This window comes from Leptosomus discolor, chromosome 7, assembly GCF_034619465.1.
Source record: "Leptosomus discolor isolate bLepDis1 chromosome 7, bLepDis1.hap2, whole genome shotgun sequence".
NCBI classification, from domain to species: domain Eukaryota; kingdom Metazoa; phylum Chordata; class Aves; order Leptosomiformes; family Leptosomidae; genus Leptosomus; species Leptosomus discolor.
In genome coordinates this window covers 9,007,244-9,148,832 of record NC_141397.1, presented here as the reverse complement: position 1 = coordinate 9,148,832, position 141,589 = coordinate 9,007,244, and the positions used below count along the sequence as shown (strand labels likewise).

Genomic DNA, 141,589 nt, shown 5'->3' with positions numbered 1-141,589 from the left:
GTTGGTGACAAAACAAGTTCTAACATACTGGTTATTGCTCAGTGCTTCTTATCCGTTATGTTTTATCCATAAATTGCAGTTGAAAACTCTTAGTAAAATGAAAGCAAAGGATCTGAAACACTGAAGTTAAATAACCTTCCAGCTCTGATTTTACTGGTATTTATTGGTGATCCAGACAAATTAGGAAATGCTAGGAAGATGGTTGGCTGTAAACCAAAGTGCCTAAGTCTCAACATGGAGAACTGTTGGTATTTTTAATTTTGGTTTTGTTCTTGCAAAATCGAGGAGAGTAGCGTGCAGAAACAGTGAGGCGACTGGGTGCAGAAGCATGGGAAACGGCTGCAGGGCTGGCTGGGGGAGACGTTCAGGCGGTAATAGGGAGCCAGAGAGGGGCGGCTGCTTCTTGCCAGGGTACGGTTCTTGTGGCCTGTCACTGTCGAGGGTTGAAGCGTCAGTCAGCTAGGGAGCCGTTCCACAGACCCGTTGCCTGGAAGCTAAACCAGGGAGGAGCGTCTCAATCCTTAGAGATCGTTTCTTCCAACAGTTGGACCAAGCAGCCCGAAGGTCCTGTTTCTCACGAGGCCGTGTGAGGCTGTAAGTGGCAGCAGCGTTGAGTTACGTGGTGCGTTTTGTGCTTCCTCCTGGCTGATGTGACGCAGTCCCTTGGAAGAGCAGGTGGAAGTGGTAATGGTTCCTGTATGGGGCATACAGGTGTGTGATGTGTGAATAACGGTTAGACTTCAATCACCATTTCCAAAACTATCAATCCTGAAATGGGAAGGACGATACATAGCTGTTTTTTCAGTTGTGTGTGTATTTTATTTATTTTTTTTAGCAGAGATCAGTTGGGCAGAGATCTTGGGTGTTAGCAGTTTTCTGTAGTTCCTGTGGCTTGCGTTCTCCCTGAGGATGGGAGCCTCATCTGCTTTGTTTTGAGTGGATTTAGCAACACCTGATTCTGTTTATGAAATGAAATAGCCTGGGTGACTCTTACGCTGTGTCTCTAAATACAGCTAGTTAAACAGATACATGTTTCTATAGTCATATTTACATTTTCTGCAGCTCTCGATAAGGAATTAGAAGCATAGTCAGAACTCTTATCTGAAAATTTTGCCACAAAGTGAAAATAAGTCAACCCAAGTAACAACTTAGTGTTACTTTGTGTCAGTGTACAATAAGCTTAAGCTCACCATTGAATCGCAGGGAATTTTTAAATATTGATTTTAGGCAAACCGTCTAGGTTTTTTGTATAGCCTCAGTTCTAGGCTTAGGATACAGAGTGCAAGGTAACGCTTGCTCCTAAACATCCCGGGTGCTTCAAAGAAGTGGCCACAAGATGTTCCCAACAGCTGCTCCGCAGGCTGGCCCAAGACTGCGTCATGGGAAAGTTGCACCTGACGACCACAGCTAGAGACGTGCTGCTTTACGTGTCGGGCCACGATAACTTCTGAGCGTGTGTGTATACAGGGGGTGTGCGTCAGGTGAAGTTTAAGGCTGTTGTGTTGTTCGACCTGTATAACTGTACCTCGGAGCTGTAATGACGCTGAGCCGTCGGTCTTGCACCGCTTACCGAAGTGTTCGACTGTGGTGCCGCGTGATTTGAAACGGGGTTGTCCCGGGGGGTATCCCAGTCAGATGGGGAATGCTTTTTGGAAAAGCACCTTCTGCCACGTTCCCGTGCGAAGGAAGAGCGGTTGGGTGCGCTTGTGCCGCCGCCCTTACGATCGGTCGGCTCTGTTCAGCTGCTGCAGGCCTCTGGAACTGATGGGATGTCTGTGGGCCAGAGGAGAAGCGTCTGGGATAAACATTTTCTGTAGCTTCCTACAGAAGCGACTTTTCTTTGGCTGGGCAAATGATGCAAACAGGTCTTCCTCATGCACGTGGTTGGGGCCCTTGTCTTTTATCAGGAGTGCGAAGGAGAACACAAAATGCAGACTCGCCACACCATCTGCTGTACCTGCAGACATAATTTCTTGCGTTGCTTACGTTTTACTTCTGCATGGAGTACTTCAGGTAGGACTGCCTCTCTACAGAGAGGTAAGGAGTGTTGGGGTCAGCAGAGGAATGTTTTCTGATCACATAGAGGCTGTAAATACAGCACTTGGATCAAGTTTAAGTAAAAAGCAGTTTCCCTTTAACAGGTCAGTGGTATGGCCAGACAGTGCAAAAAACCACCATCATCACACTTCCTCAGTTTGGATTGTTTGTTATTAAACTGGAACAAATAAGCCTTAATATTTTCCTTCTACTACTTTAGATCTACAAGAAACACTCATTTAAAAACCTGGCAGGTACGTTGCTGGCCTAGAAAAGGCGATGAGCCACTTCAGCAGGTGTGTTGTTGAATTTCACGAGAAAATGCAAGACCACCCTGCACAGAATGATTTCTTAACCCATGTGGTAGCAACTGAGGGTTACATCTTTGGTATCTAATAGCAGACACCTTTCGCATTCAAAGTAACGACCAAATTTGTTTGGCAAAATGTTAAAGATCTTTGCTAAGTGAGATTGCAAAACTTTCTTTAAATCAGTTTTGAACAAGTGGCTGTGGTGGAAATAAGTCCCCTTGTGAAAAAGGCTAGCGGTGCTTCCTGTGTAAGGTTAGTTTTTAAGCTTAAAAAGCAGCTATTTCTCCGTTGTCCCCTCTTTTTTTTTTTTTTCTTTTGTTTTTGATGGAGCTTTCCAGCTGTGAAGGTGACTGATACCTTAGGGATCAAGAATGCAGAACTGTGGTCACCAAGAGCCAATGTTTGATATAACTGTTCCACCAGCCTGATCTGTGATTCCACCATCATCCTCCTCCCAGTCCTGCACTAGGACATGGATGCACAGTCTCTGCACAGCACCTCAAATTCAGTAATTTATGATCTGCCGAAACTTAAGGGGGGGTTTTCTGATGCCAACCCAGTCCCATAACACATGGCTTGCAGCAGCAGCGCAGGCGCAAGATAACCCTCCAAGATGCTTGAGTATCTTTATCTTTCAAGATTTACCCTAAAGGAAAGTACTGTCAGAGAACTCCTGAAGTTGCCTACAGATGTATCACAGGAGCTTGCACAGGTCTTTATATTTGCTTTATAGAAAAAACAAACAAACAACAACCCACCCCAAACCAACAAAACCCCACATTTAAACTCATTGGGGTAGAACGATAGATCTGTGCGGTGTAGAGACTGGTCCTGCGACTCTCTAGGTGGAGGAACCATGGGCTGTTTGGACCCTTTTTTCACTGCTCCGGTTTTGCTCCTGTTCTCAGCATGGTGGTAATAACCAATCCTTTACCGCTTTGCTTTGTGAATCCAACGTTATGAGAGAGATGCTGATTTATGGTACTTTTTCGGTAACTGTAAGCTGGCCCTCTCTGTCTCATGGTAGAAACCTTGTAAGCTCATGGAGATAAAGAAAACCCACAGGCTGGCTATAGGGTTTATACCCCATACGATGTTGGGTGTTAATGATCTGCAGTGGCTCCGCTGTCTTTTATAGCTTCCGTGGAAGCAGACACCTAACTCTCGCAGCAGGGCGGGAAAGAAGAACCACCGAACGTTGGTTACTAAATCACACTTGATGATAGGCAGTTCCACTGCGCTGGCGACGCAGATATTTACAAATACTCTGCGGTATCTAATCTCGCAACAAACACACAAAATGCCTTCGTCGGGGAGCATTCAACTGGTTGATGGGTCTCACGTGCACTGCTGGGATATTTTGGTGTGATCTGGGCTGTGGTGGGATGGCAACAGAATGGAGGGCTTTAACAGCAGCTGCTGTCCTCTGCTTCTTGACTTTCACAGTCTAACGTGCTTTCCTAATGTTCCTATTTCTCTTCTGCTCCTTGCTCTGGATGTCAGTTGTTCCCTTCCTCCAGGTTACTGGATTCAGTGCAGGATTGGGCAGAGAGGAACAATATCTAGAGAGCAAAAAGATGATGTGTTTGACACCAAAAAATCCCGTGGTTCTTTACAGCTGAATTCCTCCTGGCTGAGGATCCTCTCTTCCCTGAGGAGCTGCCAATTTGGATTTCTAGGTTGTGGCTTTAACAATATTGTGTAGTAAATGCTTAGAAGCCAGTCTCTTAAAACAACAGGAAAAAACCCCACCAACCACAAAAAACCAAACCCCCCAAACTCCCAAGATTTTAACAGTGCATTAAGTATGACTTCAGTATGACAGAATTATTTGTATAGTTCTACAGGGCATGAACACCTCTAACAGTTTTTCTTCCTTCAGAGCAATTAATTCACTTTACTCTAAAGTTAATTACAGGTAGTCGAGCTTCCCATTAGTAAAACACTGACTTCCCCAGCTGCTGCCCCTAGCCGGGTTCGGAATTGCTGCTCATCACCTCTTGTTCTCACTGGCTTTCTTCTTCCCCCACTGCGCGGTGTGGTGCACATGACAGTGCACTGAATGCTCTGATCTACTTGGCCAGAGAGAGGGAGGAAAAAAAGCTGAGATAATGGGTCCTAATCTGCATCTCGTGTTCCCAAAGCGTTTCCTCCAGTGCACATCTGAACAGGGAAGATGGCAGCCTCGTCCTGGTGGGCCACGGTGAAAGGAACATCTAGCAGGCCTTTAGAGCAGGTGAGGAGCGTTACCTACTAAGCTGAAGACTGGCTTTTTGCTTGTGTCGAGATGTCCTTCGTAAGTTTACATCCAATATAAATAATAATTAAGGTGGCTGATGCCCAATCTTCTGCTTGAGCAGCGTTGGCAGCACTAGTAACCGCGGCTGTTGCTGTGTGGCTGGGGTGGCCCTGGCCATCACTCCGGTGCTGTGGGCTCTCCCAGGGGGTGTTTGATACCATTACATTAGCTGCACGTGCTTGAGGGAAAAGGCTAGTGAGAGCCAAAGCTTCACGACAAATCAAAAAACTAGTGTTGGGCTCACACTCACAGTGGAACATAAAGTGTAAGGATTTTTTTCTTGCTTAAAATAAAACATCCTTTCAAAGTCTGATTTCCAGACAGTCTTATATACAGTGTGTTTAATTTCCATTTACTGGAGGCTGCCCATCTGAGGATTTCACAGAAAGGAGACAAGAAGAAGAAGTCTTCAAAATATAAAAAGACGACAAAACTTAATGGAAGTTAACAACTGGACTAGATCTCAATAGAGCTGAGAATATTCCCTGGGAAGGGAAGTTCATGCTGGGTTAGAGTCACCCGATGTGGTGGGAATGTAGGAGGTCTGGATTCAGTTCCTACCTCAGCCTGCATGCATAACCCTGGACAGAATATTTAATCTCTGTTTTCCATGTATGAAGATGAGGTTAATAAATGTTCTTCTTCCATATTTTTTTTTTTATTTGATTTGTTCCATCTTTGGAAGACAGTAAGCGGTTTGCAAGAGGGTCTCTGAAACTTGATTAAACAAATTTATATAAATCTATAAATAAGTTTGTAAAGTCTGTACCAGTGCTGACAGATGCAGAACACGTAAAAGTGGTCACAGCTGCGCAAGGGTATCCTTAAGGACTGCTCTATCTGGTCCCAAGCAGATGTTGCAGGAGAGGATGTGTTTTCAGAGACTCCACTTCTGGAACTAAAACACCAAGAGGTTTCTCCCTCACGTGGACACCGACAATGAAGGAACAGCTTGCTTCAGTCTGGGGAAGGGGCTGAGCCCCACTTCTGAGCCCATGCTTAAGCCACTCCACCCCTGATGTCCCCACCCTGGTGCTGGTGGGGAGGGCCTCTCCTTGCTGAGCACCCATGCAGTGCCTGCAAGCTGCAATCTGCAGAGCAGATGGAAATGCATGCTCAAACACCAGCACTTGTTAAAATTACTACAGAATCCTTGTTTTAATATTCCTTTAAACTTCTGGGGTTTAGTGCATCTTTGTACCGCACAGTTTAGCTCTCCAAAGCCAGAGAAACCTGGGATCTTTGCTGCAGAAAGCAGGGTTACTCGAGATGGTGGCTGTCCCTGGGTTAAGCAAAAAAGCAGTTGTACAGCCCAGGCCAGAGGCTGACCCTACAGTCTAACTCACAAACCTCCCACCAGTAGCCCCCAAGTGGGCTTAGGCTCATTCTCCCACCCACCAACCCCCCAGCACAGCTGCCCGCTGCCAAGCAGGGGGTCCTGGGCTGCAGCCATCCCCACCTCCCAAGCTGGGGGGCTGCTGCTGCTGCTGTGGGGCAAGGCCTGGGGGCTTCTCTCCCCTCTGCCCCAGGAAAGACAGAATACTCTCCCATTTCTCTGCTGCCTCAGCCAAAACCAGAGCATTTCTAAGCTTGAAGCACTCATGAAGCTGAGCACCCAGCAATGACAGCCAGGAGCACTGGGGGACCCCCCTCTGCCCCACCACTCACAGGAAAAAGGGGAGTGAGAGGCGCAGCCCTGGACCTGCTGGGGACTCAGCAGCTCCTTCTCCTGCTCCCCCAAACCCACCGACCCGGCCATGCTGCCAGCCCAGCTGCTCCAGTGGCTGCCTGGGTGGGTAGGGCTGGGAGTAACTGGTATCGTGTTTGGGTTGTGGGGAGGGGAAGTGTTTAGGAAGCTTTAACTGTGGCCATCGTATTTTGATGTTTGAGTCCTGTGGGAAGAAGGTGCCACTTGTGCTCCTGATTTTGATTTCTTTTTAAATGTCCAGAGGAATCCAGACGTGAATGAACAAAAAGTTTTAATTTATTCCTTGTGAGAGTGCCCAGCGCCCGCCTCTGACAGGAGAGCACAGAGGAAAAGCCACCCCAGCATCTGTGTCTGCTTCTGCCTCAAGCCAGCCACCCCCCTTCCCTCTGTGCTTAACTCCCACCTCTGTGCACCACCCATCCATGCCTCCAGCCTGCTACCTTTTTCTTTTCTTTGAGAACGATATTTCTGTATTGCACCCACGAGGAAGAGTCAGCAAAGCCTTCGTCCAAGGCACAGCCATGCTGCAGCACGGTGCTGGCTCCAGGCGACCTGTGCAGCGGCCAGCTGGCACAGAGGGTGAGCTCGGGGGACTTGGACCCCACACCCAGGCACTCCCCAGGCTTTGCTGCCAGCTCCTCTGGGCTGTGTCCAGGTAAAGCACCAAGTGATGGTTTGGCATCTGCTGTGCGTGCCTCCAGATGAGCGAGGGATAAGCACGGAGTCAGTGGCTCTCTGTGCTCGTGTGCACCTCAGCTGTCTCCAAAAGCAGAAAAGCGGAGCTTTTCACTCAGAGCCCAGTGCGGTGACACGACCAGGTCAAACCCCATTCAGAGAGGACATGTGAAATCCTGAGCCCTGGCTGGGGAAGGGATGAGAACCATGAAACCAGGAGGCTGATCCCCAACGAGGATGTATCCAAACTGGGAAAACTTCTGATGAAATCATTCTACCTGAGTTCCCAAACAGCAAAAAGAAACACCATCTCTGGACAAGAGCAGATTTCCAGCTACTCACGGGGAAGACCTTCATCACCTGCTGGAACAGCACAATGAGGGATGCAAAGGCTGGCAACCGCCTGGTTCTTCCTCTTTTTCTTTGTGACTGTTGCGAGTATTCTTTGACTAAGAATATCATTAATCAAATTAATTAGCAAATGGAGGCATGTGGCTGGGAAATTGCTAGACCTATGAAGGACATGCCTGTTTTTCAAATGAACTCCCCACAGCGGGCAGATCCTTGCTTAATTATTATCTCCTTTAGCTTCTTCAAAATACTTTTCCACTGTGGGCATTGTACAGTTCTCCCTTATTGTGGTCCTTGCCATGGCCACTAGTGTCCTGCTTTCTGGGGTATCGTAAGCTGGGTAGGAAACAGGAAAGTAGGCAAGGCGTCTCTAATGCATAGGAAGAGTAAGTAAGCAAAAATAATGAGAATTAAATAGATAAAAAGGCTGGAGTATCCAGGGTGGGGGAAGCGTGGAAGAACCAGCTAAATGAAGACTTAGATGAAGTTTGCTGCAAAATGGGCAGGTCAAAACTTAATCTAAAAGCAAAAACTTCGTTTTCGAACTATGGACCTACCCCTCTGGGGGGGATTCTGAGCCCAAACCCCATGGAGGAGTGAGCAGAAGAGCTGATGGTTTTACACTAACCTGCCTCAGAACATGGGATTCGCATGCAGAAATGTACCTACGAGGAGGTGAAGAGCATTAACATCAGCTTTGGAGCTTAACAGGGAAAGAAAGCCAATGTGACAGAAGGTTTTTTTAATGAGATGGGCACCACAGAGATCAGGAGGAGACAGATCTTCAGGTGTCCTTCAGGCACTGTGACGGAGAAGACTCCTGCAGTAAGGCTAGAGATGAGGGGGAAGTTAATGACGGACAAATAGGAACTGTCATGTCCTGCCCTTAGTGACATATGTCACACAAACACATTTCTTACTGCTCCACTGTGACGTGAGGAGCAAAACAGTGGCTCCTTTCCCCTAGCCTGTGGTCAGAAACCTGCTGACGGTCCGTAGCAATTGGGACTCATGCTTCTGGGCAGGAGACAGCAAGAGCAAGCGGAGGAGCACTGCTGTGATTTGAGTTACTGCCCAGCACTCCGTGTGTCACTAGGGGCAAGACCCCAGCTTTTGCCTGTCTGAGTAGGACCAAACCCTGCTCCAGCCCGGATTCACCCTCTCTGATCTTTTAAAACGCATCTTTGTCTTTTTCTTGACCAGAATATCTGGCGATATCTGTTTTTTAAGGAAATGTTAACGGCGACTCCCTTTCTCCTGGAATAGGTGCAGTTTCTGTAAATCCCTATGACAACTGTTAGCCTGCTGAAACAGAGGTGCTGTGAAGAGAAAGGAGGAGGAGGAGGGTGAGAGCAGGAGTGTATCCCACCACTCGCTTCCTGGAGACAACTGTAGCTTCTTCTGGCTCACTAGAGCAACAGACTGGGAAGTGTGGCAAAACAGAGTGTAGTATGTATTTATGTTCTTATTTTTAAACAAAACTGGTGAGGTTCAGCCATCCTCAGCAGAGGGTTTTTATTTGTATAAGGTGTAGTGACTGTCTGAATCACAACACTTGGTTCCAAGTCCACACTGCCTGGAGTAATTACCCTTAGAGAGTCACCTCACCTCTGCCTGTCCCTCCCCTGCCCTGAAAAAAGCACCGAGCAGTATTTTTAAACAGCGAGCTTCCAAGCTGTTGCAGGTGTTACTCTCTTTAAAAAGCAGTCCAAATTACCAAATAGCCCCTTTGAGACCGTGTCACTCTGCCTCTCCACGCAGATAGTCCGTGTTACCCTGAGGATGAGCTGGGCTGGGTTAGCAGAGGATGAGCAGAACAGGTCCGATGGCTTCCCACCCCTGCACTTTGTCTCCTGAATTGAGACACTGTTTTGCTCTGTGGCTTCTGCACCCTGTTAAGCCACCGTGTTACATGATGTTACGCAAAACTGCTGACGCTCCAAGCATTTGAGATATGCCCTTTGTAAGGGGTGTATTTTTACATGAATAAAACCCATTCCCCCTGTTAGTTTTTTTTGCAGAAGGCTGAAGCAGCAGGAAGTATCTCAGGAGGGCTCTGCGTGTTGTTTGAGTGCTGTGAAGGTGCCGTTGCTGCCTTTGTGAGTTTGGAAACATACTTGGTGCTTGCAGGTGATTTGAGTACAGGAGCTCCCCTTTAGTAACCTCATGGCAAAGTGTGCACACCCATTTACAGGAACAATGTGGTTCCAGGGGTGTAACTGGGATGGCTTATGAGCACCAAGTTACTCAGGTGTTTGATGGACAGGAAAATTACACATATCGCGGGGACACTACGAAAAAACTCTCCAGCTTCTCTAAGAGCTTGCTTCCTTTTGGGGATTGGTCTGAGTGAATCTTCCTGCAACACCTTCTGTTTTCTTACCCCTTCTGCCCTTGTCCTGCGAAGCACGCAGAGGGAGGGAGCTCAGGGAAGGTGTCCCTGGAAGTGCTGCAGGTAGCTCATGCCTCTTGCCTTGCCGGGATTCCTGACCCACAGTCACAACCCTCCAACGCCTGGTGTGTGTGTTGCAGAGATCCCTGTCCCACTCAGGAGGAGCATCTGGCTTCTGCCCCTGCCCTCCCAGCTCATCTGGCCGCACGGTGCGGAGGGAGAAGCTGCACTCCCCGCCAGCAGGAGCCTGTGAGCCACCTCCACGTGTCACCCCGTGGGCTCTGGGTGATAAAATGATGGCTGTCTTCAGCAAAGTCTGTATCCCAAAGACAAAACCCACTCCAGCTTCTGGAGGAAAAAGTAACTCCTGGCTCTTGCTTCCATCGCAGCACACCATGTGGGAAGCTTAGCAGAACCGAGGGCAAGGGCTGCTCTTGTCTCTGGCTGAACTGAGAGCAGCTGCCGATGGATCCAGCTCTGGGCTTCACCACCCACCTACCCCATCGGGACTGGTGAAATGGGTACGAGGAGGTAACCAGGGTCTACGAGCACCGTCTCTGCTCATCCCCCGCTAAGCCTAGCGAGCAGCAGAGAGGATTTCTGCCCAAATACCTACCCAAATAGCTAAAATCATCCTCTGTGGCATGTGGAAATATAAACCTTCGTTTTCCTGCCTGCTAAAGCCACCTGCTGTTGTCTCCTGTTTTCTACTTTTAGCTCGTTAGTTCCACTGCGACTACACTGTGCTGTCTCGCTGCCTTTTACCAAAGGCACGTCAGAGGCAACTAAATGCATCCAAGCAGCTGTTTGACCCGTTTGCTGCTGAAAAGCAGGACAGAGCAGCGTCGAGTCCCTGCTGAGAAGAAGCAACCCCAAAACTCTGATGGCTCCAAATGCTTCCAAGGTCTTTTTGTCACAGTCTCCTCTCTTAACTTCTTCTGGGTGAGAAAGATGAGCCCCCGTGGCTATAGCGATAATTTTATGAGTTGGCTTCTTAAATATCAGTATGACAACTGCTCATTGAAGGGTGCTGCCAGCTTACTTTCCTGATGGTGATATCCACACAAAAACTTCCCATAGTCTAATAATGACGCAGAATGTCATTATTCTGACAGAATATTCTGAAGAGCTACCCAAGAATTTCCAGAGTTTCACCAGGTGCTCTAGATCAGGCTTAACTGGGGAAAGCTCCGCTTTGATTCCCTTCCTTTGCTGGGAAGGTGGTCTTCCTCTCTAACAAGAGAGTGTTATCTAAATCAACGTTTACTTTGTACTCAAAACACAGTTCCTCCTTGACAAAGATGGAAGGAAAAAACTGTCATGTAGAAGAGATGGTTAAACAGGCAGGATTTGCCGGCCATCTGGGTGTGTTGCAAAAGCTGAACGGCACTCGTGAGCTTCAGTAACAGGAAGAATAGCGGATGCAGCAGAAGTGAAGAGAGAAAGGAGGTGTAAGGAAGGAATTTCTCATTGCTTTGCTAAGTCGTACAGGAACATGGGCAAGAAGAGAGGAAAACGAGTCGTAAGGCTGAAGATGGCAGTGCAAAACGGAAAATATAGAAGTAGCTCAGGAAGTTACTGAAGAAGCAGGAAGGAAAAAGGAAAGTATGCAGGGGACACAGGGAGCAGAAGAATCTGGAGAGCAACAGTTTGTGGAGAGCGGAAATTCTGAGACACACCAGGGGACGATCACTCTGCGGTGAGCGCAGGTGGCTGTGGAAATTTTGCGACCGCTGTCTATGGAGGAGACAGAGCAGGATGAAGGTGCAGAAGACATTATGCTTGTCCAAGAAGTCACCTCTGGCAGTGGATGACGCTACCTGGAGTTTTCTGCTTGCTCCACTTTCCACAACCAGCACTAAGACTTTCCCTACCTGCCAAGCTGCCTCAGTGCCCCCTCGTCTCTCTGCAGCACTGGGAACTAAGTCACCTCCTCGCCTCCAGCTACAGTGAAGTTTCTTATTACAGAAAGTGGTTTTGTGATAAATCCATTTGTACGGTATTTTGCTGAGTACAAACTCTTAACATTTGAATCAAGAACCATGGAACTTGTAAAATTCAAAACAGCAGAGAGATTTGCAGAGAGGAGAAGGTGACGTGTACAGTCCTAAAGAGTTAGCAATAATAAAGAAGCGAAACTTCAGTTTTAGGGAGAGCTACAGCAGTAGTCTTGTTTTTCTTCTTGCAACTAATACCTTGATTTTCTTCTGGAGTCAGACAACACTTTAGTTACTGAGTGAACAATATGGATTTTTCACTACTGCTCTTCTCCTTTTTTTCTTTCCTTTATGCTGGCATGAATTCGCTCTTCCTGTCAGACATCGGTTACTGCAAACCCGCAAAGATCTCATCTGCTTTTAACTTCCTCCTCTCAGCTCAGGGTCTGCACTGCTTCTTCTCCAGTATAGTGCCAATTTCTTGCCAGAAACCGGCTCTGCTGTAGCTAGCGCCTGCCTGAGCTTGAGAGCACGCTGACCCCAGTTTTTCCGTCGGCGGCAGCTCCCCGAGCCCACAGCTGCTCCACCCAAACCTCTGGTGAGACTTTACCACCACTGGAGTCGTACTCACAGCAGATCAGTCATCAAAACAGAGCTGTAAAATATCCGAGCGCTGTTTTTGAAGAACAATTCCCCGAAGGGACTGCTCAAGCATGTTATATTGAACCCGTCTTTCACCGCCCCTCGGTGCTGCTTCTTCTCTGCCTGCTCCAAACCCCGATTTGAGCACACAGGGTTTCCCTAGAGCAGCAGTAAGGCTCCAGCAAACCCTGACTTTCACCGAATCTGTTCTCAGAGGCAAGTGGGAGCCCTGCAAACAAGGAAACCTACAGAGGCACAAGGAGTGCTTTTCCCCATAATTCATCACCTAAAGCAGAATCATATTTGTGCTGATGGGAACAAGTGTTGCACCAGCTGCTGCGTGGGAAAGGGTAAAAGCGGGGTGCAGGTAGAAGGCAGTGCCCTGCACAGGGCTGCCCGGGCACGAATGGTCTATAGGAATCCCGACAAAAGACTTCGCATCCAGCCTTCTGGCATGGGTCAGGATGGAAACAGGATAAAACTCCTGCCAGGAGGCATGGGTAGCGATGCACAACAGGACTGAAGTCGACTCCCTTTAAGGAGTGGATGAAGGCACAAAATACTGTTTAGTAAGGAGGAAAGGGGTGGGAGGCAGGTAGAGACCAGGAGACAGGGGGTAATAGCTGGGGAAAGAAAATGGGGTGGGAGTTTAGTTGAAAAGGGAAGCAGGGTGCAAAAAAACCCAGATGAAACAGGAAAGACATGGCTACGAGTTGGGTGAAGGAGAGTAGAGACTGGGTGTGAAAATAAGCAGCACCAGAGGTTTGTCCACTTTTTCTGTTTAAATACATATCAAACTTCACGAGCAGCTGCCCGTGTTGAACAGCAAGGATTCTGTTGCCCTGAAAATGTGAATGTGAAGGCATCAGGAAGGATGGGACTGTGTTTCGTAAAAAACAAGAAATGCTGAACAGGTCTGCAGTGACTGTGCCAGTACCTCGGGTGTGTTGGATCCAGCCTGTTTGTGGTGTACAGCTCCCACCAGGTGACTTGCTCCCTGTTTTGGCGTTTGCTACCCTTTTCCCTTTGGCTTTTGAAAATACTCTGAAAACCGTTGCCTAGGACATCAGTCTTTCTAAGATCAGCTCTACCTATAGCACTGGGGAAGGATGGTGTGTTATATCTGTGCAGGGATATGAAATCCACTTCCTGGGAACCACGCGTGTACACACTCTTCCTCTGGCTCCGCTACCTTCTCTTCAAGACCTCAGCCAAAGAAAGTAAGAGAAGCCAGCACCCCTGCTAGGGGCATATGTCTGAATAGGCATCAGCTTAATAATGTCCCTCTTTAAATACATATAGAGCCAATTGTGAATTGTTAAGGTAAAGCACGCACATGCTACAGCATTTTGGGGGTGGTTTGGCTTTCCCTTGGCAGCCAGGTTAGGGCGCCTTCCGTGAGGTCAACGCCAAGGAAAATATTGGTGTCTTCCCTCCTCCCGCTGCTTTGAAACCAGGGTCTCCGGCGGTTTTATTCCTGGTCTTTTGTGGCTACCGCAAAGGAGCATCGTCCAGCAGGCACCGTGTGCTGCTCCTCCAGCAGCCGCTGCCCTCCCGGCCCCTCTCCAGCCTCCCCCCACCCCCCCGCCATCCCCCCCCGCACCCCCTCCCCGGCCCCGGGGAGGACAAACCAGCCTGGGCAGGGGCTGGGGGCGGCGGGAGGGGGCTGGGGAAGCCTTTCGGTGGGGTGTAAAGGGACACCGGGCGGGCGAGGGGGGATGGGAGAGCAGCAGGCAGCCGGGGAAGGGCGGCGGGGGGCCACGCCGGCGCCTCCCGGGGACACCCCCACCCTCCCCCCACCTCCCCGTGGAAGCGCTCCCGCCGCTGCCCCTCGGGCAGAGCCACCCCCCCGGGCCGCCCGCAGCCCCCCGGGGGCCAGCACCGAGCAACCCCCCGGCTCTTTTTTTTTTTTTTTTTTGGAAGGGAGGGCTGCCTGGGCTTTGTGCGGGTGGCGGGCGGGAGGGCGGCCATGCGGGGTTTGGGGCCGCGCTACGGGGGGGCGGCGGGGGGGGCTTCCCCCACCTCCCGTGGCTTTTCTGCACATCCACGCCCGCCGGCTGAACCTCACACGCTGTTTCAGCGCACGAACGGCTCACCCTCCCCCCCCCCAGCCCCATAAAGCACCTTGGCTGTTGCTGGAGGGGAAGGGAACCCCCGAGGTGATGCCGTCTAGCGTCCGACGCCCCCAAAGCCACCTGTGCCCCCGGCAGCCCCGCTTCTGCTCACCCCCCCCTCCCGCCTCCCCAAGATGGCCAGGGAGGCGTCAAAGCTCGGCGCCTGCTGGTGCAGCTCGGGTGCAGCCCTGCCGCCCCCAGCCCTCCCCCTCCCAGGGCAGAAGGGTCCCCTCCCCACTCGGCTGCCCCCGGTGAGCCGGTCCCCTAACGCTTGGGCAGGTTTCCTAATTAATCGGTAGGTGGTAACTGTTGCTCTCAAAGGGGGAAAATTGAGGGGAAAGCATCATCTATCCATTTCAAGCCTCCCCACTCATTTTTTGGGTACATTGTAGGGTCTTTGTGGTCCACGCCCCACCTACTCAACCGGACATAGGCAAACCCAGCTCACCCCAAAGAGTTTTCTGCTCAAGCGCCCAGTGCCTGTGTCAAACCAAGTTCCACCGCTGCCCTTCAACTCTCTGTTAGATTGGCCATGTGTCTGCAGAACCTGTTTTATGGGCTTGTAAATGCCATGAAATCTGTTGTGTTTTAGCAGGTAGTGCACATTTCTACCCAGCCTCTCTTCAGGGACTGCCATAGCAATATAGGAATATCGAAAATTTACGTTTTGCAGTTAAAATGGTGTATCTCGAGCCACCTCCCACCCACAGTACCAGTGTAGATTTGACTCCATTGGTGGGGCATGGCTGCTCTTTTTGAAAAAGTACTACACGATGAGTGGAAAAAGGATACTTTCCCCCATGCCCAAAGAGCAGTTCTCTGTGCCCACAGGCAGGTGTTTCGGGATGTGTCAAAGAAAAGGCAGCATTTAATCTGTGATGCTAATGAGCTGCACTGGCCACTGTTGCTCTATTTTTCCTCTAGGACTTGGTGGCTCCAGTCAAAGGCAGCCCCACCATGTCTATCCAGGATGTTTCTTACAACATTATGCTGCTGAACTTTTTTTTCTTGAGTTGTTGAACTTCAAAAGAGAAATTTGCTCAAAAGGAACCCACTCTTATTTTACGACAACTTCTTACTGTTAAGAGAGAACATTAGCCACAGCTGAAAGGGGTTTAAGATTTTGTGTTAATATACTCTCTCTTGATGCTGTTTTCTGTTTAATTTAGTTACATATAGATCAGTCTAAAACATAGCAGCTAACCATAATGCAGGTTCTCACTCTAAGGCGAGGGAAGGTTTTCATCTGTCACTTGATTGGTCATTTACTGGGATTTCTAATGCAGTCAGGATTACAGTGTTTTGCCATATCTGAAACTTGTTCCCCGTTTATTTCAGGGATCATGTGAGAAAGAGTTACCGAAAAGAATGGATTTCCTGGAAAGACTAAGTTCTGTATTCAGTATTCAACTGCAAGAAATGCTTCACCTCTTGCACAAAACAACAAAACACCCGTTTAATTTCACACTGTTGTTACTATTCTTTGATTTTTAAAGATTATTTCTTAATTTTAGATGTACCAGTTCAGGGTTTGAGAATGTTCTTATCTTTAAAGCATATAAAAAGAAGATGAATAATAAAGGTATAATCTATAAAGTTGGTTCTGAGGTTACAAATGTTTTAAAAAAACTTATCAGAAAATATGTTAGTAAAAATATTAGTAAATTAACACTTTAACAAGAACGAATTAATACAGGAGAAAAACTATACTTATGAAATATAATGCAAATCCTAAAGAAAATATTAACTTTATTAATTTAGAAATCCCACAGTTTTGAAAATAAACTCTGGATTTAGTACATATTCTTAAATTTCATGTATGGGCTCTACATGTATGATGTTTACAACCAGAAATAAGTCATTTGATAACCAGATCTTAAATGTGTTCAGAGTTTTCCACTGCTTGACCTACAACTTCAGAACTGCAAAGCAAGTCCTGGCTTGTTTTGCTTCTTCACCAGGCTCTGCAGAAGCTTTAAGATGAGACTACGTGTGCACAGATACAATGGCTTATGCTACAGGTTTACAACAAGATGTTCAACATTAAAAAAAAAAAAAAAGAAAAAAAAAGAAAAGAAAAGAAATAAACCCCAACGTTTTGTACAAGAATAAAACTAATCAACTGCAACTTTATTTGCAGCAAATGGAAGCAGTGCATGTCTATGCAATAGGGTGCTTGTGGGGATTTCAGGTATAAAAACCTCATATCTTTTTCACTCCTGTTTTTACTCATAATTTATAGAGAAAACAAAATCTTGCTCTAGGCTACAGTTTGTCAAGTTTTTTTTTTTTTTTTCCTTCCTGCTCAAAAGGGTTTCTAAGCTGTCTGGAAGCATGTATGGGGCAAGAATGTATTTCTCTTATTGGAAATGAAAGAGTTGTTCCCTCTTCCCTAATTATTAAGACAACTGAACTTTGAAACGTGACATTTCGCCGCTTCTCGTTGGAATACACCCATGAACCACTTCGTAGTTAGTTTTGAACCTCTGCAAGTTAGTTACAGGACATGGGGAAAACCATAAATTAGGTTGACAGCATTTGCATCCAGAAAGCTGATCTGGTTTGCTCTGTTTCTTCAAAAGCCAGCATTTGAAAATCTCAACCTTTTAGCCAGGCCAGGGAGCAATTTCCCAAGAAACTGAGCGGGCACCTGTTGGCCTTTGACTTAGTGGAGCCAGGAAACACTTTTGTCTTATTCTTTCCACTGCTTGACTCCCTTTGCCCACACTTTTCTCTTTCTCAAAGCAAATAACCACAACTTGCTGAGAACACGTGCACATTTAAAACTAGAAGGATTTGGGCTAGTTTTAGCTTCTTAAAGCTTAAGGCAGCATTAAAAGTGTGCAGTTAAAATTAAAAAGTCAGGATATAAAAAAAAGTTATATTCAATCGAATAATTAGACTATACCACTGATATGAAACATCCCCATTTATTCTTATCATCTTAGAAACAGAGATTTAATTATTTTGAGATTTTTATTTTATTTTTTTTTACTTTAAGAGTAAGACTTTTTTACTTTAAGTTTTTATTAACTTGCCAGCACTGCAAGAAATTTAACTAGAATTTCCTGAATTTCAGGGTTTAATTAAGCAACTGGAACACTCAATTCAATTAGGTTGCTTTACATCTATGTTTCTTTGCCATCAGAACTGATATTGGGATTTTTTTGTTTCGAAAAAAATTAAGATTGTGTTTTGACTAGGACCATATTTCAGTTCAAAATTAGAGTTTCAGCATTAAGTATTAACAGCAGAAACCCGCACAAAGCTAAAACAAAGGGGTACGAAACACTTCTGAATTTTTCTGGATCCATCGTTTAATGTAAGGGAGTAGACTGAAGCATGCAATTAACATTTTTTTTCACCCAAAGAACGAAAATAAACAACTTTTGGCATTTCTTTGCTAACAAAACTTTGACTACATTTTTACATTTTTAACTTATGGCAAATAAGGTAGGCACTAGCCTCGCCTCTAGCTGTTGCCTATGAGAATGTTTCACTGACTGTTTACAGATAGGCTGGGGCTTTATCACAGGTCTGATGCAAGAAAGCTGAATTTTTTCTCTGGCCTCTGTGACCCCATTATGGTACTTTGTTAGTGTGCATTCTGTGAGCTCAGCCTCACTCCTACAGCACGACTATACGTTCAAACAATGGACTGAAAACAGACTTGCAAAAAACAGCTTCAAACTAGACTTGCAGACTTAGGCTTACCCAAATACATGATTTGTTTCATCTTTTCCTACTTGATTTTTTAACTTTGGTTCAAGTAGTACTTTAAAAGCATTTAAAAGCTCAGAGAAACTGTTTACTGCTGCAAAACTTCACAGAAACCAAAAATATTTATTGAAGAAAAACCTGAATCTGAAATTTGTGGAAACTGCTACTTAGTCTAAGATATATTTGTGTGCCTGCAGTTGTATCAAGGATTGCTCAATTGAGATGTAAATCGAGCTTTAAAACAGGAATTAATTAGCATGAAAGTAACGTGATATGTATGCACTTTAATTTTGTCAGACTAAGACTTGTGTTTATTTTCACAGGCTATGCTTTATGGGGATGCAGAGCATTTTTGTTTTACAGATATCTCTTCTACTTAAATACCTACTTTTGTAGAAGTTTGAGTTACTTGACTTAGCTACTTTTGGCAGTAACCAGTCTGTACATAAAATGTTTTAGGAAAAAATAAGGTCAAACTTCATTGACTAATTAACTGTAAAGAGAACCATAACTTGGGGAAAAAAAAATATAGGTATTTCCTTACATAAGAAAACTGTGCCAGCCATTTTATACTGACAATACCTACCCAAACAGATCTCTTGTAATCAAAGTTCCCTAACGTTTTTTACCTAAAAACATGTACAATATACTAAGGTAACTTGTTGCAAAGGAAACAGTTACATGGTATGGCTTCCATGAGAAAGACAAAGGACCAAGCCTAATTAATTTTAAACCAGATAAAGAATAACTGAAACAACCTACTGAAATTATTCAGATGTAAGCCCTAATGTCTGCAGGAGGAGCCAACAATGCTGCAGCTCAGCCTCCAGCCTCACAGGTAGTTAAAAATTGCCATATATTCTATAATTCACAGACTCAACTACTCCGTCTGCTTAAGAAACAGCAGAAACAAAAACTCGGCTGTGTCTAACATTAGGTTGCTTTCTGATCTTAAGAAAAATAAGTAGCAAATGCTAAAATAGATACTGTCTTGGGAAAACACATTTTAAATACAAACACTCATGACCACGTTCTTCAAAGGATGCATGTACCAATGGCCAATTTAAACAGCTATTTTCATGAATGTTACATCAAAATTGGAATACTTATTCCTAATGAAATTTGTAAAAAGACATAAGCAAAATCTAAACCAAACTATTGCCTGAACTGGAAGGCAATGAATTCTTATCAACCTCGGGCAACAGAATAAATATATTTTAAGATATCCAACCAGATTAAAACAAAACAAAAAATAATTGTAAACTATGAAACTTCAGCAGCTAGCATCTCCAGTTTTGCTTTAATGTAACAAAATAACTAATTTATATCAAAAATAAGATTTTAAAAAATATATTAAAATCAAAATGTTGCAGAATTTCTTCAGAGGCCAGCATTACACCAGAATTTTTAGAGAAAAAGAGATTGAGATTTTTTTCTTATTAATAAATAATGGCTACTTGGAAGGAACTCTGGGCATGAAAATTTAACCAGTACCAGGTATTAAAAAGCAAATTTAACACTCCTTCCCTATAACTTTTAGCTATGGAAGGTCCTGGGGCTGAATGCACCACAGAGCTATGATACTGCTAGCCGAAAACACCACTATCGTACTAGTAAGGCAAAACAGATTCTGGGGAGGAGGGTCTCATTCCTTTCGCCAAAGGGATTTCATGCTTGGGTTGCTGCCCCATTTTACTCCCTTACTTGATATTTTTTTCCCCTTGATCTCCTTGATCAAAGGAGGAGCAAACAAGAAATATATTCTGATTTCTCTAAAATGTAACAAAACAAAACGAAACAAAAACAGAACAAAGAACCATCTAAACCGAGTTAAAATACACCTAACTAGCAAGAAACACTTTTACCTCTAAAATAACACCTTCATTTTCAGTTCTCCACTCCTTGTAAAAGCCCCACAAAATATTTTGTAGCTAGAGGAAGCCATATTGGCAATTCTTCCTGTCACTTGATCAAATAAACTTCTGAATTTGTCTGGCTGAATTGTACATGATATATTTACAATTTCTCTACATTCTTTTTCCACTACAACTGCAAAGATCTTAGGTTTCAGGTATCAAACTGAAATATGATAAGCTCTCTTTTAAAAGTCCCATTTTAAATCCAGCTGTGTGCCAAGCAAAGTGAACACTGGTGAAAAGTTTATGTATACATATATTCAAAAAAGACTAGAAGCTTTTTTCACGTCATCTAAATGTACACGATGAGATTTTTGTTTTGCAAGATCTGTCTGCAAATGTTTTGAGAGCTGAAAAGAAGATCAACTGAGCAATCAGTACTTGAATAAAGAGATCCCTGGACAAAATGGGGAAAAAAAAAAAAAAACCCACAACTTACTTGCAAATCAGCACGCAGAGATTCATTCTAAGCCGCAGTCACAATGTTTTATACACCGGAATGGTTGTTTAGAAATTGCTTGTGTTGTTTTAATACAGTAACACTCTGATAACGTTGCATTACAAAATAAAGAATTCCTGTAACTTCCCGGTAAGCAAGACAGCACAGACAGCTAACCTCTTTATAATTCTTTTTTATTGGAGAAAAAAATCCCTCGCACAGAGCTGGCGACAACGTTTTACCTCAAGCCCTACAACTCCCGATGCCACCGTGCGATGTGCCCGTTCCATTCCCCCGCAGCCCCGCCAGCCGCCGCCTTCCCAGTCCCTAATTCACCGGGTTTGGCAGTATTTTGTGACCAAAACTTTCAAGCCGGAGCGGAGCCGCCGCCCAGGCGCCCTGCGGGGCGTCCTGCCTGCCCGGGCCGCCGCCGCCGCGGGAGCCGCTCCCAGCCCCGGCAGCCGAACCACCCGCCGCCGCCGCCGCTTCCCCGAGCTGCCCGGGCGGGCTGGCGGTGCGCGCTGGGCGAAGGGCGGCCGGCCCCGCCGGGAGCACCGCTCCAGCGCCCGGGGACACCGGCCCCGCCGCCCGCGAGAGGCGGCCGCCGCCCCGCAAACCCCAGAAACCCGCCGCCGCTTCCCGGTGCGGGCAGCCCACGGAGCCACCCGCCCACCCTCCCCGTTCCCGTCAGGCGCCCGCGCACCGCCGTTCCTTTGTTCGCCGTCCTCCCGGCACAGCTGCGGCGCGACCGCCGCTGAACCGGAGGCCCCCGTTACCGGCATCTCTGCGGCGTGGCACCCACTTACCGCCTTACAAAGCCCCAGCCCGCCGGCGGGAGGGAGGGAGGGAGCGGGCTGGCTCTCCCGTCTCTGCCCTCCCCCGGCCTGTGGCGCCGCGCCCCCCTCCCGCCGCCCCCTCCCCTCCCCGCGCCCCGCCCCCCCCCGCCGCCGCTGCCGCCGCCGCGCGGGCAGCCGCCCCCCACCGCCCCCGCCGCGCGGGCAGCCGCCGCTTTCGCGCCACGCGCCGCAGGGGCCGGCGCGAAAGCCAATGGGCGCCCGCGCCGCGGCGGCGGGAGGCGCTGGTAGGCGCAGGGCGCAGCCAATAGGAGCCGGCGCCGCGCCACGGCCCGCGCCGCTTACTACGAGTGACTATGGCCGCCCGCGGCTGGGCGCGCGGGGCGGCTACGCGCCCCCGGGGATGGCGGCGGCCGCGGGGGCGGGACGGGCCGGGGCGCGGCGGGGCTCGGGCCGGGGGTGTCGGGGCGGCCGCCCCGTCCCGTCGGCGGGGGTGGCCGCCCCGCGAGGAGCGGCGGCTCCGCGCCCGCGGCGCCGTGACTTGGAGGCAGGGCCGGCGGCAGCAGCGCTACCCCCGCCGTCGTAGCGCGGAGGCCGGTGGGAGGCCACCCGGCGGTCGTTAGGCCCAGGGGAAGGCGCCCGCCGCCCCTGCGCCCCGCGGTGGCTGGCCGGCCCCCGCTGCCCATGGCGTGGGCGGCCGTGCCTCGGCCGCAGACCCACGCGGGAGCCTTCCGCGGCGGCGGTTGTCCAAAAAAAAAAAAAAAAGAAACAAAAAAGAAACAACACCCTCTCCCCCAAAAAAGACATTTAATGGTAAACATTGAGGCTGCGGACGGTCCAACGTGTGCTGCCTACCCGCCGTGCGCTGAGGGGAGAACCCAGCGGGAGCGGGGGGGCTTCTGGCCCCGGTGGGGGGACACGACGGGACCGCCCTGCGCGGCCGCGGAGGGGAGGGGGCGGGGGCGGCCGGTGTCTCAGCCCGGAGGGTGGGAAGAGGCACATGGTTGAGTTTTAATTCTAAATGGCAGACTGTCGTAAAAGCCCTTGCTAATTACAGACTGGCTTTGCTTCCGCTTGTAGAATATTCATGTAAGTGTTTTAACTTCTTGGTTTATGTGTGGGATGATCACAAACATCTGAAACAGAAAAAAAAAATAATTTTTGTTTTATTAATGCCTTTTCTTACAGAGGTGGCTCAAAAAAATACGTTAACTGTGAGAATGCTCTGACGTGTACTCATGCATTTGGTTTGTGACTGCCAACCTACATTGCATCTCAATTTGTAAAACTATATTCTCAATAACGTTAAGATTTGGGATTGCCCAGTTGATCTGAACTGTGTTCGTCTGGACAGGGAAGTAGAGATTTGTCAGGCAGCGTGAGCAAATTTTTGTTGTTGATTTGCCTTTTTTTTGGCATTCAAGGTTTGGATTTATTCATGAAACCACTAACCAGCCCCCACTTCTTGACAAACAAAGCTATACATTATTTAGCTTTACAGAAAATATTTCAGCTTATTAGCAAGATGTTTTCAGAGTATCAAAAAAAAAGGGACTGCTAATAAGCAAGGGTTTTTTTTCCCAATCATCTGATTACGAAGCAGTTTATGATGTTATTGGACAACTGATGCAAATTGTTATCGTGAACTCTTCATTTCTTAAAAATAATAATAAAAAATATTCCAGCAAAACAGATGATCAAACTAGAATATTGAATGAAATACATGCCCCCTATTTAGCATTTTTAAGAGGAAATACCAGATAACGCTATAGACCAACTGTATAGAAATGAGGACATGCAGACTACCTTACAGATTCAGTACAAACCAAATTTATAAAAGAATGCAATTAATCTGCAAGAACAGCGACTAATTCCTTTCACAAGTGTTAACTAAGAATTCAGTAGTTTGGAGGGAGCTGGTTTTAACTTGGACAGGCAATTGTTTATTTTAGCCAGACTACACAAGACAGGGCTATGAAATACAAATTCATTTAGGAAAAATGCCACATCCAGCATCAAAAAGTCACGACAGGTTAATACTGTAGAAAAGAAAATATTTCTCTCTCTCCCCAAGATAACTATTTGCTGATTTTCGACAAAATGGAAGTTGTGATTAGATTCCGATGAGCGGAACACAAACCCCTTGCATTCCTCAATCACAAGCTGACAATTAAAAGTTCGTAAAACCGACACTGAGATTAAACAATGGGTTGAAATGACAAATATTAGGTTTTTCGGTAAGCCAAGCGCTTGGCTGCAGGCAACAAAAGGGCCGTATTTCCAACTTACTGCAACATTCACCCAGCCCCTGATCATTTCACAATGGTCTGGGGCTCCAGCCCTCATGGTAGGACATGGCTCCTTGCATCATACCACCACAAGCGAAAGCTTCAGCGATTTACTCCCCTCTCCCCCGCGCCCCTCCGAGCCCTGTGTACCACCACCCCCCTCCCCGAGCTGCGGCGGCCGGGTGACAAAAGCCTGCCCCCAGCACGGCTTCCAGGGAGGTTTAAATCCCCCCTCTTCCATTGTATACTTGTTAAAAGTTAGGCACAAAACTAGGAAGCATTCCTGTTTACTACGGATTTCCAGACGTACCACAGGACATGTGGAAATCTATTCACTGCTCACTAATAAAAGTATTTCACCATTTTCCATGGATATACCTATTAAAACGTGCCGCAAGAAACCTACCCCAAAATAAATGAAACCTTCGGCTAAAGTGCCTTGAATTATTGAACAAAACCTACTAGATCGCTATATTAAACACAGTACTGGCTTTCATTTCCGTATCCTTTCTTCATCTTCAGGCAACATTTTGCTTGCACTGGAAAGGCTCCACACCCCCAAACCCCTCCCCCACAAGCCCACCATTGTATCTCTACGAATGTGGAGAATTATGAATGGTTCCTTAAACCGGGCCAGGGGCGGGGGGGAGGAGGAGGAGGAGGAGGAGGGGGGTGGGGTGGGGGGTCGCCAAATCCCTTTGTGTGCCGTTACCAGCCGAGGGCAACGGTGCCTTCGCGTTTCCCCCCCGCGCCGTCCACCATTACCCAGCTGGAAAGGCAGCGCGGTCCCCCCCGCCCCTCCCCGGGCCGGGCAGCGGTTCCCTCGCCCCAGGACTCTCCCCTTCCTCATCATCCCCCAACTCTCCTCCACCCCTTTGTCTTTTCTTTTTTCCGTCGTCGTCGTCCCCCTCCTCCTCCTCCTCCTCCTCCTCCTCCTCCTCCTTTCCGTAAGGCTCAGCGCAAGGGGCACTGCGAGTGATGCAGAAACATTACCATATGGGGCTCCTCCGAGGCTGGAGAGACCCTCCGCCCCCGCCCCGCGCAGCCCCCCAGCACGCAGCCGCAGCGGCGCTGCGCGGGAGCGGATCCCCGCTCTCCCCCCCCACCCCCACACACGCCCCCTCCCCCTTCTTCTTCTTCTTCCCCCTCTTCCCCCCCGCACCCCCCGTCCCCCTCCCCCCTCCATGGTGCCGGGGAGCGGGATCGCCCAGGCACGACCCCAATGAATAATCCCCACAGCCTGGCACGGCGGGGGAGGAGCGGGGCGGAGGACGGGGGGGGGGTGGGGTGGGGTGGGGGGGGGGCGGGCATTGCGGTGCCTTTTCCCCTCCCTCCTCGGGATCACACCCCGCTCGCACGGGGGGAGGTGCGGCCGCTCAGCCGTTTTTGGGCGGTGGGGGCGTGCGGAGCGGACTCCCCCGGTGGAAGGGCAGAGGCGGCGCAGACCGGCGCCCACCCAACTCTGGTTTCCCCTTCCCCCGCCCTTCGGCTCTCTCTAAACTTGTCCTGTCCTGTCTTGTCCAGCCTCCCCCCACCCCTCGTCCCCGTCCTTCACCCCGGCCCTCCTCCTCCTCCTCCTCCTCCTCCGTGAGTGTGTGTGCGCCCCATCCACTCGCTAATTGAAGAGCTGGGATTCCTCACGTGAGAAGTTGATTTGTAGTTTGAACACGTGGCTCATTCAAAAAGCCGGAATATTCAAGTAATTTTTTTTCTCTCTCCCTCCCTCCTTCCCTCCCCCCTCCCCTTCTCTGTTTTTTTTTTTTTTTTTTTTTTTTTTTTTTAATACTGAGAGGCGGTGCCTGCACGCACGTAGTGTGACATTTTCATAGTCCGCCTGCTGCTGCCAAAGGGGCTTGGGGGCAAGACAAAAAAAGTAGTTTTTTTTTTTTTTTTTTTCCCCTTCCCTCCTCCTTTTCCTCTCCTCAGCCCGCCATCCGCGGCCCCGGCGCTGGGTGTTTCCCCCGCGCCCCCCATGCGCCCGGGTAGCACGGCAGGCACTTAGGGCTCCCGTTTGGCTACGCTTTTTTTTTTTTTTTTTTTTTTTTTTTTTTTTTTTTTACCCCTTGAGAGAGAGGGAGGGACAGAAGCTGCAGATCTGATATTTTTTTTTTTTTTTTTTTTCCCCCCGTCCTCTCTCTCTCTCTCCTTCCTCCATCGCATTTTGTTTTATTTCCCCCTTCCTCCCCACCTCCTCTCGCAAGACGAGGGTTGCAGCCCGCGGTGCGCGCCTCCCCGAGCCGCCAGGAAGATGAACAAGCTCTACATCGGCAACCTCGGCGAGAACGTCAGCCCCCTCGACCTGGAAAGTCTCTTTAAGGACTCCAAGATCCCCTTCTCGGGCCAGTTCCTAGTGAAGACGGGGTACGCCTTCGTGGACTGCCCCGACGAGAACTGGGCCATGAAGGCCATAGAGGCACTTTCAGGTAAGCGGCCCCTTCCACTCACCCTCCCCCCCGCCCCTACTCGCCGCAGCCCCGACAGCTCCCGCCGCCCGCGCTCCTCCGCGGCCGCGGAGCAGCTGCAGCGGCGGGCTGGGCCGCGCCGCCGGTCTTGGGGGGGGGGTGGGGGGGTGGGGGTGGATGTTGAGGTGGGGGGGGGGTGTCCCTGCTACCCTTCCACCCCCCCCCCCCGCGCCCCCAGGTGGGGTGCAAACTGTTGTTTTTCTAGCGCGGCCGGAGCCTCCCGGCCTTCCCGCGGAGGCTTTGCGCGGAGCTTTGCGCGCTAGCGGCTCCCCCGGGAGGGGCCGACCCGGCGTGGTGGGGGGAGTGGGGCCGGGGAGGGGCGGGAGCCTGGGCCCACGGACCCGCGGCGCGGCGGCTCCCATGTTTTTCCACACCCCACGGCCAGCCCTGCCCCGCCGGGGGCCCTCGCTGCATTTGGGGGGGGGGGGGGGGGGCGGTGTTGGTGGGTGTGCAGTGAGGAGGGGGTGGGCTGCGGGCGCGGAGCTCTGCGCGGGGCAGAGGCTGCACCCGCCCCCCCCCCCCCCCTTCCTTCGGCACAGCTGGACACCCCCCCCCTGCAGCCTCCCCCCACCCCCGGAGCGGGCTGGGGCTCCCCGCGGCTCGGCGCAGGCCGCAGGGCTGGGGGCGAGCCACCGAATTGCTCCGAACTTGGGAGGGGGGGGGACACGACAAGCAGGGCTCCCCCAGCGCTGCCTTGCTATTTATTTCGGTTTCTCTTCGCTGCTCTCACGCACCCATCACCGTCTCCAGCAGCGCGCCGGCTCCTGGCCCCGACATCCTGTTTTTGTGTGCTTAAAAAAAAAAAAAAAAAAATAAAAAATTAAATGTTTTTAATTTTTTTTTTTTTTTTTTTTGCGTGGAGCGGCTCTGCGGAGATCTGCTGGGAGAGGCTCGCTCGGAAAAGACGGGCTCGGGCTGCGCTTGGGTGTCTCGTTTCGGCTCTCTTTTCCCGCCCGCTTCCGCGCAGAAATCCGCCCGAAGTTGGAGGCCCGGCGGCGGCGCGGGGGGCGGCGGAGCCCCCGCTCTCCCTCCCCGAAACGGCGCCGAGCCCGGCTCCCGCACCCGGCGTTTCGCGGGTCGCTCGGGGCCGGGGCGGAGGAAGGGGCCCCGCCGAGGGCAGCCCCGCGGCAGCCGCTCGGCCCCGGGCTCTGTCGCCTTCCCGGGGGCTGGGTGCCCTCTCCGCCGGTGCCCCGGTTGCCGGTGAACGGGCATAACGTGTTGCGCTCCCGTTTCCTGCTTTACACCCCTGCAAACCCGCTCCGGGAGACGGGGACGCTCAGCCGCGCTCAAATATTTTCGCTTTTCTCTGTATCTCTGCAGGTAAAGTGGAGCTGCATGGGAAACTCATAGAAGTTGAACATTCAGTCCCTAAAAGACAAAGGTAATTTATTTTTATCCCCCCCTCCCCTTTGCCCTCCGTTACCCAGTGAGAAGCATTTTGAAAAATGCTTAGGTTTGTGTTTCTCTTCGCTGTAAATAAATGGACCGCTTTCTTAAACCCACAGGCGTGCACTCTGTGCTGTCCTAGAGGTTTTCTGGAATCACCCCATGTATTTTCAGTGTAGTGTGGTGGCCAGGCAACAGTGCTGGTATTTAATTTATTAAAAAAAAAAAACCCAAACCAAACCTTTTTGTGAGAGAAGCAAGTTATTACGGTCTGATGGTAAATGATTGTGAAGATTTTAAAATTTAAAGTTCCGCGAGAAGAGTTAAAATCTGGCTGTTAGCAGGAAATGTAACGTGGTGTTGTGAACTGTATAACGGGCAAGCACATGAGCTTTGCTCCAGCAACAAAAAAAGCGTCTTGTAAATATACTGGTACATACATATTTTTTTGATCCTGCCATGTTGGAGTCTGCAGCATTTTATAGGCACGTGGTAGAAGTCTCATCTGTATGTGAGAGGATTTTTCATCACTATTTTGAGCTGGTCTATAGGAGCAGCAGGAGAATGACTTCTTCCCAATAAGGACAGGATTTATGCATCCTTAACTTGTAAACGTATGTTTAATTTTTGCAAGGCAGGAATTTTGTTGGGACCCATGTAAAAGAGCCGTACTTGCAATAAAGCAGGGCAGTATTTTTTATGCTGCCTATAGCAATTCAGCCTGCTTCTTTCACAGATATTTAGATTGTACAAAACCTGGCGTGCACTAGGGAGTAAAAGCAAAATAGATCAAACTTTCCACGTGCTTGTTCCTGTACTCCATTATTCAATCTGGGAAGTATGTCTGTGTAACTTTGTTCAAGGGGCTTCTACTATTTCAGGGTTATTTTTGAAAGTACAGTCTTTTTAAAGTAGTTGATTTGAAAAGGTGAATTTGCTGTCTTGATGGGCATTGTATCTTGGTATATTGAGAATTAGAAGTTTAATCACCATTTAGTGTTAGAGTAAAGCTTCCCTTGAGAAACTATGGAGGATTTTTGCTGTAGTTAAGGCGAGAGAGACCCCCTCTCTGGACCAGTTCATAGCAAGTTAATCTTTATAGTTATATGACACTTTTCATTGGAAATTAATATGCTGTATGCGCACTTTCTCATTTGATACACAAGGTATATGGCTTTGATTTACTGTAGCCTGTATTTTGGGTCTTTTGCATATAAAAATATTGTCGTAGATGGAATATATTTTTAGGTTTAAGAAAATTCCATTGGACATATAAGAATTGATAATTTCATATTAGTTGGTGTAATAAATAAATTATCATGCTTATTAATCTTAAGCTTGCATAAGTAGTATTCTATTTATTCTGTTGAAAACAAATGCATTTCACTCTTATAAAGGTAAATTTAAAATCACTGGTGCCCCCCAACTTTTTTTTTTTTTTTTAAAATCATTGTTTAATGCATTTAGAAGTATTTTCCTGTTCTTTCATCTGTCAGCTGAAGTGGTGTAAAAGTCTATTCTTCATGTTGGGTAGCATGGCTTCCTATTTGTCTGCGAATTAGCAATTATCAGAAACATGCATCTGTCTGTAACTTGTTGAAAAGAATTCTGCACTGAACTTAAGCGCTTTTCTAGGCATGTGTTGCCTACATGCAGGCATACTGAGAAAATTGCAAATGTAATTGTATCAGCATACCCGTATTGCTTCTCCCAAAGCCCTTATTTGTTAAAACACCGTTTCATCGTGCAGTATCATGTTGGAATGTATTAGATATAGTTCAGATTTATACTGCTGTTGAGCAGAAAATTAAATTGCATTTCTCATAACTGCACTTCCTTCCCTTTTGTTTCCGCTCTCCCCCTCTCCCAAAATCAAATATAGAAAGCCACTTAAAATTCATTCAGTGGCCTCCATATGTAAGAGTGGCTTTCTCGTTCATTTTAGATGTCTAATACTTTCCCTTTTTTGGGGGGAGGGTGTCAGAAAGTTGGAGATCTTTTCCATGTATCTCTAAAAGCTGTGTTCTGGGCGTGTATTCAGAGTTAAGTACGTGTAAAAACACAGTTTTCAAATGTTGAGTATTTTGGTGAAACTGGTTATTAAGGTGATTTCAAAGTAACTCATTTGAAGTCTTTGTATCTTTTTAGGGAAAGGTGTAGGAGCAGCCGGGGTGGTGGGGGTGTGTTGCTCACCAGGCCCACCCAGTGTGTTTGCACGTTGCAAGGCCACGGAGCGCTTCCCAGAGAGCCCCATGCGCTCCAGTGGGAGACACGGTTAGAGAAGTGACGCCATTTGGGAAAAAAAAAAGTGGATGTGTCAAGTCTGTCTTTCAGTATGAATGTACAATTAATAGTTTGGTCAAATGATTACTTTATAAGAGCAAAAGTTGTTTTGTAGTGCACTGAAATAATTCAATACATTGTATTGACCTCTGCTGCTGTGAGGCTGCTTCATGTGGAGTCCTAGCTCCCCTTCTTATATATGATTATTTAAATTAATTTTTTTGGTAGCAGAGTGTGTATACTTCCACTCGCAAAGGTAGTTTGTGGGTATCTTTCTTCAGAGGTGGCTGAGGTGCATGGGAGGAAAGGGTGAGGGTTCAGTAATCCGTATGCTCGTCCCATAAAGGAAGGTCAAGAGGTGGTGTCAGCTAGGGTTGCCATAAAGTTGAGCTGAATCCAGAAGATGGTGGAGTGTGCCTGGCTTGTTATTCAGGGCAAAATTCTTGGGCCCAGTAGTCACTGCATTCCAGCCCTTGCTGGATCTTCAGATTTGAAGTGGGCACACCCAGGTTTGCAAAATTACCTTCCTACCTGCTGTGGAAGGAAGGAGAGAGCCGGTGTGTGTCTTTCTTCCTCCCCTCCCCCCTGGAAGCATTTAAAAACAGACAAGGGGTTACACTGCAGTTGGAAGAAGGGGCCTGGTCAAGGTTTCCTTGATGGAAGGGTGGAGAATTATTTTGGGGGAGGTGCAAAGTATTTAATAAGCTCGGAGTAGATTCCTGACTTACTATTGAAATCTCAAGGGAATGCCAAAGGAATGCAGCATTTCTGCATTCAGACCCCTTGGTGTGGAGGAAGGCTATTGCCATATTTTAAAGGTTTAGGGTCACTTTATGCAAAAGTTGGAGAAGGCATTGTAATAATTCCGACTGCGAGTCACGCTCTGCGAGGGAAGGCAGGGCACTGCTAGTCATGATCACCGCTTCTGTGGGTTTTCTTCTCGCGGAGCAGCGATGCAGGAGGAGGATGGTGGCGGCCCATAGTGTACGTGCGCTCATGCCCATGAAACTTGTGGCGCAAGGCTTTGGGTACTACCTCGCCGCAATCCAAGAGCAGCTGGTATCTCGCAAGGCGATGTAGGCTGCAATCTGATTATTCAAATGGCCCTGATGTCACTTGTGCGTGATGAGGGGGGAGGGCAGGCGATAACTCTGGGCACCTGCGGATGTGCCTGGCGCAGCCTCCTGGCACCGGCTCCTGTGTCCAGGTGGGCTTCCTACCCAGACCTCGTCCACCATTCCTGCTCCTGGGGCCTTCATGTGCCCAAAATGCTCACCACACCTCAATTGTGGTAATGATGAGATGTTTTTCCAATTAGAAGCTTAATTCTTCCCTTCCCCCTCCAACTCAAGTGCTCTTTGTTGAGAAAAATTCACTGTGTTTCTTCCAGGGTGGTGGGTTTGGGAGAGGAGCAGGAGAAGGGGGTAGTAAAGGTGCACCTTGTAGGTAACGCTGCCTTTTAACGAGCTGGGCTACGGGGAGCGCAATGACCTGCCAGCTGTGCTTCACCTCTGATGCTGAAGTATCTGAAGGTTGATCTGAGAAAAACAGGCCCCACAATCCCTCATGCAACCCTCTCTGTTCCAGGGGCAAGCCTTATGCTGTTGGGTGGGCATTGGATTGTGTTGCTAATTTTTGGTATAATGAGGGTTTGTAGTTTGTGAGTACAGGGCAGGGGGAAATGGCTTCGTGAGGCCGAAGTATGTACGATGGCTGCAATGGTCACAGTTATTAAAAAAAATAATTTAGTGGCATTGAGGTTTAGTTTTGCTTCTGTAAATATTAAGCAGAGAGAAACATGCTGAATGTAAAAAGATATGATGGAAAAATACACCATTTTTGAGTTGTATTTGCGTTCTTTTCTGTGGAAAGAGACGGAGGATGACACCTGGGTCCAAACTAGAATGTTTTTGGGAGTGAAGGGTCAAAACTTGATGTAGTGATTTTTGGGTTTTTATTTGTTGTTTCCACATTTATTTTTGCAGATGTGAACGGAAATTAATTTTTTCTTTTTTTTTTAACCTTTGAAAGCTTACAATTAGAGTGGAAACAAACCTGGGTGGTTGTAGTGATTTCTACATAGACAACAAGTCATTACAGTGAGAACAGATAATTCTTCACTATTGATGTTAACTGTTATGTTGTTGGAAATTTAATTTTTATAACTCCTCATACTATTTGATCATTAACAAAAACCCCCACCTCCTTCTTGTTGCATTTTTTAAAAATAACCTGGAGTACATGAAATACAGCTCTAAATGTATGTTCAGAAAGGTTGGTCCTGCTGTCTTTCTGCTACCTTTCCTTTATGGACGGTACCCTGAGAACATGCTTGTAGTAGATCTTAAATTTTGCATGGATATGGCAAATTTTGAAGGGGTGGAATAATAATAATAATAAAAAAACCCCAAAACATGTTGGAAGTGTAATTCAAGGGTAGTAAAATATAATCAGGAAATGTTTAAAAAATTTCCACCCCCTCAAGCATGGGGTGATAACATTTTCTACCTTCTTGAGACCTTGAAGGTGGTATTTTTGTAAAATGGGGCTGTGCTCATTTCAATTGCTCTTTTAAGTGCAGAGCAGAGGACTCTATAGTGCTGGAGTTCTTTTATGGCTTCTGGCTAGCTACTGGGTGGACTTCAAATGCTTAGTTTTGACCTGAAAAATTCTTAAATGGCCTGGGATTTGTCTATCTCACAGAAAATGTGAAGCTTCCCACAATGGGCACGAAAGAGGAACCTAGGTGGAATTAAAATACACCTGATACTTAACCATGGACAGGGCTAACCCTTCAGGGAGCCTCACAAAAAAAATTTCTTTGTTCCTTAAACCTGCACCTCTCCTTAATGTCACCTTAGCTTTTAGGATTTTGTCCTCCTGGGATTTTGGTAACAAATATGTAGTGCCATGGGGCACAGTTAAAACTTATTTCTGGTGATTTCATCCTTGCTTAAGCCCAGTGAGATGGGCACAGGGCAGTATCGATGTGGGATTATATTTCTTGTAATTTAAGTTTAATTTAAATTTGTTCTTGGAATTTGATTATTCAGAATCAGTAAATAGATGGAGAATGGGTGCAAAAATTAAATGCTGTAAGATCTAGGTAAGGAGGATAACTTATGTTTTATAGACGCAGAAGAATAGGTGGAGAGGTTTGAATAGGGTTGATGCACTTGGCAATATTGAGGTGATTTATGTAGTTTCAGAGCACTTCAATACATTTCTCTCTTAAGGTATGTTCTCTCATTTTGTTTTCACACACAAAATGTTTATCTGCACGTCAGTCTGTTTTTTATCTTGAATGATGCAGAGTATGGAATTATATGTTGAGTTAAAAGCTAATTACTGTTGAAAGCTAAGACAAAACTGTAACTTTTCCTTACTTTTTTTTTTTTCTAGAAACATGACACTGTTACCAGAAATACTTGTGCATTATTTCATAGTTTTAGTCTGAGGCTTCCATCCTTATCTTTTTTTTTTTCCCTTATGGGCATGCCAAGTGTATGCACTTGTATGCTTTTCCATCCTGCATCTTTGCCGTATGAGTCTTATGTTTGCTGTCCAAATAAAGAAAATAATATGGAATGTGCCATCCAAAATCTCCCCAGGTATCTGGGTTTGGGGTGTGCTGGGGAGATCAGTAAGACCAGTGCTTGCTGGTGCTGCCCAGCCTCTCTAGGCACATTTATCCGTGTGGGTACTTCAGTGGCAGTTGTTCTTTCTCATCACATGGAATAAGTAATTTGGCTTTGAAAAGTTTCTGTATGGCAGCAAGAGCTCCTGTGTGTTTGGGCATGTTTCAGGTGATAAACAAAACATTGTATTATTCTCTTCTGGTTTTGCTTCTTTCCAGATCTGCGATACTATCTTCTATATGTCTATTGAAAGATGCATGCATTTAACCAAGAAGAAAATCTTTATGTTTGTAGTTGGATACTTGGCAAATAAAACGTGTTTTTAGGGTCAGTGTTAAAACACTGTACCTGTAATGGCAGTAAGAGGTGGCGCTTTCAAGGATTTTTTTCTGCAAGTGCGCTGAAATTTCAAAATGGGAAATTACATTAAATTAAAATATTAATTGCTATTTTGCTGAAAAGTATTATCATGGCAGCTGGCACGAGAGAAACTTGTAGTGTAAAAGCTGTCTCCTGTGCAATGTAACCTTAGCAGTGATGTGCCTCCCTTATTGCCTGCCTCTTCATGGTGCAGTGTAATCGGCATCAACCAAAACCATCCTTTTGCAAATCTGGATGGAAAACTGCCTGCAAGAGGCATTCTGTGGTTTGAATTAAGTAAGAATTTGGGTAAGAGCACAGATAACAATAAGTCAAAGAGGGATCTGATTCTTCTTGGGTATGGGATCAAGTATTGTAAAGAAACTATCTTGAAATGAAAGGTCTTCAGCTGGGAAGGACCTTACTCCATTTTATTTTTTTTGGCATTTGGACCACTTTGTGACTGTAGTCTGATTGGTGAGAAATAATGCAGAGAAGTGTTTCGAAGAGAATGTGTATGTATATGCACCTGTGTGTGTGTATATATATGTATATACACGCATGCATTTTTTGAAGACTGTATTACCAGAAAATAATTTGCAGTTTAAGAAAAGACCAGCTAAAAATATCTGAAGAATTTATAAAAATAGTAAGGTGGTTTTTTTTTTGCTAGTACTAGTACACTTGAACACAACTGGAGCTGAATGTTCACTTTTGAAAGATTAGCTTTCATGCTTAGCTGAACTTCAGGAACGCTATTTTAAAATATGTAGTCTACACCATGTGTCTAATACATTTTTCCTCTTTGTGAAAATAGCAGTGCTTTATTGTTTTGATAAATTTATTTTATTTTTTAAATATTAAATATACAGGTCCTGTAAGTTCTCCCTCAAAAATGGAGTTTGCTTTACCTTAATGGAGCCTTAAATATTGTAGTGCAGAAATCAAAATTCCAGATAGAGGGAACTCTAGTTGGTGTGAACAAAAATTTCTGTTGAAAAAGAATAAAACAAAAAGAAACCCCAACTTAAGTTATTAGTTGGGTTCACAATTACTTATTTTCCTGAAACTTCATCTTAAATAGTAGTTAGGTATGCAGTAAAAAGCTTGTGGTGTTTGGATTTGGAATTACCTGTAAAATATCTAGCATGCATGGATCAAGGTGGGACTCTAATTTTCTAGGAATAAGCAGGGCAGGAGGGCTAGCTGTGAGAAGGACCGTGTGAAAAAGCCCCTTGAGTGAGCTGTACTGTGTGATTGCTTCACACAGCTTTCACCCTGGGGCCCGATCCTGCATGCTCTCTGCCCCTTCGCCCCTGCCCTCAGAGGAAGCCCTCGTCGTGCTGCGGGGAGGCTCCTGGGAAACCGAGTTCGTAAAACTGCTCCAGCTTTGACAGGGAAAATCCATATATCATCTAGCAAAGGCAAAAGATACAAGTTTGTGTGGGTTTTTTTTTTAATCATTAGTTTTTAAACAGTTACAGAACAGATCATCCAGAAATTTATTTTAGGTGATAGAGTGGATTATTTAGTTCATACATGTAGGGCACATTCTCTATGTGATGATGTCTTACTGGTTATCGAGGAAGAATAGTTCAATTTTTCCTCCCACATCTCGAGTAAAAATTTCAAAACAATGTCTCTTTCGGACAGTACTTGAAAAACATAATCTGTAGGATGTCTGAGGAATTTAGGTAGTAGTTTAATCCAAGACAATAGTCTACACTTGTAATATAAACCATGTCTTGTCTTTTTCCTGATGTAAACTAAAATTCTGATAAACATGCTTTAAAAGATTTTTCCAGTGAAAGTTTTGTGGCAACCATAAGCGGGTAACAGGAAAAAAAAAATTAAAATTTGTCTGTCTTGGAATGTTGTTAGTAATTTTTGAGAGAAGTTTTTGGATGAATTTGCTAATTGTATACCAGATTTCAGAGGTTCTTGCCATCGAGGTGCTGTTCTGTTACAGACGCATACTGCTGTGCTGTAAAGAGTGCCCAGGTCTTTCCTACCAAGGCAACAGGATCCCTGAATGAACCACATCTTTCTTGGTGGAAAACCAGCACTCTGGTGTGCAGAGGGAGTTATTCACCAGGGTCAAGTGAGAGGGATTCAATGCTAAGTGTCTTCTGGTGGTACTGATTGCAGTGGGTGCTGGTGCTGATCAACAAGAAGAGTCCTTACACTGTGAGCATTGTTTTAATAGAAATTCACTTATTTGAGCAAGTTCTAGGTAGTGGTGGGCAGCAGCATAACTTGGTGACAGAGAGCTAAAAACTGCCGTTGCTAACCAGGAGGTACCCATTTTGACCCCAACAGAAGTGCTGGCATATCTCAATACTTGTTTGTTACCTGATTGTATGAACTCTGTGCCTGCACAGAAATTTTTCATGTATGATACTTTCGGGAGATATGCAACTTTCAAGGATGATAGGCATTTAAAACTGTCCACAAATTCAGGTTCTCTTTCAATTTCAAATACATACTGAGAGACAGTAAGAATGTAGTTTAACATGTAGTCTGTAGATTTACTAGCATTTAATGGTGGAATTGGAGGATCCTAGGGTACAGCACAGGTATTCAGGTTGTTTCTAAAAATCTGTACAAAATATGAGAAACGGACAGCTCAAAGTCTGAGCAGAGGTTTTCTAATTTTTTTTAAATACTGTGTACTTGCGGTCAAATTTCTTTTCAGAATTTAACGCTGGTGCTCTGTAGCAGTGGTGTAAAATTGTTCTTATACGGCTAATTGTTACGTCTTTGAATGAACCAGCATACTTAATCTATTAAACTATTTTTCTGAAAAACAAGATCACCACTCACTGTTCCCAAAAGAAACCAACACCCAAACATGCCACATCAAGTTACAATAGTCAAAGTAGGTGACCCTTCATTTATTTATGAAATACCAAGTTTGTTTCTCAGTGGTGGTCTGAGTCCTTATAGCAAATGGTGAGGTCCTGTTCCACTCGGTAACTTCTTTTGGGTTGCTGCTTATTTAAGAGTTTTCATTTCAGTTGAGAGGGAATTTTTATAAATAATGTGATTTCTATCCCTTCTTCTGCCCTGGCTGCTCTTTTAAATGAGAAGTGACTGTTGACATGTCAATACACCCCAAATTCTGCATTTAACAGAGAACAGTAACTTTAGGTGAAAGTTGTAGAATACACACATTTCGTACAACTGGCCCTGATGACAGTCATTTGATAAGCACAAATCATTAGCAAAATTATCTTTTCAGGTACATAGCATGTGCTTAACCTACACAAAGTTGAAGCTACCCATCACTCCTTGAAAGTAAAAAGATTTAGAAGAATTGTTATAATTTGTAGAGCTCTTCAAGATTTAGATTGAGTTAAAGATTGCTTTACCTTTGTAAAATCACGGAATTGCATTCACTTGCTGTGGTTGGCTTTTGCCTGTGTCTGTGGCAAATAATAAGCTCATGTACGTTGCTTTTCTTCCCGGCCCTTTTACCCACATCACCTGATCCACACAGTTCACTTACTACGACTGTTACTGGTTTTGCATACGTTGGATTAAGTTCAGCGTCTTAACATGAAAATGCTACTTCTGAATGCATGAACGACAGTACAGATCCAGCATCGCACGTGTGGTTACGTCAGTCTCCCGCTGTATAGCAGTGCTGTGTTTTGTACTGCAGCTCTTCAAAATGGCTTTTCAAATGAAACTTCAAGCTAGCTTAACTTTTTAGCTGTAAAGTGCTGGTGGAAATCACACGTGGTTCTATATTCCAAAAAGCCACTCTTTGATGTGGTTCTGACTTATGTCATTGGGTGTATCATTTTGGGTGGAACCCTTTTTTAAAAAAAAAAGGGGGGGGAAGGGGAAAAAAAAAAAAGAAAAAAAGGCAAGGCATGGGAAAGTTTGTCCAAAACTTAGTCATGTTTCACCATGATGAAGCCCTGCAAGTTCCCAAGGAAGAAATGGTTTTTGGGTAGTGATAGTTTTCTGGAGATGGCTGTGGTGCGTGTCCTACCTGATGAGACTTGGGCTAGATGAGGAGAGTTTTGTCTGGTTTGGGGGGGGCTGAGCAGGTGCCCTGACCTGTTTATTTTTGCTCTATCATCCAGCTCTGTGAACTTTCTTTGCACTCTGTGGATAACGCGTGTGTGGTTGGTTACAAACTATTAAAGCTTGTCTTTGAGGTTTGGGGGGAGGAGAGGGGGGGAGCGATTGCTTTGTTTTGAGGCTTTTGGTAGCTCCAGTTCTGGTTGTTACTGGTAGTTGTGTCTCATTGTGTAGTCCAGTACTAGGCATGAAGCTGGTGCCAGCATGGTTTGAAATGAGATGAATTTTTGGGGGGTGATGGTGAGTGAGATGAGTGAAGACAACATACAAACAGTGGTGTTGGCAGAAAATGATCAGTAACCCCTAAAGAAGAAGTTCTTTCTGTGGTTGAATTTTTATCTTATAACATCATAGTCTTTCTTATGCTGACTTTTTTTTTTGTAATTCGGTATTTTTAGCTTTCTCCTGCTCTTTATTTCTTTAAAATGTTCCTTAAATCCCCAGTTGTTGGGCATATCTATATGCAGATGGAACAGTTGAATTTCAAGGCTTTAAAAGGTGTGTTTAAACTATGCTAAGCTATGCTCTCAGGTAAAGGCAGCTTGATCTACTAGTGGGGGCAGATACCGCGTAATTTAGGTATCTATGTTAACAAATCGGTACCATATGATCGTAAAAAGAAGATGGTAATTACTGCCTTGGTGGGATAATAAGGTTGCGCAGCTGTATACAAACTAAATTTGAAGTAATTAATTGCTAAATAATTTATTAAACTTGGTCAAAATTATCACTGTCACTCCTATGAACTTTGTTCCTAATCTTGATTTAAATGTCTAGCAAAATCCTCTGCATTTGAAAACTACAAGTTACTAAATGCAAATAACCTTGATGTTAATGATGATTAACTTGTAAATTATACTTATGAATTAGCTGGTTAGCTGTAGCATGATATAAGCCTTTTCTCTGCTTTGAAACTAACTGATCCAAATTTAGAGTTTTGCTCAGTTTAATAAAAAGTGAACTAAAATAGTGTGAATGTTAAATGCTACCCTATATAAAGAATGTGCTTTTCAATGCAGAAATGTAAACTCTATTTATTATTCTCTGATCATAACAGTGCATTTAAATCTACAGTGACAGTGAAAAAGACAGTGCTCACTGTGATCTTCATCCTCAAAACACGCACTGTGTTCTATGTTTTCTGTGAAAAAGGAAATGAAAAATAATGGAGTTATTTAAAAGGTCATAGTGGCTATCCTATAATGGCTTTATATGCCACTTCTTAAAGTCATGGCAGGTTTTTATAGTATGAAAGTAGGGGGAAATTATTAAATATTAACTGTAAAGGTTAATAAAGAAAATACACTTACACCTCATATATAAGCAGTTTTTCAGTATAACTTGCTTTTGAAAGAAATTGTAAAATTAAAATGTTGCATAATTTAAAACTTGTGAATAATTGAATTTTAGTTGTTGAGTTTTCCAGTTGAACAGAATGAAATGATACTCCAAGGCTTTCATCAAGGCCTGATATGAAAGCTCAGGGATTGCTTTCATATATTATACTCTGTAAGCTTGTGTGCACTTACCAAAGCTGCTATGACAAAAGCACAGAAGATTGTTCTGGTAATTCTTAAAAATGAAGTTTAATGAAAGATGTAATTAACAGTATTTCTATTAAGTAAATATTAAAACTTGTGAAAGACTCTTTATGCACAAGCTGTGGTGCTTTAATTACGCCAGTGCAACATATTTACTGTGAATGTGGATTTACTGGTGTAGATGTACTTATCCTGACCAAAATTACTGCACTATAAAAAAAGGAGGAAATAAGCTATGTAGACAACAGAAAACTTTGCATGGTTGTTATTACTTTATAAATTTAAGTTCATAAAATATATTAATAAAAGTTAATTTTTTCCAGTAACCTGTCTTTAGAGCTAAACTTAGTGTAGAAAATACCGTGTATGTGTGCAAAGCGTGCTTATAATTTAGCTCTACATCCCAACTGAAAGATGGTGCATCCTGCACTTTGAGAGTGTAAAATTCTTTGAGGGGAGAGTATGCATTTGTTCTCAATAACATGTAACATTCTGATGTATGTACAGCTATGAAATAATTTTATTTGGTGCTGTTCTGTCCACACAATTTTTGTGTAATTGAATAGGATTTCATTTTTTGGGGGGGAGAAGCCTTTTTAGAAAATCACTTAGGGAAAAAAAAAGACAATACTGTCTGAAAACCATAAGCCTAATTTGTTTCTTTTTGCAAGTAATTTAAGTATAGAAAAAGCAATGGATTTTTTTTTAAATTCTGCATCTGTTGACATTCAGCATAAAAATGACAAAGGCAAACAGCAGAGTGGTCACTTTCTATGGCTTTTGGATTTTGACAGCACAAGAGAAAGGAAGGAGAATTATTTCGTGGTGATGGTGCAAAACCCACACATTCTAGCACTCTCCTGGTACAGGCGTTGTATCTCATCTGCTTTAGGCCACTTAATCAGTTTAAGACCACGTGGAATTGCCATTAGTAAGGGCCAGGACTTGAGTGCTACTTCTTCTCGTTGGTATTCAATTAGTTCAGCAAAGTGTACTAGTAAAATAATTACTAGAGCATCAAAGTGAGAATTGGTATCTGTGCAGTGTCTTCGTTGTCGTGTGCATCAGTTTATGCTTTAAAAGTTTCTCTGGTTTTTTTAGACTTGTGTGAGTAAGTTTTATTGTACTGAATCCTTTGAGATGGAAGAACTTATTTGAAAGCAAAAATAATAGGAAGTGTATGGTAAATTTGACATTTTCTTCTGTTGTAAAACTGGTGAATTATTTTACTTAATCTATTCCTGTTAGTGTGGTCTAGAAGATTTAAGAGAAGCCATTTGTCTTGCCAGTGCTTTTTAAACTTTTCTTGGTTTGTCTTGAGATTGAAGGGTGGAAAGTAGTAACGAGGAAATAGACTCTTTTTTTTTTTTTTTAAATTTAAAAATACCTTAGCCACGTGAGCAGGCTAACTGCGGGTCTTTGTTAGGCTTTCCTGGAACATTAGATGATGAGCATAGTATATCTTTTAAATGCTCAATTATCATGTCAGTATAAAGATGTCCTCTTGCAAAGTTGAGTAATATATTTATTTATGAAAAAAGTAATAAAAATGGAAATTTTGGCCAGGATGGATGCGAAGTGAAAGCCGTGCATGCATACGTGTGTACTCATGCACATGCACCACGTTCTTTGAGTGTCTTCAAACACTGGAAAGAGCCTGAAATGGGTGCCTGTACATTTGAAAGTGATTTACTTTGTTACTTGTTAACTCTGCTTTTAGTTTATTTTGTTCTTTTAAGCACTAGGACTTTATTAATATTTTTAGATATTATATAGACTGGTGCCTGAATGAAGTAATCTCCCCTTGTTAATAATTATCCTTTTATCATGGAAGAGACTTGAAAATGCTGGTAAGCTTGTTTGTTAGCTGAAGTTTACATATACCCTTAAAATCAGACTAAGCAAGCCTTCATTTATTCTTGTTATAGCATATAAGCTTTTTGAAGTTAGAAGGTGCCTTCAGCAGCACAAGTGTTTCTCAGTGTGTTTCCATTTCCCAGACCCCACAGGAATCTTCGTTTACTGAGATCACTTTCAGAATTGGATGTTAATTTATGTAATTTTTTGTAAAGTAGCCTGAGAGCGGCAGCAAACAGGCTTTTCTTTAAAAAGTCTGTGCACGGGGTGAAACGGCGAGGCAGCAGAGAAGTGCTGGGATGGGTTCCTGAATTTCCCCAACACCTCCTTGCTCAGTTCGAGCTCTAAAGTAGCTTGCTGCCAACCTGAAAGGTTTAAACCTGATCTTTAATAGCAAAACAGTAGCAATTAGAGGTTCCCTGCTCTCTGAGCCCATGTTACAGAGGTCTTGGAATTACATGCTACAAGTGTATAGGCGGAGCAACTCTTGCTGTTTTACTTCAAGCCTTATTTTACTTCCCCTTCACCCAAACCAGAACTGAATTTAACTGGTTAATCTGGGGAGTGAATTTAAACTGAGTATTAACAACCTTAGTTTCACTTGACCCCGACCTCAAAGACACCAAAATGGGTTAGGCTCCCTATCTACAGCTGTGGTGTGAGGAATCTGGAAGGCAGTTCTGATGTTCTCTGCAAACACAGGCTCATGGTTGAGCAAGTTGGTCTCAGCAGCAGGGTGGCTACTGAGTTTGTCTATGAACGCTGTTAATTTTATTTAGATATTTCAGTCTGAGAAGTGTGAATCACTGAGCTATTTTTAAGACAAGACCTGATCTGGTGCAACACTGCTCGTACCAAAAAAAGTTGCCAAAACTTTCACGTTGTATGTGATGTCTGTGTCACTTATTTCCATCAGGTTTCTAACTGGTGTGCAAACTTTTGTGAAGCAAGTGATGGTAGTAGGGAAGACATGCAAAATAAAAGTGAGGGTGTATCCAGCAGCTGCTTTGTGGAACAAAGTATCTTGTTGGCTTTTTTAATTATTCAAGTCTTGGTACCATTTTTTTGCTTCAGAAATGACACGGTATCCCAAATAATGTCTTTATCCTCATTGCACTTTTTAAAAGGAGCGGAAATCATAGAAAATTTAAAGAAAAAAAATTAAAATCATTCTTTCCATTTATCTACCTAGAGCTCCCCAGTCCCTGACTAGTCCGGGTATTACAGGGACATCGTATGCAAGTTTCAGTCTAGAGCTGCTGCTTGCAGCTGATGCAAAACTTCACCGTTAGCCCATAATGGAAATATTGACTACTTCAACTAGCAGCCCTGTGGGCACTAGGAAAGCAGGTGAAGGGAGAGAAGAAGCCTTTAGCTATTTTGGTGGCTGAAGGAAAGGAGCGGGGTGGGAAGGAGAAAGATAAAATATGAGCATTGTGTCCCATCATTAGGGGATCACTAGTTCATACTGGTTAGGATTTTAAATAGACATACTTTTTTTGCGTGTTTAGAAGCACTTTTGCATTTAAATATGTTATTTTCAGTCTTTCATATATGTTCTGAGTGTTTTCCCTGTTATCCACACCCCAGTTAATTGCAAGCTAGTGGTGGGGTAGGAGAATAAATGGCAAGTGATCATAGCTCTAAAATGTTTGGTCAACAAAATCAGCTCAGTAGTACAATTGTTTAAGGAATACAGACCCCTGCTCTGATGAGGAGGAAAGAGAAACTGTCACATTTAGCAAAAAACCACACCCCCCACCCCCAAGCAGGGGAAAAAACCCAAACCCAAAAAACCTAAAACCACCCCAAACAAAAAAATATTTCTGTTTCTGTGAAGAGTTTTGGCATAGGGGAAAAGGCCTGAAATGTCAGAAGCCACAAATGTAGATGAAAAACCATTTTCCTAAAGGATACTGGAACTTCCCATTAAATTTAAAGCAGTGCTTAATTCTTTAATTAAAAAAAATCTTAACAGCCTTCTCTCATTAACAACACCTGGAAAATGAAAGTTTTTTAAAATGAGAAATTCAACATTAATATGGTAATAGCAGAATCTTTAGAATTTTCTTTTTAAAGTGTCTTTATGGACCACTCAAGGGAATTTACAAATAATGAATATAAGCTTTTAGTCTAATTAGTGATGTGAAGAGTTGTCGAACTGAAATCCTGAAGCAAATGCTAATAGGTGAAAGCCTGCTCTCCGACTAATCCGCACAAACGTAAGAACCACAGTCAGGCTTATGTTGGTTCGTTTACCTGTTTTGTGTGATGTAACTTGGATGCGCCCATATAAATCTTCTGGCTGTGCTGCTAGAGCTGTCCTACGCTGTCCGCCAATATCCAGTCTCTTTCAGAGCTTTTGAGTTTCTCCTGGGAGGAGAGGGCAGCCCTGTGCCCCGTCGTTTGGCTGGTGGGTTTAGGGAGCGGAGCTGCGCGGCGCGGTGGCCCGTGGATAGCCCTCGGTTTGCTCGTCCTGGTAGAAAGCAGTGAGCAAATCTGATGGTTCGCAGGCACTGGTAGGAAATTTGATCATCAGCTAAAGGGGGATGATGAGGTAATCCAAGAGCCAGATTTTCATCTTGAATGCTGAGATAATACATCTCTCCATACTTTGGTGGGTTGTATGTGCAAGATGAAAGGGGAAAAGTGTCGTTGGGAGCAAACCCTTACGTCCCACATGAGCTTTGAGAAAAAAATGTTCTTTGTCTAAATTTTATGGAAAATCCTCATTCTAATGAGTGGTAGTACTTTTAAATCCAGGTCTGGGATTAAATAACGAGGCAACACAAAGAAGTATTGCTGCAGTTTGCCTGTGACTTGGCCAAGCTTTGTCTGCTTGAATTGCTGAATCGGGTCTGAAATTGGAGCAGTAACATTTCCTCTTCAAGTATTCTGCTGTCCAGATCAGTGTGTAAAAACAAAAAGTAGTGAAGTTTGTTGACAAGTCAGTATTTGAAACCATTCTCTGTAGATAGCTTTCTTCTGTAGGTAAGGCATCAGGATGAACTTTCTGTCTCACAAGCTCATGGCTTGATTTGAGAAAATACAGTAACTGTGTCATCGGTGTGCCTTGTAATATACACTAGAAATTAATTACCTTTTAAGAGGAGTGATATAAAACCCTCTGTTTGTCACTTTAAAAACCCAGTTAGGTTCAGTAACAGAAATTCAGTATACCTTCTGTTTAGGTAGGAACTGTGACCCTCTGCCCTTGTATTTATCAGAGCTGCTTATTAGGAATAAGCAAACTGAGATATATAATTGTGTGTGTCTATACGTATATAAATATATATATATAAAGATGGCTTAGAATGCACATTGAATAAGCTTTCGATGGACTCGTTACTGTTTGTTAGGTGCTTTTAGGAATCAAATGTGAGCAACTTAAAGACCAAAAACTCACAGAGTTTCAGTGTGAAGTCAGGAGGCAGGCAGAGACTGCAGCACCTCTTACAGGACAGGCTACTCCAGTGGCTTAATCTGTATCATTACTTACCTTCACCATGAAAAAAACAAGAAGCCCACTCCTTCACGTTGTAACTAAAAAAACTGCTTCTGCTTCCCCCCCAACCACCTCAATATTAATTGAGAGTTAAGGGTTTTTATTTTGTCCTCTAAAGCTTCTTCCCCCCCCCCCCCCCTTGCTAGAAGAGCATTAAAAACACTGATTCACTCTGTTGTGATCAAGCATCAGCTACTTGAAGCAACCTGAGGGGGAGAAACTAATAAACTCTGTGTGTTGGGGGTAGCTTTTTGTGTTGGGTTTTTCTTGTCTGTTTTTATTTTGCTGGCTGCAGAGTAAAAAAAATAAGACACCTCTTTCCCTTCCCCTATAAATTTAGTTGATTACCATGGTTTTCCAATTGGCTATAGGAGTTGCTAACTTTGTTTCTGTGGCTGTTCTGTATAAAAAGTCCTGACATGAAGTTGCTTCTTAACATATGGCATTAGCTACAGACCATAGCGGGTTTTTTTTTTGTTGTGTGTGGTGGTGGTGGTTTTTTTTTTTAAATATTTCATCTCCAGCTGTCTATGTGAAGTTTGTGTTGTCAGTGAAGTAAGCGTGAGAAATGACGGGTTTTGCCTTCACGTAGGTTTTTGGAGCTTGGGGAGAAAAGGGATTGTTTCGGTGAGTGGGTTTGCAGGGACATCATGCATAGCTGTCAGAGCTGGGGGACCATGAACTGGGAGGCCACACTGGGGAGTAACAGCAGTCAGGGCTGGTGGCTATTGGTGTATTCTGCATCTGTGTTGTTGGTGTGAGGTGCCGAGATGTTTTCCAGGTAACCAGTATAGCAGGTGCCTACCTAGAATGGATGAAATCACTAAGCACTTGCTCTTTGCACGTTCCTAAGAGTGGAAAAGGTAGACCATTTACTTTCTATCCCATAGGTATTGAGTTCAAACAATTGAATGGACTAATATTATCGATGTTCACTTGATGATCTACTTTCAAACATGATTAACTTTTTTTTCCTCCGTAGACGTGTTTAAAAAGACTAGGGTTGCGCTGTGTGGGTTTAAGGCACTAACCCTGTGTGTAGTTCGTATGGCTGTTAAAATAAAAATATTACCTGGCATTATTGTTGAGAAGTGGGAATTGAGGAGCAGGAGGCAGCAGGTCTCTGGGGGAGGGAGGGAAGATGGTGAGAAGGGTCTGGTAAGAGTTGTGGGTACAACAACAGTGTGGAACAACAGTCGCTTTGATATTTGTGTGTATGCTCGCCTCGCCTCTGAAAGAATCAAATTTTGACATGCCTATGAGATACACAAAAAAATTCCGACTGTGAGCAAAAGCTTGACACTTTATTGTTCTTTGCTTTATAATTGCCTGTCTTCTGTTTTTTAAAGTTATTGTCCCTTAAGGGGAGGTGCAGGTCTTATGTGATTTGCCTTTGCTAAATGTCCCAGAACAGGGAGCGAGATTGTATTAGTGAGTGGAATTGTATACTGAGATTTTATTTAACGCGGGGATTTAAAAAAGGACAATTTTCAAGACCTTCTTAACCTGAGAGGATTTTGATAGTTTGAAGAAAAGAAGTGATGTACATAAGGAGGGCAGAGAGAGAAGGAAAGTGTATGTACAAAAGAAAGGGGATGCTGAAATTGTGGGCTTTCTTCCCTCCTCCCATCACCTTTCCCCTAAGACATGTTTGTTACTATTTCATATGTGTGGAGGGTTCTTGTGAGATGGGAGCACTGGGTGTCCCTGTGCATGCATTCTCTGTATTTGCATATGAGAGATTACCCCTTCAGAGATCACTAAGAGGGTTTTTAGTAAATTATCCACCTTTATGGTATTTCGCCCCCTCTGTCTCTGTGCATACGTGTAGCACAGATACGTTGCTTTCCTTGTGAAGGAGTACAATGGTGTCTTTTTGTTTTACCTTCTTTCGGTGTTGCAGAGATATTCATGTCCCCCAAACACAAGACTCCCTGTCTCAGCATCCCCAGAAAAAATATGTTGATATATGGTCGTCAGCAGTGGCCCGAAGTAACTGAATCCAGTTACCTGCATAATAACTGGAAAGAATTAGAATGCATGCGATTCTTCTTAAGAAAAGTAAATTATTGGCAAATAACTGCTTATGGACTAACCTTATACAGAATTCAGAGAGGTCAGCATTTTTCTTACCCAATAAAAGGTGCTTTGGGTGTCTTTGAAAAAAAGACACAAATGGGAATACCTGTTCACAGGGTGTAAACTATAGGTAGCTTTCAAAAACCTCTAGGTGATACAGAGCACAAACATAATTTGCCCAGAGTTTTTTTTCGGTTGACATCTATTTGCAATGCCTGTTTAGAATGGAAGAGATGAATTAAGAAATCTACTTAAACTGGAAAAAAGTGCATACACAAGGCTTACATGGGCCATATTGATGAGATATGCTGGCAATGTTTTACTGAGGATTTATTAAGACTAGGTGAGCTATATATTAAATGAAGCTATTGTAATAAAATACCTTCATGGAATTTGAAAGGACTGTTTCTTATCTTGCACACCTGGTGTGACTGCAAGTAGTTGTAAAGTAACAAAACTTAAGATTATTTCACAACAAAATAAAACAAACCCCACTATGGGTTTACGCTGCCTGGGCTGAGAGAGCTACAGGAGCTTTGCATATACTGTACTTTGCTGAAGAAAACAGGGTTATGAGGAAGATGGAAAGCACCCTGAAAATGCTGACATTGTCTGAGATGGGAAAGTACTTCCAGGAAGATGCTCCTGTATTTTTCTTTTCTCCACCTACTGTGTAGCGTTTTGTCTCTGTGCAAAAGCGTGTTTTCTGAAGTGAGAACCCATCCTTGTGGAAGCTGTTGCCACTCTGGTAAATTCAGTCAGACCCAGATTCGTCCCTTACTCTTTGCTATGTGTTTGCATTTGGTTTGGTCTTGAGGAAGTTGAGAGTGGATTCTCTGTGGGTTCACACGCATGCAGTGGAGGCGACGGCAAATCGCTAATGCCGCCCTGCATTGAGGAGCTGTACAGGGCTGCCAAGGTGCAGAAGAAGGGTGGGAGTAGCGATGTTGCCGAGCAGGAGCTGCGCCGGTTGTTGCAGCACATGGGGGATTCAGTCTCTTTCTGCTCGCTGTTGGTTCAGTGCTTGTCCTGGTCCTGGGAACACAAAATCACCTCTGTCATTTCTATCTGTTCGTTCTGTGTGGGGAGAAGGGGAGAGGGGTTATAAGCTCTGTGTGTTTTTTAGGTAATTTTAAGAATTATATTTAGATTTCTTTTTTAATAGGAGCTGATAGTGACTAAAGTGGAGAAGTCTCAAAGGTGCTTATGATTTTTATATTACACTGGTTCTGTTTGATTCCTCTCTTGGCCATGCAAAGCTTTATTAATTTTTTTTCCTATTGTTAATTGTGATACATCAATGATGTAAAAAAAAAAAAATTACATTTTCACATGCATCAGTAAACACCAGACCTCAAACTTGTGCATTGGGTGACAAGTTAAAATACTTGCAGTGCAGCCAGCAACTGATGAAGTTGTAAATAGTTTCAAATTAAGTGGTTTATATAGCTGTTCTTGTATTTTTGAAGTGACCTTTCAGTTTTGTACAATAGGTGTCTCACTATTGCCATAAATTGAGGTGCACAGCAGGGACTGTACCCATTTTGTACTCTGCTTGCCATTTCCTTTGGTTCTTTATGAATGTGGTAGAGGAATTGGTAATTTTAAGGTGGCATTTCTTCCTTGCTCCTCCCTTCTTCCTCCTCCCTTTCAGGGTGTTCAAGTTATTTCTATGCCACAAACATTGGCTGGCAAAAGTTTTAAAGTGCATCAAACTTTTCAGTCCCTCAAAGTCACGTGGGAAGAAAACCCCTCCAAACCTTGTGTTGTGTCCTTTATTGCCGAGTAAGCACAGAGATTGCTTTTTTTTTTGTCCGTCTTTCAGGTGTTGGGCAGTAAAGGAGAAGATACGTAGGTTTTGCTTCTGAAATGAAATGTGAAGTAGCAGTTGTGTGTGTGAAACTCTTATATGTGCTTCTGGGAAGGACTTTTCCCCCTCTCTTTCTCACTAGTGGATATAACTGCTCAGCATGAGCATTTCTTGACTGCCTTGGTGTGGAGCTGGGGTGAGATCTGTTGTTGGTGTGCTGGCTGGGCTATTGCGAGCTCGGATCTTTCTGCAAGTGGCACTCCTTGCTACGAAACTCTCATGAATTTTAATTTGAATCTACAAGTGTGAGAGACTAATGGCATGACACAGTTTGAAGCACATTGAATAGCGTATTGGCTGCCAATTTTGTGGTTTGGGATTTTTCTGCATTAAAATTTCCCAGTATTTTTAATATTGAATGAAAATCCCCTTTTATGTTCTACTTTAGGATCCAGCTTTCAAGTTTCAGGTTGCTGTGTGAGATTATTTTGGTATTTTGGAGCAGTATATTACTACTTTAGGGTGATTGTTTTGTAGCAGTATCACTAGCTGAGATTACAGTTTAAGGAAATCTTTGCAGACTTAAAGGAAATTTCCCCCCCGCCCCATTACAGTGAAGCACTCCTCACTCTTTCTTTGCTTTATTGGAAATGAAAGCTTAAATGGAATTGCGTGCGGTTTGGGTTTTCATTCTCCCTTCCTCACCTATTTATACGATCAAATGCTGAAATAGGCTCTTACTTGCTTGCGAACAAGTGAAAACAGCTGAGAAATGCTGCACAACCGAAATCTGTTCATCTCTTGTGGAAAAAGCGTGCTTGTCGCTCAATCTTGTGGTCGCTGTAGTGTTGGAGGTGACACCTCCACGTGAGGAGAAGTTTGGGCAAGGTGGCTTTGTGCTGTAAGCTCTGGCTGTGCCCTGAGCAAAGTCTGAGAAGAGCATTTCAAGATGTAAAATGCTCACTGCAGGCCTGTGTGGGTGGGTGGTGGTGGTGGTGTTAGAAAAGGAGTGTATTTTAAAAAGATCTGAGGAGGAAAATGAAAGCTTTTGATTTTATTGCTAGACAGGAACATCTCTAAAACTTGTTTTGTTGCAAGATTTTACTGGCCTGTATAAGTTTAACAAACTTCTATTCTGTTATAAAAAGTCCTTATAATGTGAAGAGTCCTTCTGTGAGAGGTCAGTATTGAGCAATTAAAACACTAAGTAAAACTGAGTGTTTGAACACGAGACACTTATTTTAGCTGCTTTGGTGAACTAAAATGTAGTTGAGACTTTCTAAGCTAGACCTCTCTGTGAAGTCCACTCTCCCTTCTCCAGATCTTCCCATGCTAGCAGGACTGACCCAACCGGCATGCCCTACCTGAGCCCAGCTGAAACTGTGTTAATCTACACATTCTTGTAAATCCCAAGGGTTTTGTGGCATCTCTGGCATTTATTTGTTCTCTCACTTTGGGGGAAGGGAGGAGACAAAGGACTTGGCTGTGAAGGCAGCCAGCACACTGCCAGGCTTTGCAGTAGCACTTCAAAGTGAATGTTTTGTTTGGTAGATAAGTGAAAACTGATGTAAATTTGGGGTGAAAATACAATGAATTTACTGGTTCTTATGCCCTCCTCCAGATGGGGGACGGAGAACATCAGCCATATGAATGTTAGAAAATAGTCTGTCATCGGGCTAATGAAAAGCTTAATATCAAAGCAAATGTATTTATTCAAATTTACATTCTCTTCCTTGAAGGGATGTAGAATCCTGAAGTATCTTCTTGGTGAATTAAAAAAAAAATTCCTAAAGCATGTGGAGGGGAACCCAGTACACATACATGGGATTATCACACCCATTCATGACAGAAAGAATTAGGTTCTGAAGGCCTTAAAGCTGAAATAGAAAGTCTTCAAGAAAAGTGGAGACTTCATGAAATGCAACAGCTGTCAAATATGTAACAAGTATTTCTGTAACAGCTCTTTGGACTTGAAATGGTTTTGACCTGACATATTTCCCCTCAGCGATCTGTTCGGGGTTTTTTTTTTTGAGTTGTGTGTTTGGTTTTGTCCCTCTTAGTACAACAGATGCTTAAATGTACAACAGTGCTATGTATAGTCTATCTTGCAATAATGTTTTCTTTCTGTTTGTGTTGTTTTTTCCAACTATTTTCTTTAATTTATCTGCAGGAGTCGGAAGCTTCAGATCAGAAATATCCCGCCTCACTTGCAGTGGGAGGTAGGAAGTTACTTTAAAAATTGATATCTGTGCTTAAAACTGTGCTTCTGTTTCTCTCTTCATCCACAAGACTTTCCCCTTCCCCCACCTTTCACTTGCTTTGCACACACCACCCATTCTGTTCTGGGGAAAAATCCTTTGGAAGAGGGAACAATAGAGCCTTCTAAGCAATTCAGATAACTGCCTTCATTTCTGCTCTCTGAGTTAACCATAAAAAATGTTGAAATGGATTCTTTGGTGAATGCTGACTTCCTGATGCAGTCACTCTCTTTGACTGAAAGCTTGTCCGTTTCAGACCTTGCTGGTGCCTGGTGTATGAGTTCAGTAAAGTTAATACAAGTTCATATTTAAATACTTGGCCAAAACCTTTACAAAAGCAGAAATTTAATGCTGATTCTTTTTCTTTGAAATTTTTTTTGCTTTGTTTTTGTTTTTCTTTGCTTGTCTATAGTGGTGGCATCATGGCAAATTGTTTGCTCGTGCTATTATGGTTATTGGCTTTCACCAATATATTGTATACTTGCTGTTTACACTCAACAAATAATGTTATAATTTTTTGCAGTAGATTGGCTACTGTGAGAATGGATATGTTGTCTTTACTATTTTTCTACATTGTATGTGTTTAAAACATTGTTTTCATGTTTTACTAGTAGTAAGTCCTTTTGCTTGAGGGAGATTAGAGGGTGGGGGATTTGAGGATAAAGCTTGGGTACTGTTCTCTGAGCAAGGTTGGTCTGCTTTTCTTCATCTGGCTTTCCATCTGCAGCTACTTCTTTGTTTGCACTGCCTGATTGCTTCCTGGAGAAAACCAGAGGCATTGCTCTGTCCAACCTAGGCTGTCAGCCACAGGGTTTCTGTAAGGTGTCATACACATCACCTCTCATTGCTTCAGTCTGTCCTTCTGATGTGTGCTGTCCATATAAGCCCTTCCCAAACCTTGTGCTCCCCTCAGTTGAACCATATCCACCTGATAACTTTTGTTTCAAACTCTTGTCAAGCTTTTGGGAAGAGTAGTAATAGGAATGGCTGAAGGTGACTCATTTGAGGATTAACTTATTTTTTGACACGAGCTTCTTCTCAGGATTTTGTGTAGGAATAGTGAGTATCAGAGCAGAGGCACGTGATTCAGAAAAATGTAGATAAACATGGATGTACATAAAAATGCTTCCACCTGCTTGTTCCTCCTCACACGTATGTAGCTATTACTGCTGGTATGTTACACATGTTTACCCTGTTTCCCACCTGCTTCCTGATTTTTAAATGATTTCCCTCTACTCTTCCATTGCTGCAGTTTCTGTGCTGACATCTGGTCTCAGACAGATATTCCCTCTGCCCTACCTTTTTAAAACACTGTGTCTTCCTAAAGTTCTCAAGGAAGAGTTAAAATTGTCCCTATTAACATCATCCCAACCTTGCCTAGATGTCCTGAAGTCGCTTCAACAGACCTGACCCTTTGTCTGGGCACAGAATTTAGAGGGATGAGGCCCCAAAGTAACTTCTACAATGCTTTTGCATTCTCTCACAACATCAGGGCTGCTTGCTAAGTATGGTTTGTCCACAAACTTCTAAAGTTTTTCTTTGTGAGTACTGGTGGTCTGTCACTTCTGCACTAAGAAGGTAAGTTTTTTTTATGTTCTCAAAAATGTGCTGATGATAAAATACAGCAACTAAATTCATCAGGGAATTGTCTTATGTCAAGCTTACCTTGGGCTCTGGCATCTCTTTTTGGTGCTAAAAGGCCTTGCAAAAACTTCTTTTGAGCTTGAAGAAAGTTTTGGATGATTCTGCTTTAGAACAAGTCTTTCTTGCAACCAGTTGCTTCGTAGGGAGAGGAAAAGTTTATACATAGAGAGAGGGATTTATACTGAAGAAATGTTCTTGCATAATGTTTTCTGAGGGGATGGTGTGTGCATGTGCCTTTGGCAGCTGGAGCAATTTTACTTAAATTGTTTCTTATAGTCCCTCCGTGCCAATCTGCTTGCCTCATCACTCCTTTGTTAATTGCTTGAATCAAGACTGACTTCTAATGGGTGTGAAATCCTTAAAAAAAAAAAACAAACAAAAACTGATGAAAGAGGTCTGTGGGTTAGTTCAGTGTATCAGCCCTCATGTATGTTCGATATTGAAATATAAAATGCACCTAGTACACTGCAACACCTTACAGTGACATAAGGACACGTGAAAAGAACGGAAGAAATATTAATGGTCTTGTGGAATTTTTTTTCCACTAGTATAACCATTATTAGGAAGGTTACCATGTCATTCTTTGCAAAAGTATTTTCTTAAGCTCTGTTGAAATAATTGTCTTTGTTTTCTATAAAGAACAAAATTCAAATAAGTATTTTACATGGGAAGCCTATAGGTGTACCCCTAGCAGTCATTGTGCATCCATCTAGTTCGGTCCTTTGCAGCTGCTCTTGTTGCCAGTGTGTCACACAGTGGTACCTGTAAATCCTGGCCCACATGGGATTGGGACCCAGTGAGCATCTTTGTGCACACGCCCAACAAAGAGGGTCCTTGGCTTATAACAGATCACCCACAAAACCTCTTATAATAAGGAAGGCATCCATAGTGTTCTCAAATGTAGCTTGTTGGGTTTGGAGAAAGCACATCTGTAAGAGTGGTAAGGATGCTGGTCCCGCAGAAATGTAGCTGAAGTGTTTGTAGCATGAAGTGTAACAGACTTTGGTAGTAGCTCCTGCTCCTGAGCACCCCAGAGGTTGCTCACAAGCCTCCTGGTTTTCAAAACCAGGAAAACATTCAGGGAATAAATTGAAATGTAATCTGAATTGAGAATGTTTCGCAATATGTCAGCTGAGAAAGGTGCCCCATTGTCCCCATAGGTGCTTTGTTCTCCACGCAGATGTGGGTTGTCCCTTAAGATTCGTGAAATGCCAGAGTAAATGAGTTTACTGTGAAAACCTTGAAATGGTTTCACTGCTCTACCCTCTTATCTTTTGAAGAGGCATTTGCGCCTATTTAAGTAAAATCCAGTGCCTTTAGTAGCATGGAAGAGAGAAAACATTGAACTTTAGTGTTAAGGAAACCTCGATTTCCCCTTGGAAGAAACTGGGTATCCTGTAACCCAGTAGATAGGACACTTGACCCATAATTATTCCATATAGATTGGGAAATAAACAGTGTGTGTTAAGTGGCCACAGACTAACACGCATTTATTAATCAGACTTTTCATAAACCAAGTACACAAATTCAGTTTAAGTATTTTCTTTTCTGGCTGAAAAGAGGCTCCAACCTTTTTGGAGAAAAATGTTCCAACTAGTTTTTTCCTTTTCATCGGTTGATGTTACTGAACAAAATACTGACTCTTACTTACAACCAGCCATAGCAATTGAACTTGCAGTTGTTTCCTCTGGGTAACGTTAGAGTTCACTGTGTACTTATCAGACCATCATAGTATAAGTGAAAAAGATAAGATAACCCTTTTAGACGATATTCAGGGCTAAGTGGTAGAAGAAAGGCAGATAATGACCTGCTATAATCTGCTGAGTTACTACATTGAAACAAAACGACAAGGTTGCTATCCTGAAGGGCTCACTCTCAAAGTGCAGCTGTAAAAGATAGAATTCTAATGTATTCCAAGGCATTCAAGGTTAAGTTTGTACAAAACTTGCCTGGTAATTAATTTGAACTTCACAAGAACATTTTTGGCAAGGTTCTGCAGGCTTCTGTACCTGTGGGTTGGGTACTCCTGTATTCCTTGCCCAGCTAGGAGAAAACGGAGGTTTCTGTCTGAACTAGAGAAAATTTAGGACTTGCCTCAGGCTGCAATTGGAGTCCGGAATGGGTAGTGGCTTATCCAGGATCATGTTCTCTACTCATCCAGGAGGTCACTTGTATTTTGCCCCCTTCTCTCTCTGGACTGTCTGGGTTTGAGGACTCTGGATTAGTGCCCATGTTCCATAAAAGCATCATCACTTCTGGAATGCATCTTCTTCCTTTTATTCTGCTTGCATATAAATTGCATATAGAGGTTATTTTATCAATTTAGCAATTTGAAGGACATGTGCATGATCAGACATTATTTTTTTAAACAAGTCGGTTTCACTTGTTACAAGGCTTGTTTGGCAAAGCAAACCCGCAAACAATTAATGCACCTTTTTAAATGATAGTGGGTGTGTATCATCCCCCCTTTCCTTTCCTTAGTCACCAACTACAAAGTCCAGATTGATGCTAAGAATCATGACAAGTGAAGGATTTGGCACACCACCTTTTCCCGTTTTCCACACACGCCAGTCTCAACTTTCTCACTGGAAATGAGCACCCTGCCTCCCTGATCTCTGCAGAAAAGTAAATAGATCTCTCTCACTCTCTCCTGAACCACAGTCTGTAACATATTGTTTTGACTCCTAATTTGTAACCGCAAGTAACCTCTTGCTTAACTTGTGAGTATTCAGCACTGGAGGTGTATTTGCAAGACAAAACAATATGCCTTCTAGAAGGAGGTCTAGGTGTGGTGATTTAAAACTGAAGTACCTAGAGTTTGTTTCTGAATCGACATGATGGGGATCCAAGTAGAGTTCTTCTGAGAAGGAACTGTTATGTGAAATGTCACCCTTTCTCTCTTCTTTTTTCTTCCTTCTTTTTAAAACACTTTAAAACTGTCTTCCTTAGTGTAGAAGATGCTTCAAGAGACTTTCTTTCCAAATATTTTTCCATGTTTAGTGAACAAAGCACTGGAGAACAGACATTCAGGACACAGATGGTGCCAGAAACAGCACTTGCTGGCTCAGCAGGAAGGTAGCGGTTAGAAGAGTTCCCAGTTATTTTCTGTGGGCTTATTGCCTTACCAGTTTGTATGGAGCAGATAAACAGATACAGTGTTGATGAACTTTGTGACAAGAAAGGTAGGCTAAAAGAGCCCAACCTGTGGAGTGTGAAGCTGTTGAGTGAGCAGAGAAGCAAGAAAAACATTGTAAGTGTGAATTCCTAGCTTTGCTGCCAGACTTGCAGGTTGCTTTTGGGGATGGAAATGCACAGGAAGGGATGTCCAATTTAGCTCTTTCAAAGGCAAAAGGATATTACTGAACAGGGTTTGCTTTTCCTTATCTGTCATGGAAATGAAAAACGAAGACTTGTAGCTATGCTGAGACATCTGATGTTTTAAATTCTCCAAGCAGAAGTAGTAATGGAAAATGGTTTCTGGATCAGTGTTGCGGTCTGTGCGCTGGTTCTGCATTGAGATTTCTGTCAATGCAAGAAAGGTTTGAGCCATCTCCACTCATCTGCATGTTTTGTAAGAAACTTTTAGTGTCTTTAAAAGAATCAAGACTGATTCTGCTTGTGACTGAATGTTAGTAACTCTTCTTACAGTGCACACAATTGTTTGTCCTGAGGATCTGTAGTAGCTTGTGTTGCTTCTTTGATTAAAACAGCTAAGCTGTGTGAGGTGGATGGGTTGTTTGCTTATTTTTTTAATCTAGATGTGCAGCGTAGAAACTAATCTTGCTGAATGGTACATGCTTATGGTGCAGCTTATTTAGAGATATCAAGGATATGAAGAGAACAGGTGGGGAACTTGTGGGTTTTAAGAAAGGAAAAGAAAGACACAAAATCATTCCAATTAATAATAAATTAGTATTATACAAAGCAACTATTTCTCATAAAGCAAGATGTAAAGGCAAGATGCAGGAGTGAGATGAGCTACAATGAAAAGAATTCTAGAAGAAAGATGGATCAACAGTAAAGAGGTTTAAAATGCATTGAAATACGATCTTTTACCTCAAGCCTCTTCCCAAGAATCCTAACTTAATGTACTGCTATAAAAATAACGTATAGCTATAAAAATGCTAGCAGCATGCTAAGCATGCACAAATTATCTGCTGCTGCCTGTTAGGTGTGGGAATCTCTGGTAGGGATCTTGGTTTTCTGTTTCCTCCTCAACGTGCTACATCAGGCACTAAGCTGTACTTTTGGCCAATTACTACTAGTCGTACTCAGCAGGAGAATGGAGAACATGTTAGTCTGTTTTCTGCAGCAGTCTTGCATATTTGTAGACCTATGACGTTTAGGGAGGGTTAAACAGATTTTAAGTTCTTTCAAACTCTTCTCAGGACTCATTTCTAGGCAATTGATTTTAAGTCTCTCACCTGGGACTGTCTCATGAGGCTGCTTCAGAGTAGTTTCTGTAGTTTGAAATCACTTTGAGCTCTTATCTTGTCCTCTGGTATGTTTGCACACTATTTCAGCCTTGCGCTGTCTTCAAATCTAATAAACACAAACCTGATACAACACTAGATGTGGTGGTTCCTGCAAATCCTACGAAACGGAGCTTTTTAGTTTGACAGCGGGCAGGCAATGACTACTACCTGGCAGTGATTACAAGGTCAACTTCCCGCCTGCTGTTGTAGTGTTGGCTGTGTTTACCTTATGATCTGTGGTCAGGGACAGTGTAAAAAGCCTTTGAGAGAGATGCACACACACCCCCACCCCCCTGACATAGACTATTAATTCTGTTATAATGAGAAACCAGAAAGTTTTACCAAGAATGATGCACATCAAACAAAGTTTGAATGTTGAACACCCGCTTATTTTGATTCCTAACTATAGGATAGAGGGTAGAGCAGCCCCTAGGTCAATGCAAAGCTCCTGGGAGGCACTGTCTTCTCCTGGTCTTGGATCTATACCCAGGGGAGCCTTTGCTCCTCTCCTGCCAAAGGGAAAAGAGAGGATGGTGGTCTTTCCTTTCTGCTGTCTGACCTGGCTCCCAGGCTCTGAATTCACCATTTCGCCTGAGCTGCCCACATTTCCCATCATCTAGCTGGGCTTAGCAGCAGGTGAGGCAATATGATATAGGAAAGTGACCATGTTTGTGGCAGACCACCCAGTTTTGCACTTAAGATAACATACTGGCTTATGTTGGGATTTTAATTGCCTGGCTTAATTATAGGGGGTGATATTTATGGGTATATGTGAGGTAATAAACACCTTTTGCAGGTGTTTAACATACAGAGTGTGGGAGTGAAGGACTTTGGATAAACATGTAATAAGCTTATTTCTCACTTGGAATGATTTATTCACATGAGTTTATTGGCTACAGTGGTGCTGATAATTGTCTTATAGTTGTTATAAACAAGGGGAAAAATCGGAGAAAGTAATTTTATTTGAGAATTGTACTACAGCATTTTTTACTTAAATTGAGGTCTTATTAAAAGTAGTTGATAGTGATGCTTTTATCAAACAGCTGCCCCCCTTTAAGAGTTAATATCCTGAATTCCCCTGCTGAAGATACTCTGCTGTGCCTTTATTATAGTTGTAGGCTTAGAAAAGTAGCTTTGCATTAGTTAACATAACTTTTTTTTCGTTGGTAAACTTGTATTGCAGTAGCATAAGTAAGGAATAGAGAAGTTAGAGGTGAGGTCAGGGTTCTGTTTTGCTTAGCACCTAGAAGATATGGAAGGTGGTCTTCCAACCACAAGAACTAGACATAATGTTAGTACTCTGTTTCAAAGAAAACAGAAGACTCACCAGGTCAGAGCTGGCTTGACTGACACAGTTTAGATGTGTGAAAGTTGTTCCTCTTCCTCCAGGCGGCCAAGGCAAGAAGTTGAAAAAATAGGAAACGGAAGATTTTGTGCTGCAGGAAACACAGGGTTGGGCGGTTGGTCAGGCATCCACTTTGGCTGATATGACAGAGGCAGGAAGGCTGGCTGAGCAAATTTTGAAGAAGGTGCTGAAGTGTCATAGCTTTTTGACCACAATATTAAGCAAGCTGGAATAACTGCTGGCTTTTCTGAGCATGCTGAGTAGTACGCCACAGTGGCTTTGAGGCATGGTTTGGGAGATGTTGGTTAATCCTGCTGTGGAGAGAGCTGGACAAAGAGTGGAGGGAAGCATCCACTTGGACCTGAGACTCTTAATCTGTTGTCTCATCTGAGTCACACAGCTCTGATTCAGTGAGTTGTCTAGATCTCTGTGTTGGAGTATGAACTGCTTTTTGGCTCTGATGGGATCTAATGTCAAAGTGCAGAAACCCAGTAAGTTTTAAATGTTAAATGTGGCCATTACAACCAAGATGTGCAGAAGCTTTAGGTCTTTAGAGACCACATTTATGGGCCTATGTCTTATTTTCCTTCCAACATTCATTCAGTGGGAGAAATAGCTAAGTGAAGGGTCAAAAAAAAAAAAAAAAAGAATGATTCAGTGTGGCTGTTTGATCAGGGCAGCTGTTTGATCCAAACTGTTCGCCCCATCCAAATTTGTTCCGTTGTCCTGTGACTGAGATGAGAAAAATTCTGTTTTCATGACTAGTTTTTGATCTTCTTGGATAAAGGAAGGCACAACCTGTGATGCCTTAACTCTTCAGAAATGTTCTAATACTTAAAACAGCTGTTAGTGTGCAAGAATTTTGGCATTGTCACCATGGTGTTGCTTGGCACTGTTAGAACAATGTGTTGCTCACAAGCCTAGAATAATATGGTTGCTTGTTTACCCTGTCACTAACAGTGACTCCAAAACTTGAGAAATCATAAAAGACACACAAAGCTTGCTTGGTTCAAAACACGAAATCTTACTTTTTATTTGAAATTCTAGAAAGGTGTCTGTGAAGACCTTTGTTCAAGGGCTCGGTTGCCAAAGTCTTGCACCCCTTAGCTATAATTTTTACTTAAGGAGTCACCTTAATCGCAGTGCAACCTCTTTATCCAGTGTTGTGGTATGTTCTTTCATAGAATTACAAAACCATTCAGGTTGGAAGGAATCTCAGGAGGTCTATAGTCCAGCTTTCTGCTCAAAGCAAGGTCTGTATTGAATTCAAACCACACTGCTTAGGGTTTTGTCCAGTCTTGGAAAAGTCTAGGAATGCTGTTTGTGCAACCTCTCTGGGCGACCAGTTCTAAGGATTAATTATTCTATTACTGAGAATTGTTTTCCTTATACCTGATGAGGACATCAGTTGGGTCAGTTTAAGCCTGTTGTCTCTTGTCCTTGCACCCTGCAACTCTGGGAAGAGCCTGGCTGTATCTTCTCCATGACCTCTGGGGCAGGTGGCTGTTATGCTCTCCTCAAAGCTATCTATTTTTGAGTTCAACGAGCAGAGTTTCCTCAACTTCTCCTCACAGGAGAGGTACTCCAGCCCCCAATTGCCTTGGTGGCCCTTCACTGATCTCATTCCAGATTCTCAATGTCTGTCTTCTACTGGAGGTCCCAAAACAGAATGCAGTATCTACATGTGATTGATTATCCCCTTTCACTCAGCGTTTATTAACTTTCCTCTGTCCGTTACCTGTGCTCCTGTTAATACAGCTCAGGTTGTGGTTGACCTTCTTTGCTGCCAGGACACAGACACAGACTTGGCTCGTGTTCAGCTTGCTGTCCACCAACACCCTGCATGGTCTCTTCAGCAGAGCTGTTCTCCAACTGGGCAGTCCTTAGCCTGTACCAGTGTGCAGAGGATGATGCCTTCCCTGGTACAAGACTTTGCATTTGTCTCTGTTAAATTTCAGGTTGCTGTTGGCCCATTCCTTTACCCTGCCTAGGTCTCTGGGTGGCAGCCCTGCCCTCTGACATGTTGACTGTTCCCCTCACTTTGGTCTCATCCTCGAACTTGAGGACGGTGTGCTGCAACACCTCCTCCAGGTCATTGACAAAGGTGTTAAGCAACACAGGTCTTGGGACAAACCACTTGTTACTGGCCTCCAGGTAGAGCGGTCAGGCAGAGTACTGTCCTCTGAGCCCAACTGTTATTCATGATAGCATTATTACTGGAAATGAAGCTGGATGTGGAATCTCTGCAAGTCTGTCACCTGCATGCATAGGAGGGGAAACATGTCTGGGAATGTTATTGCATCTCTGCAGATAGAACTTTGGCTGCATGCCATTGCTGGCTAAATTTCCTTAAATACAATGATAAATTAACCCATTGTTCAAACCACCGTTAAGTGGGACAGTCCAGAAGTGAAATAAGCAGCACCAACACACTGCTGCTTTCTTCATTTCACTTACAATCCCATGATCTTGTTTCTCACTGGTACTCTACAGCATAAAAAACAAACTGCCAAGGGACTACTTCATGAAAATTATAGCTTCTAAACATTTTCAATTTTGAATGCAGCCTCAGTGTAGCAAGTTGTAATGAAAGTCCCAAAGTATCTTTTTGACCTATGAAAAAACATACTTTTTTAGTAAGGAAAATGTACTTATCCCTGTCAAAGCTACTGAGGTAGCTTTGCTGTATCTTTTGCACATGAACTTAGTCTCTCCTAATCATTTGTTCATTCTGCCTGATGTCTTAAAATCTTGATCACTTTAGTTTTTCTCTGTGAAGTGAAAGTGAAAGAACTGATAGTTCTTTACTGGTGTTGGGTCTTCTGTGGAAGCACTGGTTTTAGATGCTGGGTGTGCAGCCCAAAAATATCAGTACCTTTTTTGTTGGCACTTATGAAGCTGCTGGTAAAGTTACTGCTTTTATAAACAAAGATGTCCTTCAAGTGTTGTAAAATTAATGTGATTAAGAAACTAGTTACTTCTGTCCTGCTCTGTTCTGAGCTAATTTCAGGTACCTGCCTTGAAAGAAGATGCCACTAGCAGGGATTGTCTCTTTAGACTAACCAGTTGTATAATTAGAAAAGCATTGAAGGAAATGCATTAAATGAGTTTTTCCTCAGGCAATAGTAGGAGAAATGTTATGAGCTCTTGTTCATGGTAGCCAAAGGAATAGAAAAATGTTAACTTCAAGTGACCTCAATTATTCTTTTCTTAATCCATTTACTCAGTGTGTGCATAAAGAACATAAAACCAGCAACACTGGGTCAGAAGAAAGGTTTACGTATAGTCCTGTATCCCACCTTTGCTGTGTCTTGGGAGGGGTACAAGAAGAAGGGCAAGGTTAGCTCGCCAGAGCAGTCTCCAGCACTTGGCAGCCCTGTAACCTACTGACCCAGAAACGGTGCCTTTGTATTTGAGAAATTAATCTAGAGTTTCTGTGAACGCAGTTTTGAACCAATGCAAACTCCTAGCATCTGCAACATACTGCAGTGAAGAGTTGCATGGTTTTAGGGCGTGTTGCAGGAAGAACCATCTCATCTCACATGCTTTGAACTGCTACCTGCCTCCTAGCTCCTGTACTGGAGGGAACAGTGGATAGTAGTGTCTCTAACCTTTTTCTCCCTCTCCATTTCCCTTATTATTTTAAGGACCTTTATTCCTCAGCTGTTTCTTTTCCAGGCTGAAAAGCCATAGCTTGCTTAGTTGTTTTTGTGTGGAAGCTGTTCCCCTTTCTCGGAAATTCAACTAAATTGTTTGGAGTTGAGGGACCAAATCTGCACACAGTTATGTCATTCATTTCAAGTTATTTCACTTTATGAAGGTAGTTATTGTCAGAGACCTCTGTGTATGTATTGGTGGTTTTTTTTTTTTTTAAATAAAAATGGCAGTGAAACCACCAGAAAGTTAATCTGTGGAATGGGGTTTGCTGCTTACGTTTCAAGAGATCAGCAGACTTCTTTTTTATGACAGCCACGGGAAAAATCGACATTATCAGTAGTGCAGATCCTCCTCTGGGCTTGCTGCTGGCTGCCAGGAAATGTTACATTTGAATCATATGCGTACCACATGTTGACCTAACTTTATGCAACCAGGTCTTGCGTGGAGGGAGAGAAACAAAATGTGCTTATTTCCAAGGGACCGGCTAGTTCCAGCCCGGTTGGTTCTATAAAGCAGTGGCAGTCAGCACATCTCACATTTGTGCTTAGGCGTGTGGGCTTTTTTTTGTCTTGTTCACTAGAGAAGTAGAAAGTGGCTCTAGGGCTCCCTCTCTGATAAGGAAGTCTGCCGAGACTGTTGTGAAGGCTGTGGTGCTGCTACTGCTACAAGTCTTCTACTTCAGTGTTACTCATACAAGCACACTGCTTCATTGCCTCTGCGTTCCCCTTCCCCAGTGACTGTTTTGGTTGCAGTCTTGAAGTCAGCCATTCAAGACTGAAGCCCCATCTGTGTATCTTCTTGCAGCTCCTACTTTCTTTCATTTAGTGCTACAGAAAAGTCTTGAGTTATTTCTTGGATGTGTGGGGAAAAAGAACAACGTGAGCTCAGGTTCAGAATCTCCTGCAGAAAGAGGCAGACACGTGACTGAGACAAGCAGTGAAACTTGTACCAAGCAAGGGGAAATGCCAGAGGCTTATGGGAAAGCAAGAGATGCCACCACCACCTGCATACTGCCATTTCATCTGGCATCTAGCACTTACTCCAAGAGTCTGGATGCTGTGGTGGGTCAGGTACTGGCTGCTGGGTTGAAGCCTTGGGAAGTGGCAGTGAAGACATGAAGAGTAGGTAGGAGAGCCTAAAGATGTAGGTGAACACCAACCAAGCCAAAAGCTGCTGAGCAGGAGGAAGGGAAATGTAGTTGTGTTAATGTATTTCCTTTTTTAAAGTTTTTGTGTTATTCTAAAGCCTGAAGCTCCCTCTGATCCTGTGTCCCAAATTGGTAGCCAAGTACATGTGGGCAGGGAAGGAAGGGAATGTAACTTGAAATAGCTCCCTTATTTTCAGACGCTTTGGATGTTGTGGCAATCAAAAGGGGGGATGTGACTAAAATCCATCAAAACCACTTCCAAGCACATGCCTTTTAGTGGAGCAAATGAGCAGGATTTTTAGAATATAATGCAAACAGGAAATCACTCTGAAAACTGTAGCCCACCATTAACTTGAGGGGGAGGGAAGATATATTAAAACTGTGCTTGCAAACAGCTGCCTTTGTTATAAAGCCTAATAGGGGATTGAATGCATGTGTAAGAAATGACTCCAAATCAGCATTTCTTGAGACACCTTTTATTGGGTGTTGGGTTTTTTGTTGTTTTTAGTAATAGAGTCAGGCTGTTGTTATGTGAGTAGTAGATAGCTATTCATGCAACACTTTCACTGATTTGCTCACATAGTTCCCTTACTGAACTCATAGTTACCCAGTGTGAGCAGCAACCAGGAGGCCAGCCTCAACCATATACTCTGAAGTGGAGGGTTATAATTATATGCCAGTGGCTTCTAGGTAGGTGTTCTACAGTCCTTTGTTGCATTGGATGTATAATTAAATCTGTAGCCTTCATCTGACTGCGTATAGCAGCTGTCAGCCTTGTGGATGTGGTCTGAGTTACGAATCTGCTGTCGATGTCAGTGTGTGCTGGTGTCCTTGTGTAGATTCAGCAGGCTTTCAGTCTGGGAAACTTTCATGTGCTGCCTTCTCAGCACACCCTTCCTTTTCTTGGCATGTTGTTTTCTGGTAACTGTTTCTCTGTCCAAATATGTAGAAATCTACAGGAATCATTCATGCGAGTTTACACTGAAGTGATGGTTATTACATTCCAACTACAGGACTTCTGTGTTTTGAGTATGGGACTTCCGTGGACCTGTAACATTCTTGTGGGCAGCATGGCATCAGGCCTAACTTTGATTTGTGGGTATTTGTTGTTGTACCCCAAATGTTGCCAGTTTAGGTTATTATCGCAAGCTGGGATGTTAAGTACTTGAGCGACTGCATCTTTATAGGAAACTTTCTTCTTGCCCCTTCATATCAGCCTCTTACTAACATTCAGTAATTAGTGTGCATTGTCAGCCATCAGCAGGTTTGAGTTTCATACCCAGGAGGTATCTGTTCCTGGTGACATCCTGGTTTTTAAACATGTAGTAGAAGAAACAGTGCAGTGTGAGGGGGGTACTGAAGACTTGAAGCAGCTTCATGTCCGGGATTGCAGTGGGAGTGTGCAGAGGGATCCATGCTAGACTAGTGATTGAGACTGTTCCCACTGTGCGATCTCCAATGAACTGTGACGGATTACGAACACTGTTAGGAATATATGCAAGTGGCTGTGTGGCAGGTACAAACTTCTTAGCTGTGCTGTGTACACCCCCTAAAATCAGCCCTCAGATCTCTGAGGTCCACAGCTCTCTGGCTGTAAAATTCATTGTGGGATCTAGGATGAGGATGGAAGGACTATAAAATATATCAGAAGAGAACCTGAACTTTTAAAGCCAGTTCAGGAGTTGAGAGGAGGAAAAAAAAAAATCAACCAAAACATCTGGTGTGGCTGCTAAGTGTTAGAGACAAGTGCCCACGACTTCCACCGCTTTGCTATATGACTTAACTTCTGGTCTAAGCCAATGTCTAGTGATGCCTTTGGGCTCTGTGGAAATGCATGTGTTGGTGATTGTTTTGTGTGGCTGTATGTTACGAAAGTAACTCTAGTCTTTATGAAGCAGGAGAGCTCTCAAAGTGGTGTCCTTACTGGCTAAGGAAATATGTTAACCTGCCTCAACATGGAAGTGTGGGTTTATTTACAAAATAGATATAAGCTATGCAATGCTTTGTTACAGCTTGTCAAACTGTGGTCTTGCAGCTTCCCCAGATTTTGTAAGGTATTGATGTGCTTGCAAGTGCCCTTTGTGCCTTGCTGTTTAAAGTTTGCAGGCAATCCTCTTCTCTGTCCTTTTGGGAAGTTGCTGTCTGCTGCAAAAGCAGAGACAGGAATGACTATTCTCTTGCAGTAGGAATGCGTGGTTTTCTGAGGTCACATACACCTGCCTGTCAACAGTTCCCATTAATTTGCCAGAACCAACCTGTTCAGTGGTCACCCTTCTAGCTGACTGTTCATGTTTCCACCGTGAAACTGCTGTTAAAACTCCACCTTTCAGACAGTGCATTAACTCAACTTCACAGAATTGAGTCAAGCGGTGGGTCAGTGAGTCTGTAATGCATAAGGGATGTCAGAGCCGCAGCCTCCAGTATCCTTGGATGGCCCTGACTGCTCTGCGCTGCTCCCAGTCCTTCTGCGTGGTATTATAGCTTCTGAGCTTTGTGGGATTAAAAGCATTGCCCTACTGCATGTAGCTTGTTAGATGTTTGTCTTCTGCTTGACAAAGAATGTACAGTGCTGTCTTTTGCATTTTTGGTGCAGTGAGACCTGCAGTTTTAGTAGTTGATGGGATCTTTACAAATGCAGAAGAGACCTTCTGGCCTTGAGATTAGGGAGGGAGCTCATCAGGTCTGTCCGTGTGTGCTTTCCTGTGCTGGGACAGTGATGAACCTGAAGATTTGCTGCTGGTGATGCCAGGCTGCTGATGCAAAGCTTCTCGGAGCCGACCCCAGGCTTCTGTAAGGCAGGAGGTGCTGTCCTGGGCTGAGGGGCAATAGGTTTCTGATGGCAGAGCACACCAGTGCCTGGGGTGCCCTCCTGCTGGAAATCACTGCTGCTGCTCCTGAAAGCCATCCCTCTCAGTGCCCTGTGCCCAGGAAGGGTCACCACATGCATTATCCTGTTAGTGTGGTTGCAGATGTGTACTTCTGCACCATATGTGGATTGCCAAGTTTTTTTTAAATGTCTTTTAAAAAATATTTCTAAGAAACTGGATCAAGTAGATAAATGAAAAAACCTGGAACTTCTGACTTGCAGCAGAATTTGTCCCTTTCAGAGAAGCAGGTGGTACAGGTTATGTGAAATGGTGGAGTGGAAATAAAGTTATATGCTGCTTTCTGTACTGATGCAATCAAAAAAAATTGTTTTTGGGGAGCAGGCAGATTGTAGACTGCACTCTGACTAGTGGAGTGACAAATCTTTGAGCTGCAGTGGCATTTGACACTCTTGCTCTTCAAATTTGTCATTTTAGTGGGAGTAAATGCTGCCAGAATTGACCAACAGCTGTTCCAGCAAAAGTTTCTGTGTGTCCATGGTAGAAAATACGGTCTCTCCACCCTTCTTACATCTAACCAAATTCAAGTGGTTGGGTTTGGGACAGAGGAAATTTCCATTTTGCAAGTTATAGAAAAAGTTGCCTTCAGTCTCAATGGGAAATTTTCAGTGAGTAATGATAGAGCTGGTGTATAAAACGTAACAGTAGGCACCGCTGACTTTTCTGCCAGAGCTGTGCGCGTGTGTGGGGAAACCCCTTAAAAAACCCTACCAACTTCTGCAGCACATTGGCTTGGTTTGCTTGCTCCTTTGGGTCATGACAAATGCACTTTAGCTGTAAAAGTGAAGAGTTTGAAGTTTTTGGAATTGTTGAAAAAAGAAATACTTCTCGAGAGTATTTATCTTTTGTGATCTAATTGGAGCAAATAAAGGTACCAACTTACTTCCTTATGAGTTTTCTCTCATTTGGGCAATGGTAAGTTTATAATCAAGCGAGAGATCACTTTCATAATAGGTTTCAGGACAGTGATACCATCACATTCAAATTGTGACTAACAAGTTAATTATAGATACTGTATATTAGTTCTGCTTTTCTTTTTGACATCTTAAACTTGGCAAAAGAAAAATGTAGATTATAAAAAGATTGAAAATTAAAGTCTTCAGTTGAGTTCCAACATCTCATGCACGGTTACTTAAACGCTTTTAAATAGATATTCCCAGGCTGTAAGTCTGATGCCAGATGAACAGTTCAGGGGTATTTCTATAAATGAGCAAAAGAAAATTTTATTGTGAGAAATTCCAAATTTCGTCTACAATGAAGAAAAGGTTTTTTTTTAAAAAAAACAACAAAAAACAAACCCAAAAACCAACCAAACAAAACCCCCAAACAACTCCCTCAACAAACAAACTAAAAACTAACCAAAAACCCCTTCTCTGTTTGTCTTTAAACCTGTTAGTAAGCATTTTCATAATGTTATCTGAAGCAAAAAAAAGTGTTTGTGCATGAATTACTCTTATTTGAAGCCCCTGACTTCTTCCTTGCAAAGTATTTGCTGTTCACCAGTTCAATTTTTTTCTCTGAGCTGAGCAAAAAGTGAGCCAAATAATAAGCTTCCATTAGCATACCTGTCTTCTAACCTTTCTGATGTTGATGCTAATAGAAAAGCAAGTAGAGGTGTTCCATACTGGAGTTTGTTGGGTTGTTTTTCAGCAGGCAATTTGGACTATGGCTTCTAGGCTTTCAAACTGACTCAGACTGTTGGGTGAGGCTTCATACCTGAAGCTTTACTGCCCCACAATAAAACTCCTAGACTGTGAGCTGAGGTCCTGTCCTTTCTGGTGGATAAGAGTGCTCTGTAATTCCTATTTTGCTTTCACTTCAACTCAATGTGGGAGGAAGCTGCTTTCTTCTTTCCCCCCCCCCCCTCTATTCTCTAATCACAGCAGCTATACAGTAACATCCTTACACTGTATTCCCTGGATGTTAAAGAGCCTCCTGGGATTTGTAGGACATGCAGCTTTCCTGGGGCTCTTGCTTCCATCAAAGATCAGTGCGGGGGCGGGGGCAGAAGGCATCTCTTATCCTTGTCGTCTTTGCTGAGGATGAGTGTCCAGTCACATTGGTATGGAGAAGATGTTTTATGAGCTTGAACTAAAGACCTTTGGATCTGTGTGCGTGAATTTTTCAGTTTGTGATATTCTCATGCTAAAGGTGTAGTGCTTTCCAAACCATCTGATCCCAGAAAGCTGGAGGATACAGAGTCAGTTACCATACTGGCAGTGCTTGAAGATACATGTAGCAAAGGGGCAGGAAATCTTAAACCTGTTCTTTTTTGGGAGCATGAGGAACTGGTAGCTGGAACTATGAAACTGTGAGTCTTTATTCCAAAAAAAAGTAGTTTTTCAGAACCCTTTGGTCTCTCTGATTCTATTAAGAATATGACTTCAAAAAGTTATAGAAACACTGTAGTTGTTGGTAGGCATAAAAAATACTTATGGAAATGTTGCGAACATTACTTTCGACTTAGACTACTTCACTAGCAACTTTTGGAGATGCTTTCTATGAATTCACTCTAAAGTTCCTGCTTCTATTTCATTTTAAGGAAAACTGCAGTTGAGTTTCTAAATGCAGAAAACCACCCCCAATTTTCTGTGCAACTAGAACTGCTGGTCAAAGGAGGCATTCTTAATACAAAGCTTTTATATTCTGTGCTAATCTGCAACAGGAATTTTTGCACTTTTGATAAACATCAGCATGTATATCAGATGCACACAAGATCCTAAATTATTAAGACTTGATATGTTGTGGCTGTCTTGTGAATAAAGCTATGACATATATAACACTCAGCCTCCATCAACTGTTTATGGTGTATTAAGAATGCAAAAATCTACAAAATTGAATATAAAGGGAAGTGACCATAAGTAACCTACAGTTCCTATTTCCCTATCCATTACTATCAAGTCATACTGTCCTGTGGTGTTAGTTGAATTGGGGAGGGGGATGTAAAATAAAAATTATCAAATTATCAGCACTACCAATGTTTCCTGCAGAAGTGATTGTGGGTTACATTGTGCTGCAAACTGCTTTTAGAATCAAATTCCAGAGTGATTTCCTGCAGTTCTGCAGATTACCTGTCTGTTCAGAAAAAGCACGATCAACACTTTCCTTGTTTACACCCTTCAAGATCTACCTTACCTTGTTGCGTTCATGAAACTGCTTTTCTCACCCTGCTGTATGTGTTGCTGTTTAACTACCTATCAGCTGATCATAACTAATTTCTAGTGATCAGTGTGTTAGGTGATGCCTGTGGGGATTTTTTTCTTGCCAAGGTATGGCAATCAGAGGTATATACCTGACAGAGGCAACTACTGTTCTAATGTGCATTAACTTCTCCTTTATTTTGGCCAGCAGCTTAGTTCATCTCATAGCTGCCTCTTGCATGCTTTTGTGGCTTTGGCATATCTGACAGCATATCTTGCAGAAGTGTTGCTTTTCATTTCCTTCTGAGAGTGATCCAGATGTAGCAATGCTGTCTAAGGAAATCCTGCCGCTTGATTCCCCTGCGGCTCTAAGGGGGTCCTTTGCTCCTTTCTGCTGCCCTGCGCTATTGTAGCTGTTATCTCCTCTGTTGTCTATCTGTTAAGCAGCTCACCCCATTGCAGCTTATCAGTGAGAAGTTCTTTACTTCTGGGAGCAAGAAGCCAAAAAATTGGAGAGGAAATGTGGGAAACTAAAACACATAGCTTCCTCTCTTCTGTTTTCTTGGGACATAGGAGATTATATATATATTATAAATACAGTAATTTTGGAGCACACATGAATTTTGAACTTGTTTCTTTGCTCCTAATGCTTACTTCATCAAAATGATCACCGAGTACTGTGAGTACACATGCTGTCACCAAAATACATGACTCACAGAGCCATCAGTCTCCAGGTTGCATGGTGCATGCAGCTTGCACTGGTGTGTTGCGATCCACATTAAGTCTATTTTGGGATCATCAAAAAGTCATTTGAATGAGCAGGGCATTTGCTCATTAATGTATCCTGCAAAAAGATGGCGAGAACTTCAGTGATTTTAGTGGAATCTGGGGTTGTGTGTGGATGCAAGACTCTCCTTAAGTAGAGGTATTTGTTGTTGTGGCTTTTGCGGCTTTCTAGCTTGGTTTAGACGAGGAATACCATTTTTTTCGTTGTTCCTGAAGTGCGTTGTGCATTTAGAGATTCTTGGCAGTGTCCCCTATTGCTCACTAAGAGTCCGTTTTGTGTTTTGCAGCTCTTCATATCTCCTTCTACAATACTCGAGGGATATCTGTGCTCCTTGCCTGTAACGTGTGATTCTTCATCACAAAGGTCACCCACGTCATCCTTCCCTGCTTTCTCTGGGCTGTGCTGCAGTTGGTGGGGCTTGCCAGGGTGTAGAGGTGTAGTTTCCATCTTGCAGGAGTCCTCTGGGTGGGTCTTGAAGCGCGCAACCCTCCCTGACACAGGCATGCTCCCCAGGTTCAGCTGAGGCCGAAATGTTCCTAGAGTGCAAAAGCTGTATTTTGTGTGATCCGGATTGGGAGGCTGCCCATTTGGCTACACCCATCCCTCCTTCCCTCAGCGACGGCCCAAAATAAACATTGCGCAAATCGTATGTCCCTCAAACAAGCAATCAGTGAAAATTGCTCTGCTTACACTAAGATTAAGACTAATCGAAGTGGGCAGTGATTGCAGGAGTTGGTCTTTGCTTGGAGTTTGTTCTAATGAAGTCTTTGCTGCCCCATGAAGGCACGGAAAGAATATGAAATGACACAACGTACAAAAACTCTTACCACTAATTGCTTTTTATGCCCTTCTGCTACACCACAATCTCTCTTGGTCTCGTTTATTTTGGTGGAAAGCCCTTCTGGTAAAAAAAGAAAATTTTGTGTAGGCTAAGTAAGTAGGAGACGTTAAGTTTTTGCTGTGAGGTGAAACAAAACATCTATGGTAAATGTACTTTAAAATTGCCATTAGTGAGAAGATACTTTTTAAAAAAAGTTATGAATTTAAGTCAGTGGATTCCTGTGTGGCTCTGATTAGTTTAAGGGGAAAAAATAGTTCGTATTGGAAACATTATACAGTTTCATTTTATGAAGTCTAGTTTACTGTGTGAATAATTCCTTATAAATATAGCTAGTGATTGAAGAGATGACTCATTAATGGTTTAAAAGGAGTGTAGTAAAAATGAAACTTGGTTGTGTGTGAGAGCTATTTTTGTGTGGAGGGTGGTTTTTTAAAAGTTATTTTGAGAGTTACTTTCAGTGGAATCCTTCTAACCATTCTCTACAGTGTGACCGAGATTGCCTACCTCCCCAGTTTTCTCTTTGCCTTCAGTGCAGTAGCAGTAAACTGGGAAGTGTTGATGTCAGGAAAGTAAAGTATGGGCAAATGTACAGCTTATAGGAAGGGCTAGAATGAAGCCTGTCTTAAAATTATGGTAACTTTTGTTATTTGTCGCAGTACTAGATCATACCCTGTTACTGTATTGAAGTAATGATTAAAAGCCAGTATAATTCTAACTTCTTGTGTATCATCTCAGTGAGTGAGCTTGTTGGCTTGCCTGACTTAACGCGTATAGTTTTCCTTCCCTTTATGTTCCAGTGATTCTTGGCTGACCAATTCCACTATATGCAGGAAAATTCTCCTCCTTGAACATTTCTTCTTAACAAGAAGAAAAAGTTGAGCTATCATTAAGCTTGAGAGGAGTTAAAGCTCTGCATCTGTTCTTATACTTGCTGTAATACCAGTTCGTCAGTGAGGCTTCTTTTTTATGATTAGTTATATAAGTCACTCTGTTTTATTTGGCACTTTACTGAGAATATTGGACTTAAAAGCTGTATGCATATCTTCTAAAATTTGCATCAGTATAGGAACTAAGTTACACTGATAATAAAATCAATGTGTTTGTTTCAGAGAAGTGTCGCTACCTATCCATTCTTCTACAAAGGCTTGCCTATGCATGGAGTTGCAGGAAAAACAATTAATGGAGGCTGGGTTCTGCACTCAAGCAATGTGTCTCTTAGGAATTTTGTTGCCTTCACATCTTCCAATTAGCAGAACTTAGTTCTAAAGATAGGCATTTAGGCTGGGCTTAAAGTAACGGGAACTCCAAATTCAGTGACTCGTGGGAGGTTCTAAACCAGTCTGCTTTTCTCAGCCTTGCCTCTTCATGTGTGTATAATCAGGTCTTGAAACCAAAGTGCTTTTCCATTATCTAAAAAATGTAAACGGTTTTGGGTGAAACTTCTCTCAGACCCTCTGCTCATCTGAAAAAAAAAAAACCAAACCCAAACAAACCAAACCAAAACCCCAAAAACCCCACGTTTTCAGAACGCTTCCAATGAAGACTTAGAGTATTAACTGCAGTTTTAAAATAAAACCCTTGCCTTGTTTAACACTAGTATTTTAGTGCTGTTGGATTAGAAACACTGAGCCATGGTTTATAAGCAATTATGGACTTGTTGGACACTTGGTCTGTTCGGCCCAGTTTTAACAGGTTACACTGAAAAGCTGGTGCATTTTGTTTTAAGTCAGGTGGTCCTTTTAAATCAATATTTGCTGCCTTCTTCTAGGCAAATTAATGCAAAATTGAGAATTTGATTTTTGAATTATGTAATAGTTTGAGGCAAAGTGGAAAAATAACAACTGTGAGCTTAACCTCGATTCCTTCAACTTTATGTAACTATATACCTGTTCCCCACCCCCACCACTCTTTGTTATGTTGTGGTGGTGTTGTTGTTGTGGGTTTTTTTTAAACTTTCCTACTGCTTTTGCCCTTCGCTGTTTCTCTTCCCTGAATCTCAGCTGTCCTCCCTGGTGGCCTTCCCAGCAGAGTGCAGCACTGACCAGGCTGGCTCCTATATGCAAACCCTCTCTCAGGGGAGTCCCAGAGAGGCAGAGCTGGAGGGCCAGTGGTGCTGGAAGGAGGTATCTGTGAGGTTGGAACTGAAGGTTAAAGGTGGCCCAGGGTGAGACAATTTGTGCTTTTCGTGATTTGGAGAGGTGAGGGGAGAAGGGTAAAGGTAACCATAAGCAATACTTGAGATCAAGGTTTTTAGGTCAAGATGCAGTAATGCAATTAGTAGCTGCTTGGGTTTGGAGGGCAGATTACCCATGCCCCTCACCCCTGGGTTGTGAGTTTTAGCTGGGTGGTTTTTCAGTGGTAGGACATCCAAAAGCTTAAGAGGTGGACTGTCTAAACTGCAGCCATGTGGATGCTCACAAAGCAGCCATGCTGGACTACTTTGTTAAAAAGTAACCTATGGTTTGTACAGATCACCTGAGTAATGGCACAGGAGTATGATTAAACTCAGGTATCTTGGGAGAGAAGATGTGGTATGGAGGTGAGGCCTACATCGCAGTTTGTTTAAACAGGCACAGAAATATCTTGTAACTTGGAACTATTTGTTTTGTTTTCCTTTATTCTTTTAGCAGCATGTTCTGTGTAATGCGTTCCTTATGAGCGAGTGTTGAAACTGAGGTGGTGTTAGGCAAATATCTGTTCCTATGGAAAATTAATGGGATTTATGTTACTCAAGAGTTTATTTACTAGCAGCCAAAAAGAAGATGCAAGTATCTCCCCATTCCCCTCATCTCCCCTCCAGTTGTGCTTGTTTGCTCTCAACAGTAATTTTACACACTGGTTCCTGTGCTGTCCCTATTTACTGTCCTAAGGACATCACAGTATGCAGGTAGGTCATAGCAGACAAGGTCATACGAAGAAGCTGTCAAAGCAATACTGTCGTTCTGGTAACCCTTTAGAGCCATGTCTGTCTACATCTTGTGCTGTCCGCTCCTGCCTTCCAACCTGTTTGCTGGCTGACCTTTTATTTCCTGATCTTTGCATGTATAGCACTGGATGTGGCTGTCACAGGTACCTGCTGTTGGAATATCTATAGTCTGGGGACTATGCTGGTCAGCACACAACACTTAAATGAGTCATTATCTACTAGAGTTTGAAAAGAAGAAAATAATTGTAAAGATATTCTTGAAAGTTCTGTGTAAAGTCTCCTAAAACGAGGTAATATCTCAAACTACTGAAAATGGATGGTGGATTCAATGTAGTTGTGAAGAGTTTCTACACAAGTTAAAAATTCAAGTAAACTGACTTGTTAGGTTGTGGTGTGTGGGTTTTTTTGGTTTCCTTCCTTCAAAATTCTGTCTTCTGACATCAGTCCCCATAACAGCTGAACAACTTCTTCCATTAGGGCTTTGGAGAACATGTGGCAGCTAATATTTATAGGTGCTAACTTGATCTTTGTGTTCAGAATGAACAGAGTGTACCATTAATTATCAGATGCTCTGGTATTTCTGTTCTTGCAAGCATGTTTGGGATGCTGCAAACCATAAACTTACTAAACTGTAAGGTCTCTTGGTGGAATAGGCACTGTCAAAACTTTAAATAACAAACTGACTTGGGTACAGAAACCCTTTAGTGCCCTTAGGTAGAACAGTGCTTTTCTAGCTTGTACCTTTGTCCTATTAAAAATCTTATTTTTTATGTATTTATTGTCATGTTGCAGGTGGCTTAGTGCTTCACAGTTCTGTTCATTTATATATGGCGTATCCTTTTGCTAGCTTTCCGATTCAACCAGTGAGCATTTGGCTATTTGACCTTGCCTCTGGCCAAAGCACTTGTTTAATTGCTTGTAAGTGGCATAAGCACAGCTCTTCTGGCACTCTTGTGCCACTAGAACGGATAAAGAATGAATTTATATTCAGTTTTCCAAACTTTCATAGTAGCTATGCGCATCTTTTAGTTAGTCCTTGTTGTCTTCCTCTCTGCATAGCTCATTAAGTGTAAGGACACTCAATGAGTCTACTGGTGCTGCACAGTAAAGAGTTTGCCTGAAACTATTCAAATAAAGGACACTTGCTAGTGAAAAATGCAGCAAACTTGCCTGGGAGAGCCATTAGAGATGGTTGCGGGTATTATTTCAAGGTATTACTTGAAAGTGGAAGGTTGAGCGTTATATGTATTGATAAAAACTTTGTTGTTCGATAGCTATTTCCATTAACATATGAGAGCTACCAGATAATGTGTGACTTTACAGTATTATGCAATGTAGTCTAGTTTTGGAAGTACTGAATAATATTAGAAATGGTAGTCAAGATGATAAGACTTCTTGTTTCCTTTAGATGACTCTGTAGAGACTTTCATCCACAGATAAAAGATTTACCTGGGTTTTTTGAACAGTTGATGCTAGAGATACTGAAAAGTTTGGAAAATAGTTGTATGTGGAAGCTCAAATAGAAAACACGGGGGGAATGCAAGACTTCTTACAATGGTTCACTATTTTATTTTTTTGTTTTTGCACACCCTTTATCATTCTTGCCTGTCTGAAGTATTTACTTTTCTCTTCAAAGAAATTAATTTAGTCTGTTTGCTTTCCGCTTGCGTTGCCCCAGCCCTCTTAGGCTGCTTTAGGATTTTGAGTGCTATGCAGCTGCTTCCTTCTGATACCATCGGAGTAGCACTGAGCTCCGGGGCTGCCCCAGTGAGTCACCTGGTAAAACCGAAAGAGTCTCATGAGATTCGGGCTCATCTATCTGTAAATAAGCATGTGCTTGTCTACCTTGTTTTTCCTGTAAACTGCTGAAGCAGTGAAAGTGCTTTCTAGGCATGTGCCCTTGACACACAATGCTAAAAATAGGGCAGTTTGACATCGCTACAAACTTGCAGGCTTCCTAGTTGTCTAAAAAGACACTCCCCTACTTAAGGAATTATTTCAATGGGCACATTTTTTTCTGAAAGTGAGTAAATACTCTAAGGTATTCAGAGATGTTCTGGTTTGTTTTTTTTTTTATTTGACACTAATACATAGGGCTCCCGAATTCACTTCTTCAATGTATGAACAAAGTTAGGTGGCATATCTGTTCGTAATGTTCTCGGTAACTTTTTATAATCTCACTGGGAGAGAGCAGAGGTGAGTTTCAGTCTTTTAAGTCATCCATCCCCTTTCTTTATGATGTCGGTGCTTTTCTGAACATTTTAAAGTACTGTTATTGTGCTCGTGAAGTCACATCGTCGTCTTTCACGCTGGTTATTGTCACACTTACTAAAAGAACTTCAGATGCAGTTGAGACCTCATTAGAAAAATAATCAGTTACATTAGCCGAAGTTTGTCTGTTTGTATGACTGTGCTTTTGTCACACCTTTCTTCCAAGAGCTGAACTAGTTAAGCCTGTGAAAGCACTTCATGCTGGTTTTTTACTCGTGTGACATTGTGTGCATTGCATGAAGGGTACCATACCTCCCTCAGATGCGTTCCTCAAAACTTGTACTTCAGACCTGTGCAGCTTGCTGTGCCTCCAAATGCCATTTTCCCTGGTTGTGCGGGAAGCGACCCCTCAAAGCACAGCCCAGGACTGATTTAAGTACAAAGCCTGTGTTAGAGCCTGAATCAGAGAGGTGGCTTGCTGTGCTTGGAGAGGGAAGGGGGATGTTTGGCGCTGGGTGTATGAGGCCTGGGGGAAAGGGAGGGGAAGAGAGATTTATTTTAACTAACTGTAAGCTTTATGTAGCTTCCTTCCTTCCTTGCTTCCTTTGCCCCCTGCTTTACCTTTATGGTAAGAGCATACAACAGTCTATTTAGCTTTTAAGAGAATTATTGCCGCTGCCCAAAAGGAACGTTTTTTGGGCTTTTTCACCCCAAATTGTCCCCAGGGTGCCTGTGACACGTGGTGTGGCAGCGGTGTCTGGCTGGCACATGCGTGGGCAGGCTCTGGGCAGGGGAGAGTGTCGGGGATGCTGCTGTGCAAGGAACTGGGAGAGGACCCTGCACTCACTCCCAGCCCAGGGGCAGAGGAAACGCAGTGGTCCGGTAGCTGTGAAACCTTGAAGGCAGCGGAGATGAGGGGTGTAGGAAGGGGGGGCGGGCAGGCTGAGAAGCAGCATCCATGGCCCAGAGCCAGGCTGTGAAAGCGTGGGGAGATGAGAGGAAGTGCTGGTTTTGGCAGGGCAGGGCTTTGTTTTGCTAGGTTGGTGCCATTGTTGCTGATGAGAGAGCAGTGGTGGGGGATCTCGTGGCCTCCTCGCATCACCCTGCTGTTCAACCTCCCGTTCCCTTGGTGCAGTTGTAGCCTGTTTACTGCTCAGCACATCCACTGCTGAGGTGGAGGTTCACTGTCCTCCCTCTCTCTCCACTCCCTCATATATATCCACAGACTCTAAACTTCCCTCAGGCTTCTCTTTTGTAGCTGATATGACCGCAAGGCTTTCAGCTGTTTCTGGGAGGTCATGTTTTGTGGGCTTTGGAGGGTTCTCACTCCTGTGCTGCAGATGCCTTCAAAGCAGTTTGTGAGCGTCTTCAACTGGTGGCACACGGTGCGCAACCAGGGCTGTGGGGAAAGACATGATAGGACTAGCTGGGGAGAGGGAAGAGCCATTGCAGGTTCAGTGCTGGGAAACAGCATTTGCAGAGAGTCTTGTCTCTGCAAACGTAATCTGGCTTATTCCAAACTGATCATCCTTGCAAATAAAATAGCTCTCAGTGCTTGCATTGTGTCCTGCCTTATACCAGTCATTAGTATTGCACAGGATTCTTTGACACCTATATCCATCAAACTCTTCAGTGAATTTCACTTTAAAATAATCCAGGATCCTTGAGAAAATGAATGTTTAGTTTCTATACTTCATCATTCTCTATTGCTTTAGAAGCAGAACTGAGGAGTTTGCAAGCTGTGCTTAGTTTCCTTCCCAGCTTGAACCACTATAAAGTACAAGTTACACAGCATTAAAAGACAGAGACCAGGCTGTAAAGCAGTCCAAATTAAGCTGTTCATTTCTAAATCATGAATAATTCTGCAAACCCTGTTGTACGAGAGAAACGCATGTCCCTGCTTCGGCATTTTTGAATCAGATGCAGAAATGGCATATGGCTGGGACAAAGAAAAGAGGAAGAACGTGACTCGTGGTGCATGAAAATATATATGTTGCTGCACTCTTTCACAGCTCATAAGCAGCAATCTAAAATGAGAAGAAACATAACCTTTTTTAAAAAAACCCGTAATCTGTGGGTGAATAGACTTCCTCTGTTGGGAACCAACAGGTTGACACCCATGCTGGGGTGGCTGCACAGCCGCTTTGTAAGCAGTGGCAGGGCTCACTCGGTGAGACTTGGGCCAGCTGCCCCCTTCAGCCGCTTGCCCCAAGGTCATCGTCTGCCGTGGCTCTTGGCATCGTCCGCCGCAGGCTTGGCCGGAGCTGCGGAGAGGAGCCCGCGGTACAGGAGAGCACGGGCTGCTGCCGGTGGAGCTGCAGGCGCACGTCTGGCTCCCACCTCCCGCTTTCCTCCCTCCTCTCTCCCAGTTGCAAGGCAGCCTCTCCCTTCTCGCCGCTCACGTGCCCGCTGGCCGCTTTGCTCCGAGGTGCGCGGGCAAAATGAAGCTCTGCCCGCCTGCCGTGGCCGCCGCCGCCAGGAGATTCTGCGTGGGAAGCCTCGAGGTCTGTTTTCGCACCCGTGTGCTGCGAGCGCAGCTTCCTCGGCACGGACGAGTGTCGCGGGGCATGAGCTCATTTTCAGGACCCTTAGCACAGCTGCGCGAGCCTCCACTGCTGTGTCTTGTCGCCAGCTTTGCGGTCGTCCTAGCTTTTCTGGGGAAGTTATTGTTGTAAACAGGCATGTGCTTCACATATATGGTTTTGTGCTGGTGTTTTTAATGAGGGAAGAACATTACACGCTACACCAGTAATGTGCGTTGCAGTCGTTACACAGATGGCCGTATCCTCACGTGGTCTGTTTCATACCAGATTTACAACTGCGTGTTCATTATTAGACTGAGCTCTGTGCAAGCGGTGTTCACGTAGTTGCCTGCGTATTTAAAGGTTACACAGATACAATTCTTCTTGGTAATGCTGAGTAGAGAGCAGTTTCTTTATCTAGCAATTGACACTTGAAAAAAAATGAATCCAAATATACTTGTTGGGGAGGCTTTGGTTTTCTGAAGCCAAGTAAGAAAGATTGGAACCGTTTTTGAGGATCTGGAATATTTGATGTTTCTGTTGAGAAGTGTAGTGGTGCTGAGCTCTTCTGCTGACTTGTTCTGGGTTAAGGAGTTTAACTTTTGACATCCAAGTTGGAAAACTATGCATTTCTTTTTTTTTTGATCTGACAGTTTGGTGGTTTGTAACCACTGTTACAGCACAACTTATACTTGCATGGGGTAGTTTAGAAGTATACACAATGGGGCATTTATTCAGTTTTTATTATTATTGGCCAGCGTGAAGAGGTGATTGTATTTTAGATGAGAAAACATAATATTTCACCCTCTCCACGCATAATTTACCAGCTGGAATTTCGTAATTATAGTTCTAGTTAAGTTTGCAGTTGGTAACTCCAGAACTTGAACCATTAGTCTTCTCTCTAACGGTTAGAAAATGAGTGTTTAATTGAATGATTTGTAGTGACCAATGTCTGCTCTTTCCTCACAGTGTAACAAATGAAGCACAAACATACAGATAGTTTCCTGCCTGGTATGCTCATAACATTTCTTGGGGGTGATGGGCTGGTGACGTGTGCTTATGTATTGCAGTTTAAGCTTTTTGTAGCTTCGAAGCTGGAATTGCAAGTTTTCCCCAAACTTTTCCAAACAAATTTAATGATTTTATTTTTCAAAGCTGCTGACAGTTAAGCACATGAGTTTTTGTGGACCCTGCTAGTGTATCTCAGTGCATCTCTGTTACAGACTCGGGTTGTCTTCTGTTGCATTCATGGCATTGCCACAGGTGGTAAGGTGTTCTCATTGTTGTCACTTGCTGTTCTGCAGTGCTCAGAGTGCTAAGCTAAATTCCCATTGCCATATTTATAGACTTACAAAAAAAAATCAATGGCAAAAAATTAGTTTACAGATGCGTTAAGCTTCATGTAACCTTAGCATTCACCAGTTCTAGAGCTTTGTTTTCCCTTTTTCTTGAAATCACTGCATACCTACTTTACAGTTTTTCTACAGTACTTCTCATCTCCATTTAAGAGCAATAGAAAGTAGATTTTGAAAATCTAAAGGGGAGGAAAATGTCGAACTTCTTGTTACATTCCTTTTTTTCCTTATGTATTTTGTATTTTAACTGCAAGTGTGTTTACACAGCTGTCTGCATTCATGTACATGTCTGCTCCCCCAGTATGTGAACTCTAATAGATGGATGATAATGTTTTGTGCCTATGCACTCACATACAGATTTATATTAACAAATCATGTTTTGCTTTACGTCCCAGTTTCTGTTTTTTAATGTTGCATAACTTGCACTGTATTGTTGGCTCAAACTGGGAATGAAACAAAGGAGCTTGCAAACACCTTAGCACTGTTTCTAAAGCAATAGAGAATGATGAAGTGCAGAATCTAAACATTCACTTTCTGAAGTATCTTGGATGATTTTAAAGTGGAATTTATTCAAGGATTTGATGGATATAGGCTTATTCTAAACCAGTTACTGACATATCAAATTATATTTGTAGAGACAAGAGTTTTAGCAGATGATATTTTCCCACAGCTGAGTGGAATGGCTGTAGGTATTTCCATTCACTTCACATTGCCACCGCCTTGGAGATGAACATCCTCCTCTCAGCTAGTTCTGTCACGTTGGTCTCTTTAGCCAAGTGTTTCTGGAGCCCTGGGTTTGCTCTTCATGTGCCGCTGTAAGAAGCGTATGGACCTCTCTGAGAGCATCTCCAGCAGGGGAAGTAAAACCCAACTAAAACCTGACCTCCAAGGAAGACCTGAGAGCATTAAGTCTTTCCACTGTCTTCTGTGAAGATTAAAGTCTTCAAGTCCATAAAATATTTCATTGTCTGTTGTAGACAAATGAAATGGTAGCAGTCTTAACGAGTATAAACCATCTGTGGTGATATGGGATGGGTATCTCTATTGGTGAGTGTCTAAAAAGTCATCCATACCTAAAATATCTCCAGTGGTACAGATTCAAACGCTGGCTTAAAATTCCTGAGGTGTAGCTGATCGTACCCGATGCTGGGTGAAATGACTTGTTTAGATCTTGAATAGCTCTGGTGGTAGTAATTCATATAGCTGTCTGTTTTCAGAATTTGGCAGGGACATACCAAAAGTCAAAACCAACTTCAGTCCAGAATCTAATTCATCAGACTGTGGTTCTGAAACTAGGTAGCTGTGGCTGTCATGGGACAAGTTCTGGACCTGATCTTCCAGCTGCAGTCTTACTGCGGTATGAACACTGGTGGCTGGGTTGACTGGACTTCAGTGGACACAGAAGGTCATTAAAAGCACTTGGACTTTAAGTCAATGCTCTTTGCACACAACTTGCAATGTGTCTGTATTGACATTGTTCTCTTTGAAGCAGTGAGGGGGAAAAGAGACCTCAGACACCTCAATATTAGGATAAGGGAACACACGTACAGGGCGTGTACATGTAGAAAGTGCAGGGTTCAGGTCTCGGAGTACAGGGTTTCTGTGTGATGTACATGAGGCCAGCCAGTGCATGGGGGCTACTATATATCCTTTTCTAAATTAGTCATTCTCGGTGTTTCTGTTATGTTGTAAAACTTTTCCTGGTAGACCTGCCCTCAACTGCTGATATGAGTTCTAGTCATGCCTTTTCCAATTTGGCTGAAGAGTATTTAATTTTGAATATCTTTAGGAGGCCAGCTTGAGCTGTATTTATCAAATAGTATAAGTCTATGATGAGATGCCAAATTCAGAAAATAATATTCCATGTGTCTTACCAGACTTTGAGATGTCGCTTCTTAAATGAGCCAATCATGGGTGAAGTGAACGTTATTCACCTTACTCTAAGGCTACACAGAGTTCTTTGAGATGTGTGTGCTGTGCACACATCCCACAACCTACATTTTTATGCCTGAAGCAGTTTCACATATCAGCTTGCTCTTCTGTGCTCAGAGTCCTGCTATCCTGCAAGTGGGTGGGATATGAATGAATATGTATAATATGTTGTGTGTGTATATATGCATATATACACACAAATATATGTGAAAGAAAGGTACTTAAAAAAAAAAGTAGCAGTCAGCTGCCCATATTCAAGCACAAGCAGCTGTAACCCACATGTTTAGCAGCAGTAGTGAAGATCTATGCAGGAGTGTGGAGAGAAATGCGGGGCTGGACCATCTCTGATCAAATCTTTTAAATCATCTCGAGTAAGGATTTGCTACGACTTATGTCTGTCAACTGCAGAAACCAGCTTGAATGGTTTTCTAAGAGGTTTCTAGGAGAATGTACTAACATTGTTAATATGACAACTATGTTTGTACTTGTGAAGTATTTCTGTTTTCATTCTCACACAGTACAACTGGAGGTAAGCAAACCACTGTCTTCATATTATTCTTGTTAAAGCCTGCTTTTCAGCATTTTTCTTGTGATGAAAATCCAGCTGAAGGCATTGGTACCTGCACCTTAACAAGAAGCAGATGAGAGGAAGTGGGTAACACTTATTTGTTGGCTTTTTTTAAAATTAAGGACTGGTTATTTATGTAACATGTAGTCACAGATCTAGTCAACGTGCAGATAAATCAGGTTCCCTTTTTCCAGAATTTGGACAGAGATGTCTTGAGTTATTGTTTCCTGACTTCGTGTCTGAAGGTATAAAAATACCACAAGCACGGAAGACTTTAATGGTAGTTTTAATGCGGCCAAAACAGTGAGGAACATAATCTCATACAGGCATTATTTTTCAGAGGGTTATGTTCCCTGTCAGTGGCACGTGAGCATTTCTTCATTTCTTTTCTAGCTAGAAATTGAAAAAACCTGACTTGCTGAGCGAACTTTGCTTTTTTACTTTAAAAAAAAAAAAAAAGAGGGGGAGGGAGAGAAGGGTGAGTGATTTCTGCTCCCCTTACCCACCCTTGGAAAGCCCATTGTTGCCTTTGAGCTGCTTCTTGCTGCTGTGTTCTCTCATATTCGATCCCTGCAAGTACTATTCCCTTTTTCTCTTGTAAAACGTACTGAGGAAAAAGCTTGTGTCCTTAAGTTTTTGGCAAGACTCACAAAAGGAAAGCAAGTAAACAAACAAACCCATAAAAAACAACAACAAAAAGTGCTACAGTTAGTATTGAGGTGTGTTCAAGGGAATGGTTGCCAGAGTGGAGCAGTTGGTCCATCAGTCACCAGAAGGCTGGTCTTTTTGTCGTCTAGAAATAGGTTGCTGCCGTTTTTGCGTGTGTCCATCCTTGCGATGATTCTTCTGAAAGGGGCAAGTAAAAAATCCCAGACAAATGGAAAGTGAAACCTGTCTCTGAGCACACAAATGGACATAAAATGCACCCTTTTTATAAGTTTAACCTCAGAAGACTCCAATTGACTGAAAGTGGATATCAAAGACTGTGTGTCCAAATGGCTGCCAGAAAAATGAGGGTCCAAAAGTTAAGTTTATCTGTGATAATGCCTGGTGTGCACTTCAGGAGCTGCTCTGTGATAGCCACTGCTGATCCAGGTTAAGGGACAACCTGCATTGTATTGGTGGGAGACAATAAAAGGAACAAAGCTGATATGTCTCCTTGTCACCATCAATTTGTATTTTCAGAGCATTAACCCCAGGGCTAATTCCTCTGTCGTACTGGAAAGCACGAGAGCCTTTATTAAACATAAAGAGGACACACCCTGTGCATGTTGTAGTGTGCAGAGGCAAAGCGTCTCTGCCTTAATTGTGCTTTTTGCTCCTGAGCCCCTGGGCTGGGGGTGACAAAAGGAATGTCTGGGCTGTTTTTTCACCCCTTCTTCTAGGAAAAGCTAATATGATCATCAAAATATTTTTAACTATCTGCCTCTTTCTTGTGAAAGCTCACCATGGTGGGTAAGGTTACATGCAGAAGTCTTCCTGCATGCCGGTTGGGAGTAACAGTAGATAACTTGGAGCCTGCAGCTAAGATGAGCATATTGGAGTGTCTGTTTACAAATCAAATATCGGCCTGGCATGGCCTGCCCTGGCAGCAGAGCCATACGTGCTCTAAAATTAAAGAGGAGGCTGGAAAGGGAGACATTCCTCATGTTCTGGGCTGGTCTCATTGGTTCAACAGCATGTACCACCACTGCGCTGCTGGCATGGTAGCCAGCACAACTACAGTAGCACATTGTGCGCTGGTGGGTAAGAGCTCAACAATAAGGGCCTGGAAAACCCTGCTTTCAATAGAGAGGTTTTTAGAAGACTGAATATTACCAAAATAATTTCACAAAGCTATATAATCTGAAAAGCAACTGAAGTGACTGCCCTTGATCTGCTGCCAGACCTCATAGGGGTATTGCTTTCCACAGGCTGCTGCAGCACTCGGCCATGTTACCCCATCCCATAATTTTTTTTTTTCTCTGCCATAGCTGAGCTTACTATTTGTGCTAGTTTGAAAGTTAAGCATGCTCTTGGGGAAGCAGAGGGAAAAGTGATTTTACTGTTGCTATGTGGAGGAATGGTCAAATGCTTGCATGTATTTTTGGGGTGGTACAGAGTGTTTAGACTTTAAATTCTAGCAAAGAGTGTTTAGGTTTCTAACCCAGCCTCCAGGGCTGGCAGCAGCTCTTCCAGTGTTGTCATCCCTGCTGCCAGGGACGTTGTGATGTCCTGGAGGGGACAATATGGCAGTCTCTTAATCTGAACCTCTCAAATCCAGTTAAAGTCCAAAACCTTAAAAAATGTTGGTAAAAGGTCCACAAAGCAGTGAGACTTTTTCATTTTTAAAGTAAAAAAAGCATCTGGAAATGGGATGTGCTTGGCTTTTCCTCCTGCTCGGTTGGGAGCAGCGAGTCTGCAGAAAGGTGCTGTTCGTAGTGCTTTCAGGAGCTGTGCTGGCACAAATGCCTGTTCTTCCATGTTTAGTGTCCGTATTTTATTTAGAGCTACTGACACATTCTCGTTGCTTATTGGAAAGTTTGCTTCTAGCTTCACAGAGGGAGAGGGTGGCTCAAATTTTTGTGTTTGTTTTCTTGGCATTTTAAATATTTTTCATGTCTTCTGGGATGCTGTGCTCTATGCGTCTTGTGGTCATTAACCATAATTTAAGAACCTGTCTTTATAGTAGAACATGTGCAATGGGCTCGTCTTTATTCAGTTGACTTTTGTCTGAAGAACATCTTGGAGTATCTGTGTGCTGAGCAGAGCTCTGCCATGCTTTGTTAGAAGGTCTCATCTGTCATGCTTCTGACTTTTATTTTTGGTTTGGGTTTTTTTTTCTCCTTTCAAGTATCTGGGCGATGAAAATCATGTCATCAGTGTTTTGTGTCGCATGCTTTCCAGCTTCAAGACTTCTTGTATGTGGCTGCTTCTGTATGCTGAGCTGTTTCCATCTCCCTGAAACTGAGCATTGGTGTGTATGTGTGATGGTATGGTTATACAAGAGTGTGTATTAGCTGCTTTCTGAGGCTTCTGCTGCTGCTTGTCTCAATCTCTCTCGTTTACGTTCACCCTGCATTCACTTACACCCAGAAGATGCTCTGGCGTGGCCACTGACCTGGGATCCTGATCGTCCTATCTGCTCCCTTCTCTGACCTGGTTGTGACGCAGCTCATCCCTAAACTCTGTTGTCCAGATTTTTGGAGATCTTTCTTTTATAATGACCTTCACGTTTTAGAAACACCTCCAGTACTTATTACTCCCACAGTAGCTGGTCACTTCCCCTATGACCTTTCCTACACGGGGTAGATCCTGTTCCCTTTGAAACATCTCCTGGACACTCCTGCTTCGCTCTTCACCTCCATCCCCAGAAGCCCAGGCAGCAGCTGGGCCACCAGTCCTTGCATCGCTGCTGTGACCTCCCTGCCCTCCCAGCCAGGCTGCACATCCTTCAGCTCTCGGGCTGCCTATTCCTCATTTCTATGGCTAGGCAGTAAGGAGAGCCTGCTCCACACTTCTGGAGCAGGCCAGGCTGGCTGAGGACAACCTTGAGTTTCAACCAAGAGATCATGTGCATGTTTTCACTCCCCCTCTCCAATACTTCCCCACGTAGCTGTTGCACCCACTGCCCATACCTTGCAAGCTCTTTGAGGCAAGGGCCACCCTGGCTTGTTGCTGCTTTTGTATGCACAGCCGCTGTTTAATGCAAGAGGTGTGCGCTGCTAGTGGTTTGAAATCAATTTTTCCACTGCTCTGGCAGTCGTCTACTACCACTCCGTGCATCTTCTTGCTATGCTCAGCTCTGAATAGCACATGTTTCATTCTCATCCAGATGCCATGAGCAGGGACTTAAGAGCTGTGGCGCCCCTAAATATTCAGCAGGCGAATAACCAAGATTTCTTAGTTCCTCTTACACCGCCTCCTCTTTCTTCTCATGTCAATAGCAAAGCACTGAAGTACTCCTTCCCTCTGTGCCTAAAAATCTAGTTCCCCTTCTGTTGGGCTGAGCATTTCGCTATGAATCAGTGAAAAATCAGAATGAAGTGTACATTCATACAGGCGTATGCTGGGGATTTACACTCCCACTTCCCTTATTTTAAACAGTGCTGGCTTTTTAAATGTCAAAAAATTTAAATTTTAAGCTTTTTAAGGAGAATGAGTTGTTTTGACAAGAGGACGTAGTTTATTGTATAGTAAATGTGAAACTGGTAGATGGCATACAACTTCTCGATGCCCTGCAGTATTGTTCACCTTTACTCTTAATTTATTACTACTGCAGATGTTTTTGGTTGATGTTCAGGGGAATATTGCCATAGAGAGTTAAAGTACTTTTAGTGGAGGATAGCTTGTGGAGCTACTTGTGGAGCAGCAGTGAAACAGGACTGGATCCACTGTGCCTGTTTTTAGAGTGTGAGAAAAGTTGAACTGCAACTGAGTGTTCAGGTTTTTGTAAAGTGTTGGGTTTGATTTTAAAAAAACAAACAAACAAAAAAACCCACCAAAAAACCCCACAACCAAACAAAAAAACCCAAAACAACAAAGTGTATCAGCCTAGCACCTGGTGTTACCGAACTGCTCATATGCTTGTGCAAGGGTGACTTTTGCAAAGGATGACTCTAGCGACTTTTTTAGTTGCTGAAGCCTGATGTCTTGGGCAGAGCTGATTTAGTTGAACTGAAAACTTGGCTATAAAATATAAGGAAGAGACTTGGGTCTAAACTTTCCTGTGGGGCCAGTAAGAATAGAGAAGCCTCTGCTGCATTGTGTTTGATTTCTTGTGCTTTTCATAAGTAGGCCTGAGGAATAGCAGGTGATTTAACTATGTTCCAGGCAAGGAGTTCTCTTTGAATAAAAGAACAAACAACGACCCCAAACCATATATCATCTGTGTTAGACGGTAGCCCCTTTTCCCTTTATGAATTCCAGTGCGTGTGAGGAATTAAGGGTATTTCAGGTTTCCAGTCTGTGCAATTATAGAGTATTAATTACTGCAAAGTGAGTGGAATGGTATAAACTTGCCTCCTTCATGATTGCATCTCTTTTGCAAGAGGGGAAAACATATTCTAATTTTATTAATAATAAGGCTGTATAATAAACTTCAGAGTTGGAGAGCTTGCTCGTGAATGGAGAACTCTCCCACCCCTCTTTGTAGGAGGCTCTCAATGCAAGTAGATGGAAGCAGACAGCGCTCTTAAACCACGTTAGGCGTAGTTAACTCATTTAACTGTGGCCGTTCTCCTTGAATTGTTCCAGTCATCTTACTTGTCATTCGATTGCTCCTTCAAAATTGACACTTAAAAGTAATTTATAGTCTGCGAGCTGTCAGCTAGCACTCAGCATTCACACTCTGAATTGTTTTGTTTGTGTATATGTAGGTCAAATGTTATTAGCATAGTGCATCTCTTGCAGTCTTAAATTTCTACTTTAGGTAATCGCAATCAAAATTTTGTGGTTTTCTGTAAACATTTTCTTAAACCTTATCTTTCAGATTAGAGCATGAGTTGGCCACAAAGCTGGGATACTTTAAGATAGGCTTGGAAATCTCATGGATCTTGGTAAATGTGTTTAACAGAATTTCACTGTAATATCTCTTTAACTTTTAGGGGGGTTTAATAACTTGGTTTTGAATGTTATAAATATGTATACTTTTATTTTTATGACTATCTGAATGATTAGGTAGATGTCAGTTAATGTGTCTTCCCACAGAAATTTTCTACACTCAAAACCCCTGTGACTTCCCCTTTGTTCCACGGTTCATGTTTCTGCAGCTTGAAGGCTTTGACAGCACTTAATTGTTGTTGTTTGCAAAGCTCTCATCTCTGCATCAGCACTGTGGAGACCTTAGTGTAGATTTTATTGTAATCTGAGTCTGCAGCTTAAAGTAATTCAAATACCTGCTTTACCAAGATCTCTCCTTCTTGCTGCAAAGTGTATATAACTTGCGTTTTTGACTGACCCCAGGCTTGACTTCTTGAGTCCCGCTCCAAGCTCCTCTACCTCTTTCAGTGCCCAGTCCCCACAGCAGGGACTAGATAAGGTATCCCCTTTCCCCCTCTCTCCCTGAAAATAGCCATACAGAGCAGGAGAAGTGGGTTAAGGAAAACTTGTCTCCTCCGGCTGATGGGATGACTTCAGTGATTTCAGGTGTAGGTGTCACAGCTACTCAAGTGACTGAGCTGCCCCATGTGTTATGAGGCTGCTACTGACGATCTGCATTCGGGTACGGGAGTTTTGCGATACCAGCAAAATAACTAGGGAGGTGAGGTAGGTGACACACACTGACAGCTCGAGGGAAAGTTTTGTATGAGTATGTCCAGCAACCCAGCCTGCGTGTCTGTAAGCCTCTGTAAATGCAGATAACAATTCTCTCCCTTAAGTAGCCTCTTGTATTTCAGACGCTTGTTGTTTAGAGGCGTAACCTTCTCTTGAGTGTCTGGTCCACAGCAGTGCTGTCCTTTTAGTAGGACTGCTGGGAAACCAAAGGCATGGCATGCCTCTGGTGGATGACCAATTTAAAAAGGGGGAAGGGGAATCCTGTAAATATAACTCAAGTAAAATGCTTCAATCTTTTTATAGTTTTTCCTAGTTATAAAGAGATCTGAGATATTCATAAAGTGGTTGTTAAGGACTTATCTCGTTCCTGAAAGCTTGTCATCTTGAGTCTTGTGCACAATAGACGGAATGTCTCAGATGTGATCTGCATCTGAGTTCTAACATACTTTATTTTTATCTGCGCTAATCTGTGAACTAAATCCATTTTACAGGATTTTCCTCTGATTCCCTCTATCATTTTTAGATAGTCATAAGCAGATCCTAGAGGAAATGCTTAATGTTAGAATATGGGACAGTCTTCCCGGGAATGATCTCCCTGGTATCAAGCACTGACTTGGCTCTGTTTCTACAACACGCCAGCATACCTGTACCAGAAGGAATATTTTTTGTAAGTGTGATCTCTTCATGAAACTATCCCTGTGCTCTTGTTGAGAGATTTCTTGGAACTTGTAATGGATGATTGGTTCCAAAAGATGATTCAAAAATTGATTTTTAGTCTGACAGATTTCTGTTATAGTTGCAGGTTTCCAACTTTACAGAAGGCATTTTTTTTAAAAGAACAAACTATTATTATGCTGAAACTAAAAATATCAGACTAGCACCAGCCTTGTAGAGCAGTGATGAAGTGGCATCAAGAATTTTTAATAGCTACAGAAAATAGCTTTCAAAAGTCTTTCACACACACAGGTGCACACACATGTGCATACAGAGAAGAGTAAAGTGTATAGGAGAAATACAGTTCTCCCTGATAAATCTTCCAATCAAAAATTGTTTTAAAGAAAACATTAAATTATGGAAATGGAAATAAAATGGAAAATTAAACCCCACATTTTTCCATATTGTTATGGAGTTAATGAAACTGGGAGGACTGAAAGGTTGAGGGTGAAAGAAAAAAACATAAGTTTCCTTTCTGGTTTTTGTGGCTCTGAGCAGGACAGTGCAGCTTGCACTGTGGGGCTGAGCAGGAATCTTCTGTCAATAAAGCACCAATTGTATTTCAGTATAGTGCTGTGAGTAAAGCAGAAAATTCATCCTTTATCCCAGTGTATTTTCCAAACATTCTTTCAAAATTTGCTGGCTCCCTTGCTTTTGTGTAGTCTGTCATTTAATCAAAGTTGGGCAATGGGAGCTCACTGGATAGTAATGCTTTTATAGCTGTTTGTTTTCCTTCCCTTTGGCAAATTACAAATGAGATCGTAGAAGTAGTGGAGAGTGTTTCCACTTAAACTGTCCGCCTTGATGCGAGAGGAGGCAGATGAACACGAGCTAGTGTTGCTGCTGATTCCCACTACGTTTCACAACACCCATCTGCCAGCCCAGCATGTGATCCTTCCCTCACGCCGAGCCGCAGAAATGTCCTGGTAGCCCGTCTGCCCAGGGAGGAGGAGGAGGGGGCCCCAACAGTGCCCACGAAGAGATCCTGGGAACAAGCATTAGCTGCGTAAAGCAGCAGTTGCTGCCTTTAAAGACCGATCCGCATGATGGTGCCTTTTAATTTTCTGGAAATCAGGATGGATACTGAATCAGGAATGCTTGCATTCATGCTAGCCTGGTTCATAAACTCTGACATTGTCTGAAACTGTTCTTGAAGTTACACCTTTAGCATGAGGAGAGGAATGATTAATAAAGTATTGTAGCAGATATTGTGTGGTGCTTAACGGTATGCAGATAATGTTGCATAAATACTTATTTCTCTGTGTTTTCAAACTTGTTTTCACTTAATTTAGATGAAGGGTGAGTAGAAGCTGCCAATTTGGCCATCTCTACGTGATTCGTTATTTCATAATACCTGTATCATATTCCCTTTCGCTCCTTTCCAAACTGAATTATCCTGCTCCCTTTAATCTCTCTGTGAAGGAGGCCACCCATGCATCTAATAAGGTTTTTTTGCTTTCTCTAAACATTTCCCAAGTACTTTTTTTAAGCTTGGAGACCATGTAATGCCATTTGTCAGCCTTAATAGTATGATCTTTTTTTTTTTGGCATCCCATACCTCCTTAGTGTAATGCACAGTAATCTTTCCTCCCTACCACACGTTCAAGATGCTATTTCCAGCTTAGGGTGTAATGTGGGAACATGACAGCAAGCAAGAACTTTTCTCCTGCTGTGTTCAGTACCTGGGCTAACTTTGTAGCCCCAAAATTTATTTTGCAATTTCTTCTGTTTTCAGACCTTCACTAGAATACTTGCTCAGTGAATTTTTTCATCATATGAATTTTTATTTTAAAAAAAGGAGAGAGTTATGATGCTGATCTTTGTCTCTAAAGGTTTACTATGTTGCTTACACCTGTTGGTTTCCTCTTAATTTTTTCTTTAGAAGCTAACCTTCTATCTGTAAATTATGCTAACTGTGCTTTATGCGATTTTTGACTTAGCAGGTGTTATAGCAGATCCTTTTAAATCTTGAATACTAGTGTGGTTATAAAGCATTCAGTCCTCTCTTTCCCGTACTTTTTTGTTTTATATACATAGGGGTGGTGTGCGTATGTGTGTATATATATACATGTTAAAAATTTAAATGGTTGAGCAGTATTTTCTGGAAATACTTATAAATACATGTGGTAAGTGGAGTCAGTTACAATAGTAGTAGTCACAGTTGCACGTGATGCTCTGAGACCTGTTTTCAGTTGTTTTATATCTTTTCCTTAATTTGAAACACTGAAGTTGAAATAGTCCACATCATCTCTTACCTCCTTACTTTTTATTTGAGCATTTCAGATGTTCCGTTATGAGAGCGAGGTAAATAGGGACCTAGTGTTTGCTTTTAGCGCTGTAGGGAGGGGCATTGGCTCTGGTTGGAGGATGGCTCTGCTGTCAACTAACAAGTCAAGTATGTGCAGTGAAGGTGACTTGTCTGTAAGAGTTGTGCCCCAGTTACTCACCATACTCTTTCTTAATTTTGCAGCAAGCCAAGGACTTTCAGGAAGAAATTCCCTCTTTAGTTAGGGGAATCAAATGCTGCAATGGCAAATTGGATTCTGCACCTTCTAGTCACTGGTGCTGGGCAAACCGTTCAGGCAGAAGTTGCCATTAGTTGCTAACAGTGTGCCTTGCCTTCAGTTTGTCTCATGTGACAAGCTTCAGGTCTCTCTTGCAGAAGTGCCATGTTCTCCTTGCTACCGAAAGTGGCTTTGAAGCTGCGCTTTGAACACGCAGACGTGCTGAGCGCTGTGGAAAATCAAGCCCTCCATGTCCAAATTGGTCACTCAATTAGTAGTTCCTTTTGACAGTTCTGGCTTTGTTCTCTGTGGTTCAGCTTTACATTCTTAAAACCCTGGTAATGCCACCTAAACAGAATTGTATTATAGGGTAAACTTATTAATAGTTTTGAACATTTGGATACAACTGTAAGTTCCCAGGAGAAGAATTCACTCCAGGGTTTGTATGGGATGTGGTAAATAAGCCAGAGTTATTGTTTTCAGGCGCTGCCTTTCTGGTGTGTGCAAACAATGACTTCAGCAGCTTCCAGACTTATTTTTCTGATTCTTCCAGGCTATGGTCATGGTTTCATGAGACAGTAAACTGGGTATTGGAGGGCCTACAAGATGAAAAACACCATCACCACATGCTGCAATGCATTGAGCCATTGCAAGCTGGCTTTGCCTATTCAAATGCCTTCACAAGGTTTTGGAGGAGTTAACTAACTTTGTCTTGGCAGACCACCTGCTGGTTTCAGTACTCCATGTCCATGCTGCTCTACCTTTACAAGGAACTAACATGCTCTGACCTTCTTTTTGGTGAAAATGGGTGGAGTTGCCATGTTTGGGCTCTAGCTGGTGGCAGTGGTCCAGACAGGTTGCCCAGGCTGGGAGCTGTGCTGGGCGACGTGTCCACCATGGCCTCCATGCAGGCGATGCAGCGTTATCCAATTACACCTTTCAAAAATGACTGCTTCCTCAGGGGTTTATTGGGGGCTTCTTCATACTTAATTTTCCCTGTAAAGCCATGCTAGCCGGGCCCCTTGGTGGGGATGTGTGTTTTACCAAAGAAAAGGTTAAGCCAAACTGAAGAGCCTTTTTGCCATCCTCAGTTGTTGGCAGCTGGTGGGGCTGCGAGAGCAGTGGTGACTCTGCCAAGGTCCCGTTTCACACATCAGACACAAAATGTCAGCTTTGGTTGTGCTGCGCTGCAAATTTTAGCACACCAGGGCCTGGTGGTGGGTCACATCAGGCTAGTTGCGCTGCATTAATACAACTAATCAAAAATTGCCTTTTATTTTTGTGGAGTTAAATATACCAACAGAGTACTTGAAGTGTGCAGATGGCATTAGTGATTCAGCCAGGCTTGATACCTGGACTGGTATCAGCATTGCTCTGCACTCCTGCCCCTTCCTTTCCTTACTTGGCTCTTTCATCATCTTTCACCCCACCTCTCCTCTTTTAAATCAAAACCCCACTCCAACTAAAAATTTTTACTCTTTCCTCAGATTGTTGCTGGACTCTTCCCCCTGCCCCCTCTTTTGTTAAATCACCCAGAACATTCAAAGTCTTTGCAGCCAAAAATTTCCACGTAGTCTTTTAGTGAATGACCTTAATCCTCCTGTCTCTCTTTCTGCCTCTGATATCTGTGATTTCATTTGTTGTCTAGTTTTAACTCTCAATCAATGTGGCAGGAGTCATGGAAGCAGGAGTGGTGGTCTAATGGATTTGCTCCACACGAGCGGAGAGAATAACTTCAGGTTCTACAGCACCACTGTGAGGTTCCCATTGCTAAGTGAGCATGTGAGAAAGAAACAATATGGTTAACTGAGCTTATGGACCAGATGTCTCGAGAGTAATTTGCTTGTGGCACAGGGCAGAAATCCTACAGCACTGTAAGAAGAGGTGTATGAAATAGTCTGTTCTGAAAGTGCAGAAAACAGCTGCTCTGGTTTGTTCAAAGGTGCTACTTCTAAACTTTTGAAATCTGCATGAGAACCGGGGCTATTTTAATGTGTGCTTCGAGCTCTTGGCTCTACTGAAGAGCAATGTTTCCTTGTTTCTTTTTTTCCTTGTAAAGCAGCCTCGATTTGTGGGGCTTGGTGTAGGGTAATGCTGTTTATAATGAAGTCAGAATTGGCTTTTAGAGTCTGATGAATGAAAGTCCACAGTATAAGACTGCAGCTTTTTGTGAGAGAGACATCTGTGCTATAACAAGAGCAGGAGACCCAATTTAGACAAACGCTAGAAGGAGAGCTCAAGAAAAGGGAAGACTTTTTTTTTTTTTTCTAGCTTAGATTAAATATTTGTACAAATAAACTTTTCTTTTCAGCTGCTCATCAGAATTGCTGCTGCACCACCAACTTGGCTTTGAATTTTGTTCTGATTGCCCAACAAGGCTGTACACGAAGAGTGTTACGGAAGAGCAGCTTAAACAAAACATGTTTGTTTTGCAGCAGAACTAGAGGTTTTGGGCTAGAGAGAAAAAAATTTGGGGAGAGGGAAAAGACAGCGTGAAGAGAAATATGAACAAATGAAGGATGTGAATAGAAACTGGCTGTGGCAGTAAATACATGTGAAGCAAGAAACACATGCAGGAGTTGGGTTCTGTGTTTTGGGAGTGAGTTACAATAGAGGATCTGGTTTTGAATACAGTCATGATGACTTCTCCCAGCTGGATCAGCTGGTTCAGTTAAAAATGCTCTCACCAATGAAACTTGCTCCTCACACACACACATACACGTACATCCCAACTGCTACTGAAACTTTTTTACTAGTATGTTATAAATACAATCCGTTTAAAAGGCTACCCCTGTGGTGTTGATCACACTTCAAATCTTGCTGCATGAGACTGTTGGTGATGAAAATACAAGCGTCTACTGAGGACAGTGCTGGAGAGAGCAAGTGTCTTTGACCCAAGAGGGTTTTTTCTCATTCCTGTTAAAGAAATCTCCAATCCTTTGAGGAAACTTCTGATAAATCTGTTTGGTAAAGCAATGGTTTTAAAGTCCAGATGGACACCGTCTCTGACTGAAATGGCTCAGAAGAGGATTAATGAGCAGCATAAGTGGAGAATTCCTGGTGAAGAGCAATAGGATGCTGAATGTGCCATCCTGGGCTATTCCTCAGCATTAACAGCAAGGAGCCTTTTGGTTCTTAGGTTTCTTGGAGCAGATGCAAGGCTAGTGTGTTGACAGGTTTTTTGATGGCTGATCAGAAACATGCTGAAAGCGGCAGTCTTTAGAGAGAATGTAGTAGCTTTAAAAAGTTGTGTGGATTCAGCTTTAAAGCATTTTTCTTGATGAAGCAGGTGACTTTAATACATGGGTCTTAATGTAAAGGTGTGCTTAGCCCAGAATACAAATTTAATATGAAAATAGTTTACAAAATATTGATTAATTATCCAGCAAAGTCTCTGGCTTTCCAGCTTTGCTCTTTTCCTGTGTGATTAAGAATGAAAATTAAGTTCTGTGATTTTTTTTTTTTTTGCAGTGATGCATCTTTGGGACAGTGGGCATGAGCTGATGGCTTGCACAGTTCAAATGTAATAAAAATTTGTCTTAACTAACTAAAGATGTTAGCTCACATAGTAGTATGGTCTGCTGTGTAACACGGCACAGGTGCTGACATACTCTAGGGGCAAATGAATTACTATATCAGACTAATGAACTCTTCGGTACCCCATTTCAATTAAACATCTCAAAATGGATATCTAAGCCCAGCTTTGCTGTTAAAACCATGACCCCACCTGAGATTCACCTGCCGATTTCAGTGGAGGCACAATTACCACTTAAGCCATCTATGGAAGAAGGCTTTCCTCTAACGGCATGTGGTGACTCTCCTGGTTTGTGTGGAAGTATGGCCACAGACCTGCAAGACCTCCCAACTCTCCCACTTGTCTGTGCCAATGTTTCAATTGTCTTTAAAAGGATATTCCACAGACTTTTAATTTATTTTAATCCCCTGGAGCTTCTCTGCTTCAATAATATTTCATGGATTTCAGAGCAAACATTTCCTTAGTTTCAAATTGTCAGATCTGAGGAGCCGCAGAAAAATTATTTTGTAGAGGATTGAAAAGGCAAACTCTCAGACTAGGCTAATCTCTGCTTGTACGAGGAAAGGACAATTAACAACTGGTCTATGAAAACAAAAGAGTTGCCAAGAAATCTTACAGACCCTGTATAAGAAGGATGGAGAAATTCTGCAGTTAGAAGTAGTAATGCATTGCTCAAACATGGCGAGCAGTGCATTGCCTTTTAAATATCTGCTTCGAAATATTACCTTTGAAATGTCTGCGTGCGATTTCAGTTTTTGTAGGTAGGAAAGATTGGAAATTTTGTACTGATATAAGTTGACGTTAAGTTTGAGCATACAAACAGCAATTTATCTTAAAAATATCTTTTATATTGTAGTAAAAGTATACATTACATTAAGAATTCAAAAATTATAACTTATTAATCTTGAGAGGATGTAGACCCTGAATTTTACATTTTTAGGGACTGGATTTTCGTGCACACTCAGTTGCTGGTTATAGCAAGTGAAAGTGTACTGCAATGAGAAGCTACACAGATGCATTTTTATGCCTACTGCTTTTCTTCTGTCCTTCTGTCCTTCTTTCCTCCCTTTCCCAAAAGGGATTCCTCCCTATCATACTGACATTTTGCCTTAAGAGACTACTAGCCAAAGCGAAGAACAGCACTTTGGTCACAAAGGAGATTACGAGTTTACTTTTTCACTTCTTGGTGTAAATTGTGAAATTTTTCAGCACCATTTTAATTATTGAGTCAAAACATTAGGAAGCAATGAACCACAATGATGTACTTGTGTTCTGTGCTAGTTACTGCCATAGTCACTATTTTCTGGAATGTTATTTCTCACCAGAAAGAAAATAAAGTGTATATCATGTGAATTTTAGAAGCGATACAACTGTGGGTATTTTAATGTTTCTACTGGAATATTTTTGACACGTTGATTTTCCTAAAAGTCTCATTGTTTCTTGCCCCTTCTTCATCCTCCATTTGACTAGAATGAAACAAATTATGCCAAATAAAACTGCTTTATTTGGATTTCTTTTGCCCCTGGTTATATGCTTTTTACCTGTTCTTCCCTAGCTTTCTACCAAATGACACGTTAATTGTGACTTTCAAATAATTGTGACAATACTGTTGTGAGTGTTTCCTCTGGAATGAGTCTTCGGGCAAAATAATTGTGGAACAGCTTTTGATGTGCTGGTTATTCTGGCTAACTTCTCTATGTAGACAAGCCCCCACTAAGTAAGGGAATAACATTTTTATGTATATGATCTATGTGTTTTGGGAGGAAAAAAACCCCCAACAAACAGTAGCAGAGTTACATATATGCACTTGGGCTACATGAAAAGATTCCCCCCCCCCCCCCCCCGATTTGTTCTTCTCTGATTCTTCTTGTCTCTGCTTTAGCTAACTCTGAGAACAGGTGACTTGGAGGTTTATTTTCAAAGTTTGGGACTTACAGTGCAGTGTGACTTCTTGGAGTTATATTCTTTATTTTCACATTCATGAGATTTTAAATGCAGATTTTCTGATGTGAGAAGGAAAACAAACAATGTGTGCTTGTTCTTCCCAAAATAGTTAATGCTTCATCTTTATTGAAAGGATGTCTTGACTGCTCTGTGTTCTGATAAAATTACTACAAAACTTAGTGGATTTACAGGCTTGTTTTGTTTTGTTAATCTCTTTTGAAATTGAAATCTATCATTTCTTTTACCTCTTGATAGGTGCTGGATAGTTTGTTAGCTCAGTATGGAACAGTGGAGAACTGTGAGCAAGGTATGGCTCTACTATCAGATTGTTTTGAATTTGTAGTGGGAAGTGAGTGCACGCTGAGCTTAACCTCTTTCCATTGCGTTTTCCTTTCTAGTGAACACTGACACGGAAACTGCAGTCGTAAATGTAACATACGGCAATAAGGACCAGGCTAGACAGTAAGTATCTTATTTACTTGTCACTGTCTTCTAACTTGTATTTTGGAATTCATGTTGTTGCGATTATAATATGCAACTTCGCTTCCGAATTAATTTATTGATAAAATGATCACATAAGCATTAACTTTTAAGGAAGTCTCTCAGTCTTCCCCTCACCAAGTCTTGTGTACTTTACGTTAATTTGCCTTTTTTTTTTCATAAAATTTTCCAGCACTTTGATTAAAAATAAATTAGTGATTTGGAAATTGAAAATCTGGGTAAAATTATCTGACTGGGGAGGGCAGAAAGTTAAGTGATTTGCCAATGACAGGATGATTTTTAGCCATGCTTTAAAAAAAAGCTTTGTGATGCCCTTTGACAGAGTTGGTTTTTCTGTATCTTCTTTCTAGTTAGCAGCTGCATTCTTCTTCTATTTGTTTCTGTTATTTTGCTACAATTTTCCCTTAAATTATTTTTTTAACTATAAAATTTAGTGCTCCTTCCAAACAAACTACAGGTCGTAATCTGATGGATACATAAAATAATTTATTTTGGCTTTTTGAGCTTTAGGCCATGTATTTTATGCTTGCTAATATCTTCAGTAATTGATAACTTTTCATCTAGATATTAAAATTTAAAAGCATAATGCTATGCTTTATGTAATCAATGCTTGTATGTCCTTTTCTTTTAAATAGCCACATTATATATTATGCTATAGGTTTAATTGTGCTTTTCCACCACAGGCAGAAAAAGGACTTATGTGTTCCTTAATTTTTAATCTGGTGACATAAACGTATTTTTTTCCCCCTCTTTCTAGCTGTAGCAGGTTAAACAAAACCAAACTCATGCAATAGCCTACAATGGTCTTTTTATTTTTACTTTGAAATTTCTGCCACCTTGTGGCTAACTAAAATCAGCAGTTAAGATGCAGAGTCTGCTTATGGTATGCATTAATTCAAAATTACAAATGAAATAATATTTGTACATATAATTAAGTAATTATGACTTCTGTGTAACTTGAATGCAACACATGTATTTAATCTTTCAAAGTGTTAGGTTACTTGTTAGTGTATTCTAAACAAATGTGATGGGAAACTTGTGTCGTGGTGTCTCCTGTCTACACTGGAGCTGGAGGAAACAGTGTTTTTCTTGAATTGGCTATTTAACTTTTCTCAAAACCTGAACTGTTCAACAAGCTGTTCTTCAGGTTTTTCTGTTGTTTTTCATTCTCTTGTACAGTACTTATGAAAAATGTTGAATTTCTAGTTCTGAATAAACCTGTGGTGCAATGTTAAAAATTAATGTTACATGTGCCAGTTCCTCCTTTGAAAATGTAAGAAGGAAGTACCTAAAATACCATGGAAAGAAGCATGATGCATACTTTTGAGCTGTCTGTCATCTGTGATGTGGGTTCCTGGACTTGTGCACTCCCTTCTGAAATGGAAAACAACATTCAGTTTCTCCCCCCTCAAACTTGTTAAATTTTAAGGTCAATCCTGAGGAAACGCTGAGATAAGCCAAGACTGTGAAGAATTGTCTGAGATAAAAAATTTTGTTTTGCATGAGAAATCACATGACAATAACGGAAAACATCTTGAGTCTGAGGCAGGTGAATTAGTGCCCAGCAGGAATGTTGGAGGAGGACCTGAAGTGATACAGGTTGAATGATGACATAGGGTTTGATTTGCCTTGAACAGGTAGGGCAAGTGGAGGAGCTTTGATTTTCTTTTGATACAGATGCGATGTTTTCTAAGGGGACGAGTCTAGTTTCTGTACAGAAAACATTAGCTCAGATTGTCTGGGTTCAGGATGCAACCTTGCAACCATTTAGAGATCCCTAAGAGAAAAAGTGGCCGGATAGAGGTTTTTCTAGCAAAAAAACTCGTGAGGAATTGCAATGAAGAATCACTACAGGACCTGTGTGTGTGGCTTTTCTGTAGTGGCTGTGGTGGTGTTTCAGTTGAATGGTTTTCCCAGCCATGACCTAGCTTTGCTTCTTGGAACTGGCTGCAGTGGACAGCAGTGGCTGTGGTTGGGGAGTGGTATACGAGTGCTGATAGCTGATAAAAGTCACTGTTGGTCAGCCTGTGTGGTACAAGGAGCAACAAGAAATAACTTTATCAAAAGCTGTTTAGAGTCGTTAAGACTCAGCAGCTGATAACAAGCTTTGTATTTTGAAATTTAGCTGTTTAGGGTAAATGATGGTCTTAGCCATGACTTTTGGAGCAAATGATGTGACATGAAGTTTTCTGTGTCACCGCATACAGTGGGTCCTCAGTTCTAACTGCATCTCTTCCACGCTTTTTGCAACACACGTACTAACCTCGCAGCTGGTAGTGCTGACTGACAAAACATGCGAAGTTGGCTGCTTCCCGGCTGGATACACTGTATGGCAGTGCTGTGCCTGTTGGAGTGTACACCGGCACTGCTGTGCAGTGAAGGTGCTGTAAGACAACCTGGAGATGTTTTTGATAAGCAATTCTAAACAAGTGTGGTATGCATTGCTTGGAGGATGTTACTTTTCAAAAAAACTTCTGGTTCCACCCAGCTAAGAAACTGAGTTGCCTTCTATCTTGCAAGTCTAACTCTTGTGGCAGAGGTGGGTTTTTTTTTCTCTAGGCAGTTGCAGCATATTCAATACGGGGCTGCATTCAAAATTAACTTGGAAACTGAAATCGGTGAAGAATGTTGCAGTCCTAAGAAACAGGTCTTGGACAGAGCACACAGCACCCAAAATCTGAGACGTGCACCGTTAGTGAGGTCTAGGTGGAGTGGAGGTCTTTGGCTTTCACCTGTTGTAGTGATGCCTCTCTTTCCTAGCTGGACAGGCATGAGGCTGTCTTGGCAGAAAACCCAGGATGCTGCTCCTCACCTTTACGGCCGGAGCAGGGGAGCCAGTGTGGCAAATCAGGTACTTGTGGGAAGCCTGGTAGGTTTGTGGAGAGGTGTACATGTACCGACCTGAGAAAACCACCCTTTCTTCTCTGGGGCTGTAGGTAGTGAGGAGAAGGCTAGGCCTGCCAGGGCATCTCTGTGACCCCGTCCCTCCCCTCCTCTCCTGCAAGCGTTTGGGAGGAGGAGTTGTTCCGACTCAAACTGCCCCTGCTGCCATCCTTCCCAGAAACTGGAGAGGGCCTTACAAAGCACGTGCACGCTGCTGCGGCACACGCGATTACTGAACGTTGCGATGGGTTGTGGAAGATTTGGAGGAGAGGAGTTCAGAGGGCAAGCGGCAGAGCCTGGAGCCCATGGTTCAGTTTGAACAACCCAACCAGCTGCACGTAGGTACTGAGGCAGCTTGGGACCTGCTTGCCAGGGGCACCCCCTCTTCTCCCTGCATCAATCCCTAACTGCAACCAGCAGGACATGCTGACCATCTCCTTGTGACATGCTGCTACCTAAACTGTGGCTGTCGTCTTCAAAAGTTACACCACCTTTGATTTCCCTCCTCAAAATACTTCAGTGTGCAGGCACCTACTGCCTGCTACGGGATTTACCCAGGATTTTGGAAGGGAAGATTTTTGTGCAAAGTTGGTCTCATGTATACAGAGCAAGTGTATGTCGTTTTACTGTGGGGCTAGGTGTTTGGGTTTTGTCTTACTTTTTAGCTCAGGAATGAGATGTGTGTCGTTGGGTCTCGTAACTGATGGTGTATTTTAAATGCGGGCTGTGATGTGAGGAGCTCAGGATCTGCGTCTTTGCAGATGTAAGCAGGTATATTACTTTGAGTGTTGATACCAACAGTCACCTTTTCATTATAACAATTACATAAAGAAACAATTTTTTTTTACCCTTTCAATGAAGTACAAAGCTGTGTGTGTGCACACAGCATGTATCCTTGATGAATGAATAAGAGTTCACATAACTAATACTTTTACATGCCATCACGGGTCAGGGCTAATGTTGCCATAGGAACGATAATATTGAAAATTCAGTGGTGTATGATTATAAGCTTAGATTTAGATTTTTGCTTTGTTTTTATTTTCAGAAATACTGATGAAAACTCTATTTTTATTTAATGCAAAAACATTGTTATGCCAAAGAAAAACTACCATGTATATCTGTCTTCTCGGTATGCAAATGTATCTCTTCAGGGAGGAAAAAAGAAAGGTGGTGTACGTACAAGCTGCACGTGGGAGTGAAATATGTTCTCCATCTAGTGCTTAGTGTCATTGCACTATCAATGGATGAATGATTTCCAGCACAAGACTCGGTGCTTTTACTGTATTCATTTATCTAGGATCCTTAACCTCCGCTAGCATCAGAAGGGAGAAGGCTGGGCAAACATCCTCTCGTAGGGAGCTCATGAGGACAGCATTGAGATGTCATTTTGATGGGAAAAACTCAGGAGACTAATTTACAAAATATTTGTTTAAAGGTATCATTTTTATGTAGGGATCCTCTTACTTCTGAGCTGGTGACACGTGAATGTAAGCCAGGCTTCTATACACGTTACCAGAGCATAGGCAGTAGTCGCTGCAGTCTCTTAATGAATTTGTTTTATAAAAACATTCCAAACTACACTGAGATTCCTGTGTACCAGCTCTTGCTGGTACATAAAACAGAAACATTTCCACTCGATATTAATTTTTAAAGAATATTTGGGGCAGGAGGGCACCTCATTAATGAGGAAGCTTACTGAATTTTTCTCCATCTTTGTCCTCATTAAGTGACTCTAAGGCTTTTAGCCCTTGCATAGAAGATGGTTTGTGGGTTGTTTCAGTAGGTACCAGCAGTGGCCTCTGGCAGAGGTAACCTGTACGGCCCTTACTAAATTGTGGCCGTGGAAGGAGAGCACCAGCCCTGTTTGGGGCTTTGCAGAGGTCTTTGCGGAAAGGCAGAGGTGGTGTGGCTGTGGTTTGGACTTGAGTTTGAGTCAATGCAAGTACGTGCTTTACAAAAGGAGCTGTATTTAATGGGTGTTTGGGCTGCAACAACAATGACAGCCTTGGCTCAAACAGGTGCCACTAGTGCTGTGAAGAACCAGTTACTTGCTTTTGTCTGAGGCTCAGGCTTTCCCAGTGGTGATGGCTCTCCTGATAGCAAGTGCTGTCTTAGATGCTGTTTTACACAAATTTTGCATACATTTTTCTCCTCGTCCCTGCTTCTGAAGCAGTGCCTAGATGTCTCTCAAATTTTGGGCTTATGGTGCTGAAGGACTGTTGAGCCATCACCATGCCTGATTCCAGCCCCATGTTTTGTGCCACAAAATTTATAGAAATTAGTTCGGAAGAGTTTAATAAAGGTTATGACAATACGTTAAAAACCTAGTGAAAACTGTCAAATGTTGGAATGTGAAGGCCAGGCTCAACAGCCAAAGTGACCTTCCAAAAGGTGTGGGCTTGTGTCTTCTGTGAGAAATGCCCCAGAACTGTGTATTTGCTGCATTCACTGAAAACTAGTTTTCTTGGCATTCCCTTGTGTGTGCCCAAATCGGTGCAGAATGTGGGACCGCCTAACCAGGGAACGTCAATCCCTCAAAAGGTTTGGGAGAGCAGCGTTTAATTGTTGACTTTCCTTCTGACTTACCATTTGAACAAGTCAAATTGTAAGACAATTCAGACTATAAGATATGGAGAACTCTCTGACTCGGAGAGTGAATTAGTTATTTTAAAGTTTTCTCTATAACTATCTAGACTACTTTAAACAAGTGATACTACCGTAGTATCTCTAGTGTACTAGAGAATCTAGTACACAGTACTACAGATACTGTAGTATCTAACTAGAGAAGTGAACTTTAAAGTAGGTTTGCCTTCAAATACTTGCTCAGAACCAACCCATCCAATATTTAGTGTGTTATTTTTCCATGTCATCATATGGCTTTGGTGGCCAGGGATTGTTCAGTGTCGACATAAACGATTTTACCACAATGGCAAATGAACATTTCTCAGTTTGCTTTGAGTTTAAGGTGCTTATAGTCATATAGAACCATTTAGCAGTTTATAAACCTTTTTTAAGCTGAAAAATTCCAACCTTCTTTCCAGGAAAAGTATGGCATATATGTAGGCCAGTTGTTGCTGCATAATGTTTGTTGTGAAAACAGGAGAGGTAGCTTTGTTGCAAACAAAAAGCCTAGTCTTTTCCTCCCCTAAAACTTCTAAGGAAGAGTGAGAAGTTTCGTGCACCGATCTTAATATGAGGTTTATTAGGGCTGGGATTCTGGTCTAAGGTGTTTTAAAGCCAGAGGAGATTGAAACATTTTGGGAAAGAAGCAATGTCTGAACTTGTCAAATGAATGCATGGAAGGGAATGAGTCGGGCCTGATGTCAATTCGGAGCCTACCAGCACGCTCGTGAAATTGTTGGTGCTCTTCTCTCCAACATGTTGAGGTTTGATTCCAAAGGAAACAGGGCTTGTGCAACTGCACTGTCTGGTGCAATTCAGCTTTTTGGCTGATTTTGGTTAAATTCAACCCAGAAATAGAGATCTTAGATGTTTGCAACCAACAAGAACTTAGTATGTTCAGGTTGCACAAAAAGGAAAGTCTCCAGACCCCTCTCCCAGATAGGATCTCCACAGAGAGAGACTTCAGTGAAATGCCTTTCAGGCATTGGAAATCTACGCAGAAACTAAAACTTGAGGCAAATCCATAGGAACTCAAGTTTCACTAGTCTGGCTGCTTACTGACCTTACTGTTTTGCAAACATGGCTTTTTGTGTAATAAAGCACTCTTCAAAGTCCATAGAGTAAAAGTTAAACGTCAGCTTTGAAATAGCCTCAGCAAATTTTAATCCAGCTCTCTTTTGCCATATGCTGTAAGAGATTCTTCTGTTATGGGAGCAATTACGCTCCTGCCCTGTTCCCCAAGGACCTGTCTCATTTGGTGAACAGAAGTATTTAATGAGCAGTGATCAGTTATTCAATATTTTGCTTTCCTTGTTGTTCACTGGCATTGCCTTGGGTCTTATTTATTACCAGCTCTTATTAAACAGTGCTCCAAAGACACAAATTACTTGTTTTCTCCTAAGCTCTTTACTGTCTGACTGGAGTATTTCAAGGACACTGGTTCAGCCCCTGGGAGATGAGGGGCGTGTTATCCTCAGTACCCATGTACCACTTCTTACCTGCAAAGCTGCTGCTTGGCTTTAACACCTGCTTGAGACCCAGACTATCCAACGATACATATGGGAGAAGAATAGTAATTTTCACTGGCTACCCTCAAAAATTTAGGCGATTGGCTAGCATCAACCTTTATCTCTGCCACAGAGGCAGGATTAAAAGTGTTACTGAGGGTAGTGTTCGGTAAACTGGCAGTAACCACCTGCAAACATGTGTGAATGGAGGGACTGGGTTAAGTTTCTGAATTTCAGAGGCCTTACTCCAGAGCATATGAGTATTGGAGTTTTTTAATGAAATTGTTGGTGGATTCTTTCATAGAAGATGGAAAACTCCCCTTCCCACTACTACAAAATCTATCTGTAATCTTTGGTCCAAGATCAAGTCTGGCATTTATAAACTACTCCAAATTAATGCATGTTTCAGTGACACCAGTATATAGGTGATAATCTAAATAATATGCCTTCTGTAGCAAAACTGGAAATGTCTTTCTGGGGCGGATGTGTTAATTTTATACCACCTGCTTCTTACCAGGGTGTTGCATGTAGCTTGGTTATTCCTACTGTTTTCTGGATATCTAATTGTATTGACTCTACTATGTTTGTGAGCGGAGGATCTTCTGCCCTCCAGAAGTCTGTCGTTTTTCAGTTCAGAGTTGTGTTCCCTCTGTGAAGAGGAGGAAACCAGCAGGTCAGGTTGACTTGCAAACTTGGCCCCGCCTTGACTAGAAAGAGGGGCTGGGCAGAGGGAGAGCTGAGGGACAGGGGGTCCTTCAGTGCGATGGACCACGGTGTGAGTATGTTGTGTGCATTTGGGCAATATCCCTCTGTGATATTTAACAGAGGGCTCTGCTTTGCCTAAAAGCACCAGAGAACTTGAAACATGGTTTAAATGCCTTCTAACACCTTTGCATCTATGGAGAGTTTAACAGATGCATCGGCTTTAATTTCCTGGTTAACTTTTAAACCTGCTTACTTCATGACTTGTTGGTAAGCTGCAAGGTGCTGTCGTGGTCTGCTAAGTGGTGTTTCAAATGCCGTTGACTGGCTTTGAATGCTTTCTTTCCTGCTGAGAATGAACCAGGAGCTGTCTTCCACATTTTTTTTTTTTCTGTCATAGTTATGTCAGTTATTGCGAAAACTTCAGCCAAATAGCTGTGCTGGCAAAAACCCTAATGAAGGTGCCGTGATAGCAGCTAAAAAGTTTTCCCTCTGGTGCAGCTTTAATTCTATTTGGGAAACTGATTTAAATTAAATCAGGCAAAAGAATGCTTTTGAATGTATAAGCTCTGTCTCCTGTGAGGTTTTGCTGATAGGGGTGCACCAGCAAAACCTTTAAAGTGCGCAGAAGCCCAAAGCAAGCAAGAACTAACTTGTAGTTCTTAATATGGTGACTTAAAAAAGAAGTTGTGTATTCAAAACCTTGACTGAAGAATTTTGAATGTAACTTTTCCTCTTGGAACCAATTATTAGCTTTGTCATGCAATTTAGAAAGAGCAGAAGTTTGTATCTGAATGACTTGTCATTTCACAAGGCCCTGCATGTGATTGTGTATTGTTGTTTTTTTTTCCTCCTCTCTCCTCCCCTTTTCAAATAAACAGAGCAATAGAAAAACTGAATGGGTTTCAGCTTGAAAATTATTCCTTGAAAGTTGCATACATCCCTGATGAAATGGCAGCCCAGCAACCTCCGCAACAACATCCCCAGGGAAGACGTGGATTTGGACAGAGGGGTCCTCCAAGACAAGGGTCACCCGGTGCAACCACAAGGCAGAAACCACAGTCGGACGTTCCTCTAAGGATGCTGGTTCCCACGCAGTTTGTAGGAGCCATTATTGGGAAAGAAGGAGCGACAATCAGAAACATTACAAAGCAGACACAGTCCAAGTAAGCTATTTTACAAAACTGTAATTCTAAGTTTTAATATTGTGTCCTCATCTTGCAGCTAAAGAGAAACTTGTAAAACTTCACAACTAATCTGCGTGGTCAGACAGCAAATGAAGATAACAGTAAATACAAATTCTTTTGCAAGATTTATTTAAGGATTCTGTCCTTGATACATGTTCCAATACTAGCTGACTTGTTTTTCCCTTTTTAAAAAAAATGAAATTAGGCAATGCTAGTAGGATGGTACTTGATGCCGGAGAGTTTTCTTACAGATGTACTAATAAGGTTCTGGCACAAAAAGTGAAACCGAAAGAGCTGTAATATGTTGGTTTGTTAGGACATACAGTCAGTGTGACGACGTACTAAAGTCTGTAAGTGTTTATTCTAGCTTTAGTTTTGTTTAGGGCATTCTTAGGATTTATAAATGTTTTTAATTCAAGAGCAGGGGCGAGGGGAAGAAAAAATAATCTTTCTTTTCTCCCCTCACTACTACTTACTACTCACCCCCATGCATTTCTGGTGAATACATTGGTTGCTACCAAGTTGCAGACCAAGCCAAAATGCAGATTAAGGAAATGCACGGGAGACAAAAAGCAAGCTGCTAAGTGACCTAAGCAGCTTAGAGCACTAGGGTCTAGAGACGCTGGAGGAGATTGTTTTCAGTGCATGTTAAATCCCTACCCACAAGGAAGAGCTCAGCGCAGAAGCAGAGGGAGGTGGGGATCGTATTTAAAGAATTCTTCCAGGATACCCTTAAGAGCGGAGAGTGAAAGATGCTGCCTTCAGCAATACGCTGGTATGAGCTCCCAGCTTGGTAGTTAGAGCAAGCAGGACCTGGAAACAAGCTGTATGTGGGGGGTAGGAGGGTGGGTGGTTTCAGTTTTGAGAGTGGTTAATGAGGATAAGGGAGTCCTCTCTAATTACCCCCTCCCCACCCCCAACCCAGGATTATCGTGATGCTCCTTCCAACCTCTCATTAGCATGTTGTAACCCAGGAGACTATTTGCTGTGTTTAACAACACAGGTTTAAGAGATTTGTGATGTCCTGACAAGACTTGGTTGTAATTTGCCTAAGGGTAACCAATTTTTCAGGTGATATCTAAAACGTCGAATTCTTGGACTATAAAAATCCTGGAAGATTGGCATAAGGAAAGATTTTATCTCTTAAAAGAAGGCTGGATAGAGCAGAAATAATCACAGGTTGCTAACTTTACAGATACGTGACTTCAAGAATGATGATTTTATTGGTTTGGGGATAAAAAAAGAAATGTTATCTGCTTCTAGTTGCACCAAAAATTGCCATGGGCTTCTTGGAAAACGCTACATTGTGAAACAAAATGGATTTTCAGTATCGGAAAGAACTGGCAAAATAAAGGGACTTACTGAAAAGCAGCGGGGTTGTTTTAAGTTTAGAAACAGCTATGATTTGGGGGAGAGGGGAGGAAGCAAAAAGCAGAGGTGGAAAGAGTATATGACCTGCAGTTGTTGGCGCAGGACAAATAATATCCAAGGCATTGTCTTGATACAGGTCATAATTTTTGTTAAATTCCTACAGATACATTAATCATGGTGAAGACTAAGGCTCGTAGTCTTAGGGTGGTAGAGAGTGGAGCTAGATGAAAGGCAATGTCAGGACAAATTTTAGGTTTAAAAATCACAGGAAAGTAATCTTGAGGATGAATGCGAGTACCCCGATGCTACTTGCTAGCAGGGAAGTGTAGGAGATCCAGCTGCTGAGGTCAATAAAAGAGACAAGCTGGGACAAAGCCTGGCTGTACTGTAGCTGCACAGTCAGTATTAGTGGAGTGAGGGGCCGGTGATAGAGCATTGGGAAAGCCTGATGAAATGTTGTCTTCAGTGGTTTACTTCAGATTGTCTATCTAACAACTCCCCTGAATATCTTGATGGGAGTCTAATGAGGAAAGGAGATCCCAGTGTCAACAAAGATGGGGTTTAGCTGGCGAAATCGGGATAGGAGAGGCTCTTTATAATACAGAAAAATAATATTTAGGAGATGTTTAAGTAGCTGTGTACTCTGCAAAATTAAACCACTTAAATGTAGTCAGTGTTAGCTCAAAATAAATTAGTTTTATGAGAGTTGGAAATACGCGAGGCTTATCATACAGTACGTGGTTACAGTTAGTGTTTTTCTTTCTTTCAAGAATTGATATTCATCGTAAAGAGAATGCAGGTGCTGCTGAGAAACCAATTACCATCCACTCAACTCCTGAAGGCTGCTCAACGGCTTGTAAAATTATTATGGAGATCATGCAAAAGGAAGCTCAAGATACTAAATTGTGAGTAAAAGGCATTTCATGGTGGAAGCATTAAAAATTCTGATTTCTTGTTGATTCCATTTAAAGTTGTAGTCTTTAAAAACTGTTAACAAGTGAAACTTTCTTGCCGTTATTCATGTTTAAGTAGGTAAAGGAACTAAGACTTCTTTCCTTTCAGGACAGTCCACTTGCTTAATTAGCCCCAGCACATATCTATGGTTTCAGCCACTGTCTGGCTGTGATTTTGAGGTGAACTGGAGCAAATACTGAACTTTCTTGAGCAGCTAGTACCTTTAAATCAGAGTAAGCATAACAAGTTGTGAGCTCTCACTAAAAGCTTTAAGGTATATTTCTTCCTTCCCAACAGCTCTTGCTACTTTCAGTCTGAGTTTTATTTAACAGGTACGTTACGATGAAGCTAGTCCTGAAATGTGCATCGCACTTGGACTTGTGCATTTGGTATAAACATGTGTAAGTGAATGGGAGTTGTAGACACTTCTATGAAAATAAACATGCTTAAAAATTTGCCTTCTTGTCTCAAAGTCTCACTGGGTGTAACCTCCATTACAGTACAGAAGAAATTCCGTTGAAGATATTGGCACATAACAACTTTGTTGGCCGACTTATTGGCAAAGAAGGAAGAAACCTGAAGAAAATTGAACAGGACACAGATACTAAAATCACGATATCTCCGTAAGTTTTTGGTGGCCTAATTTTTTGGGTGAGATGCCTCAAATAGCAGCAATGCTGCTGCAGTATGTTCAGGTACAGAGTCCTTACAACAATATTATGTGTGTTTTGAAGACTGAAATAACAGCCTTTCAGAGGTCTTTCCATAATGCGGATTAAACTGTTACTTAAGCTCAGTTAAATTTAATGTAAACAGTGAGTCTTCATCGTAAACTCAGTCAAGACCAAGCCTAAAAATAACATAGGCTACATGGAGCCTGTGTTAGACTATTATTTTAAGTGTCAGTTGTTTTTAACATATTATACCGTATGTAATGACAAGGGTTTGAAACTATAAGCCTGGACCAGTTCTGAGCTATGTGTGAAAATGAGTGAAACTAGTGATTTTAGTTTCTGGTATGGATTAAATTTTTGGACAAAAGGGAAGGAAATAAAGCAAATGAATACTGCAAAAAAGTATTTTTAGTATCAGTTCTGTCCCTCTTGGCTGCTAGCAGCCAAACTGGGATACATTGGCTACTCTGCTTCAAAGTAATAGCTTTTGGTCTGTGAGTTTGTGAAGGTAACTGAGACCTTCTCAAATTTAGCTGAGATTAAACAAGAGTTTTCACTTTCACTGGAAATCTGCAAATCACTGATTAGATCAACATCTCTGTAGAAGCTTAGCTGTTAATAGCAGTTTACTCTGGAGTAATATCTTCAGAGAACCTCTTGTTCTGAATAATGAATACTCTGATGTGAACTTTCAAGCATTCGAGGGTGTCTGGCTTTAGCCAGAAATGGTGAGAATAAGGCTTATAGGCTGTAGGAAAGGGAGAAAGTTTGGAAGACACATGAAGATGTATGAAAAGGTGTGAATACACGCAGGAGACCAAAACCAAAGTTTACTGCAGAAAATAGCTCAAATGAAGGCAAGGAAGCTAAGAGTGAATGATGTTCCTCAAAGAGGAAATTCAAAATTGGGTAAAAGAACCCCTGAGACCTTCCCGAAGGTAGGTAAACATTTATGGAACTAGTCTGAGGAAGAAAAAAATCATTTGGAGAAAAAGCATCTAAATGCCTATTTCAAGAACAAGTTTTGTAAGGTCAGCATGCTCTCTTAAATGTGTTGGCATAAACTTTTTGTTTGCAAACAGTATGGAGACTGTTAATGCTATTTCTTAAAGGCAAAAAAAAAAATGTACAGGGTAAATGGGATAACGGTCTTCGTTCTGTGAAACCAACCTGTCTTTATTGATGAGAACACAAATAACACCTTGTCTGTAAATGCTCACAGAGTTAATGGTTTATTTGCACTAAAATCTTGGCCTCAAGATTATACTTGCCATGCTATGCCTGAAATAGCCCCGTGAAGTCGCCTGGTTTAACTGGTATGTAAAAGAGAGCATATATGCTCGTTGATTCTGCTTTGTCTAATGAGTCTTTCTCCTGATCTCTTCATTTAGGCTTTTTGGTAAGCTTGTCCATAAAGTTAAAGTAAGGCAGCTGGTTTGGGAAAGTGTTTCCTCTCTTCTTTGGGTTGTTTTCTACCACTTTCCTTCCTGAGGCAGTAACTCAGTGCTCGCACACCAGAAACTTAAGGATTGCTTTGTGGATGCCTTTCGTGCTTGCCGCTGCTTAACGGAGATGCGCAGGTTGCCACGCTGCCCGCTGTGCAAGAAAGCAAGGCTTGCATGCTTCCTCCTCTCTCCTTCCTGCCATGGGCTTCCTCATCCCTCCTGCATCCTGCTCTGGCCTTTTTTTTTTTTTTTGTCTTCACCCCTTCAACTCACCTTTCCTCAGTACATGGATATGCCATGGCTTCCCAGTCGGTTCCTTCCATTTTACCGTAGTAGGTCAGCATTTGTTACCGAACAAAGCACTAGTTTAATGCTGTAACCCTTTCATTTTCCCTGAGGAGTTACTAGTGTTTCACAGCAAATGTTGACTTGCAGACAGCTTTTGGTCTTCCTGTTATGAGGATTTGGAGGCTCTTCTGCAGTTTCACTGAGGGTTGGGCTTTTTTCCCCCTCCTTCCTTAAGGAATCTGCTATTGTTCTCAAGGAAAGAAAGTTTCTTACGGTCTGTGTTTCTGGGATGTCTAAAACGTCTGAAGCCCCTCTCTCTGTTGGTAGGGCTGGTGTGGGGTACGAAGTTGAACGGTGCTGCACCGCTCTGCAGCTCATGTTCCTACAGAGCGTGATGGTTTCCATCCTGTGTTGCACCTAAGAACAGTTCAACCATCTGATGCCAAACCTCGCTGTGGTGGTTTTTGTTGTGTTTTGCTGTGAGGACAGAGTTTCTCCAGATTCTCTGAGAACCGTGTTTGAGCCCTACGTTTGTGTTTGATACTACGGTCTGTGGAGGCCAAACTCAACACGCTCGGATGTCATCGCACTCGAATGATAACCTGGATTACCCTCTGCTCTTTGCTAATTAACTGTGCTTCTGTTTCATTTTGCAGATTGCAGGACTTGACACTCTATAATCCAGAAAGGACCATTACAGTTAAAGGCAGTATTGAAACTTGTGCCAAGGCTGAGGAAGAAATTATGAAGAAAATCAGGGAGTCCTATGAAAATGATATTGCTGCTATGAATGTGAGTTGTCTTGTGGCATAGGCCCTTTCTGGAACTAGAAACACGGAAAGATTTAGGTGTGAGGGACCTCCGGAGGTCACCTGGCTCAGCAGGGGAGTTGCTCAATATAGGGCCCGCTTCAAAGCTAAATGAGGCTGTGTAGGGACTTGTTGCCTCTTGAACATATCTCTGTGGTTAGAAAGTCCACAGTCTCTCTGGGCAGCCTGTGCCCTGTCTCACACGTGGTGAAAATTTCTTTCCTAATATCACATCAGAATTTCCCGGTTGCAACCTCTTTTGTATTCATTCGTGGGGCTTGGGAGAGGTTTTTTAATTATTTGTTTATGTATGCATGCTATTTTAATGAAGGCTTTTTCTGCTGTGTTTTGCGTAGGGGAACTGAGAAACTGATTTAGATTGAGGAAATGAATAAGCATTTCATTTTTTTCTTGCTGAGAAAACCTGAAGGAATGTGTATTTATGTACTATTGGGGTTTACATGCTCTAGATTGTATATGTTTCTTAAAGTAGTGATTCTCAGTCTCGTCATGTTAAAAGCATAACATATGGAACAAGGATCTCTCCTGCTTTCAATCATTTAAGAAAGCTTTATTAGGGTTTTTCTTGATATAGATGATAAAGGCATTTAGTTATTTGAAGATTATTGGTGATTATATGATAAAAAACCCCACACCTCACTAGTTTGCCAAAGTATTGCTAATGCATATTGAGAAACGATTGAGATTTTTGATAAGATGCGAAGAGCTTTTTGAGTGTGTATCCAAAACTTAGTGTCTAGAATCAGACGAAATATTTTTCAGTTTACAGTAGTCTCAGATTTTCTAGAAATGGTTGTTCTTCGTGGTTTCCCTCCTGGCTGGAGAGAATACTCTCCCTGCTTTTCCCCTCCCTCCCATACTATAAGCAAATTGCAGGACACAAACTACACACCAGGACACAATGAGGTATTTTAGCAATACATTTTTGCTTGGTTTAGCGAGCAGGAACATGGGGTGAGCTTGAGGGTGTTTGGCAACGGTGTGATAAGCAGAAAACTACCTCTGTTACTGATGGATTTCAAGTTTAGTTTATTTTCTTTTTATTTATTTCAAGTTTAGAGTATTAGGGTAGATTTTCAGTTGATGAGGTTTTTGGGGTTTTTTGGGGTCTCAAGATTGGCTTATCTTGATGTCTTCAGGTGGTGTCTGTCTCTAGCTGAGCTATTTCTAAAGCATAGTCACATTACTGGGCAGTAAGCTGGAAAAGTGAGAAAAGTTACTGACAAGTTTTGTATCGTGGATAACAAAGGCTTCCTACCACATGACGCTGCCACTTTTCGCAGTGGTCAAGTAAGGGACACGCAATTTTACAGCTGATCCTTTCCCAGCAAATGCCAGGGGTATTTTACTTCATTGGTTGTATTAAGGCGTGGGAGGGAGGGTGGTGGGGTAATAGTGTGGTGTATACCCCCAGCGTATGAAAAGTCAGGGCTTGTGGACAGGCTTTTTCTGTTTCTATAGGGCTGACTCTTTAATATAAAGCCAAAATTATTACATTATTTCTCTGATAATTTTGTTCACTTTAAAAGTAAATTGTACTATCGCCTGAATTTCCTGCTATAAAGTTTGTGCTATGTTTCATTGATTAAGTTGTAGCAAGTGAGCCCCAGCTGCCTTTCCTACTGTGTGTTTTAATGTTACTGGTCTGGGCATGTGTGTGGGAAATAGTTTTGAAGCAGAGTCCTCAGGGTAATGGAGATGAAATTTTTTTTTAAAAAATATACTGACATCTCAAAAGGTTAATAGCCTATGCCAACTAGGATTTTGATTAAAGTTAATAACCAGGATTGTAAATCTTAAATAATTCTTCTGCCATTGCAGCTTCAAGCACATTTAATTCCTGGATTAAATCTGAATGCCTTGGGTCTGTTCCCACCTTCTTCTTCAGGAATACCACCTCCCGCAGTGAGTGTTGCCTCCGCTGCTGCTGCTGCTTCATATCCACCATTTGGGGTAAGGGGAGTCTCTGATTTTTGGATGCTTAGTGGATGGTGATGCTAATCTGAACAATGTTGCTCTTCAGAACTAATCAGTTTGCAGTATTTTTGCCAAACAACCTCAAAGATCTGGGAACGGTGTTTTAGTAGCTGTGTTCTGGCAGTTTTCTAAATGTTGTCTGTCTTCCTGATTGCACACTGAAAATATTTCATGTGGCTGCCGTTGGGAACAGGCATTTATTGATCATTTAGTGGAATGCTCAGTGAAACCAGAAAACAGTGTTTCTTAGAAAAAATGTCTATTTTCTAGAGAATTTGAATTCTTACAGAAAGAAATCTCGTATAAAATGGAATCTACAGATTTCTGGAATTTGCAGTTAATAGTGCTACTCTGCAATTATATTCCTGTTGATATGGAAGGGAAAGAATTATCTTTTGTCATAAAGCAGGGATCTATATGTGGCCAAAATGTTTGTTTGAATGTAGTAGTTTTACAAATGTACAAGCCCTGTTAAAATGCAGTACTCCTAAATATATAGGATTTAAATTACATGGTTTAATCTTCAGAAACCTGTGATTTACTTGCCACATTGGTCTTTAAGAAATATGTGAAAAAGTTTAATAGAATCTTATGCAAATCCAGTGCTGATCAGTAATCTTAAGTGAGGTCTTTTGCTGTGGAGCAGAAGATCATTTGTTGTATCAGAAAGCTCCAGAGCCTTTCTGGAAAGAGATGGTGCTCTGTTACTCAAGAAAAGACAACCTCATTACCCAGAGAAGATGATTTTTCATCTCTCACTTCTTTCTGGAGGTGGGGGTTGTTAGCGACTCAAAGAGAGACAGGTTTTCAAAACAAGTGGATGATGGGGTTTTACAAACTCCAAGGTGGCTGACTTTGCCCTCTTTATTGCTTATCTAGAGAGCTAAGTTGGAAACTCTTCACGAACTAGAAAAGTGAAAATGCGAGACAGCACACTGAACTCTATCAAATAACCCAAGTGGGTCTATATATATTGCGCTAAAGGGTAGTTGTTGCCTAAATGTTTTTCCCAGAGGAAGAAGCCAAGAAAATGTCACTGCAAGGAGCAGGAAAAATTCCACACTTGTAGCATTGTTTGTGGGAATGAACAACTTGGGTGTTATGAATGTATTATAAACTATATTGAGTATAACAGCGGCTTTATCAGGAAAAAGTGCTCCAATGAAAACTACAATGGGAATGTGTTTATACTTGGTTATTTTACTGCTAATAGCAGTGTCTCTAAGACAAATTTCCCCCCTCCTGTCCCTCTGCACTTTGATTACAGTGGCAGGCTAAACTAAAAATACAGGTTTCTGTTTCACTGTATTGTAAAAAATGCCATCTGTGGTAATGGATTGCCTCAATTTATTTCTTTAAGAGAAGGTAGAGCTGATTTTTTAACAGTGTGTAAGTTTCTTTAGTGGTAATGAAAAGCGTAGCTGCTTCTTTTTTTACTCCAGATTTGCAAATTACTTTGCTATTCTTGAGAGTCATACTGTAAGCCTACAGTTCTGTTCCTCACTTGGTTAATTTTAATTTCTTTCCCACTTTTTCCTTTTGTTGTGGTTCTTTTCTTGCTTTTGCTTTAAATACGCACCTAAACAGTGCTGAATTTGGTAATCTCAGTCTTATTCCTGTCTGTCCCTCTGTTGCTAGTGCAGCTTTATCTCCCCTCAGATGGACCTTTTTTGGCCTGCTAGGATCTGTGGCAGTTTCCAGGTTTCTGGAAATAGGATAGGGCAAACATCTGGAAAAAAGAAACAAGTGTCACTGTAAAAGTGTGGAAACTGCAGCTGGATGAACCACACTGGCTGAACTCCTATTCCTGATCATGCTGTTTGCTCAGTCCTCTGAATAAGCCCTCGTTCCAGGTAGTCTAGATGTATGGCTAGCTAACAGGCAAAAAGAAGGGATAAACTTGGATTCAGAGGATAAACTCTGATGGCTCTTGTCAAGGTCGGGGTGGTACCAAGACAGCCCCTGAACCTGATATGCTAAGGGCTTCTGAAACAAATGGATGAACCATTGAAACCATCTCACCTTTTCTTACTCGCATATGACCTTATCTGGAAAAGAGCAGGTGGTTCTGTGGGCTTCAGCCAAGTCAGCCCCTCAGATTACTTGGAGTAGCTGTCCTTCTCTGGTGAGTGGAAAATGAAGAAAAGTATGAGTTTATCTTCTAATGGATGCACTTTTCCAGAAAACAGTTTCTATTTTTATTTTTTTTTAAAAATTCATTGGACAAAGTCTTTTAAATCTTGTTTGTATATGAAGTTAGTTTCTGTGATTTCTGAATTTTATTTTTTTTCCTCTAGAAGAACAGCTTTTAAGACACTGATTAAATAGGATATTGTGGCATGTAGAAATAGAAATAGCAAAAGAAAAAGGGTGACTATATTTTGAAGACAAAATGGAAACAATTTAAAAGGCTAAAGGGGGATCTAGGAGAGCTCATAAGGGATTTCAAAAACAAAATAAAATAAAAATCTATGAGTAAAACAGGCTTCAGGGAAAGAAGGTCTCAAAAGAAGCATTAATGAAGAAATCCCAGGAAGACTTTATGTCCCTTTACCTAGGAGCTATTTGTTCCCACTGTAAACTATTGTTTTGGCAAAAGCATTTAGCAACCCGAGGCCCTTTAGCTTGTTTTGAGTGGATGTCCTTGTACGCTTGGGAGCACTGGTTAGCTGGTATTGAGGATATTCCTCCCAGGCAGCTGAAAATGTTTTCTGGAAACACTGCTGGCATCAGGGTATAAGAAGTGTATCCTGCTGCTGTCTTGCTTATTCTTGTCAGGGCAAATTCTGCCTTCTGCTTGCAGCTGGACATGGGTGGCTCTTCCCTGTCACCTGTTTGACTGAGCAAAGGTGTGTTCCTCAGTAATTTCAGCTATACCATCACCAGGGGCCTCTCGGCATCTAAAGCCATTGAAGTCCTTTCGTGAATGCGTGCTTAGAAACAGTATACTGAGCCTTGGGACCCCGCTATGATGTGCCTGAGGATTACAAAGCTTTTGTTTGAATATCTTTGAATGTATGGACCCTTTTTTCACCTTGTTGTGGGGATGGACTCACAGGTGGCTCTAGCTTGGGTCAGAAGAGGTAGGTGGGTGAGCTTTGGGCATTTGCAGAAGAGTTTCTATATGGAGCTGATCCTTCATATGTACTATTTGCTAGTGACAAGGTGTTGCTCTGACCTTATGTAGGACTTGTTCCCAAAGAAACTGAGGTGTCATCTTAATTATTGAAACAAGTGTCTGTCACATGCCTGATGCTACTTTTTTATATGGGTGGAAAGAGAAAAATCTCCATAGTAAACAGATTTAGGATTTTATTACATTGCCAGAGCTTAAAGTGACAGGTCTGAATACTCATATATACAGCCATAGCCAATTATTCCTACTACTAACTGAGTATTCAGGAGCTTGGGACTGACTAATTAGATAGGTTCAGCTGGGTTCACATGGGCTGTGTGATGCTTCATCTTCTCCCTCTTCATGCAAAACTTTAAGGCATATTTGACAAGAGCATAAACACTGTTCTCCAGCTGCTTCAGAAACAGCCTGGTGTCACAAACTCAGGAGATGGCGATGCTACCAAACACTGGTTTGTGTTTAGCTTCTTGGACTGGGTCACGTTCAGGAAAACAATTTCTACGTGACTGAGATACCTCATTCTCTATGGTCTATCTCCACGATGGTTCCCACTGGTGTGTAACACCGAAGTCTTATTGCATCGAGCCTTATCTAACTTAACCTGACAAGACGCAGTTTCTGTCTCACTAAGAATCTGGTTGTTGCTTTATCTTTTGTCCTGGAGGTAGAGTCCATGCAGGAAGGCACAGGCTGTCCTTGGTACATGTCTGCTTACGTGTGTGTGCACATGTCCACTGCACATGGCTAACAGTGTCTGAGCACCACATCTAGTGCAGGCTAACCATTCTTTTTTTTTTGTATTTACCTACTACTAGCAACAATTCTTGACGTTGCAACTATATAATTTATTTGCAAAGTCCAAGCTCTGTTTGCCTGTTCAAAGCACTCATTTTGTGTAGACATCTGAAAGGGATGCAGTGGAATGGCACATCGTGTTTTGACTTCTGAATTCTCCTGTCTCTTCTTGCAAAAATCCAAGATCTGTATGCTTTTCTCTGGCCTCCTAAAAGACAAGTAAATCAGAACGTGGGACTCATTGAAATGTTTTAAAGTTTGAGGAAAAAGCAGGACGTAAGAAATGTCTGTTAAGAATATTAGGAGTTAAAAATTCTTTTTACTGTCAAATGGGCATGACTTTACTCTTATGATCATGGTGATATGATAAAACTAATGGGTTTTTTTGATGAATGTGTGCCTTTGTGTGACCATACTAAGGACCAGTAGCCTTTCTGTGCCTATTTGTAGCTGATGTCTCATCCAGCTGCTTTTGGGCCTGGAGAACCACCACTTTCTGTTTACCCTTAAATCTTTCTCCTTAACTCTGCACTTAAATGCTTGTGTGTTGCAGTTCTGACACAATTGCAAATAGTTTCGTTAGCCTGCCCACTGTCACTCATAATGGATGTCATGAGCTGAGCACCTGCACAAAGAATTGGGATTTATAGGAGGAGGAGAGTAAGATTCTGCAAAAGTGAATGTCACACGCTTATGTTTTCCAGAAGATATGTTGCCACAAAAAAGATGTTAGAAAGTACCCCAGCCAAACTGCTTCAAATGTAGTGTTGTACTGCTCAAAGCTGTTTTGATGACGTTGTTGCTTCTGTCTTCTGAACTTTGGAGAGAATGTGCACATGTTTGTGTCTCAAGAATAGAAGTTTGTTCTCATGCAACTCTGAAGATTTTAAAGCTCCAAACAAAAAAGAAATCCTCGTCTTGGAGTTTGGCTGTCTACAGTCATGCAATTAAATACATCTGGCCCATCTACTGGGGTTAAGGGGGTTGCACCTTCCTTTTATAACTGAAACTTTGTGTGCTTAACTGTGTATCTGACTACATTTTATAGCCTTTGGGTCTGAAATCTGGCATCCCAAGGGTATGGGGGAAAGAGAGCTAACCTGTGGAGAGCTCATCCTGCCTTTGAATGTCCTGAAACAGGGTGGTAGAATTCTCTGTTGCACGGAAGGTGCACTCAAACGTATAGGAAGGTGAGACATAGACAGCTTTCGTCCACAAGAGAAGTTCATGCCAGCTGCTCTCCTGCATCTGCAAGGTCCTGTAAGAGGCAGCTGAACTTCTGCTGTGTGAAAGTTAGCTAAGGTGAAGAGATGCTCCTTCGCTTGCAGTAGGACTGCTTTCTCTACTGGTCTTTTTGCACAGCTGTTATAGCTTCTTGAAGCTCTACCCTCAAAATGCACTCCTTCTTAACCTTTTCTTTAGCCTCACAGTTAATTTTCAGGTTAAGTTATATGCATAGAGGATTCTAGGAAGGAAAAAGAAAAAGATAGCTTCCTACCGTAAACAAAACCAAGAAATCAAACCACCTTTTTCTGATAACAAAAAAAGTCTTGTATAGCTAGGCTGCTAGGTTGCTTTCCTTTATTCTTTTTGCCATCTCTCGAAGCTTTTTGTTGCAGGTGAGGAACATGCCAATGGAAAACTTTCTCCTTAGAAGATGTTGTGGTCGAGAGAGAGATTCCTTCTTTATTCTCCAGTAATTTCTTTAATAATAATAATAATGGTAAAGAAGAGATCTTCTATATCGCATAGATGTAAGAGAAGAAATAACTGTATTGTGCTTTTGGCAGGAAAGAAAAGTATTTTAAAATGAAAAATTGCTTCATTGAGGGCCTTCATTTGATGCCCTGAGCATAGATGAGAGACAAGGAAGAGGAAAAACTGTCCTATGTTTCCAGGTACTTTGACTCTTACTTGGTGGAGTTGGGCTCCTTTGGATGTCTGGGTTTGATAGGATTAGCTCGTGCAACTGTTACGTCTAAACTACCCAGGGGTAGTAATGTATGTACATCTATAATGTGTGTAGTCGTAAGTGGTTTTGCCCTAATTTGGCTTGCTTGTTAAGCAGTAGATGATTTTGTGAGGAGCTGTCCTACAGCCAAAAGAGGATGTGGTTTTAGGGGGTGAAGAAGGACTTGCCAGTGCTTTTACAAAATGGTTTTGTATCCGCAAAATGAAAACCATACACGTGCAGCACACATGATCTTGAGGGCGGCACTATAGGACAACAGCACCGTCTGAAAAAAACCTGCTACCAGCTAATTAGACTGCTTTTGAAGATTGTAACTCCAGTGCCTTGAACACACCTTTCCTGCTGCTTAGTTTCTTAAATTCATTAATGATGCATTTTTGACAGCTAAGAAATTTGCTCCATGGTGCATAACATTGTGGGATTGTTCTGCCCCGTGGAGAAAATGGCTGGTCCTCCCGCCGCCTCAAAGTCTCCTGCTCCTACCATGCTGTGTTGGCAGGGACCCATGTCCGGAGTGATCAGAAACTATTCTGCCTCTGGAGATGGACTGGCCCCCAGTGAGGGAAGCAAAAATGCAACTGGCACTGTATGATGTACAAAGATCTGGCAAGTTGTCAGTTGATATTTTTTTCTGAGGTGTTGAAGACTCTAGTTAGTCTTAATAGCTCTTTTTACCATTTTGAAGTTGTCGTAATGCAAATAGCATCACTTGCTAGCTAGTAATGCATAGTTTTAAAAATAAAAACGGCCTCTCCCTCACTGCAGGTTTGAATACTTGTGGTATTTGTAGTTCCTTGGGACAAGAGATAAGAATTCGTGTTGGTCCCATGCTCCCAGATTCTTGTCATGGGAAGAAGATTTAATCGGTGTTCCCTTGAACATCTCGGACTCCTAAGCTCTAAGCACCAGGCTCAGCATCTTCTGAATGTTAAACTAAATGGGAAGTTTCATTCCTTAATGTGCCAAATATATTTAGTTACTAGAGTGTGCTGAGCTCCTTCAGGCCAGAAATAAAAATAGGTCAAGTCCTCATTCTAGTGTAGCTGGCTCCATCTCTGGTTTGTTTGTTCGTTAAACATGATGGAAAAATAAGTGATTTTTCTGTGTTTTCACAACCTGTTTTTCTTGCAGCTGCCAAGGAATCTGAGAGCTGTGTCTTTGTACACGAGTGCTGATGAGTACCTGTATCTTTCAAAGCCACAGATTTCATGGGCGACTTCTAGGTGTCTGGAGTACCCATGTGGCTGGTGTGTCACAGCCACGGTTTTGAAGTGGAAGTGTTTCTATACTTAGGCACTTTTGTTTTGGTGGTCGTGCAGTGTTGCAACACCAAATATCTGTGTTTGCTGCTTGTGAATGACCAGCAAAAGTCCTGCTTACGTAGCTCCACAATCTGTTCCTTATGTTGATTTCTGGTGTTGGCTGTCTATTCAGAATAAAAGGTGGCAGATTGCTTTTTTTGGCACTGTGGCCAATCAGATTTTGCAAAAACAAAAAGTTCATGCCATGTTCAGAACTATGTCAGACCTGTTCCTGCTTGTGAAATGCCTTATAACCAGCCTGCCAGAAAATGTTCCTTCTCTGCTTCTGTGATTTCTACCCCCTCGTTCCTGGCTAGGTTCTCATGTTGGAAACACTTCTGATAGGTGTGGTCTTGTTAGTGACTTCTAGTAGTCTGAGGAGATCCCCATGGCTTGCCAGGTAGAAGACGATGGTGACGAAAACTACTGAAGTTGAGAGCCAAGAAGTGGCGTGAGTAGTACTAAGTGAGATGATTTCAGTAGCATCTCACTTAAGGTACTGACCACTGTGTAATAACCAGCTGTGTTTGAGTTTCAGGTGTTGAAACGCAGTAGTCCCCAAATTGGAAATGCAGACAGGGGTTATTGCTTAGGTTTTCAACTGAGAGGACCAGCTCAGCTAGCTGAGCAGAGGGCTCCCAGCCACACGGCGTACTTTCTGGGTGTCCAGGACTGACGGGGGGGAAAGAGGTAGAGCTGCATGGCCTTGCCATGGGCTGATTGTCTCAGAAAAGGTCAGGCTCTTGGTTCATCTAGTGTCACGAGTGTTTCTTACATGATGCAGCAGCAGTGCTTGCAGGGCAAGGTGGAGCCAGCTCTGCTCTGAATAAAGAAGGCTGCCAGCCCAGAGACCCGGACAGTGGAGGAAGGTGGCGCGATGAGCTTCACCACGCTAGGAGAAGGTTGCTGCAAGCACGATGTTGAAGCTGCTGCAGGGGAGTTCCTTGTCGTACTTGGAAATCCTTCTCGCCACTTCTGTCTCTCACGTCAGTCTGAGGTTCGTGTAAAGATGAAGCCCTGGGTGGATGGTGGCCGTACAGTTTGGGCATAGGAAAATGAGTGGTGCTTCAGGGTGTCCGGAGCAAAGTTAAAAATACTCACTGATGCTTTTAAATTGTTTTGCAAACTCTTCACTGACTGAATTCAGCAGTGAAAAACTCTCCGTTACTTTCTGGGTGTAGTCCTGGTTTTTCAGGTAGTGAATATAGCAGAAAGTTCTAGACTTGCAGCACAGGCTTAAATCTGCTTGAAATAAGCCCTGAAAAGCTCAGACAGTGGGGGAGCTCAGGCTTCAGGCTGTTAACCTACGCTGGCAGCACCTCTTTAGCTGATGTACAAGGTGGTGACCCAAGAGGTATTTGCAACAGTGTAAAACTGTGGATCATTAGACCTGTCTACCAAGACTTCAAGTAAGTTTTCCTTAAGGAGCCTCTTGTTTCCAACTGAGGCTTAAGCTGTTAGGGTTAGTATTGGAAAATGAATACATTAGGATTTCTTTCACTGGTGTCAAAAGCTTATTTTTCATTAATGCATTGAATCCTACTGGAATGTCTTCAAGAGTACTTGGCTTAATGTCGGTTTCCCTTTGCAAGTTTTTATTACTAAATAAATAAGAGCTTTTAGTATAGCTGTAGGCCAGGATAATTCTTCACAGTACATTGCAAAAGCATGGTTTAAATTTTGGCTTTGGATGTGGTAGAGGGTTTGAATGAAATGATACCTTACTTCCTGACAAAGCTTGGGGTGTTCTGAAGACCAAGTGAGTCATCTGTAAATCTGCCTTGCCTTGGTGATGGTGATCACGGTAGATGGGGAGGGGGAGAATGGCAAAAGAGAACTTTTTAACACAGTCATCCACTGGTTGTATTTTTTATTTTACAAATAGATTTGTTTATAATTTAACAAAAAAAACACCAGTAACCCACTAGGTTAGGTGGTAGCCACACATTGTCTGAGACTGTTCCATGCAGTCTTAAAATAGTTTTTGATTTCCCTCGCAGCTAAAAAAAACCTGATGCTGGTTGGAGATGGATAACGTGACTTTGACTTAAAATAAATGTCTCATCCTAAGGTAATTCATTTGCAACACACTTAGAGGAAATGAAAACGTGTACTGGAGATGCATAATGGGCTTGGAAACCAGCAAAGATCTGATTCTGTTCCCACTGATGTCTGGCACAAAAGCCTATTTACTTCAGTGGGTAAAATATTTTCAAAGATTTACAACCTTATCCCAAATGTTGCCATGGATTTACCAACCACATAGAATTGATGGAGCAAGGGGTGTCCGGAGACACTTAAAAACATGACTGGAAAAAAATTTGTACTGTTGGCAGGCTTGCAGAAAAAGACTGAGATTAATGCTCAAGTTAACAAGAGGGACATAAATAACAAACTTGTCCCCTTACTACCCTTGCAATGGGTGGGATCACGTGCTCACACTGACCAAGGGAGCCATGGACCGCCAGCAGCAGCTGAAAACAAGGAGGGGAGGGTTTCACCCTGGGGAGAACTGAGGCGGCAAAACTTTTTTCTTTTTCTTTTTTCCACTGTTGTTTGGGTTTTTTGTGGTTTTGTTGTTGTGTGCATTTTGGTTTTGTTTTTTTAAATACCATTCCCCAAATACAATGTCCACTCCTTCAACTCTGGTGGTTTGGGACCTACTTTTTTTTACCTACCACCATCTATCTGAAGAATCACAGTTACATTTTTGAGGTTTCATCCTCGCCTGGCTGTGCTTTGGCTGTTACACAAGTGCGAGAGGAGGAGTGCTTTTCCTTCTGATCAGGTAAGGGAAAAGCTCTCCTTGTGTGCGATTTTTGGGCAGTTTGTATGACTGATGCACCGGGCCTTGGCAGAAATGCTATTACAGTAAGCTTATCCAAAAGGCAGCCTGTTGGGCTTCACAGATCTTTCTAAGTCTGCAAGCAAGAGTTGTGGAGAGAAGAGTAAATCTGCAGATTTTCTGGGCTGGGAGTCCTTAGCTTCTAGCTGTGGTGTGGAGCAGTAGCCTTTGTGCTGAAGGGCAGGGGGCAATATCCCAAGGAGGGGAAGAGCTTCACCCCAGCTGAGGCTCTGGAAACTAAGAAAGGACTGCTCTGCTAAACCAGTTTGCTAAGAGTAAATGTAACGTGGTAGGGATGGCGGCAGAGAAGTGATTCACCTGGGGAAATCTTCTGTAGAGCTGCAGGGTCTGGTTGGAGAGAAGGGGACCATCCTGACAGTACCTGCAGCGCAGGGGGTCCAGGCAAGCCCAGTGTAATGGCAAGCTGCCAGGGGTTATAGGATTTAGGAACAGATTAGGCTAGGTCTTGGATGGAGGTGGAGAGAATTTAAGAAAGAAATAATATTTTTTCTTAAAGAAATAGTTGGTGTGGGCTGTTGGGCTAGAGACAGGTGGCTGGTGTTCAGGGACTTGCAGGAGGTATGGAAAGTGTATCCAAGCTGCTACAGGAAAGAGTTGGGACTAGTCTAAAACATTAGAGCTACTGGTGTGCAGAAGCAGTTGCTTAGCTTCATCCAATGGTGTAGATTAATTTACATCTCTGTGTTAGATCACTGTTTTCAATCATGATTTAAATGAGCAAGCAGGAAATCTGATTTAAGTCGACTTGTCAAGTTTTACATCTGTACTTTAGTTACCTTTCTGAAAGCCTTAGTGTAGTCCGTACCACCGCGGCTACCCTTTGCTAATATACTGAATATATCCTTCTATTTAAACAAGTATGCAGTTTACCATTTGCTTTGGTTCATATATTTTTCCCATTTTCTGTTAAAAAATGATGAATGGTGCTTTTCTTATTTGCTTGATTAATTTTTAACTTCTGATTTTCATCAGGCTACATTTAGATGGAAATTGGCATTCAATTAATGAACAAAACCAGCATTTAAAATTGTTTTCATTAGTGAAATGTGCTGGATATAGCCAAAAACTCCTTATCAAGCCTGTTTTGTGTTTAAAGCATACTGATTTTTGTAGAAACAAAGCAAGTATTATCAGCGGTTTATGAACTGAATTAATTGTTTCTGGTCACCATGCTCTTCAAGACTCGGTTTCTTAGAACTAAGAAATCTTGGTTTTTGAATCACAGTTTCTGGAGTTCCTTCTGTTCTGTTTTGCTTAATTCTAAGAAACTAAGTTCTCCATCTGAGTGAACATCTTGGTGTTGTCTGTGTGCCCCAGCTATGCAAGCCAGAAGCTTCTCTTCCCCAGAGCCATATTCCTCAGGCCTCCTGCCCCACCGCCCAGAGGAGTGTGCAACTTGCTCTGTACTGTTCAGATCTGTTCAGCATTAGGGTGGACTAGTCCTGAGCCCAGCCCACAGATGCTGCTAGGGCAGAAGAGGTGGTCTGTGCATCCCAGACCTCTGAGACAGTTACTCACGAATTAGGCAGGGTGTATGGGTGTATGGACCATACATCTTGGACAGACTAGGTCACTATTTTAAGTATTTTTTTTTTTCCACACTTCTGTCAGTTCCCAGGGCTGGGCTGATCTTGATGTTTTCTTATGTGGGGGGGGAAATAAAGTGAATAGGGAAGAGGAGAAAATTGTGTGGAATTTTTCATGTACAGGAGACTTTACTGATGTCAAAAACTAGTTGATGACTAATTCCATGACTTAATGAATGTTACAACTTCACTAACGACTGCACACTGCTTTAACATTTAGACTGAAAAGTATTTAAATTTATAACTGTACCGCTAAGGCCCTTAAAGTCATGAAGTAAAAAAGATAAACTGCAGGATGCTTTCTGAAGTCATTATAGACATATATTCTCCAAGATATATATACACATATATATATTTTAGTTTTCAAATTTTAAGTACATGTTTAAGCAAACTTGGCCTTGTTAAGGGAGTGAACGTTGAAGCTCAGATTCCACACAGTGGGAAATTAGTTCCCTAAATTTAGTGCTTCTAACATATGTTTAAGATCTAGGAATCTATTTCTGATATAACTTGTGCTAGAAGTTCCTGGAAAGCTCTATGACTTATGTGGCGTGGCATGGGGAAGATTAAATTATAGCTGATTTTCTTCCATCCTGAGATCCCCAGAAGCATCTGTAAGATTGATGGGTGGTGTAGTCATTGCATTACATTTTGATGTGTTTCTTTTGGAGGATAGTCTTCCAGTAAATACAAAAGGATTTTTAAATTATTGTAAGGAGGTGGACAGATAATAAATTGAACTTCATGTTATGATACTCACTTAAAAGCCTTAGCTAGATGTGATTTCTGCCAGAAGAAAAAAGAGCTGTTGTTTTTCATGTTCATGCTTTAAAACAAATCGAACAGTATGGGGTTTTGAGTGGTTAAAAATCAGTGTGGGTAAGGAAATGGTCATAACATCTCTAAATCCTGCGTGATGTTATACTGCAGGTGAGTTTGGTTATAAGTATGTGCCAATGTGTTTCTGCAGACAAGAATTTGAAAAATGACAATGTAGAAACAGTTCAGTATTGACAGATTCTCCACTGTTCCTTAATAAGCATATATCATTATTACACCAAAATGGAAGTTTAACATTAAAGAACCTCCCTCACTCACACAAAAATAATAAAAAAGGCCTTTAGGAAAAAAATAAATGTATCAAGAAGTCAAAATTACGAAAAGGTATGGGGGAGAGCACTACAGCGAGCTGACTGTACAGTTGGAAAGACACATGCACATCTTCTGTCTTTCATTGCCTTTGCTGCCCATGTTTCATGTTTAGGGGTGAGGCAGCAGAAAGGAATTTCAGTGGTGAATTGAATCTAGCCAAGAAAGTGGCTTGAAATCAAACTTTGGGAAGAAGAGGGGAAAACTGTGCTGCAGGCAGATGGGCAACAGAGGGAAGGCAGGAAATATCTGCAAACAAAAGTAATGAAGTATAATTTGTTTCTATGGTAGAGAAATGTGTCTGGAGGTGGGTTTACGTAGAAGCTGTATAAATTCTTGAAAACCCGGTCAAGTTACACGTTTGATTTGTAGCAGTGTTGTACGAATTAACTGCGAAGTTTATGTGCATCAGCTCAAAGTTTAGCTGGAAGAGAGTGGCTGGAGTTGCATGTGGGAGGGAAAACTTTGGCAGTGGACTTGAGCTGGAGCAATGTGTGGACAATTTAAGGCAGGGGTCAAGGAGATGAGTGAGCAAGGGGTGGCTAAGCTGTCTGCACCTGGACTGAAAGAGAGGCTGCCTCTACATTCAGTGCAGTTAGTAAGGGTCCTTGCCACAAAAAGTGGAAAAAACCAAATGCCTCATGAATTCGTATCCATTTAGAAACGATTTTCCAGAATGGTGAGATCAACCAAGCACCTACAGTAGAATTTCCAAATTACTGGAAATCTTACTGGATTCATAGTGAACATGCAAAAGGACTACTTATGAGTACAGCCACAGGACGTTTGTAATAATAGGAGGAGAAAATGAGTAATCTTCTGGAAAGCCGTTTAACATATATAGTGAAGTGACTGGTATCTTTCATTACAAATATGTAGTTTCAGGGCGTAGTTTTGAGATCAGTTTAAACGGATCTGTAGGCAGATTAAAAGGGGTGTTCCCACCTTTTCGCATGCCCTGACCTAATTGTTGTTGCTTCCTCCCTTGTTCCAGGACTGCTGCTTGTGTGGCGCTCTGGTTATTGGGGTCAGGAACGCACTGCCTGCCTTAAAACTCAGCTGGATCTGCCATCCTGCTGGCCACAAAGCTCTTGGGGCAGTGGGGAGGCTGGGTGTGGAGGGCTGCAACCTGTGTCCAGGGAAAACGTGTGCTTAAACCGGCACAAACTGACTTTGTGAATCCTGATGCCTTGTACGTGTGAGAACACAGGGTAAATTGTGCAACTGTTGCGATCACCTAAAGCAACTGGCAGAATGTGTTTCTATTCTCAATATCCTATTTTGGGGTTTCTTCACCTGGTACGTGGAGCTGTGCCTGGAATTTGTTTCCCCTGAGGTTACAGTTGACTTGTGTTTACCAAAAATAAAGTGGTAAAACTTGGAAACAAGCACTTTGTTCTGATTTGTTTACAGTTAACGCACTGGGACTTTGCTTCTCCTTGAAAGAAGTTGCTGAAATTTAAAAATAAGCGGAGATAGCTTTTTTAGGATTGCAGCTGCCTTTGTGCTTTGTGTTGCGTATAGCACATCTTTTGCTGAAAATATCCCAGAAAAAGCTGCTTCAGTGAGCTTCTGTATGTGGGTCTGTATCCCTACCAAAATATACAAGTGAGCAAAGCTAAATGAGCACGGTTGGTCCCCGCTTGCTGGTGCGCGGGCTGGTCTGCATGGTCGGCACTGAGAAAGTGAGGATGAGGATGGCTGCACTGTTTTCAAACACTTTTGTGGGAAACGGGCTTGTTGGCTTTGTCTTGTTGAGGATGAGCAAAACAGAGTTTGAAAACTCTTGAGAGAGGGCTACATAGAGGAAGAAATGCTTTAAAAGGGGGGTGAGGGGCGTGTCTTAAACAACACCTAGTTCAAAGAAAGGCTTGTGCGAAATGCTTTTGAGAAGTAACCCTGATGTAAGCAGATGGGTTAGTGGTGTGGTGGCATAGTGGGTACTCGGCGGTGCTCCGTTAGTTCAAGACGAGCTCTTCTGGGGCTGGTAAAATAGTTGTGGCTTATTGTGGCATACGTAACCCTGCGGTTCGATCATGGCTGTGCAGCACAGAGAGAGGATCCCAAGTGCTCTCCAGCTGGGGCCTCTTCTTGAAAGCAATAGGAAGCTGCAGGGTGCCTGATGTCCAGTGGGTGCATTAGGGTCCTCTCGCTTTTAAGAACACCTAATCTGGCATTTAATTTACTAGCCTGCTTGAGGCGGGCTGCCAAGGCTCCAACTGTTGCATAATGTTACGCAGGAGGAATCGCTGGCAGTTTTCAAGCTGGCTATCATTCCAGATCACTCCCACACAAAGGAAATTGTAGCATATATGTAACTCTGAGGCTTTTTATGCCGCTCTCAGCACTATCTAAAATTAAAAAAGTAACTAGGAAAACTAGAAAGAGGTTGCCTGCCCAGGCTGTAGCCCTTCTGCTTGTAGCAGCCTCATCTGCAGAGTCTTGCATGTGGAAGAGAATCCAGGCAGTGACAGGTAAGAACAAAAGCCTCACAAAGAAGCAACACCTGAATTGTTTTTTAGTTGTGTTTTCGTTTTTTTTTTTTTATAATCTCTAAGCATTAAATCTGCAAGTATTTTATAAAAGATGAAAGAATCCTCTTTTGGCTCAAACTGTTCTTTCATGTTCTGTGAATTTCGTGATTCCCAGAAAAAGCCAGACCCTTAATATTCAGACATCACAGGGCATCATAAGATTTCCCCCTCATTTCCATGCATGCCTATTCTGTACCCGTTTTCCTGTCAGTCTGACTTGTAATGTTCAAAAACATTCACTGCATATTTCCTTCTTCCCCACAGCAACAGCCCGAGTCTGAGACTGTTCATCTGTTCATCCCAGCCTTGGCAGTTGGAGCTATTATTGGCAAGCAGGGACAGCACATCAAACAACTTTCTCGTTTTGCAGGCGCATCTATTAAGGTATTATTACACTGACTAACTTTTTGTCTATTCTACATGACACTTTCAGCAAGTTTGCACAAGCCGTGTTTTTGTGAACGTCCTCCCCCACTCTGTGCTTAGAACGTGATGTGATAAATGGTACATTTGTTTATAAATCATCTTTTAATCTTCCTTGAGACAAGATAATTAGAAGTATGTTTTCAAACGTCTCCTGAGGTGTGAAATATAAGCTGCAAAGAAAACTACTTTGGTGGTCTCGATTTCTTAGAAACAGACTTAAGTCTTAATGATGCAGTGCTTAAAGGCTTTCTTCTTGCTTTCAGTAAAGTGAAAATTGGTGAGGTAAATTCCCCTCCTAAAAACAGCAGCACAGGTGAAGTCTCCTACTGCTGTGGCTGCTCTTGCTCTCTTCCAGATGGATCAGTCTAGGAGCTGTCAGGCCTCTGGGATTGGTGTGTTTTTTAACACCATGTTTACCTCCGCACCCTGCTTTAACATCCAGCCATTTGTGTGTTGACTGCCTCAATGCAGCTAAGGACAAGGCAGCTTGCAGAGGCTGACCTAATGGAAGTCTGAATTTTAGTCAGTTTGGTAAAATCCTCCTTGGCTGTGTATAGGGGTTAGTACCAGTTGCAGTTGTAGGAAGCCCTTGGGCTTCTGCATTCTGCTAATGCCATTGTAACCACAAGTATCTTCTCTAGATGGTTCAGCTTTCCTTCTTGTAAATAGTCAGTTCTGCTATTCTATGCTGTAAAGATAATGTTTCGGCCTAAATCAAAAAAGGAAAAAAAAAAGATATGTGGTACAGTGTAGCTTTTTTTATGTACTCTTACGTTGACATTTTCCTGCACTGACAAAGCAAACGTTTTTTTTCTCAGTTCTCTTTTTGCTCCGGAGATGTGGCCTGTTTAGTGAGCGCTATGTCAGGGATCTGCCAAAGGTCAGGGGCAGAGGGGCAGGAGCTGGCTGTGCCGAGTTGAGCTTGGTGAAGCCAATGAGGCTGCACTTGGCTTGGAAGGTGTTCTTCTAAGTGCACAGAGCAAAATAATTGGGGAACCCTGATGAATGAGTCTTGTGTGTGGTTTGCCGAATGCCGATGCATTTACTGGCCAGTCAACCAACTGGCATGCTGCCCAATTCCATCCTTTATTGAGCAGTACATTAAATAGTTGTTATACTACCCAGCTGGTTTACATTAGTAGAGCACTAACAAATGCATTTTTAGGAGAAAAAAGGAATAGAAGAAAGTGAGAGGTGTTGGGTTTTCTTTATCAAGTCTGTCTTGCGTGGAGGTGTGATGTATCACATGTATTTCCTCTTTCTCTCTCCTTTTCCATAGTCTGTAACTAAAGACTAAGTGGTCTGTGGAAGGTACTGCTAGGTGGAGAGAGAAATGTGAAATAACCAGGACCTCCAAGAAACCCGCCCAAACTAGTTCTTTAGTTTGTCCTTGGACGACAGTTTAGTGGAAAGGGAGTTTCCCCTGTTTCTCACGCATCTGGCTAACAGTGGCCTCAGGCTTCCTCTACTGGCTGGCACCCCTCTACCCAACGCATTTAACATACCTGTATTAATTGAAATTCAGTGAGGAGTTTGCTAAAGCTCTTGTCTCTTTGTTCCTGCAGTAGGAATAAAGTAAAGAAGAATTTTGTGGAAATAGGATTAAATATTAACAAAAGTGTACAGATACAGAGTATGCTTGCTAAACTGGGAAGCTGTATGTATGCTTATCAATAAAAATGCAACTTCATCTGCAATTGCACAGAACAATATGAAGCATCATGCTTGCTTCTGTGTGGAAGTATTAAATACGACAGTTACTACTAACATACTCAAAACTTCTGAACTTCCCTCATGTTGACCACCTGCCCTTTATCATAACTTTTGAGCAAAATATTAAATTATGGCTCATCAAGAATTCTGTACTTTTAGCTAAGAGTTGGGGGGAGGGCTGCCTGAGTCACTTTCAACTTGCCAGACTGTAGTAGTCGTACTTTGTGGAGGAAGCCTTTGTGCATGGCACCCTGACCTTGTGTTGAGTCGCGCTGCAGATTGTTACAGATGAAAACATTTTACATCCCCCTGCGTCGTCTTTGTGCTCATGATGAGCTTTGTAGATCTGATGAAATGCGTTAGCCATAAGTAAGACCAAATAAACTGCAGATGCACAGGGCTTCTGCATGAGGCTGCGGTGTCCAGTCTGTCACTTCAGAGGTGCACGTGGCAGCTGATGAGCTCAGGTTGTGTCCCTGTGCTGGGGGTCATTGCTCGGTAATGTGGGCTCAGCGTGGGGCTCCAGCAGACTGGATTATTCAGCAAAGGAGCTAGGCAGAGATTTCTGGGCTGTCTGCTGCACATCCTGTACTGCAGTGCTGGGACCTGTTGGGAACTGTTGGCATCTCCTTGGTTATAAGTTATTCTCAGAGTAGCCCTTCCTTCCTTTTGAAGGAGTTGGGATGAGTGTTACAGGTTTTGGGTGTGTGAAGTTGTCAGCTTGTAACTTGGCATATGGAAGATGGGTTGTTTTCCGGTCAGGAATGTAGAACTGTTTCTCTTGGAAGTTAAAAATTCACCACTTGGATACTATTTGTATGTATATAACTTCCCCTTCCAAGAGCAGACAGACAAAATTAACACTGAAGTCCCTTAGATTGCCCCTTCAGACATCGAAATGTTAGTTGGTACATGTCTCTCTCTCAGCCTTGTTTTAATCCAGCTGCTGAGAACATGACATTCTAAGATAAAAGCAAAGCAAGAAATGTCCCAGAACCTTTGAACATATGTAAGATGTAACGAAGGCTTGATGGAAAATGATTTTCCTAAAACTTCAATAAATGTGCTGGTGTTTGCTAAGAAAACATGAGGTGACTGAGAGGCAAGCTACAGTGTCCATTTTACATGAATGGCAATTATCAGGCTGAGCTCTGTGCAGTCAGCTGCCTCCAAATGTGCCTTGAAATTTCGCCCCACTAATACTTGTGTTCCAAAGAATGAATGGATTTAGTCTGTGCTTGCCTTTACCACAACATCATGTCATATAAATGTACTGCTGTAAAATGAATGTGTATTTTTAGATATAGCCAGTTGGAATGTAGAAATCATAATGAAAAATAAATATGCAAACCAGATAACTAGTATGTAATGTCTTCTCCATCTTAGGGTACAACATGAATAATTATATAAACTTTCGTTAGCAAAATTCTTTAGTGAAAATGATGCATGGTGACTGGTAATTTGTCTGAAATAAACTACAGCTGTTAAATATGAATAACATCCCTACGCCAACAGCTAAGATGAAATCCTGTAGTGTTTAATATATTGCCCATTCAACAGCAGCTATGTAATACTAGATGCAACAATGGAAATGTCAGTTGTGATAAACAAAAGATTCATCCAGAATGTCAGAGGCTAGTTTGAATTATTTAATGCCACCGGAGTCTGAGAACAACACCCACAGAAATCTTACTTTTGTGGTGACATGAACTGCTAAAGACCCTACAGGCGTCTCTGTCTCAGCTCCGGTGGAGCTTAATTTTTATTTGGGTCACACAAACAAACGTCTGTAGATACAAACCGCTTGGAAACTGCGAACTCATTGTCCAGTATAGAGGAATGTTTTGGATCTGATTAGTTACAACAGTAAAGTGATCTTCTGTCTCAGGACAAATGCAAACTTTTGCTAATGGGCAAAACTTGTTAGAAAGACTGAAGTTAGTGGGTAGGGATGAGAATCTCAGTCTATTGACCATACTTGTCGTTTTGAAGGTTGTGTCTTGCATCACTCATAGTCACGTGGAAAAGGCTGTAGGATTTTGCCATATGTGGAAGAGTAGCTATGCCTTTAATTTTCAGAAGTAAATTCACTTATCGGTTAGCCAATTTCTCTGTATTTCATTATAGCTAATTAACGCACTTTAAAGAGAAGAACAAACCCATCATGACTGAAGTGTAATGCTGCTGCTGTAATGAATAATTTTTCACCCTTGAACAGAATGTGAGACTGAAACAGGGAGGAGGTGGCTTTAAACTACTCCTTCAAAAGACAGCTACCAAAGCTATGTTTATCCATTCCAGATTGCCCCTGCTGAAGGACCAGATGCCAAGTTGAGAATGGTTATCATCACTGGACCTCCAGAAGCTCAGTTCAAGGTATAATATATAAAAACTTGTCAGTCTGTAGTGGCCTTTGGACTGCAAGGGACAAAATTGAAAACAAAACACTTGGTTCCAAGCACCGTGTAATTCAGAATTTTAGTAAATGCTTAATTTTTCCTTTGTTTTTGCTGAAAGGTATCTCATATGAGTATGAGTAATACAGCTCTATCAGAGGCCATGTTCTGGTCACCTGAAAACTGGTGGGAGTTTCCTGTAAGTTAGAATCAAGTCTAGCATGAAAATATGGCCTTATTACATTCCTAATCTTTCCTTTTATCTACAAGCACAATAATTCAGCCTTTCTAGCCTGTCTTAATACATGCAACAGTTCAGTGTGTTAATTGAAATCACAAAGCTGACAAAATGAGAGACTGAGTCTTCCCAGGTTACTACTGTGTGCCAAATGGAAAATGCTTTTTGGGTGGCTCTACAGATAAATGCAAGATTTCCAATTGTGTTTCCACTACAGCTACAAGGAGATTCTCAACCTGATTACCCTGCTTGTGTTCAAATTGAGTTCTGGAGTGGTCTTCTGCCTTAAGTGCCAAGGGCTAAATCTAGTTACCCCAGCAGGAGTTGACCACGTTAGGAGTGATGCAGACAGCTTGGCGAAGCAGCCTGGCCTCATCACTTGAGAGTTCATGTCCTGGCATTGTTCCCTCGCCTGTTCTCGTTTTTGTCTTTTATATTTTTGCTTCAGGGCTTCTTGCAAGAAGGAGGTGCACAAACTTCAGGCATATCTAGAATCTGTTTCATTAATGCCTTTAGGAGCTTTGGAGAAGTATCAGGGCAGGTATTTTGCAGCGGTAATAGTGAACTAGATGCATTTAGGATTATTGCTCAGTTACCACATATATGTTTGAGAAGCTACTGAAGGCAAAGTGTAATTTAGAAGCTCTGCCTCCTTGAAGTTTTCTGTGTGCATGTGGGCTTGGCCACATAGCATGTTCCACGTATGGGGTGATCTGGGATTAGCACAAGGTCAGATTCTGGCTACCTTTTCTTTCCATGAGACATCAGTGAACTTAACCTCAAGCAGTAGCAGGCTGAAGTACATTTGGGCATCCCTTATCCTGACTTTTCAGTTAGGCAAAGGCTTGTCCTCAGGCATCCTCCCTACGATAGACTTGAAGTCCCACAGAGTTCTTTTGCCAGCTCTTCTCCCCAACCTGGATCATTCGAGGAGGCAAGTGTACCTTTTCGGCATCCCACATGTTGGCTAAAACACATCAGTCAGTCACTTCTCTACCCCGGGCTTCTCCTTGCAAAGAGGGATCAACGTACTAGCACAGCTGATGCTCCTGAGTACGCTGGCCTTGTGAGGCAGAGGGGTTCCTTCAGCTCCCATCCGTGTAGCCTTTCACTACGCTTTGAGCAACATCCTCTTGACTGAGGTGGGCAGAGGCAGCGTTCAGTCCGTCCTCCCATCATCACTGTTAACCTGAAGCATGCCTTACAGTCAGGGCCGAGCTTCACTAATGCTGTCCTTAAGCTCTGTTTAAGAGTCTTTATCTTTGAGCATAGGCCGTTGCTTGCTAGGCCCCAAGACTGTAATTGGGTGCACAACAACTTGAAGGGGGAAGAGCTGCTGCCCAGATGAGTAACCAGCTCTTGGAGAGGCGGCGTCATCCCAGAGCCTGTGAGTTTGGCATCCTTTCCCTCCTACATTGTGTTCTGCTCTCTGTGATTCATGTCCATGGTAGCTGCAGTGGCTGCACCCCTTTCTTCCTCAGCTGCAGTAGCCTGAGGATGTTGCGGTATGCAGGGCCATTTATTAGCAAGACAAGGGAAGAGAATATGCCACTGTTTACAGCCTCTGCTGCAGTGCTCCCTAGAGTTTAGGCATACCCGTGACACCAACACCCAGACACGATCATGTTGCCTTGGATCTGGGACATTTGCAAGCATTTCAGCCACTCTTTTACTACGAAGGAGCTGCAGCCCAGTTAGATTGTTTCATTTTCATAGGGACTTTTTCAAGGTCTGAAAGATTTGGAATGTTGGAACTACTATATTTTAAAAAGTCAGTATCCCACCTTGCTTTATAATTTAGCAGTAATGCCTGCTTTTTTCCTATAGTATCTCTCCCACTGAGCCCTGCAGCCTGTGCGGGTTGTCAAGGTGTTATGCACACAAGAAGCATTGCTATTGAAATAAAAAGGGCTACGCTGGCTAGTGTCTGTCTCTAACAAATGTGGAAATAGTTTCAAAATCTCCAGCTCAAGATGATGGCTGGGAGTAGTATTGTATCTGCTCTTGGCAAAGCCTTTTGAAGTGTTTTCCTGGAGCAGGAATCTCTGATGGAACCAGAACATGGTAGCTGTACTGAGTTTTTGTATGGCTGCTTTTGTGTCATCTTTTGTCTCGCTGGGAAGATGATAGATTTTGTCTGCTGTGACAGGGTCCCACGACCTGCGGTATCCCGTCTAGGTCAAAGCCACGCGCTACAGATTTCTCTCCTCTTCAGGTAGGGTCTGACCTATCAAAATACTGAGCACTTTCAGCTCCAGGGCCACAAAATGTCTTTCATCTTACCCATTCTACCATTCTTGAGTAGGCTTTTAGGACATGAGCCAGAAGTAAGATCGAATAAGCTGCCACTATTAAAAATAACCATTACATCATGCGATCTTTTTGGACCTTTCATATTCCGTTGCAGCGGTGGCCTGTAGCATGGTTGGATTTAGCGTGTACGCGGTGACAGGGCTGGTGAGTGCGATTTAAAGGTGATAAAGAATCTGAACTGGAAAGGCTTTGTGGTCCTGGGTTTATGATCTTCACAGAGCATCTCTCTTCAGTATCTCAATAGAAAAGTTCTTTTGATGCCTCTAGGAGATGCAGAGAAGATCTGGTTACCATTTCTCAAGAATTCACTGATGAATGGTAGGGAATAGGGAAGTAAATGTGTTTAAAAATCAGCAAGATTCAGGAGCTTGATTTCAGTGGACATTATTCTTGCTGCCTGGCACTCGCGTGTTCCCCAGAAAAGGGAACTGTGGGCTGGTCAGAACAATGCTGTTCCCATAGTGCTATTTAGATCTATGCAGTTTGATTTTTCACTTTAAAAAATTAAGCAAGCTCAGGTTGATTTATTTTTAAACAATATGTTGTAATAATTTGTAAAAGCTGTTTGCTCTGATCGGTGTCTTCATACCATGACTTGTTGGGGGGTGGGTGTGGCTTTTTTCCTTTTAGTTTAGCATCCTTAAAGGAATGGGTTTCTGAGCCAATTAATTGCGTTCTGTGCTTCTGGGTGTGACTAAAAATGCTTCAGCCAGACAGTTCTTCTCTCCACTACTCTTTACAGAGACGCAATAGCTTCTTTTAAAAGCAATATTTCTACTGTAAAGCAGAATAATAATGATGTCTGTTAAATTGCTCCATGATTCCCTGGTTTGTCATGCAGTCTTTGAAGTTGAACAGCGATGCTTCCTAGTTTGGTACAAAGGCTTCATTTAGAAAAATAGTTATTGGGGAAAACGCTTTGTCAGAATTGTGTACTAAGAATTCTCCTTTCTAGGGAATTTCTTGAAGTTACCCAGATTTCAGTAAGCATGTTCTCTAACTGAAAGCATTTTTGCAGGCTCAAGGGAGAATCTATGGAAAACTTAAAGAAGAAAATTTCTTTGGCCCTAAAGAAGAAGTGAAACTTGAAGCTCATATAAAAGTGCCATCCTATGCTGCTGGTAGAGTTATTGGTAAAGGAGGCAAAACAGTAAGTAGCTGAATTAAAACTTTTAGCGTTGTTCAGTGATGTTTCTTAGTTCAGTGTGTGCATATATGTAAAAGGCTTAAATATCTAGCTAATGAATAGCTAATCCGTTGAAGTGATGTTAAAGCAGGTGTTATTTTCTTAGCTGTACTTGTTAAGCTTTCCTTTCTTCTGTTGTGGAGTCAAAGTGAAGATGATCTCATAGAAAGATTTATTTTGTCAAAAAAGTCTAACAAAAATCGATAGTGTCAGTCAGATCTGCAAGGCTTTTATTAATACAGACGTAGCACTTCCATTTAGAACGAATATGCTACCACTCAAGACCAGCTTCTGTGAACCTTAGGTTATGTCAGATTTTGCGAAAAGATTTCACTGATCTCATGTAATTAAATCAAATCCAATGTGTCCAAAGGTGCCATTTCCAGCCAAAACTGAGCGAAAGCATAACTTCTAAAAAAGTCGTAGGAAACTAAGATGTTCAGACCTCAGTTATGACAAATACTGTAAATATTGATTTGCTTTAAATTAATTGATGGCATTTCTTACGCTCAGCTTGCTGCAGAAAATAACATCACTGAGACTTTTTCAATCCTGCAAAGGTGCCGGCATTCTAGTATTTTCCTATGGTTGTAAGTCAGGAGCTGGTATTTGCCAAAATATGGTTCAGTCTCGGCTCTCCATCCTTGAGTGCAATGGGGTCTTGAAGTTAAGTGTCAGGAGGCAACGTGGCCTCTTTCATTGCTTGCAGTGGTAAGAGGGTTAAGGACAAACATCTCTGAAAAGCTGTTAATCTAAACCATTTTTGATTAAATAATGCATAGCATTTAATAAAAAATGCTAAAAAATGCTATGCATTTCTAAAATGAGTGTAAACAGGACTAAGGCTCTAACCTTCTCTCCACTTATCACTACGGAAGCTGATTAGCTACTGAAAAGAATTTGGGCACTTCTCATTGTTCTGTTCGGAGTTCTCCATCTTGTGGAGCCTTTTCAAGGAACGATGTATAAATACTTGGACTTGTTTCTTCCCTACTTATACATTGCATGAGTTTTCTGACCTTAAACTTGTAAACTCAACTGTAACACTGTGGCATCTGTTTGCTTTTTTGTCGTGTATTTAACACCTTCTGTGTGTTGTATTTGATCTTTAAAACGCTTTTACAAACCTAGAGAACTTGGTGCTAATTTATGTTAGAGACACAAGAGGCTCATCCTGCAGAGTGCACGCTGCTTTTTTCCACAAAAGAGTAATGCTTTTGGTTAGTGGGTTTCTCTTTTTAAAGGATGATGTTTCTGTGGTCAGCAATATCTTTGAGGCTTGGTGGTTGGAAGTTTTTCTGACTTGTATTATCTATTTGCAGGTAAATGAGCTTCAAAACTTGACAAGTGCAGAAGTTGTAGTCCCTCGTGACCAGACACCTGATGAAAACGATCAGGTGGTTGTGAAAATAACTGGTCACTTCTATGCATGCCAGGTAGGAGGACTGGAATGAATTTCTGTATTACCTTGATGTTTCCATGATCTGTCTTTTATATCCATGTGCAGAGCCAAGGGATGGAAGGCTTTTACTCAGGATAGAGAAAGCACTGCTTGCCAGGCTCCTCTAGCTGTCTGGCTGCAATAAACTTTCTTCATGCCTGTGAGAGATTTATAACGATATTGCACTGTTACATATGTAATAATCTCCTTAAATTCCATTGATATATGTAGGCCCCAGCACTGCTAAAACTTTCAAAGCACAAGAAAACCCAATTTGTGATTGGATTGAGATTCGGATGGAGACAGAAGCCATCTCGTAGTACCTGGCACGAGTTGCAATTTGTCCATATCGCCCAATTTGTTGATTTAATATCGTAAAGAAAAGGAACACGAGATTCCTTCCCTCACTTAACCCTTAGTTCAGACCCACTCCTTTTGCTACTTTGCCACAGGTGACCTATAGTTCAGAGAGATGGGAAGGCTGGTCATTCCTGTAAGTCTGACCTTCTGGATTCCCTGGTGTATAAAAAAACAATCCTCTGTTCTCTATTGAAACCGTGTTTCTTGTAAAACATTAGTATCTCCAGAGGAGTAAAACGGAAGTAGCCTGTGGCTTCAATAATCTTAACGTTGGTAGTCACCTTCCTATGCTCACGCTTTCTATATTACAGATGTGAAAACTGACCATGTGGGTAGTTGTGGTAGGTGGAAAAAGAAAAAAAATTTTAAATTCAGTTGTACATCATGACTAACTCAAGTGTACTTTAACTATCGAGTAGTCTTGCCAGTACTAGGGACTTAGTTATTCCAGATTCTCTTAATCCCAGTAGCATCTATAGTCGGTGGTAAACAGCAGTCAGCGCAGCACGGCATCATGACGGGTTGTTGTTTCTTCTTTGTGCCTTTCAGCTTGCTCAGAGAAAAATTCAGGAAATACTGGCTCAGGTAAGAAGGCAGCAGCAACAGCAAAAAACATTGCAAAGCGGACAGCCTCAGCCAAGACGAAAATAAAGGTTTAGGAAATGGCCCATCAGAGACAGATGCCAGACCAAAGACAGACTGTGCGACAGAGAGACGGGTGGTGAGCACCTGTTGAAGTTATATGCAGAAGATCCACCAAGCCAATCACCTGTTCGAGGACCAGGCAACCGTTGAACGCTGTCTCTGAGAATGTATTCTTTAGGCTCTCTCAAACTTTTGAAACCCAGCTTTAAAATAAGGACCCCTTCACTTCCCTTTTGTTCTATTCTCACAATTTAACATAAACTCGTTAGTCTTTTTTATTGTTCTTATTATTCCCCAACAATTTTAGAACTTGGTTTAATGAAGCTTTCTCTTCTGAGTTCACTGGTTAAAAAAAAAAAGAAAAGATAAAAACAACAAAAAAAGAAAAGGCATTGCTCTTATAGGTCCAGTTGTAAAAGAAACACATTTGGAGGGTGGGATTGCGGGTGGGCTAGGGTTAGAGCAAGGGTATTGACAAGAGTTTAAGTGTTAGTCCCAACGTTGAAACAAGTGGCATTTTTTAAAAAGAATTTGGTTGCATTTTTACATAACACTGCCATGAATAACCTAAGGGAAGTGTTGAATGGTGTTGGCCAGGGCATAAAAAGATAAATATGCATTTTACTAAACTACCTCAGGCATTTAGTACCTCAATGAGAAATTGTTCCTTTTTTGCTTTTTTTTTTTTGGTATTTTGTATACTTTATAAAGCTAATAGTTCTTGAGCATTTTATTTTTTTAAAAAAAAATTAAAATTTGATCAGCCACCAGCCAGGAGTACTACAGACTTATCGGGGGAAAAATATAGTAGAGCGCTTCTAGCTGCTGGCTGATGGGAGTAAGGTGGGTAAAAAAAAAAATAGCCTCAGATTTTCTGAGGGCTTCAACACCATCATTTGTTTAAAAAAAAAAAAAATTCAGTGAATGTTCAAAAGATAGTGAATGATGCCAACATTCTGATAGCAGCAATGCCGTTTAGTTTTCTTTTAAGATGGGATGAAAAAGTTTGTGACGGTACTTTTTTGGGAACAGGACAAGGAAGTGATGGCAAGAGGCTGGGGTTGGGGGAAAAATTGAGAAGGCTGCAAGAGGCTGAATTTTTTTTTTGTGCTACTTGATTGAATGCATGAACCCTTTGTGCCTTTGACCATCACTACCTAATAATGCTACATTTAACCATTTGCAGCCCATTTGGACTTTGCCATTTTGTTCAAAGAGCAAGCTTCATCTTCAGTTTGATAGAACACTCGATCTGCTAGAGCGTATCGGAGGCCGCGAGGGTCTCTGCTGTCTGCAGGTCACATCATAC

General features: G+C 42.6%; 1 protein-coding gene across 2 annotated transcripts; it reads left to right on the top strand.

The window, feature by feature from the left end:
- The first annotated feature begins 25,871 nt into the window (after positions 1-25,871).
- On the top strand, positions 25,872-140,286 carry IGF2BP3 (insulin like growth factor 2 mRNA binding protein 3). Of its 2 annotated transcripts, none has more exons than XM_086467718.1 (15): positions 25,872-26,046; positions 27,406-27,466; positions 50,807-50,855; positions 97,537-97,588; positions 97,680-97,743; positions 106,379-106,663; positions 108,826-108,960; positions 109,510-109,632; positions 112,073-112,208; positions 114,068-114,199; positions 129,833-129,946; positions 134,003-134,077; positions 137,667-137,798; positions 139,157-139,270; positions 140,185-140,286. In XM_086467718.1, the coding sequence occupies exons 1-15, from the start codon at positions 25,872-25,874 to the stop codon at positions 140,284-140,286; spliced, it is 1,749 nt and encodes a 582-aa protein (XP_086323844.1). The 2 variants fall into 2 exon arrangements, with proteins under 2 accessions (XP_086323844.1, XP_086323843.1); XM_086467717.1 differs by having other exon boundaries at positions 129,827-129,946.
- The last annotated feature ends 1,303 nt before the right edge of the window (positions 140,287-141,589 follow it).

Excerpts from the sequence above, each read along its gene's own strand:
- IGF2BP3 (XM_086467717.1), top strand. The coding sequence starts at position 25,872 with ATGAACAAGCTCTACATCGGCAACCTCGGCGAGAACGTCAGCCCCCTC. Across the intron at positions 97,589-97,679 it reads AGTGGAGAACTGTGAGCAAG|TGAACACTGACACGGAAACT; the intron begins GTATGGCTCTAC and ends TTTCCTTTCTAG. Across the intron at positions 139,271-140,184 it reads GTCACTTCTATGCATGCCAG|CTTGCTCAGAGAAAAATTCA; the intron begins GTAGGAGGACTG and ends TGTGCCTTTCAG.